We start from the raw sequence: 144,179 nt of genomic DNA on the forward strand, positions 1-144,179 counted from the left end.
TGGCTTTCTGGACATAAGAAGTCGATCTGAACTGTCACTAACAGGAAACACCGGCCACCTGAAAGGACAGGCGAACCAGGGAGGGGTTTTTGCTCTAAGAATCGAGAGGCAAGTAGCATATAAAAATCTAAATCTTCTGGAACTAATGTTCCTTTAGATATGGTTTCTAATTTTAAGCACCGGAGCTTGATTATCGATTGCAATGTGTCTTTAAATGAACAGATTAAAACTTTCTCCATAAAAATGAACTGTAAAGAATTACGGATGCTCTCTGGGGACCGAGGCCCCATCTGACTCCCCGCACTGAGATCTCAGGCTGCAAGAGTACCCCCCTCTGAGAGTGAGGACCTGGCTCCGCACCCAGCCCACCTGGCAGCCGGATGGTGTTACCTACAGCTCTGCTGAAATCAGGAGGGAATGTGTTCATGCTTCCAATCTCCAAATATGGGTCATTTTAAAACCACTGCTCTTACTAAACGCCCAGCCCCAAATGTTCCCAGCTTGGTGTAATAACCACTGCTCTTCCTTTACAGAAGACTGTGGTCACCTTACTGCAGCCTTTAGGGGAAACTTCACCCCATCTCCAGTGGTGAAGGTACAACCATGTATCTCAGATTGGGACTCGAACCTGGCCAAAACCCATGGTCTTTTAACTGAGATCACACACCTGGTTTCAGGATTTAACGAAGCTCAGGTTCTTGAAGTCTCATCGCAGAAAGCATTCAGTGAGAGACAAAGTGATAGGTAACAAGTGGATTTATTTAGAGAGAAACACACTCCATAGAGTGTGGGCCATCTCAGAAGGTGAGAAAGGCACAAGGGTATGGGGTTGTCAGTTTTTATAGGGGTGGGTAATTTCATAGGCTAATGAGTGGGAGGAATATTCCAGCTATTTGGGGAAAGGGGTGGGGATTTCCCAAAATTGGGCCACCACCCACTTTTTGACCTTTATGGTCTGGCCTTGGAACTGTCCTGGCACCTGTGGGTGTGTCATTTAGCTTGCTGATGTGTTACACTGAGCATATACTGAGGCTCAAGGTCTAGTGGAAGTCGACTTGTCTGCCATCTTGGACCCATTCGGTTCTAATCAGTTTATGTCATGTCCTTGGGCTGTGTCGTTCTTTTAAAAGTTGTGCCCTGCCCCCCTCCCTCCTGTTTCAGAGGTAGTGAGTGATAAACTCAGGAATGTTTGTCCAACAGAAGCGTGGTAACAGTGATGACACTCCCGCATCTGCCGCCTCTGCTACCCCTGCAACAATGCTGAGACAGGGACACAGATCTGAGGCAGCAGCCATCCCCTGTCCAGCCCCCAGGACACTGCAAAGGGCTGAGAAGCACCGTGGCTGCAAAACAAACTAGAAATTAGGTGACCAGGAGACATCATGAACATTGAGGGAAAGCAGAAGAGGGGCTAAGAGACAACAAAAGACACGGAGGTCACCTGGACCTGGTAGACTGACTCCCAAGTCCATGCTTCCTGCTTTGTGCATCACCCGGCTCACAATGGAACTGCCTGGCACGCTGGAAGCGCTGATGCCTGCTGCACCCAGACCAGTTCCATCCCGGCCTTGGGGATCCTAGCAGCAGGAGGCTCCCAAAGCCCCCCAGACGAGCCCAGGGTGCATGGCGTTGTACTCACAGCTGTGCCTCAGCCTGAGTCACCCAGCTGCACCGTGACCTTTCCCAGTGGGTGTGACTGTGCCTCCAGGTCATGGGCAAACCTGCCCACGGACAAGGAGGGAAGTGAAGTAAGGATGGATTTGGTGATGTTCAGACCTCACTGTCATGTTGGACCCGCACCTCCTCCCGGCAGCCGTGCCTCGGGGGTGAAAACTGCAGACAGGGACCCCGACCACCCACAGTCCCTGCACCCGTGCCCGCAGTTCTCAGTCTCACGCCCCGGGCGCACGGGCCCGGCAGGTCTTGGGTGGGGCCCATCCTGGGACAGTCCCCGTCAGTCCTCGCGAGGTACAGAGATCGTCTCTCAGTTAAAGAAAACAGCCTTTTTCCAAGATCTCTCCCTCACTTATCTTTGGTATTTCAGTGATTGACAAACAGACAAAAATATATTTATTTAGGGATTATCTATATTGAAAACTAGACCTGGGACTTTTTTGTCTGTCAACACTGCAGTCATGTCAGCTGTTTGAATAAAAGGAGAGGCACTTTTCCGTTCAATCCGGAATGCTGAAAACTCTCCAGTTTGTATTCAGGGCGACATTTGGTTGTATTGGTGGTGTTGGCTGAATAAGTTAAACTCCTACAGCCAGGCAAGGAGAAGGCTGATTGTCTCTTTATTGTAAAGATTATTAGGAGGAGACCAGATATAGAATTTGTTTGTCTTTAGACTTTCCTGCAGAGTCAGAGCCATTCAGATACATTCCAGAAGTTTTGTTCAAAGCCAGTCCATGGACAACCTGAAGCACAGGGATGTCCCCTCTGGAATACTCATCTCATCGTTGGAGAAGGGCTTTGTTATCGATGGGGAATGTCCATTCCCCCGCTTCTCATGCCTCCAGAAATGTGCTCCCTTTCAACACTTTTGGACACTTATTCTTTGGGAAAATCACGCACTAGATCCCAAAGGCAATTCTCCACTCCTTTCTGAGAGACAGGAGGTGACCTACAGAAATGACCACAATTATTTTTTTAAGTGAAGTTATGCAAATCTGATAGACTAAAGTAAACGTTTCATAAAACCAATGACTGTTTAAATTGTAGGACTAAACTGTTTGTATATAAATATTACCTTTTATATTCCACTTGAGTTTTATGTGGGTGAGCACATTACTTTAATGACCCGCACTTAACGGAGGGGGGGCCGTTCCTCAATCCTCACCAGCCAGATGGCTGCCTCTTCTTGCATGAGATTAGAAGATGTTTCTCGCTCACCTCAATGCTTCTGAGGCAAATTAATATCGCCAGCTAAATTGCTTGTGTTTTTGGAATAAAATTTAAAGAGAATTTTTTTAGGCAATTGGTGTCACAGGTTCTCGGAGCAGACTGCCCTCTAGGTAGGCCCGCTGGTTTGAGCACTCGGTAATTAATGGAAAGAATTCTGTGTTAATTGACTGCTTCGGGAAAGGGAAATAGAATGACTCCTTATTAATCATGAAAGGAAATGTACGGCATGGAGGCACCACATTAATTGCTCTAACCGTGGAGAAATGTTAATTAATGAAAAGAATAATGATGTAAGAAATTAACTGCATAATGCTTGTGCTGATGGAGGCTGGATTTTAAGCATGTTATTTAGAGTGGAAACCACAAAATGTTGCCTTAAATAACAGATACACGGAAAGTTGTTCCACACAAATTTACGGGGAAATGTCTGACAAGGCTCCTGTCATCTTTGCTGGCAGAAGCAAACACTCACCCAGAGCCTCATTTATGTCAAGGACCACGGCCTCGTCCTCTGATCGGGGCTCCTGAAGTCAAAGCACCCCCAGAGCCAAACGAGGTCATTCATGTCACCACAGTAGGTCCCGCCCACTGCTGAGTTTGACAAAGGGGTAGGGAGGGAGAGTATTCTCCCCTAAACTGCAGTTAATTCAATTTCTGATATTTCCCAGCGAACATAAAGAAAAATTCCGATTCACTTTGGAGACAGACGTCTTTTTTTTAATCTGCTTTTAAGTCCCTGAGAGAATATGTAGCTTCCCCTTCACCCGACAGCTCGTTTTCCAGGAAAAGGATCCACGTTTATTCACACGCAGACCCACCGACACCCGTCCCCCCGACGGCAGAGAGGGGCTCGGGGTCACCAGGGGTCACGAGGCCAAAGCCATGCCCGGTCCAGTGTGCTGCGAGCCCCAGGCCAGCTCCCACCCCCCACCGCCAGCTGCATGATGGGGACAGTGACACCTCGGGGACAACGGGGCAGAAAGGCCCCCCCTCCTTCCCCAGGTGAGGCCAGTGAGCCAGGGCGCTGACGCCCCTCTCCCCCCCAGGTGGAATGTGCTGGGGCTGCAGGGTGCGCTGCTCTGCCACTTCATCGAGCCCGTGTACCTGCACAGCATCGTGGTGGGGAGCCTGCACCACACCGGCCACCTCTCCCGGGTCATGAGCCACAGGACCGAGGACATCGGCCAACTGCCCGCCTCGTACCGGCACAACCGGCCCCTCCTCAGCGGTAAGAACAGGTCCTCAAACGTACACATCCCTCTGTCCACAGGCCCCGAGATCCCCAGGGCAGGTTCTCCCAGTCTGGCCCGTGGCCATTTAAGACTCAGCGAGCAGAACTGCAGAGACCGGATACTTGAAAGGTCAGCTGGGTGCGGAGCATCTCCGGACAATGTTCCAGAGTGAAGCTGTAACAGGATGAGCCCCTCAGACATCACAGTGTCACTTTCAGGGCAGTGTCTGAAGGTGCCCAGAGAAATCCAGGCAATAAACACACGTGTCCAACAGGGCAGGGGAAACCCAGGGCCATAGGTCGCCCCCACCTGATCCAGGAGCAAATTCCTGAATGATCCCCCAGCACCAAACCTGGGAGGGGGATGCCGCCCCAGGCCGCCAGGGGTCACACAGCCGTGAACCCCTCTGGCAGCAGCTAACCTCTCAGCTCAGCGGGAGGGGGCATTGGGGAGGTAGCCCCACCCGCTGTGACCCCCGTAATTAACACGGTAATCCACTGCGGCTCCCTCCTGGGCGGTGCCTTGTCTCTGAAAGGGCTGCAAGCCGTGATCTGCGGTAGGGGGCCCTGGTGGGTGGGCACGTGTAGACCCACAGCAATTGGCCCATCCGAGGCTTAGACCAGATCCCCCGAAAGAGGAGAGAGAAGATCAAAGAGCCAGTCAACGGTTGTGGTAAGAGTCAGGCCTAAGAGTTACTCCCAGGACCCTAAGATTGTTCTCAGTTAGAAAACCAGGGGTAACGATGGTGCCCACGGGGTGGCGGTAACTCGCGGGGACAGCTCTCAGCCAGGCCAGCCCCCAAGAGAACACACCTCCCCACTCCCTCAACCCTCCCACGAGAGTCACCAGCCAAGGGCAGTATCACGGACCCCAAAGCTCAGACAGGGTGGAAGAGGATGCTCCCAGTGGGGCTGGGACCGCCCAGGGCTCAGTGGCTATGCCCCAGGTTTCTTTACACACCAGACCCTGTTCCTAAAATCTAAGGCCCTCTGCCAAATCTGGGGACCACGTCAGATTCCAGGGGCTCCCAGCATCCAGGGAGGGGACTCAGCAAACTACAGCGAGGCCATGGGAGCAGGGGTCGCAGTGCCCATCCAGGACCACAGCCCCACCTTCCCTTCCCGTGACTCGGGCCGACCTGTCGTGGAGGGGGTTCCCTCACCCCCGTCCTTGCCATGAACAGTGCCTTCGGATCTGACCCAAAGCTGTGCCCATGGCTGTGGTGCCCTATGTCCTGAGCCCGGCAGGTGATGGCCACGTACAGCCTGTGGGTGGTTCTCTTGGGGGGTGGGTGCCCAGAGAGGCCTGGTCTGCACAGTGCAGCTACTCACCCTCCACGAGTCCCCCCCAGAGAACGACTCCACCATGCAGGGAAGGGACCTAACTAAACCCAGCAGCCATCCCCGTCAACGTCAAGATGAGGCACACACCCTGTCACGCCAACCACGACAGCTGCTGTTACCTCCATTTATAAATGTGGAAATAGACTCACAGGAATTTAAGTGTGAAGATGGTCTATTTATCAACATGGAGCAAGGATTTGAACCCTGTTTAACCAGAAGGCCAAGCTCTCCCAACACACCCACTGTGACCCGTGGCAACGGCACAATTTCTTAACCACACAAGAATTAACAACACAAACAAGGCCAGCTGAGGAGGTGGCGACATCCACCTCGTAGGAGCTGGGGATGGGAGCCTGAGACCCACGCCCGTCTCCAAGGGGCTCAGTCCTGACTCACCATCGTCAGGTGAGGGACGGGAAGGTTTGCCTCAAATTCAACGTCTATGAAACCAGAGTCATTTTCTAAACGGTCCATAATTCCAGTAATTCTGATAAAATATCACTTTGGGCCCGGTTTCAACGTCTTTCTTTCACTTTCCCTTTTCTTCTTTCTCCTGTTCTTTCTTAAAATGTTGAAAGTTAATGACTTCCTGTGGTTGAGCAGCAGAAACAGCTCTGCAGTGGCCCCCAAAGACCTAGAATTCCTGTGTGGAGCTAAAAGCAAATGTTCAGTTCTTGGTTGTCTAAGTTAAATTTAATTTCCATCTATGTTGATAAGTCAGGTGACAACTTTTCCATGTGTCCAGCTCCTTGGGTTGCCACTTGCTTCCCAGCACCAGGCTCTGCTTCCCTGTGAGATGCTGCCGGGGCCCCTGGGCTCACCCACCCAGGGCCCTGAGAGGCCCCATGCAGCCGTCCAGTCCGTCCACTGGGGAACAGGAGGCTGGCAAGGGGCAGAGTGTGGATATGGGAGCAGCTGCTCAGGGGGCTGGATCCAGGGAAGGGGTCAGGAGGGGCGGGGAGGATGGGGGTGTCCAGGCTGAACATCCTGCAGCACTGTGGCCGTGAACACACATGAGACCTAGGTCCTTCTCTGCGTGACGCCAGTGGGAGCCGGGGTTGGGGGTGGAGCCAGCCCGTCAGCTGCGCGGGGAGTCGAGGGGCATGGAGGGCATGTGGCCGAGGCGCCGGGGTCAGTGCCCCTCCTCCCAGGCCACTATCCTGCATGGTTTAGCATCCTCGGCGGCCCCAGGACTCAGAAAGACCCACTCCCGGCTTAATGCTCTGCGGTCCTGAAATTCAAACAAGGGCCCAGGTTCCAGTCCCCGCTGGGCTCCAGTCACCTTGCCGGGTCGGCGCCTTGCACCCTCAGAGTTCGCTTGTTTTCACTCCATTTCGTATCTTGTCAGCCAGACTGTGACCCTGGCGTCTGCCCTGTGGGGAGCAGGCAGGCAGCAGATGCCCCGTAAACGCACGCTCTCAGCTGGCCTTTATTCGGCCCCATCTGTTCACCAGTCCGCGCGACAAACATCCAGAGAAAGGGGGAAACGTGGGCAGAGTGTTATTACAGGACAGCCTTGCATTTAAAATCCTTCGAATCCAAGCCCCAGTGATGGCTCTCGGGCCAGCCGTCCACCCCGTCCCACCAGCGCGGGAACCGTTTCCCGCCCGCCCAGCCAGCAGCGCTCACGCCCGGCGCCCCGTCTCTCCCGACAGGAGTGAGTCAGGCCGAGGCGCGGCAGCCTGGGAAGTCGCCCCACTTCAGCGTGAACTGGGTGGTGGGCACGGCGGACGTGGAGGTCATCGACGCCACCACCGGGAAGCGGAGCTGCGGCCGCTCGTCCAGGCTCTGCAAGCACAGGCTCTCGGCCCGGTGGGCGCGGCTCTACGGCAAGGTCAGTGGGGCTGGACATGGGTGGGGCCCAGGGTGTGGCCACTTGGGCAGAGCCAGGGTGACACGGGACACGCACAGCAGCCCCTGTGTCCCTGCCCGCCCCCAGCCAACCCCAGGTGTGGCCCCTCCGAGTGGGGCCCCCGACCCGCAGCAGGGTCTCATGCTGTGGCCCCAGAAATAAGTGGAAAGGGGCTCACTGGTGAACAGCTGTGGTCAGTGCAGCCCTTGAGAAAGTCCATAGAAACTTCGGAGTCCATGTCATTCCAGTTTAGACAGAAGGAAATGGATGCCCAGAAAAGTTAGGTGTTCCCCCAGTTACACGGCAGTGAGTGTCAGGGACGGACTGGCCGGCCAGTAGCAGGTGCCGCCCCCTGCCGACCACTTGCCCCGCTCACCGCACCCCTGACCCTGGCGCACAGGTGGTGAAGCCAGGCCGGGTCCTGCCCCGCTGGACACAGGGGCCAGTCCCGGTCCTCCCAGTGGGCTAGCAGGCGACTCCACCTGGGACGCTGCCTTCATTCCCTCGGCCCCCTCGGCCTCGCCACCCACGCCGATTTGAGCCCCTAATCCTCCTCGAAAAAGAAAAACATTATGCACAGCTTGTGTTGTTAATAGCAGACAAGTTCTGTGTTTATTTTTTTCATTAATCGCTCACACTTCTTGTGAAGCAAAGTCTCCCTAATTTCTACTGTTACTCTCTTTCTTTTTTTGGAATTTTATATGAAATTTTATTTATCAATAGATCAAATTAGAGAGAATAGATATTTTTCTTTGTTACTGAGGCATAATTGACATATGAACAGTGTATATATTTAAGGTGCACAACTGGATATTTTGATACGTTGTGAAATGACCCCAGAATTGTACTAATTGACTCACGCAGCCCCTCCCATCATCCTTGTGATGAGAGGACTTAACCTGAGATCCACCCTCTTGGCAAACTCCAAGCCCACGTGATGATCTCGCTGCTTTTCTGTTTAAAGGAAGAGAGAAGGAAAAGTGACCGGCAGGCCAGTGCCTGCTTGCCAGGCTTGAGCGGTCCTGCTGGTCGGGGCCCGTTCCCGGCGAGGGCTCACCCGTCCTCTCTCATTCTGTTCCACAGCTGAGCACACGGATCCCAAGCCACGGAGACACGCCGTCCATGTACTGTGAGGCCAAGCTGGGGGCACACACCTACCAGGCTGTCAAACAGCAGCTGTTCAGAGCATTCCAGAAGGCCGGCCTGGGCACCTGGGTGAGGAAGCCGCCAGAGCAAGACCAGTTCCTACTAATGCTATGAGGCCCCGGGCCGGCCCTGCGCAGTGGGTGAAGCCGTGTGTGGGTGTGGCGTGCCCTGACGGTGCTGATCTGTGCTGTGCATTCGTTTTCCTTTGGTGTTCAGAAACACACGCGTGTCTGAAGCTCAGATGAGCAACTAGCCTTGCGTTAGGGACATGCTGCTTCTCCGACGGCCGCTCCCAAGGTGCCAGGACCGAGATCGCCCACCACACCTGCCTACGCACAAACAGCTCACCCTCCTCCTTGTGTCCAAGGGAATTTCCATTTGGGCCAGAGGGTCTGAGTGGATGCCTTGAAAAGCAGTGCCGAGGCTTGGCCGGTGAGAACCAACCAGGCCCATCCCCGACGCTTCCCTCCCCGCCACACACCCCCTGAGCAAGGGGTTCCCATGAGCACAGCGTGTGTGAGACTTCAGGATAAGCCACAAGTGAAGAGAAAAGCCATGGGCTCCTCCCCAAAGAAGCCAGTAAGGATGAGCTATCATGTTCATTACTATTTAAGTTTTTCACTCCACCTCCTTTCAGAAGGATTTGAGACACATGATATTAAAGAACCCCTAAAAGAGGACCAGAGAGTGAGACCATTCTTGCAGAGAGCAAAGGAACAGTTTCCAAAGCACCCGGGAGCCAAGATTTAGGGAGTGAAGAAACCACTGCTACATGTCCTGGTGACAAGGGTCCCAGATGCGCAGCCGCCGGACCCCACGCCCATGGCTTGACGCAGCTGCTTCCCTGGCAGATGATGACCCGACCACATGGACAAGGTCTGAGCTGATAGGGTCCTCCCCAGGGAATCAATCAGGAAACCAAGTCCCAGACCAAGTCCTGCCTTTTTAACTGAGTTTTATCAGAAAGCAAGCACAGAAACTCACAGAATTGTCCCCTTAGGCCTGAGGGGCCTCCAGCTCTCATCTCGGTTCTCTGATCTCCATCCTGAACAATAAAAAAATTCACTTAAAGCAGCTGCAAAAGTGCAAGAGGCAGAATTCTCCCCCCTTTAGGTTCCCCCGAGCACACGGGGCGTCCGGGGTTGAGTGAGGGGCGGGATCCTGACCCCCTGTTCACGCAGGAGGGTGGCACCCCCGTGACATCTCAAGTCCATCATATGCCTTGAATTGTTTCACCGCCGAGGACTCATTTCTGGCTCCATCATGCTGGTTAACCAGCCTCTCATTCCTCCATCTAAATGATCCACATCTGAGATTTATCGTCCAGAATATAAATAGCAAAGCTCTGTAGCAGCCTGAGCACCTCACTTAACCCAAGAAAGGCAAGTGCAGCATCACAAAGATCTCATAACAACGGGGCAAAAGCAAAACAAAGTGAGTTGTAGGTATTGTCACAAGAGAACAAGAAGTAGAGATACTAAGTATGGGGAGAGAAACTTTTCCTGGGATTTAATATAAAGTCAAACTTACTCAAGTTCTTTTATAAGAGAAAACGGGCCGGGTATTTGACAACTTCTCCAGCATAAAGTTTCAAGAGAGATGAAAATGATTTTGCAAATAGATGACTCGTATTAATCTTTCATACAAATTGAGGAAATAAAATCTTAATTCAGTACAAAAGCTAGGATCAAAAGGCCAGTTTATGTTAGTTTCTGATCATTTGACGTGTCACCAGGACAAGGCTTAGAGAACCAGCGGCCTCAGGACTGGTTGTGACTCAGACACTCTGAGCCCCGTGTCTGGAGCCCTGCTCTGAAAACGGGAGGCACAGTCCAGTCCTGGCTGGAATCTGTGACCAGAAGCTCAGCTCACAGCACTCTGAGCTGTTTCTTGGAGACGTGGTCCATGCTTTGTATGAAAGAGCTCCTACTACAGGGAGCAGACGGCAGGGAAGATGCGGGGGAGCCGACCCACAAAGGGACACAGAGGGCACTGCCCATGGGACCTGGTTCTAGGGGCTTGGAAGGTGCCCACCCACCCATGATGAGCACCCCACAGGGTTCGAGGCACTGGCTCTCCAGAACCACACAAACTTCCTCATGTATAAACATCTGCTCCTGGAGAAAGCCACCCCTAGCACCCTGGTACCCATTAGCACCGGTGTGGGGACTTGTCTGTCGGGTCAGGAGGGTACTTCTCGGAGGGAGAGATGGATGAGAGGAGAGTCCCTACGGCAGCAAGAAGTCCAATTCAGGGCCTGGAGCTTTGCTGCAAGTGAGTGGGAAACAGAGAGGGAGCTGGGGACGAGGGACCCCGGGCTCCGGGCACAGGCGGGTGGGGACGGGACAGGAGGGCTGGGACAGCCAGAGGCCAGAGGAGGGGGCCCCCGGGCTCGAACCCGGCACCAGGGTAGCTGGAGGGCTTGGCTCAGGTCAGCCCGAAGCCCAGAGGTGCACCACTTACGCAGGTCCACCTGCATCTTTCGATTAGAAAAATTAGGGGAATTCGAGTCCAGAGGAGCCCGCACACCTCCCCACCTGGGTCTCTGTGAGGAGTACAAACACTTGAGTCACCCTGAAAGCAGGACGGAGCCAACAATAGGGCCCCCCACCTGCCAAACCAGCCTCAACCACCATCCTGCGTCTCCGTGATTCACACTTGCCCTGTTCCGTGTTCGCATCCACCCTCCCACTAACATCCAAATAAAGTCGGCAGCACCTCCATCTGCCTCCCAAGCCCACACCACTTCCCGTCAGGGAGAAAAACGTAAGCAATGTACAGTTCCCAGCCTGGTCCTCCTGGCAGGACCCAGCCCCAGAGGGTCAGGAGGTCGGTGGCTCCGCTTGTCCCCTCCCAGCACGTGATCCCACAACGTGTGATAGCAAGTTACTGGATTTAGGATTATCTTTGGGTTTTGTTTTTGCTGAGCAAATGATTTGCGGGTCTATTTTGCAGGTCTATAACTGTTGTTTCCTTTTTGTTCCTTTCTAAGTCTGAATGTACCCATCTGGCCACTACAGTGTCTGATGTCTGCTGTTCCTCAGAAACGTTGACTTGAGTTGCTTTTCAAGGAAACACAGCTCATATTTTTCCCAAATAATTTTTTTCACAGAATTCTGTTCTTATCAATAAAGTTAAATGCTTTCTTTCTTTCTTTCTTTTTTTCTTTGGTATAGTGTTTATCATGTCTGGAGAGCCATAAAGAGTAAATACACGGTGTATCAATGCCCAGAATAGAGTATTTTGATGAAATCCTATTTTTAGATTAAAAATTTCAAGATGTGTCTATAGTATCTTGTTTTAAAAAATTTAAAAAGACATTTGAAACTTAAAAGTAGACATTTTTAAATTAGAGAAACTTCTATACCCATTTTTAAAGAAGCCATTCTAATGGAGTCATCGAGTTGGTCCAAAATACAATAAATAGCACTTTCTAATAAGACCAAAGGAAAGTTAGGAAAATCTCTGTTTATGTACCACGATTCGATGGCTGTGACCTCTTTTGGCAGAAGCCTCGTTAACACCCAGCAAAGCTGGGTGAACCCTGGCTGGTTTCCCCACCACCCTCCCCATCCAGGAGCAGGGACCCACCGCCCGCGCATGTCGAAAGGCTGTCCCAGCTGAGTCCTTGCGGGGGTCAGGGGTGGGGTGAAATACCGAAAGCTCTGTGATTCAGGAGGGACAGACCCGCGCTCCAAGGCCCCTCCGGGCACAGTGACGGGCGCTCGCGGGGAGGGCGGTGGGAATGTCATGGCTGCCAGGTATCCGCCGCTGTCCGCGGTGCTGACTCACCCCCAGCTGCAGCACGGCTGCTTCTGGGAACGCGGGGACACTGCCGGCTCCTGACAAGACTCCCCCACAAATTCTGAATCAGATCAAGTAAAGGATGGTGGGGTGTGAGGGGATGAAGAAGCAGAAACAAGAGACAGAAGCAGCAGCCATCGAGGGGACGGCTCTGGAAAACCGCCGCGATGGGGCCACCGCCACCACGGCCCCAACCTACCTCTTCTCCCTCTTCTTTCTCACATTTCCTCTCCCTGCCCGTCCTCCTCCTTTTTTCTTGGCTGACTCCCCGTCCTAAACCCCTGGCTCCTGGTACAACCGAACGTTAAGTCTCAGGCCCGTGTCCACCCCTGAGCCCCACTTCACTGACCTGAGGTCAGGCCTTTGCTCAGGACTAAGAGGTCCTGGCGTTGTTCTGTGACTTCTTGTCCAGAGGGACCTACCAGTCCCTTCAGCCCCCTGGAGCCTGTCCACCAAAAGGGACACTGATGCCACAGCTTTAGAAATTTAGACCAAACAATATCACTCCTGCAGTGACATGCAGGCAGCATCAATCCCTGGGGAAGGAAATACCTAGTTCCCAACTCATTTCAGAATCAAAGGTGGAGAGATGAAATATCCTCTAAAGATAAAGACAAATGATCTGGATTCTAGGGCCTCTTTTTACACAGGCACTAGATTTCTATCACTCTGCCGTGTAAGCATCAGTAAAAAAGGGAGAAAAAAAAACTTTCCCAGCAGTGCCCAGTTAATTTTCAGCATTTTTTAAGCAAAATGAACTTAATAAATAGTAATTCCTAAGTGAAGGTATGTACATGAAAAGCATGATTGAATGGCAATATTGTACCAATCGATGTACATTTGTAATATTCGTAAAAAAAAAATCCAAAACCTTAAAATATGAATTTACACGTTAATTTACCTCTAAGTTCTGTAAATTGCACTTCAGTAAAATCTGAGAAGTGAATGTTTCTGTTAAGTGAATAAAAATATCAAGTACAATTGTGCTTTCCTGGGGTGTTGGGCCTTTTTCATCAAGCAGAGTTCTAGGGGTTCAGAGTCCACGGAGGGTCTGCCCCCCACAAGGAAATGGCACAGTCCACTCCAAAACCTTTTTCTCCTTACAATGATTACACCTGTGTGTGGATGGCCCAGGTGCTGCCCTTATGGATTTACTGTCAGTGAACTACGGAGAGTATCCCAGGGCCGGGAGTGGAAGATGCCCCCATACCCCGACTCAGCATCTCAGTCCCTGGGGCCTTCCCTCCAGTTTTCTCACTGCCGCGTCCTCTGCCCACTGGTGTCCAGGGCCGCCCCTGAGGGGAACCAGGGAAGTTGGAATATTTCAGTGCTTCAAAAAAACACTGCACATACTTAAGGTGTTCTGAGCGCTCCCCCCAGATCTGCACATGAAGTGTAGGCATGGCCATCATTTTCCTGCAGAATACTAAGTCAGGTGGCTATCGGGCATGGGAAACACCTAGAGCATCACCCAGGGGAGTTCACAGTCCCAGTTCTATAGGACTCAGCACGGGCTGGACATCCCAGAGTTCAACTGAGCATCTCCCAACAACATTCTCTGCCCGTCCACAGGCTGGCGGAAGGGACTTCACTATTTCGCTTGTCACCCTAGAGCTGGAGCCAAACACGGGGCTGGTGAGCTGCAGTGTGATGGTCGCAGGTGAGCTTTCATATCCAAAACAGCCTCATCCATCCGAGTCTGAAATCCTAACACACGTTCCTCTCGGGCAGGGTGGGGATTTCTTAAAATGCTTTTCTGTCTATATTTATTTCTCATTAAGCACAGCGAGGGTGTGAGATGTCAGGGTGGAGGCGGAGGTGGGGGCAGAGGTAGGGGAGGACGGGATGTTCTGAAGATTCCTTCATCCTCAGGTTGGGTGGGGGGAGGGCTGGGCAGCTCCTCACTTTTCAAGTCTTATGGTCAGTTGCCCAAATAGAGAGGACACTTAGGGCCACACCTGCCAGCCAGGGGTCTCCAAAAAACAGACCCAATGGGACGTGAATATAGAGAGAGATTAACTTTAAGGAAGTGGCTCGTGAGATTGTGAGGGGAGACTCCCCCTGTAATCAGGCTTCAAGCAGAGGTCTGGAGGCCCACTCAGTCTGGAGGAAAAACGAGCCAAAGGTGAGGAAGGACGCGTACAGACTAAAGGGGATGACAAATGGCCCCCTGGTTGCTCAGGACTCGGAAGGAGAAAGGTTGGAGGATCGGGGGAGGAAGGTAGGTGGGGCTCAGGCTGGAAGCAGAAGGTGACCATCATGGTATCTCAGGTGAGGCCACGAGAGCATCCACGGCAGGCAGGTGACAGCCTGTCCCTCTGTCCTCTGACACTCTGGGGCCTCACAGAAAAGTTGCCACAGGGGTGCAGATGGAGGCATTGCATGGACCACAGGGTGTGGGTCCTTCCCCCAAGGCTGCTGCAGCCGAAGCTGAGCTGGGTGATCACACCTGCCAGCACGAGACCAGCCGGCACCCAGCAGCAAGTGGATCAGGTCGGGGTCCTTCTTCCCGGAAAGGCGGCCTGATGAGAGCGTTTAGTCTGGACACTGGTGCCACCCAGGAACTGAGGGCCACGTCTCAGACCGAGGGACCCCCCTGACGTCACAGGAGGTAGGACGGTGACTACGTGACCCACCACGGAGCAGACCACGGAGTGGTGAGGTGGCCTGGAAGGGGCAGCAGCGGGAGGCACCCCCAGGTGGGATGCTATCATTCACGACGTAGTACCAACTGTAAACCAACAGAGCCGTGTCCCCATGGGGGGAAAATAGGTTCTGGAAACCAAGGGGGAGGAAGTGGACCCACTTCCACGATTCCCTTAGGCACTCGGAGAATTCGCGTTTCTCAAACCGCCACTTGGAAGGATGCTTCAGCCAGGGCTGTGGTAAGAGCCGCACTGTTCCCAAAGCAACAGCTGTTTCTGGGTCACTGCAGGCTCCCCATGCGGTGGACACGCAGGAAGCAGGAAACCGACCCTTACTGTCGTGACTACGTGATGGGGTGGGAAGGAGGGCTGTCTGCCTCTTGGGTGTCTGCTGGGCGTGTCCCGGAGAACCGCCCCCGCCCTAGGGGCAGCCACACTGACAGCCGACAATGCAGAGGTCGGACCAAGGCTGACCCTCGGCCTTGAGTCCCCGCAGGCTGGGGCTGAGCTGGACTTGCCCTCGGAGACCACACACCCCCAACTCGGCCCGCTTTCCTCCGTGACCCAGGCACACAGCTCCTGGCCTCAGGCTCTGCTTCGGCACAGGACAGGGGGTGGGCTGCGCAGTCTCTGTGGGTTCAGAAACTCGGTAGCCAAAATGAATAAAAATGTCCACTGCACTTGCTATTTACCTGTGGATAAATCTGAGGACTCGTTTGTTGACATTTGAAAAAGGAAACACTCTTTCTGCATTTGGAATTCTTTTTGCATTTGGAATTCTTTTTGCATTTGGATTCTCAGCATAGCAGGAGTCACAGACGGATGAATGATCAATTTTGCTGGGACTCAGACACTCGTGTCTGGAAGAGGCCAGGCAGGGACCCTGGGGACTCTCCTTACAAAGCTTTGCCCCAAACTCTGCTTCGGGCTGAGGAACCGAGTGTCAGTTCCGTCCAGCGTGACTTCTGACCGTTGCCCCCATCCCTGGGAGCTCCCAGGGGACAGAGGGGGAGGCGGAAGAGAACTGTAATTGCTATCTTCACTTAAAAGCCTTTGATTTACTCCCTGGGCTGAAGCGGTGAAGCTTTGACACCCGGACAACCAAGCCCGGAATGAAGGGGACACTCTTGAGGCCTCCTGGACATGGCCTGGACGTGGCGGAAGGACCATCTGAGGCAGCCAGCGACGAGCCTTCGCACCTTCACAGTGGAAGCAGCTGGGGGCTCTTGTGAACGTTTGCCTGATGCACCGAGCAGCCTCCCCCCACCCGCAAGACGACTGTGAAGGGGCTGCATCTCCGGAATTAGCGGGGTGGAGCCGGAGCTGAGGACGAAAGCGCGTGGTGGGGAATGAGGCTACGTTCCAGCTCCGGGATGTAGTGACCTCTGTCCACCTTGGCTGTAATGCCTGGTTTTCATCTCCTTTCCCACGAACATCCAAACTGCACGCTCTCTCTTTGAAGGAGCGCGTCGGGCACCTCGTGCAGGGATTTAGTGCCGCCTTCGTCCTGCTGGCCACTAAGCTTCTCCACATAAATCCAAAGACTCAAGTCTCAGAACTGCTGGCTCACTACTTTGCATTTCAAAGAGAAAAGTACTCTGGACACTGAAAGCTCACTGAAAACAAGGGCTGCTTTGCGGACAGCCTGCCCCTGATGAGGTCCTGCCGCTGACCCACCCAGCAAGGGACCCGGCTGCCCGCCCCGCTCCGGGCGCCGAGGACCCGAGAAGCTCTTTGCACTGATCTCAGCCCATCTGGGTGCTTGGCTGAGTTGCTTTTCTTAGTGGATGGAGGCTGTTTTCACAGAGATTTTGGCATCAGAAAGACCCACATTCACCCCACAGCTCTGAGCAAGGCAGCTTCTGCATTTGAACCCCAATCCCTCATCTTTCAACAGAATCATACATGCAGTGAAGGATTGTGATGAGAATTCAATAAGTATGTAAAGGGGAAAGTGCTTACTTTTGGTAATAACGGGTCATAATGATGACAGTTATTCAAGTCAGGAAGGCTTTTCCATCCTTCCCACCATTACTGGGATTTCAGCCACTCACTGAGAGGGAGTGTCAAAGTGATCACTCTCTCCAGGTTCTTCAATAAATAATATTTATTGAGACTTGTTATGAGCAAGTCATTGTGCTCTATCCACATACGTGCCACGATCTCTGGTCCCAAGGAGCTGACGCACTAGTTGGTGGAACCGAACACAAAGCAATTTAAAAAGAAATTAAACGGTGTCAACAACAGTGAGAGTGGTCACCAGGTTGAACATAATTAGCAGCTGGACAGCAGTGCTTTCAGTTGAAGCAAGGGGGCCACAGAGTAGGGTGACCTGGCAAACCCGGTGCCCGGGGGACTGAATAACCAAGGGGAGGTAAGGGCACCTGGCAGGGACGTGAGGATGGTGTAAAGTCAGAGGCCAAGATCACCCTGGGCAAGGGTCCATCAACAGGGAGGGTCAGGAGGTGAGACCACAGCATTTCTGCAGACAGAAAAGGGAAATGCAAGCCATCCTGCCTCAAGGAGAGATGTCAGAAACCCTGATTTATAAATGCTTGTAGTTTCAGATCAGGAGAACTATTTCAAGAGGCAACCACTGGGAGAAGTGCACAGAGATTTGGAGAAAAAGTCACAGACACTGTAAAGAGACCAGACCTGACACATTCACGGCCCTTCTCGCCTGTGTTGTGTACCTGCTGCTGGACCCTGGGACAGGGGTGTGCTGTACTGCTCCTGGACACCCCGCAGCTCAGGGGAGACGCCCACAGAACGGCTGTGCCCAGGCTGCAGGTTGGACCCAGCAATGACTGCAGGAACAGCCCATGATGCTCAGGTGTGGTCCCCAGAGCTGGGGGAGGGACACTTCCCCAGGGAAATGTGAAAGTCCTTGGAAGCAAGAGAGAACTTCGAGGAGGGGAGGGCTTCCGTGTCTGGCAGCTTCGCGGGGGTACCGCGGGCAGCACAGAGCAGACAGGCCGAGGCAGGGGCAGGAGACATCCCATCCGAGGCAGACGCCACCCACCCTGTCCCCTGGGAGTGACACATGTGGACGTAGTCAGGGAGGAGCTCTGCAGAACGGGGGCAGGGTTCTGAGCTCGTGCCCGTCAGGACGGGTGCGGGGACCAGGGGCGGCCGGAGGCACAGCTACAGCCCGGGAGCCCCAGGGGCCGAGTGGGCAGAGACCTGACCCCCGGGTTGGGTTATTAGCACCGTCAGCACCAACCCCAGAGCTGAACTGTTGCAGCCAGAACCTCATTCTTCCTCTTCCGATCTGCGGTGAGGCACCGGGAAAGGACCAACCCACCTATAAAACGTGTACGATAATCGCACTACTTCCCTGGTGGTCATGAGGCTCAAAGAGCAGCTAATACAAAAGACACTCAGGACAGTGCCCAGGACAGGCTGTGCAGCCAATTCCTGCTTCTGCCTCGTAGACTGGGATGTTAATTGTTGACACCTCAAGCCACAATTTAAGAGGTTTGATTTCCCTGAGGCCATAGTGCTGTAAGACCAGTCCACGCAGGTATGCAGCTTCTGAGCTGAGCCAAACTTTTCTGTCAACCCAGCTCAGGTGCCAGACACACAAGAAGACACCTGCAGATAATTCCAGAGCTCAGTCTTCCAGATATTGCAGAGGAGAAAAAAGTCATCTTTGATACGCCCTTTCTGAACTCCAGACCACAGAATCTATGAGCATAATAAATGATTGTTTTGTACACACACAAACACACTAAATATTCAACTCCACCCTTTTCTTGCTTGGTTTCTGATGGAAAATCTGATGTTATTCTTATCACTGTCCTCTGTAGGTATGGTGCATTTTCTCTGCACTTTTCAAGATTTTGTCTTTGGTGTTCCACAGTTTGAATATGATGCACTCGAGTGTTGATTTTCTGGCATTTATGCACTTGGTATCCCCTCAGCTTCTTTGATTTGTGGTTTGCTTTCTGTCATTAATTTTGGAAAATTCTCAACTATTATTAAATCTTTTCCTTGCTCCTTTCTCTCTTCTCCTGGTGTTCCCATATGTAGATATCACACCTTTTGTAATTGTCCCACAACCCCTGGATATTGTTCTTTTTTTCATTTTTTTTCTCTTTGCATTCCTGTTTGGGACATTTCTATTGACCCATATTGAAGCTTTCTTGAGGTCCAGTCTACTGAAAGACTCCTCAAAGGCATTTTTCATGTCTGTCCCAGGGGTTTTGATTCTTAGTGTTTCCGCATCTCTGCTTACATTCCCATCGCTTCTTGCACGCTGTTCACCCTTAGCATGTTAATCACACTTGTTTTAAAATCCTGGCTGGATAACTCTAGCATCTCTGCCATGTCCAAGTCCACTGCTATTTTACAGGAGCTGGTTGATGTGGTGGTCAGGCCGGGAGATGGGAAGTGTTCTGAAGACCTGTGATTAGGTCCATCTTTCAGTGAGCCTGGGGCCTTGGGCTGTGACCTTCACAAGGGACAGGAGGGCTAGAGGGGGCTGGGGCCGAGTCATTCTTCCCCACATCAGACACGGCTCTGGGGAAGCGTCTCCCTTGGCGAGGAGGCATCTGTGGTGGAGCTAGCTCTGGGCTTATGACCACAGGTGAGGGAACTTTCCTCTGATCTTCACAATGGGAACTTGGAGCTCCTGGAAACCTAACCGGTGAAGTGCGGTGGCCCCTGGGGTCTTTATCTCAAGCCAGCCCACTCTCAGCAGTTCATCAGGTTACCACTTAAGGGCCCAACTCATCCAGCTCCAGAAGGTTCTGCTTCTCGGAAGCTGTGATTCTCTGAATCGCCCGTCTGCCTCTCCAGTTTTCGGAGCAGTGGTTTGCCCTCTGACCCTCAGTCCTCTACAAGACCTAAGAAATATCAATGATTTGTTCACCTTTTATCTTGCTATGTGGGAAGGAGAGACAATCGCCAAGCTCTTTACATGTCAGAGCAGAAACCAGAGTCTCCAGTACAACCACTTTGGAAAACTGTATGGGAGTTTCTTAAAAAGCTAAAAATATTCTAACCATATGGTCCAGCCATTATGCTCCTAGGTATTTACCCAAGAAAACTGAAAGTATACGTGAATACAAAGACTTACCATAAATGTTCATACCAGCTTTATTTGTAACAGCCAGAAACTGAATGGATAAATGGATAAACAATGTGACACATTCATACATGAAATTAAAAGGAATAAATTATTGATACAGGAAATAACACAAAATAATCTCAAAACAATTTTTCTGAATGAAAGGCAAAAATAAGTAAATAAGTACAGACCATGTAACTGCATTTATATAAAATTCTGGGAAATGCAAACCAACCTTCCTTCCTTCCTTCCTATTTATTTATGGCTGCATTAGGTCTTCATTGCTGCACACAGGCTTTCTCTCTAGCTGCGGCGAGCGGGGTCTACTCTTCTTTGTGGTGCGCGGGCTTCTCACTGCGGTGACTTCTCTTTGCTGCAGAGCATGGGCTCTAGGCGCGTGGGCTTCAGTGGTCATGGCACGCGGGCTCGGTAGTTGTGGCGCACGGGCTTGGTTGATCCGCGGCATGTGGGATCTTTTCCTGGACCAGGGCTCAAACCCGTGTTCCCTGCATTGGCAGGCGGATTCTTAACCACTGTGCCACCAGGGTAGTCCCGCAAACCAATCTTTAGTGACAGGAAGAAGACCACTGGCTACAGGGATGGGGGTATGGAGGCACAGGAGGCAGGGAATGCACAGGCATGAGTAAACCTTTTTGGGTTCTAACTGCACTACCTTGATTGTGGTGGTGATTTCATGGGAGAATATGTCAAAGTATGTTCAGTGTATTTTACACAGTTAGACCACAATAAAATCTTTTCTAAAAAAAGGAAAATCAGGTTCATATAACACTAGAGACGGATTAGTTATAGAATATATACAATTAATTTTATCACTGAAAAAGAAAATTAAAAGTTCACCAGTAGGGGGCTTCCCTGGTGGCACAGTGGTTGAGAGTCCGCCTCCCGATGCAGGGGACGCGGGTTCGTGCCCTGGTCCGGGAGGATCCCACATGCCGCGGAGCAGCTGGGCCCATGAGCCATGGCCGCTGAGCCTGCGTGTCCGGAGCCTGTGCTCCGCAGTGGGAGAGGCCGCAACAGTGAGGGGCCCGCGTACTGCAAAAAAAAAAAAAAAAAAAGTTCACCAGTAGGACATTTTTATTTATTAAGAATCAATTCAGAGCTAGAAGATATTAGTAATGCATATACATTATATTTATTAACTGATTATATTTCAGCAAACATACCAGAATTTATCCACCTAGCCAAATAAATGCTTCTTTCCCTAAACACAGACTGTGAGAATAAAAATTCTTAGTCTGACATGTGGCCCCTGCTCAACACAATTTTGGGACTGTCTCCTAGATTTGAAATTACCTTCAGTCCCCATTTTATGAGCAACATAAGAAAACTTTTATTGTTTTACGATCACACCTGGTAAATGAAATCCTTATTACATTTCCCACTTTAAAGCCAGGATTTCCAAAATGTATTTGACAACAACCCAATTTTGACAGTATAACACTCTGCCTTTTGACAATTTCCTTGGTGACGGTTGTTTTTCAAGAACATTATCTTGGAACAAAATTGGCTTTGCGTTTCCTCCCATGGAAGGTACACACTGACTGAAAATCAGACATTTTAGAATAAAACTACACTTGTAGGCGAAAAAAGAAAATAGGGTTATGCAATAAGCTTGAGACTGACATAGTCAAAAATATTACTCCAAATTTCCCCATTTTACCAGCATTCACTTGATCCATCTCTGGAATAGCACACACTTTCTCTTTAGAATTGTTTATATTACTCTTTTGATTATATGATATTAGATACACTGAAGGAATATTTGTAGAGATACTTAAGTTATAAAGTGTGAAAACTGGAACACACACTTGAGTGTCCACTGTCCAAATTAGGAACTGGACATTGCCAACTCTGGGCTCTTCCTGATCCCACCCTTTCCTCCTACCCCACCCCCTCTCCTGGCCCCAAGATGACCATTTGGAACACTGGGTTTTCATCACATGAAATACTTAGCCATGATCACACGCGTGTGGCTGGGCTGACTCGTGCCTCATAAGGTTTCATACATATCAACAGTTGCACGTAGCTGCATGTGGGTCACTCATCTTCTGTTATGTAATATTTTGCTGTGTAGACATACCATGATTTGCTTGCCAGTCCCTGTCGATGTATGTTGGTTTGTCCTGTGTTTGGTGCTATGACCTTGCATATGTCCCCTGGTGCACAAGTGCAAAAGGTTCTCCAGGACGGCAGCTCTCAAACTGCACAGGAGCTTAAACAAAACGAAAGCCTGTGTAAAATGCAGCTTCTTAAATCCTAACCCAAGAGATTCTGAGTCAGTGGCTCTGGGGTTGGACCCAGGAATCTTCATTTCAATAGACAAGCAAGGACTCCTGACATGACACTTTAATAAACTGTGTCCCTACTACACACCGAGTGACTGCACATGTCCAGACCTATAAGAGAGTGCTTCTGATTTGCCATATCCTTTCATATCCAAACCAACAATATTTATGTTTTCTCTCTTGTGACATACCTATTCACATCTGCTACCCAGTTCCCCCATTCTCTCGGATTCTGTTGTGTGCTGTCTGGGATGCTAACCCTCTGTGAATTATATGTTACAACCACTGTGGCCTACTGTTTCACCCTTATAAGGAGTCCTTTAATACACAGATCTTCTCATTTTTCGTGTAGTTGAATGTATCTATCTTTTCTGGTATCATTAATGCATTTTAGGTAGTTGTTTAATAAACACAGTCATAAAAATATTCTTTTTTTTAATGTTAGTGTTTTGCCTTTAACATATAATGCTGGAATTGATTTTCTTTTGGTGTGAGGTAGGGATCCAAATTCCTTACCTTCTTCCACGTGAATAACCAGTAGTACTAAAACCATTAATTAAATAGCCACTTTCTCCTCACTGATCTGTGATTATATGAGCTGAAATATTTCAGGTTTTCACTATATGCATGAATCGATTTTGATTTCTTTCTGCTCTACTGGTCAATTCCCCATCCTTGTGTGAACCCCTCTGTGTATTTACTATAGCCCTGCCAGGCTTGAGGTAAATCATTTTTTTTTTTCCTTCTCCTTTCTCACCTCCTCTTTTCTCTTCTTGAGCATCGTAACTCTGGCCTTTGTTCTAATAAATTTAGGAACCAGATTGTCCAATCCCTCAAAAAACCCTGGGGTGATTTGGATTGGAATTGCCTTGAATCTACTTGCCAGTATGAGGAGAACTGGCATTTTTACAATATTGACTCTTCCTATCAATGAACATGATGGTCTGTCACTGTATTTGTCTTTTTTAATGTCTATGTTAAAGCTTTAAAATATTCCCATGGATGATTTCAAGCCTCTTTTTATTTTTGTCACATTTTTCCCAATAGGTACCTTATGTTTTTGTTGCTAGCATAAAATGGGAACTTTTCAGATACTGGGTGATATATTTCAATGGTTCTGAAAATTTTAAAACTACAAAAAGAAATACGCTAAAAAGTCACTTCTGCCCAGTTCTTACATTTCCCAGCCCCTTACTAACTTTTAATCATTTCTTTTTTACCTTTCTAAAGTGTTTTTTTTCCCTTTGTGGTTACCCTTGAAATGTCTTTATAAATATTTAATAACTTAAAGACTTAATCTTTCAAACCCCCAACCAAACAAAAATGGACATTTAAACCACAAGCTCCGGTCAGGCGTAATTTGGCACAGATGTCCGCCGGCACACTGGCCCATTTTGAACCATTCCTTCATGACTTTTTCTTCTTACGGTTCCTCCTTGAGAAGTTCCCTTAGGGAAGGAGTACTGGTGAAAACTGCTTTTGTTTATTCCCCAAGCCATCATTGCACACACATTCCTCAAGGAAGTCTTGCCGAGCACAGAATTATAGTTATTTTCCCTTCACACTCTGAAGCACTTGGCATTATTTTCACAAAGACGAACTACTGGAGAGAGACGGACTTTCTCAGTTCTAGCTCCAAAATTTCCCAGGAGGGATCCTGACGGCCCCGTTTGGGTTAGTGGAGCATAAAACGACGGCTCGCTTGGCACCCAGGTGGGAGGACACGGTTGTGGGGCGGTGGTGACAAGGGGCCCAGCAGTAGGGAGTAAAAAACCTGTCTCTAAACTGTGGCTGAAATTTCCCAACACATTCCCATACCATTGGTGGTGGTGGTGGGGGGGATTCTTGTCACACACTTTAGCATCCTTTAGGTACCGCAGGATGCCTGTGTGCTCGCAATGACGGGAGCCCGTGAATCGTCCTGACTGTGGGATAAAGAGCCCTGCCCTCCCCACCCTGCTGCCCCAGCCCACCCCTCAGCACAAGTCCCATGGAACTGGACCCCCGCCCCATCATGCCGAAGTGCCTGGCGCATGTGGAGTAAACCCGCTCTTCCCAAGGCCTGTTCAAGCACCTCCATCAGGGGCGCCCCCCCCCCTTCATTTCCTGACACTTTTCGTCAAACTTCAAGCTCCAGTTTGAATGTCATCTCTCTGGAAACGCCTCCTGGACCAAACTGCCTGCAGCAGCCCCTTGTGACTTGCCCCAGCCCACACGGCACACAGCCCTCGGGGCACCAAAGGGCTGCTCAATCTACTTGCATTTTGACCAAAAGCTGCTTAAAGACCGTTTTAATAAATTTGATTTTAAACTCACAGCATTTTTATGATTTCCTTTTCAGCCTCTTCCCATGATATGGATCACATATTGTATGCTGCATATAAAACAGAGGTGCTCCCAATTTTTGGAATAATTTCCTTGACTTCTAACTTATTAAAGGAAAACAGAAAACCTATGGATAATGAGGGAGACACGTCTTAATGGCATTTTGATGAAATCAAAGCAAGTCTTGCCTTCTTAATTCTTTACACTAATATGCAAACTTTTAAATGTAACTGAAGATATAATCATGAAATCTAGACAATACTCACATGTTTTTGAAGAGTAAGGTGAGGGAGTAATCGTGGAGAATTTCTGCCCTCCGGGGACTGAACGTGCCCCCGAGGCACATGCAAGGTGGGCGGCGAGGCCTCCTGGTCCGAGGCAGGGCTGGGGCAGGCAAGAAACGCCTGGCAGAGCCCTGCCACCTGCCGGGGCTCCCAGGACAGGCACAGCTCCATCCACATGGGTGAGAACATAACGGTGAACAGGCGGCTGCAGCCAATCCTAATTTGCATTCTCCCATGGAAAACAGGCCTATGTTCTCTTACTGCAATTTTTTTTCAACTTTCAAACAAGCTTAACTGTAGTAAGAACAGGACAAGCATCTTATGAAACTCTGAGGAACTTTGGCAAATGCCTATATTTTGTCAAATTGTTAACTCCCTTCAGAAATTTTGGGGGTGGTGACGCAGGAATGGAGAAGTGTAATGTGGATCATTAAATTATAGCATAACAGATAGAAAATACAACACAATTGACCTTTTAAGTCTAAAATTAAAAATTTTTAAGTGGGCAATACTATAATTAATTTGTTTACCTTCTATATCATTGTGATGTTCAACAGCCATTAACAATGCTTTACCAAAGCAAAAACATGAAAAAAAGGCAAAATAATAAAAAAAAGAGACTCCTAATAACAACACTTTTACAACAGTAGTTACAGAACATGGATTTTTAATGAATTTCATACTGCATTGAAGACACTGAACACTTAAAAACAATTACATCAACACAATGAAAACAACTGCTTCTACACAACACTGATAAATGCACACCTTCTCCCCAAAAGAAACTTTTTTTCACAGATTTAAGCAACAGATGACTTACATAGGATTCATCAGATTCCAAAATAGGTACAGATTTTGGCTCTGCATAAGCTGATGTGCAGTGGTTGAGAAAGGGCGCCCCTTCATCCAACAACATACCTCTCGTGAAATTCTCCATCAACACACAGTTTTCAGTAACCACCCATCTCTTTCTGTTATTAAATGAAATTCTGGACATGTCGGCACATGGACAAAACCAATTCCACTTCCAAACACTATTTCAGATATGATCAAGGCAGCTGGTCACACAAGTTCATTTCAGGCACACACATGCACAAACCTGCGGACACTCACACGTGCACACACACACACTCACTACCCCCATCTCCTTCACGATGCCTGAAGATGTCCCTCTCAGCCATGGTGGCGGGTCCTGCTCCTGAGAAGGGCCGAGCCCTGGTCAGGAACGGGGAGGGGGCAAGGGAGACACGGCTGTGAGCGGAGCCTCGTCTGCACAGGCCACGTGGCTGCATACACATGTGTTTACACGCTTCCAATTTTTTAATCCAGCAGAGATCTGGTTCTTAAATCTGGCTTAGTGACCTGCAGACATTTCCCAACGTTTCCAAAAGTAATTCTAAGACACTCAGACGTGAGACTGAAGCAGAAGAGGAGCCGGCATGTGAGGACAGCCCTGCTGTGGAGACTCCAGAAGGGCAGGCGGTAGCCTGCACCGTCCTGACCCTGGCGTTGGGGAATGTCAGACTCTAACAACCAGCTCTTGAGCTGCTGTTGTTATAAAGCTGCCCTAAAACTCTTGCTGTCTGTCCCTCGCTCTGGTTCTCCCCGGCCCCACCCTCCTGCCCAGCCAGGAGTCATCTCAGAACCAGACCCGACGACCCAGGGCAAGAGGCCTGAGATGGTCTACCGCAGGCCCTGAGGCAAAGGAGCCATGGGCGAGGCGCCATCTCTAGGGATGCTCTGCCTGCAACACCACAAAATGGAAGCGGTGACCGGGACTGGGCCATCACGATCGTTTCCAATGTCACCCTCCAGTGCCTGTCCCAGCGCTGGCCTCCAAGGGTTACATACGTGAGGGGGGCACTGAGATGTCTTGCTATCAGACTGTAACTCAACAAGAAACATGGCTCACGAACACCAGGTAGAAAGTCCCAAGAAGGCAAGACTGACAGACTCCCTGGCAGAGGGGGCACCGAGAGCCACCCGCCACCTGGGAGCTGGCAGCTAGTGAGGAAGGAGCCTTTCCTCTTCAGGTACGTGGGCTGCGCTGGCCTCTCCTACCTTCTGAACGAACTCATGTTCTAGCTCTACATCAAAAAGTGCATGTAACAGTGACACCCCAAGTTTTCCAAATATTTTGCTTTTGAGGTAGTACTCATTTATTTGCATTATTGGCTCTCAAATACCACCCAGAAAGTGAACCCACTTGGAAACATGCAAACCCAAGGTGTAGAAAATAAATAAGGTTTGTTTTCAGGTAGCAGGGCCTTCTAGAAAGGTCAAGTCACATTCAATGGATAAGTCATTTGAAACTTCTAAAAACTGTTTATAACCATAGCTATAAACTAAAGTGCTTTAAATTTTGCTTAATACCTGGAATCAGTGATTAGAATCATTATATTTTAGAATTTGCTAGCATGAGACTTCAGGAGATTCAATGATTTTCTATAAAAAGAGCAGAAACTCTTTCTTTTCAAAATGAACTATCCAAATGTTGCAAATTGAACATTCTATGTTTTTTTTTTTTTTAACTTCTAAAATCCAAGTTGATTTTACAGAACTGTAACAGAACACAGACGTGAAGCTGAGTTAACACACGCTGGAACCCCACGCAGACCTGAGCGTGAGGTCCCTGCTCGCTCCTGCCAGGACAAGGCAGAAGTGGATCATCGTTCCAGAAACGTGGAGACCACTGACACCTCCCAATGAGAACAGGGTTCATGATTCACTTGCGCAGACACCACGCCCTCCTGTCACCCCAACACATCCAGGGACTCAACACCAACAGCCGCGGGAGGGGCTCCACCTCTACGGCCCATGATGCCAACACACACAACACAGAAATAAACAACAGGGGCACACTCTGGACGCTTCATGCAGGCTGGGTACAGCTTGGAGAGAGCACACATCTCCCGCTCAGCATCCACCACCCACAGCAACGGCTCCCCAGTGCCAGGCGAGCCGGTAGTCGCAGTCCCTGGCTGCCGAGGAGCCTCAGAGTGGTGCCCTCACTTCTCCTGCAGCAGTGCCGGGATGTTGATGTTCCAGCCGATGGCCTGCCGGTCAAAGCCACAGGTGAACAGGTTGCACACGGGATGGTCCTCGCTCCAGGCCGAGCCGCACACCATCCTCCTGTGGCCCTGCGACCAAGCACACAGCACAGTCAGAGCAGGGCTCCCCAAGCAGGACCAGATGAACCACACACGCCCAAACGACCCAATGGAAATGAGAGCCGTGAACACAGTTAGTCCAAGTGACACCTCCTGTGTTGCTGGTGGAGAAGCCTCCACGAAATGAGGGGTCGGAACATGGATGAACTCATTGAGGCTCACCAGCGCCTCAGGATTCTTTCTTCAAGAAAAGGAGTCAGGGCTTCCCTGGTGGCACAGTGGTTAAGAATCCGCCTGCCAATGCAGGGGACACGGGTTCAAGCCCTGGTCCAGGAAGACCCCACATGCCGCAGAGCAACGCGAAGCCCGTGCGCCACAACCACTGAGCCTACACTCTGGAGCCCACAATCCACAACTCCTGAGCCCACGTGCCACAACTACTGAGGCCTGCACACCTAGAACCCGAGCTCCACGACAAGAGAAGCCGCTGCAATGAGAAGCCCGTGCACCGCAATGAAGAGTGGCCCCCGCTCGCTGCAACTAGAGAAGGCCACGTGCAGCAACAAAGACTCAATGCAGCCAAAAATAAATAGATAAATAAATAAATTTATTTTTTAAAAAAAGCAGTCAGATCACAGTCAACAGGAAGAATACATAAATGGTCACTTTGGAAATTTTTAATGAATCAATGAGGCTGGGTGACGTAGGAAACAGTAAATAAAATTCCCTCAAAGACCCCAAATACCACTTTAACAAATAACTGGCTCAGGTAACAAAGGAGCTAGAAATATACCTTTGGTGCCAAATAAAACAAGGATAAAATAGATGGCCTTTCAAGTAGATTCCCGCCACCTTCAGGAATTCAGTTAAATATCAGAATGTTGGAAAAAATATTGCAGATTACTTGGAAAGGTTATAGCAGATACACACACTAACATGTTACTATAATATCATACAACAGGTACAAGAGGTAGAATTCAGAAAAGCTGACAGAAATTCTATAAGTAAAAGAAACTCTGGGGACTTCCCTGGTGGCACAGTGGTTAAGAATCTGCCTGCCAATCCAGGGGACACGGGTTTGAGCCCTGGTCCAGGAAGATCCTACATGTCATGGAGCTACTAAGCCCATAAGCCACAGCTACTGAGCCTGCGCTCTAGAGCCTGCAAGCCACAACTACTGAGCCTCCATGTTGCAACTACTGAAGCCTGTGCTCCGCAACAAGAGAAACCACTGCAACGAGAAGCCTGTGCACCGCAACGAAGAGTAGCCCTCGCTCGCCACAACTAGAGAAAGCCCGTGCACAGCAACGAAGTCCCAACGCAGCCAAAAAAAAAAGAAAGCAAAATAAAAAAATAAATCTATTTCACCTACCACTTTAGGAGGAAATTAATTCAAGCACAACAGAATTCTACAATTCCTACAAGGCTGAATGTTTACAGACAATTAAAAATGAAACTGTCTCCATGGAATTAGTACCAGGAAGAACTGCTTGGAACTCCCTCTTTCTTGAGGGAGAAGATTCTCAAAGCCATGAAGGGACCTGGGCTCCTGGGTCAGAACGCAGACCTCACATGCTGTACAGCTGTTCTATTTAACACTCAGGCCCACCTAAGAGAGAGAGAATCCTATTCAGTTAAGGTGCAGCTTAGGTGCTGCGTCAGTGATACCCAGCAGTTCGCAAACGTGAAGTTGCCTGGACAAGCAATTCATGGCTTTGCTGGGGTGGTGAAGCTTTCCTGAGTTATTCTAATTTCGTGAGTAGTTTGTCTATGAAGTGCACTCAAAGAAAACAAAGCTCCACAACTAACTTGGGACGGTACACGTAAGAGCTGCAAAAGGGAGGACATGGCTTTGTCCGAAGGACAGAGGACCTCTGGGAAGCTGGTGCCACTTAGAGCAGACGTGTCTTCCCTGTCTACCAATCTACCTGCCAGCCTGCCTCCAAAACTGCCCTGGGTCCACAGCTCAGCAACCGCTGCGAGGTTTTGCCCAGGACAAGGCGGAGGAGCAGCAGAGGAGACTGGGGGTGCAGACACACTCACTGACTGCAGGGTCAGGCACAGACCCTGTTGGAAACAAGGGACTGGCTGACCCACCACACAGCTTCCACTGTGAATGTAGAAAAGGCCAAAGGAAGCCAGGGAGAGAGTGGGTGTGTGTGGGCTCCATGGAGCAGAGCAGGGGCTTTGTCCACTATAGCTCCACCTGCTGCCCCCTGGTGCTGAGACTGGGCCCTGAACTTGAACTTGGCCAGGTGCCCCCCCCCCAATATGCTGACTCAGCAGGTCTGAGCTGGTGCTGCAGAGCCCCAGGCTCCCCAGCGAGATCGGCTCCTGCACTGCACCGACCGAGATGAACCAGGAGCAACCCCTGCCTCACGAGAAAGTGCATCTAAATGGAAACACGACCGCCACAGAAAGGTGCCTCCAGGACCCATGACCACTGCCCCCACAGGACAACGGCACACACCTGCCCGGCGGTGAGCTCAGCTGCTGTGCCCAGGGAGTTCTGAAACGCAGCTGGGAGACCAGGAACTGAAAGCCTGATTATCTCAGTTTAAATTTAAAAGCTGCTGCTCAGCTCAGGTATCAGGCAACGTTTCCAGCTTTCAATTTTATGCACTCCAAATACAGACTAAGTACTTCCAATGGAAACCCAGCAACCAAAGACTTAGTAAGAAAATGAGTGTAAAAATCGTGAATATTTTTCTATTGACTATCTGTTGAAATTATGTTATTTCGGATACATTTGGTTAAATAAAATACACTGTTAGAATTAATTTCTTTTTGTGAAGGGCTATTGGAGCACTGGACACGCCCAGACTGGCTGGGAGTTCCCATCCATCAGTGATGCTGGGCCCGGGACCCCAGGCTCCCTGTGAACAGACTCGGCCCCAGCATGTACCTGCCGACTGCTGCGTGGGAGCCTCGCCAGCCGCACGCCCGACATGTCAAACAGCCTCACCTGGCGGTTGTCGTGGGGGAGGGCAATGATTTTTTGGCCAACGCACACATTGATCCTTCGAAGAGATAAAATCAGGTTACATACAAAACAATGAGAGCACAAGTTTCTGAGTTTATAGATTATGATGCAGTAAGGGATTTCATACTATTCACACTTCAAGGCAAATCACACCAGCAAACCACAGGTATTATCTGCCTAGGGCATCAGGAAACAGGCCAAGTTACTTACATGTAACTTACACGTATGTACTACTCGGTAACCTTTGGCCATAAATGGCTCATTCTTATTCTTACAAAGCTCAATACACCAACCTGATTTTACACCTAAGTTTCAGTATTTATAGAATACTGGATATGCATTAGAGAATCAATAAAAAAATACTTTCCCGGGAGTCTAAACCACTTTTCCCAGGGCTCTACCAAGTAAACACAAATTTACACGAAGCAGACACAAGCCACAAGGCCCCCTTCAAGCCACACTAAGGGTTCACGTGAGGAGCACCGCTGTCACCTATTGATGGCAGAGTCCGTGCGGATGGTCGCGATGGGGGACCTCATGTTCTTCAAGTCCCAGACCTTCACGGTGCGGTCATCACTGCCGGAGACCACGTTATCTCCTACGGTGAACACGGCAGAGGTCACGGTGCTGCAAGTAAAGGACACAGGGTCAGAACCTCGTCAGGAAGTTCCTGTCCACACTGTGTAACAGACACGTGCTCTTGCTGCCAGAGGCCCTGGCAGGTGGGTGGAGATGTGGACGCTGCGAGTCGTGTACCCTGCTCACTGGCCCTCCCGCCTAAACCTCCACTGGGCATGCAACTGAGCACAGTTGACCTCTCCTACTCAACCTCAACTTCTCCAGGCAACGGAGCAAGGAAAGGCTCCCAGAAGAGATGGACTAGATTAGACAGAACCTGCCAAAATCTCTATACAGCAGACGATTAAAAAAAAAAAAAAATCCAGGGCTTCCGTGGTGACGCAGTGGTTGAGAGTCCGCCTGCCGATGCAGAGGACACAGGTTCGTGCCCTGGTCCGGGAAGATCCCACATGCCGCGGAGCGGCTGGGCCCGTGAGCCATGGCCGCTGAGCCTGCGCGTCCGGAGCCTGTGCTCTGCAACGGGAGAGGCCACAACAGTGAGAGGCCCGCGTACCGCGCAAAAAAAATCCATCCCAACTGCAACTTTCAATCAAGTTAATCAGAACACTGGAAAAAATTTCATTCCAACAATAACAAAAACCAGTTTAAAAAAAGATATGAACAGACTCTTCTCCAAGGAAGGTTTACAAATGGCCAATAGGCCCATGAAAATTTGCTCAACATCATTAAGCATCAGGGAAATGCAAATCAAACCACAATGAGCTATCACCTCACACCTGTTAGAATGGCTGTCATCAAAAAGACAAGAGATAAGTGTTGGGGAGGATGTGGAGAAAAGGGAACCCTTGCGCACTGTTGGCGGGAATGTAATTGGTAAAGCCACTACGGAAAACAGTGCGGAAGTTCCTCAAACAATTAAAGACAGAACTACCATGTGATCCAGCAATTTCACTCCTGGGTATTTATCTGAAAAAAACAGAAACACTAATTCAAAAAGACACATGCACCCCAATGTTCATAGCAGCATAGCATGGAAGCAACCTAAGTGCCCATCAACAGATGAATGGATAAAGAGGATGTGGTATATATATACAATGGAATGTTACTCAGCCGCGAAAAGGAATGAAATCCTGCCACTTCTGACAATGTGGATGGACCTGGAGGGCACTATGTTAAAATCAAAGACCACGTGTGCCACAGGGAGAAAGGCGGAAGTGAGGGTAAACCCGAACAGCAACCTGATGACCCACCCGAACTCCCTATCTGAAGAACAAGGACACCGTAAGGGCTTGAGCAGAAACGAGGTGTTGCTGCCCCTTAGGGCCGAGGCACAGCGCTGTCTGAGCAGCTCGGCCATTGGCCAGGCTCTAGGGGCAGATGCCTCTGCTGCCTGTGATTTCTCTGCGGACTGGAGGCCTCAGGAGGTTTGGCCAAGTTAAATTTCAGTTAACATTCTGCTAAATTAGTGGGGAAAAGTCCCCACAAAAGCTCGTCTAACTCTATGTTAATGAAATGCTGAAAGATGTCAGGTTTTCAATAAATCACGACCCTGACAGGTATTGTAGGGCATCAAAGGGAGAAGCTGGTGAGGCCATCCTTCTAAAGGCCCCTCCGACGCAGGTCCCTCAGGGGCGGGTGGGAAGGCTTGGCTCCGCCAAGCTCCCACTGCCTCATTTATCTTGCTGCCGAGAGCAGCCAAGTGTGTGCCTCCAGCTGACGGCGCGGCACCTACTCACCACACATGCTGCGCAGCCTGCAACGTTCCGCTCCCTCCATGGGCCTCAATCAACAGAGCGTCCAGAGAGTTCGCGCTCCTCTTTAGGACTGACAGCTGTCCCCCCACCACACAGAGACATGGCTGCTTTGTGCAACCATCTGCCGAAATTTTCCGGCAAAGTAAGGAAATACATGATGTGGAAAATGCCAGCCTGGGAGACATGGAGGCAGCGACTCCTCTGGCTCCACGTTGGGCACCGTCTGCAGGGCTCCTACCTCTAATTCTTAGGACGTAGCTTCCGACGGAGCAAAGTAACACTTTCCCACCTGAAGTACAAGCCAGAGGAGCAAGCACTCCAGAAACAGGGACCCAGGCTGAACCTTTGTGGCTCTTCCACCTTTGGGGAGACCCCAGGACGCATCGGGTGGCTCTTGCCTGCTTAGGATTGTGGCAGGGCACATGAAGTGCAGTTCCACAGATGTGACATGACACACGGACCAGAACGCCTTTCTGCACCCGCACACAGGAGATCCGTTGTGACTGGTGCTGCTTGCAGGGGGTCGGGCCACCACCTTCCTTCCTGACCACTGGCTTCCAAGCTGTGTCTTCCAAGCTAAACGTCCCACAGAGTAACAAGTCTTCGGCAACACCCAGGATCTCAGAGAGCACTGCCCTTCCGATCAGGAGTGCTCTTCAGAAGTCAGAGACTCATGTCTCCTGTGCTTCAAGACCTCTGATGCCTGAATGAGAAACAGAAAACTCATCTCCAAATGAAACACACTTCTGGAGAGTCCTTGAGGGCCGGCTCCCAAAAAAACAGACCCTGAGATAAAAAACATTTAAAGGAAACGTCAGTTTTGCATCACACATAATTCTTCAGCACTTAAAGTCCAACTGCTCCTGGAAGAAAGCAGGTAACGCACACAGCGTGCAGGGCCTCGGTCTCACTTGTTATTTTCTCTCCAGCTGCCCTCTCCAGGGTCAGTCGAGAGTTTCCCAACTCACCTTGCGATGGGCCTGAACCACAGAACTGCTTCCTCTACAGACTGCACACCTCTCGCATGCCAGGTCCCGCTTCCCACAAGAGAACATGTGACAGAGGGGCGCATGACAACGTCCCCACAGCCCGCGCTGGCGGAGGACACAGGTGCGCTACAGGGTCGGGCGCTGTCCTAACACCAACACTCCCACCAACGGCACCCATGCCAGAGCTCTGGGGATGTGCCCGCCATGGCCACAGTGAGGGGCTCCAAGGGGTGAGTCAAAACAGCACTGCTATTACTAGGCTAAATTCTCCTCAGCATTTTATTAACCGAATTAATAACCTTTTCCACAGATTATTCAAAGATGACAGGCCCACACAACCTGATTTCAAATGATTACAGAGAAGTTAAAATCAGTAAGGTTGATATAATAACTTCACACTTGCAGTATCAAGGGTCAAGACTCTGATTTCCTTTCTGTGAAACCTGGTCCTGATTTCATTCTTACTAAACAATGTAACAGTCAACCATAAGTCAGATTTGAATGCTGCAATTATATCAGTAATTTAAAGAAATCTGAGAGGAATGTATTCCACTTAAATGAGGAGGGGGAGTGAGCTCCCTCAAGTTTTTTAACGCTCCATCCCCTGATTTTCTGAGTCCAAGAGTTTATCTGCTTACATGCTCATCAATTAACAGCCAATGTCCCAGTATCAATGTGACGTGATTCTGTGCATAAAAATTGGGAAGAATTTCAAAGGTTTATTTTTTAAATCTTTCAAAAGGAAAACATCTGTTCATAAGTTTTGAAAGTAATATGATATGAACAAGCCCTATTCATAAGATAAAAGTCAGAAATAAATTAGGAACTACAAGATTTTTACTCTCAAATACGTTAGTAGATTGGCCCTAAATTGCAAAGTTGGAGCCAGAGGGCCTGGCCTGGGTCTGTGGGGATGGTCCGGGGTTGGGAAGGCACCTCTCCTTCGCTGGTAAAATGAGGAGTCCACCCGAAGCGTCTCTCCCACCAGAGCGTGGGGTGACTCCCCTAATGCTGGACAACAGGTGCCGGAGGGTCCTGAGAGCCCGAGGTCGTGTGCAAATGTGCCTCAGAACCGCGTGGAGTTCCCAACAGAAGTGACACAGGCTGCATGGAATATGACGTGTGTGCAGAAACATATACGTGCACGTGTAAACGTGTCTGTCCAGAAGTGTTACAGGCTGCACAGACCGTGATGTGTGTGCAGATACGTGTGTGTGTGTGTGTGTGTGTGTGTGTGTGTGTGTGTAACGTAAGCCAAGACTAACCTCCCGCCAACACTACCATCTCCCAAAGCCAGGCTCTGCCCGGCAGCTGCCCCCTCCCCACTCTGCTCACTGCTCGCCGTCGCTCAGGGGGTCCTGCCAACACCTGTGTCAGGTCCAGATGTGCCTCGTGTACGTCTCAGTGAGGCTGTAACGACGCAGACGGGAAGGTGTCCATCTGTGTGAATAACCTGACGATGCTGCTCTGGGTCACCTCAACGAAAAGTGAAGCAATCAACTCACAACAAAGAGGCATTTAGGGCTTCCCTGGTGGCGCAGTGGTTGAGAGTCCGCCTGCCGATGCAGGGGACACGGGTTCGTGCCCCGGTCTGGGAAGATCCCACATGCCGCGGAGCGGCTAGGCCCGTGAGCCATGGCTGCTGGGCCTGCGCGTCCAGAGCCTGTGCTCCGCAACGGGAGAGGCCACAGCAGTGAGAAGCCCACGTAATGCAAAAAAAAAAAAAAAAAAAAAAGGCATTTAAATGCACTAATTTCCTTAAGTCCTTATTTTTATTAGTTACTAATCAGCCCTTCTTCAATGAGGAATTTAAAAAGGATAAATGGAGAAATATTAAATCTCCTCTTACTTTTCAAAACTATCTCTTGAATTTCAAACAACTTTTAAACATATCACCGGGGATCAGTAACTAAATTACTGTATATCCACTACCTACCTCTAAAGCCAAGGTGAGCGAGCAAGAAGGAGGTGGCTCCTCAGCAGCTGACACAGAGACACTCCCAAGATCTTTCCACACAGTGCCCACGTGTGCGAGGTGCACACGCCCACCCGGCAGCTGCCGCGCACCACCACTCATGCCCTCTGCCCATTTCCATGACAAGACAAACATCCACTGATTCATAACCACTGCAGTCAGATCACATTTCTGAGACCACGGCTGCCACTCCAGTCTCTAGGAATCTGAGCAGAGTCTTTGGGCAAACAGAGCTGAGAAAATTGGAAATGGGGCAATTTATGGGGAGTTCACTCTGTCAGCCTTGGTTTGATGGCAACCTCAGATATCAACCATCTATTGCCAGAAATTACATAAGTCTCTACACTTCCCCAAATGAAACTGTTTTCAATCTACCCAAGCGAACAGAAGACAGAAGCAGACTCCCAGGCATGTGGGGACGGGGCTGTAAACTGGGGGGAGTTCAGGTTCGGGTTCTGAGGCCCCTGTGGTGCCCCGGGCCTCTCCTTCCTCCAGCAGTCATTGCTACCCCTGTTCCTCCTCCTCATCACGGACGAGGGCTGAAGACCAAGACCAGGAATGACAGACTCTCAGCGCAGCGCAGAGGTCTTCCAACCACCCCTACCTGCCGCCCGCCTCCAGCACAGGCCTGCACACACACTGTGTCGCTGAGCAAGCACAGAATTCAACAGTTAAATCGAACCACCACCCAGTTAAAAGTATCACACTGCCAAAACACTTTTTCTCTTTAAAACTTAGCATAAAGAAAACTGTCAACAGCACGACACAAAATTCAAAGCGACTTTCACCTTCGTAAGCATATGATCTAGAATTTAGATCTCTGGGTACTTGGCAAGAGAAGCATATGAAAATGTCATAACTTTAAAGCAATCATTATAATCTCTAAACTTTTTTAAAAAAGGTTTTTGTTAGATGTCATGTCTTATTTTCTTTAGACAAGAAAGTACCTAAGTTCACATTTGGGGGATGAAGTTAAAATCATATGAAAAGAATTAAGGCAAAAAAGAAAGAAACAAAAACCTTTGCATTCTCAGATATTTTACCCATGTTGAGCTAATTTCAGATATTTTCAATGCCAGAGCTTATTCGCACGTGTAAATACTGTCAGCTGGGTACAGACTGGAGTCATCGGCCACCCACAGGGGAAGCTTAATGACCAGTGACTGCCTCAACTGCCAGTCCCTTTTTATAGCAATTGAAACAAAACAAAATGAATCTAAAAAACTGGGGGAGCGACGACTCTACCAAGCTCCACAGGAGGCAGCGGTGCTGGGAGGAGAGGGATCAGGAGCCTCCCTTTAGAGCAGCGGTCCCCAACCTTTTTGGCACCAGGGACCAGTTACGTGGAAGATAATTTTTCCACGGGGCGGGGAGGGGGGCGGGTTTGTTCAGGCAGTAATGGGAGCAATGGTTTAGGCGGTAATGGGAGCGACGGGGAGCAGCAGATGAAGCTTTGCTTGCCCGCTGCTCGCCTCCTGCTGTGCAGCCCGGTTCCTAACAGGCCGTGGACCCATACCGGTCTGCGGCCCAGGGGTTGGGGACCCCTGCTTTAGAGGACAGTCTACACGGGCATCTCTCAAGAGCAGCAGTGGTTTTAACCTAAGTATAGGTTTTATTATAGTAGAGCCACTTTCAGGAACGTGTCTGTACCCATAGCCCACAAGCTCAAACTCCAGCCCCACCGACTGAGCGCAAGGTACGCAGAGGAGCCGAGGCACTGTCCCCATCAGGTTGTCTTGAAGTGGCTCACTCCCCGAGTTACACTGTCAGGTGGAAAACACATGAATACATAAGGATTTAGCTCATTTCAGATAAAAAGCACTGGATTTCAATTCCAGCTGATGACAGAAATACATGAGACAGAAACTGCCAAGAGTTGAAATTCCTGTGACATTCCTAATTTTTCCAATTAAACATTTCTATTATTTCCAAGAATAGTACACACTACAATTCCCACTATTAGGAAAATAGTTTGTTATATAAGGTTTCTAAAATTACTTTTCATGCAAATTGGTACACCTTGGGTCACTAAAAGCTAGTCTAATAATACAGCCCCCCAATTCCACTAAGTAAATCCTGTTATGTTAAAATTCCTAATATAATGAAGAAATTTCATAATACACAGTGAAAATAAACATAACATACCAAAAAAGAAAAGGGTTCATTTTTTGTCTTTTCTAAAAATTTATGAGGAAAACCTTAAAACAGACCTTCCATCTGGGAGCTCTCTCTCTACCCAGCAAAAATAATGCAGCACAAATCTCAAGGGGACCCATTTGACTACAGATTTTTATCTTACAGTGAAGTGTAACATCTGAAACCCTACTTTCTCAAAAAGGCATAGGAGACTTCACTGGTGGTCCAGTGGTTAAGATTCCATGCTCCCAAAGCAGGGGGCCCGGGTTCAATCCCTGGTCAGGGAATTAGATCACACATGCCACAACTAAAGATCCCACACCAAGTAACGAAGACCTGGTAAAAGAAAATGAAAAGGGAAAAATAAACTCTCCCCCAGCTCCCAGAGAAACTGGACTGCAGAACTAAGCCAGTAATGTTGAAGCCTATACCACTACATCTTGCCTTAAGAAAACGCAACACAGAAAATTCAAATTACTCATATAGGCAAGTGAATTATTCACATTATGAAAGATGTGAGAGTCTAACATACTTTACTAAAGAATTTGTGCTGAGTTCCTATAAATAAAAATATGCCCTAAGATAGGCTTTTCCAAAGTGTGTTCCACATCATAGTAATGTGAAATATGTGGTCACATAATTTTAAGAAATACAGCCTCTGTTTAAGTGACGATCCACTGAAAACATTCCACGCAGACTTTTTAGGGAGACACAAGGAAAGAACAGCAACGCTCCTGAGAACAGCACTTCTGAGTGTTGCTTTTAATGTTCAGAAAAGAATCGGGTTAAAAGGATCAAGAAAACCATCCCAGAAAACTCAGTCACCTCCCAGCCCAGGAGCAAGCTCTGCAGGCACTGAAGTGAGCTCCCGAGAGGACATCTCAACTGTCTCTGGCTGGAAGTGCAGGCAGGACGGCCAACCCTGGGGCCGGTGGACAGATGGGGACAAGCACGGGGGGTCATGGGCATCCCTACAGATGTGAGGGGAGGCAGGACACCCGGAGCTGCTTGAAGATGTGAGTGATCAAAGTGAACAGCGCTCCCTATACTCTGGTTTTGATAACGGACGCCTTTTCGTGGGTCCACACTTACATCCCCGTGCAAAGGGAGTACACTCCGTGGGTACCACGTGTCATATGGCTCGACCCCAGAAGACCTGTGCCAGACGCAAAAAGGCAGCAGTCAAGTTAGGGACTAGGAAGAGTCCTTAGCTGAAAGCCTGTAAAATGTCTCACTTCCTGCTTTTCCAAACTGCAGTCATTCCCAGAGGCTTACAGCTGATGTAACGTGGGATGGTGGTTCCAAAAGGGAGAGAACAGCCTGCAGCCCCACCTGCTGACCACGCAGCCTGCGGCCTCTGCAAGGCCTGCGGGCCCCAGTGCAGCTGCAACCGTAAAGTCAACGGGAAACACAAAAGCCAGCCCCTCACCCGGCCCGCCAATTCACGAAGGCTTGAAAAAAGGTAAAGATTCCCCTTCTCTGACACTTACTGCAGGAAATTAGTGCCAAAGAGAGAACTTTTTAAAATTGATGTTTGTATCTACACATCAACGAAATATGCTAGCTCATCCTAACAGAGCAAAAAAAAAAAGAAAACGTAAATACTCTAAGTAAGAGCGGTACTTTACGTAGACTCTATTACCATCCAAAAGCTCCTGTGTCCTGGTAGTAAAAGTGAACGCAAGTGTGAACCGACGTCTCAGGTCAGGGTTGGGAGAGGCCCCAGGGGCAGACCCAGCATCCTGTCAACTCTAAGCCACTCCCGATCCCATTAGAAAAAACAAACCTAAGAAACTGTGTCACACACTGGAAATAAGTCCTTCATCCCCGGTTACACTCCTCGTAAGTGTCTCTCTCCAAAACAGCCATCGTTTTACACACCTACCAGCTGCAAAAACAGACCAACAATTAAACAGGTATTTTAAACATGACACAGTACTTGCTACCCTCCACAATCAGAGAAGACAGGTGGGAACAGGCCACTGCTACCATGCTCTCAAAGCTACACCAGACTCTTCCATCGACTCCCAGTAAGACAAGTAAGTTCTTGGCTTTTTGTGCAAAACAAAAATAAAAACTTTCAGAAGTTAAATAGAGCAACTGAAAATAGAATGTGACCAAAAGACCCTTCAAATAACATGGAGACAGAGCTCCCTGGAACCAAATTCAGAGTCCGGCAATCTTGAGGACCCTGCTTTGGTTTACCCACGGACGGGAAGGAGGCCGTCAGGACTCACCGAATCCTCACCGTGCTCCGCACTCACCAGGGGAGCCTCCTGGATTCTGCCCCCGCAGGCCTACCCTACCCCGTGCGGCAGAGGCGGCTCAAGCGAGCAGGGCAGAGGCCTGTGCGCCACAAAACGGACTGCTTGCCCTCCACGCGAGACTCCTCCACCCGCCCTGGATCTCCGGCCAGATTCTGCTCGGTCCAGGACCACCAGCAGGGCCAGCTAAGTGAGGGGACTGGGGCGGACGGCACAGGGCAAGTCTGGACAGACGCCTGCCGGGCCAGGGCGGCGAGTTGGCCGAGTGAGGGTCTCGTGGAAGAGGAGCCACGGGGCGCTCAGCGGTGAATCTGGCACAGCCTGAGCATCGCTCATACTCACGGCCACAAAGGCCCATCACCCTCAAGTAGGAGGGTCCGCGAGGCTCCACTAACTCTCAACCATGCCAATGAATAAAGTGTCAGCTATACAGGCAGAAGGACAGAATCAGCAAAACCATCCTTTCCCAACTCTCGAAGGAATAACTGATTCAGGCAAGGACCCTTGATGACATCAGACCTTTCACTGGGTGGAAGGTCGCTGAGAAACAAGACACACCTCAACGTGTCAACCCTCACGGTCGCGGGGACACCTGGCAGACACTACCTGTGGTCCAGGCCAGCGTCCCCAGTCATGCAATGATGGGTGGGATGGGGCACACACAGCAGTGGCTATGAGACTTCCGGCAGAAAGGAAGCCGCAGAAGAAATGCAGAGGGTGCACGTTCCACAAGAGACTGGCTTGCATTCCACACACAAACTCGACGTCACAAAAAATAACGATAACAAAATGGGTGGAACTGCCCCAGATTAAAAGAGACCAAGGAACATAGTATCTAAATGTAATGAATGAATCTCAAAAAGATTCTCTGAGGACAACAGAGATAAATGTGAACATAAGCTGGATGTCAGAAGCTGTCACAGGCTGTTTTTTATTTTTCTCAGGTGGAAACGATACCATGATATTTAGAGAATGTCCTTATTCTCAAAGACACAGGCTCAACCAAAGAAAGTATGCGTGCTTGCTGTACATCCAGCCCTTTGCACATGTGTCTGCAGAGACAGAGGCAAATGTGGAGAAATAAAAATGGGTGATCCTAGGAGAAGGGTAATTGGGATTTGCTGACTATTCTTTCAACTTTTATGTTATGCTTAAACTTTTAAAATGAGAAACTTGGAAAAAAGACGTGTGGACTAAGGAGTAGGGCTGTGCGGGCAGAGTCCTGGCTCGTCCAGCGCACTGTGACCAAACGGTCCCTTCTGCTCCCTGGGCCCTGAGTGACTTGCCTGAAAAGCAGGGAAGAGCAGCTGCTCCTGGGCCCCTAGACACCCCAGCAGGGTCCCCCCTCCACAAACAGGACCGGCCCCAGGAGGTAGGGACTTGGGGGAGCCCAGGGTCCCCCTAGCAGGAGCATGCCCCTCCGGCAGACGAGGGCCTTCCCACTGAAGCCCACACTCAGCTGGGCAGGTGCTGGGGCTGCACACACCAACCTCTTGACCTTGAGCTTCCGGAAGAACACTGTCCTGGCTTCCTTTTGAACATTTATTAATTTTGAATATTAAATCTAAAATTTAGTACCTAACATTAAACACAGAAAATGGATTCGTTTACAGGACTGTATGACAAAGACAGGAAATCGGACTGGAGCAGCCGACAAGCAGGTTCATCTGCCAAGAAGTGTTTGCTGATATGGCCGTGATCTGGCCTTTACGGACGCGCTGCTGTACAGGAGGGACCCTGCGGGACAGCAGGAGCAGGTGACAGGACATGGTCGGGAGCTGCGGGTGACAGGAGTGCCAGCGGGGGCTACACAGGGCCGCCGGGAGAGGGCCAGACCGCAGGCCGAGGAGCTGGGAGGCTAGGCATCACTCAGTGGGAAGGTCACACGGGGTGAGAACAAGCGTGTAGGGGGCGAGCTGTCGGCATGCAGCTCTGCCCACCAGGCAGAGGGTGGGACGTGGGGACTCTCCCGGAACAGCCCTGCAAAACGCATGATGTCAAGACCAGACAACAACGAGCCCAGCGCGAGGACGAGGAGGGGCAGGGAACCGCTCTGATGTTCGCGCCACGACCCGAGCGTTTCCGGCCCTCCCCCACCTCCTGCCCACCGCCAGTTTCAGGAGGGGACACCAGTGAAATCTTCCAAAATGGAGCTAAGTGTTTTGGGAAAGAGTAGCCATTCTGAAAAATGGTGGAGTTGGAAATTAACACTGAAAATTAAAATAAGAACGGACTCTTAATGTCTACCTGCAGAACTTCTTTCTCGAATAGTTAAAAAGAGACATCTAAGCAACTGAGACTCACTCCGTATGGCCCTGGAAAACATTCACGGAGTGGATGGAAGGGTCCCTGAAGTCCCACAGACGGAAAGTCGTGTCGCGGGAGGAGGTCACCACCAGCCGCTGGGTCGGGTGTGTGCAGCAGTGCGTCAGCTCCTGATCGTGCCCTGCGACAGAGACGAAGGGCAGACGGTCACAGGGAGGCAGGCCCCTGCTGTGCTGCCGGTAAGAGGAGTCGCGGGAATGGTGTGTGGGGTTGAGGTAGGGCCCATGTCCCTTCCCCTCGTGCATTTGGAAGAGCAGGACAAGTGTGAGTGGGACACTCCTGACCCCGATGGCTGGAAGGTCAGGCAGATCTCCAACAGGCCAAGTGTGTAAATAAGTACAGTTCCAAATTCCGCACTTGCAGAATAACCTCTAATAATACACAGGTGGAGCGCTCGGTAGAACACAACCTTTATCACTCAGTGAGGAAAGGCACTCACCGATAAACATGCACAAAGGCCTGTGATGGGCAGAGCTCTGAGACAGCCCAGAGATGCCAACCCTGGTACACACCCTGCAGGATTCCTGCCCTGTGTTTGGGAAGAACCTGCAAATGCTCTGGTAATCTTGGTACATTATAAAGCGAAACAGATTTTGCAGATATAACTAAGGCCCCCAAATCACATGGCTTTGAGTTAATCAAAAGAAAGATTGTCCTGGATGGGCTAGTCAGGTGGACCCTTTTAAAGGGTCCCGGCAGAGATGCTCTCCTGCTGGTCTGGAAGAAAGCCAACAGCACATGGTGAGACGCCTCTGGAGTGGCCACGGGGGACTGAGGGCAGCCTCTGGATGCTGAGAACTGCCCCCAGCTGACAACAGGCAGGAAAACGGATCTCAGTCACGGGCCACAAGAAAAGGAATCCTCCCAACGGCAGTAAGAGGACCCCAGGTCTCAGGTGAGAGCACAGCCCCCACCAACACCTTCACTCCACCCATGACACCCTGAGAACCAGAGGGTCAGCGAGCATGTGCCCAGAACTCCTGACCCAGGGGCACAATGTGATAAATTCATGTTATTTTAAGACATTAAGTGTGTGGAAGTTTGTTATAAAGCAAAAGAAAACTAATACAACAACCACATTTAAATATCTAGATACTGCATGTATCTAGATGCAATTAACCCCCCCGAAGATAAGATAAATTTAACTGCCAACAGCTCTATTAATCATAAAGGAGCTCTGAAAATCACAGCTGCACCAACAGAACCAAGAGTCCTTCTAGACGAGACGTCGCCTGCACACAACCGGGAATGCAGTGCCTGCACACCTGTCAGGGAGTGAACAAGTTCCGACGTCTCCACGTCATACAGGTTCGCCGTTCTGTCCCACGAGGCCGTCACCGCCTGCTTGCCCCCGACCAGCCAGTCGGCGGCTATCACCACTCCCTGGTGGCTCTTAAGTGATGTCAGTGGCGCCCGGATGGTGGGACAGTCGCTGGATGCGTCCGCGTCTGCATCGGGCTCATCCTTGTCGGAGCACTCCACCTCGTCCTCGCCACAGAGCTGCTGCTGGGGGAGAGCAGAGAGGCGGTTCCCTGGGAATCCTGAGCCTGCCAGACACGGCTGCACAATCGCACTGTTACTGTCTGTCCTTCTAGGACTTAACCACCGTTACGACCAACACCGGTGGGTGTCTGGTACTAAGTGGTGCTCAGTGACTGTGTATCAACTTCACCATCTCCTACTTGGCTAAAACCCTGGGCCAACCATAAGAAGAAAAAACGAGGTAACTACAACATCAAATGAGCTACAGTTCATTTCCACTAACCAATAAAAGGGGAAAACAAAATGATTTTCAACATTTTAAGTTTTCACCACAGATTAGGAGAAATGTCATAAAACTAAACACAATTGAAAATCAATAATTTGTCACAATAAAAAAAAGGAACATTCAGTTCTCAGAAGCCTATTTAAAACACGTTTAGAATTCTATTGCTATGTGAATAGACATGAGAGTTCACTTTATTTTCCTACATTATCAATAATCTTTTGTCAAAAGCTAAGGATAAAACAAAAAACCTGGGCTTCCCTTGTGGCGCAGTGGTTGAGAGTCCGCCTGCCGATGCAGGGGACACAGGTTCGTGCCCCACTCCGGGAAGATCCCACGTGCCGCGGAGCGGCTGGGCCCGAGAGCTATGGCCGCGGAGCCTGCGGCGTCTGGAGCCTGTGCTCCGCAATGGGAGAGGCCACAACAGTGAGAGGCCCGCGTACCACAAAAAAAAACAAACAAACAAACAAACAAAAAACCTAATAGTCACCCTAGGCTTCAGGTCTTTAAGAAAATACTGTGTATTCATTCAACAAATATTTATCAGGTGCTTACACGGTGCCAGACCACATGCTGGTCACACAGCAGAGAAGGGGAGATGGCCGCTGCCTGGCATGTCCACGTGGAACTCGTGCAGGAGGTGATGCGGGCCTGGGGCCCCGCCTCACAGAGCGTATGGGCCAGCGGGGGGACAAACACACAAGTGGGCACAAGTGCACACACATGGGTATGGGAGCAGATGTCAGGTATGGAAATACATGTCGTGCATACACACACATGGACACACACAGCACACAGATGTATGTCATGTATACACACACAGTAGAGGGATGTAACCTGAGCCGAGACTGGCCAGCAAAGCTTAAGAAAACCAGTGCTGCCCATCCAAGCACAAGGCTCGGGCTGGGCAGCGATGAGGGAGCGCCACCTGCTCTTCCTTTCGTGGCAGACCGCAGAGTGGTCCCGGCACCGACCACACCTCAGGTGCATCTCAAATTCAAGCTGGGGCCCCCAGGGAACCTCCAAGCCCTGAGGCAGCAACTCTGAAGCAAAAAAAGTCCCTGCATCCAACGCAAACAAAATCCTAAAGAAAATAAAGTCAACCTTACATTCTAAATAAACTATTAAGTTTTTTAATCTAAGTATTATATGTAATATTCCCTCTGACAAAATTGGTGCTTTTTAAATTTTATTTGGAAAAAGAAATCCATACAATGTAAACTCATTTTCTGAACTTTCTGAGCATCAGTCTTCATGCTCACCTCTGCCCTGTCCTCCCCCAGTGCTGTTTCTTGAGTGAACGCGTGCATTAAGCACAGCACATGACAGTTTGGAAATTCCACGAGGGAAAAATCTGTGTTAAAATTAAATACACAATACACTGAATTAAAAATGAATTGTTAATTTAAAAAAAATGAATTGTTAAGATCACTTACCTAAGAAAACTCATTCCTACTCATTACTGGAATTCATTAATTACTTAACCCATCTCTAAATAGAACAACATTTAAACGGTTTAAAAAGAGAAAAAGTAAAGGAATATTCACAGGCAGAGATATGAAAACTGGAAGATTACTATCATCCTCTAACAATTACAGCCAAAACGTAAATGGAAACCTAACGTTTGCTCGACTACATGAAATCACTCAGCGCCCTCTGCCTGGTGAAACTCCCCCCACCCCCGCTGGAGCAGCACAGGGAAGGGCTGAGCGTTTGTAGACTCTACAGCAAAGAGCCGCCCTCAACGGAAACTAGGAAGATCAAGTCACCAAAAAGGATAACTAAGACCCTGCGTGATTATCCAAAGAAGGTGCATCTGTATCCTACAGGACAAACAAGCATGTAACCCAGTGGTTTGTGGTTTAAACCTGTGGATTCATTCTTCTCAACATGCAACCTCTTTTGTTATGAACATTAAAATTTTACCCACGTGAGACATTCACAGGAAGATAGACAAGTTGAAAAGGCAGAGGGCTATGTACCAGATGAAGGAACAAGATAAAACCCCAGAAAAACAACTAAATGAAGTGGAGATGGGCAACCTTCAGAAAAAATTCAGAATAATGATAGTGAAGATGATCCAGGACCTCGGAAAAAGAATGGAGGCAAAGATCGAGAAGATGCAAGAAATGTTTAACAAAGATCTAGAAGAATTAAAGAACAGAGATGAACAACACAATAACTGAAATGAAAAATATACTAGAAGGAATCAATAGCAGAATAACTGAGGCAGAAGAACGGATAAGTGACCTGGAAGACAGAATCGTGGAATTCACTGCTGTGGAACAGAATAAAGAAAAAAGAATGAAAAGAAATGAAGACAGCCTAAGAGACCTCTGGGACAACATTAAACGCCAACAACATTCGCATTATAGGGGCCCCAGAAGGAGAAGAGAGAGAAGAAGGACCAGAGAAAATATTTGAAGAGATTATAGTCGAAAACTTCCCTAACATGGGAAAGGAAATATCCACCCAAGTCCAGGAAGTGCAGAGAGTCCCATACAGGATAAACCCAAGGAGAAACACGCCGAGACACATAGTAATCAAATTGGCAAAAATTAAAGACAAAGAAAAATTATTGAAAGCAGCAAGGGAAAAACGACAAATAACATACAAGGGAACGCCCATAAGGTTAACAGCTGATTTCTCAGCAGAAACTCTACAAGCCAGAAGGGAGTGGCATGATATACTTAAAGTGATGAAAGGGAACAACCTACAACCAAGATTACTCTACCTGGCAAGGATCTCATTCAGATTCGATGGAGAAATCAAAAGCTTTACAGACAAGCAAAAGCTAAGAGAATTCAGCACCACCAAACCAGCTCTACAACAAATGCTAAAGGAACTTCTCTAAGTGGGAAACACAAGAGAAGAAAAGGATCTACAAAAACAAACCCAAAACAATTAAGAAAATGGTCATAGGAACATACATATCGATAATTACCTTAAATGTGAATGGATTAAATGCTCCAACCAAAAGACACAGGCTTGCTGAATGGATACAAAAACAAGACCCATATATATGCTGTCTAAAAGAGACCCACTTCAGACCTAGGGACACATTCAGACTGAAAGTGAGGGGATGGAAAGAGATATTCCATGCAAATGGAAATCAAAAGAAAGCTGGAGTAGCAATACTCATATCAGATAAAATAGACTTTAAAATAAAGAATGTTACAAGAGACAAGGAAGGACACTACATAATGATCAAGGGATCAATCCAAGAAGAAGATATAACAATTATAAATATATATGCACCCAACATAGGAGCACCTCAATACATAAGGCAACTGCTAAGAGCTCTAAAAGAGGAAATCGACAGTAACACAATAATAGTGGGGGACCTTAACACCTCACTTACACCAATGGACAGATCATCCAAACAGAAAATTAACAAGGAAAGGAAACACAAGCTTTAAATGACACAATAGACGAGATAGATTTAATTGATATTAATAGGACATTCCATCCAAAAACAGCAGATGACACTTTCTTCTCAAGTGCGCATGGAACATTCTCCAGGATAGATCACATCTTGGGTCACAAATCAAGCCTCAGTAAATTTAAGAAAATTGAAATCATATCAAGCATCTTTTCTGACCACAATGCTATGAGATTAGAAATCAGTTACAGGGAAAAAAAAACGTAAAAAACATAAACACATGGAGGCTAAACGTTACTAAATAACCAAGAGATCACTGAAGAAATCGAAGAGGAAATCAGAAAATACCTAGAGACAAATGACAATGAAAACATGACAATCCAAAACCTATGGGATGCAGCAAAAGCAGTTCTAAGAGGGAGGTTTATAGCTATACAAGCCTACCTCATGAAACAAGAAAAATCTAAAATAAACAATCTAAGCTTACACCTAAAGGAACTAGAGAAAGAAGAACAAACAAAAGCCAAAGTTAGCAGAAGGACAGAAATCATAAAGATCAGATCAGAAATAAATGAAAACGAAACAAAGGAAATGATAGCAAAGATCAATAAAACTAAAAGCTGGTTCTTTGAGAAGATAATCAAAATTGATAAACCATTAGCCAGACTCATCAAGGAAAACAGGGAGAAGACTCAAATCAATAGAATTACAAATGAAAAAGGAGAAGGAACAACTGACACTGCAGAAATACAAAGGATCATGAGAGATTACTACAAGCAACTCTATGCCAATAAAATGGACAACCTAGAAGAAATGGACAAATTCTTAGAAATGCACAATCTTCTGAGACTGAACCAGGAAAAAACAGAAAATATGAACAGATCAATCACAAGCACTGAAATTGAAACTGTACTGTGAATAAAAATCTTCCAATAAACAAAAGCCCAGAACCAGATGGCTTCACAGGCAAATTCTATCAAACATTTAGAGAAGAGCTAACACCCATCCTTCTCAAACTCTTCCAAAATATAGCAGAGGGAGGAACACTCTCAAACTCTACGAGGCCACCATCACCCTGATACCAAAACCAGACAAAGATGTCACAAAAAAAGTAAACAACAGACCAATATCACTGATGAATATAGATGCAAATATCCTCAACAAAATACTGGCAAACAGAATCCAACAGCACATTAAAAAGATCATACACCATGATCAAGTAGGGTTTACCCCAAGAATGCAAGGATTCTTCAATATACACAAATCAATCAATGTGATACACATTAACAAATTGAAGGAGAAAAACCATATGATCATCTCAATAGATGCAGAGAGAGCTTTTGACAAAATTCAACACCCATTTATAATAAAAAACCCTCCAGAAAGTAGGCATAGAGGGAACTTACCTCAACATAATAAAGGCCATATATGACAAACCCACAGCCAACATCATCCTCAATGGTGAAAAACTGAAACCATTTCCTCTAAGATCAGGAACAAGACAAGGCTGCCCACTCTCACCACTATTATTCAACATAGTTTTGGAAGTTTTAGCCACAGCAATTAGAGAAGAAAAAGAAATAAAAGGAATCCAAATCAGAAAAGAAGTAAAGCTGCCACTGTTTGCAGATGACATGATACTATACATAGAGAATCCTAAAGATGCTACCAGAAAACTGCTAGAGCTAATCAATGAATTTGGTAAAGTAGCAGGATACAAAATTAATGCACAGAAATCTCTTGCATTCCTATACACTAATGATGAAAAATCTGAAAGTGAAATTAAGGAAACACTCCCGTTTACCACAGCAACAAAAAGAATACTTAGGAATAAATATACCTAAGGAGACAAAAGACCTGTATGCAGAAAATTATAACACACTGATGAAAGAAATTAAAGATGATAAATAGATGGAGAGATATACCAAGTTCTTGGATTGGAAGAATCAACATTGTGAAAATGACTATACTACTCAAAGCAGTTTAAAGATTCAATGCAATCCCTATCAAACTACCACAGGCATTTTTCACAGAACTAGAACAAAAAATTTCACAATTTGTATGGAAACATAAAAGACCCTGAATAGCCAAAGGTATCTTGAGAAAGAAAAACGAAGCTGGAGGAATCAGGCTCGTGGACTTCACGCTATACTACAAAGCTACAGTAATCAAGACAGTACAGTACTGGCACAAAAACAGAAATATAGTACAATGGAACAGGATAGAAAGCCCAGAGATAAACCCACACACCTATGGTCAACTAATCTATAAGAAAGGAGGCAAGGATATACAATGGAGAAAAGACAGTCTTTTAAATAAGCGGTGCTTGGAAAACTGGACAGCTACATGTAAAAGAATGAAATTAAACACTCCCTAACACCATACACAAAAATAAACTCAAAATGGATTAGAGACCTAAATGTAAGACCGCACACTATAAAACTCTTAGAGGAAAACATAGGAAAAACATTCTTTGACATAAATCACAGCAAGATCTTTTTTGATCTACCTCCTAGAGTAATGGAAATAAAAACAAAAATAAACAAATGGGACCTAATGAAACTTAAAAGCTTTTGCAAAGCAAAGGAAACTACAAACAAGACGAAAAGACAACCATGAGAATGGGAAAAAATATTTGCAAACGTATCAACAAAGGATTAATCTCTAATATATATAAACAGCTCATGTAGCTCAATATTAAAAAAACAAACAACCCAATCAAAAAATGGGCAGAAGACCTAAATAGACATTTCTCCAAAGAGGACATACAGACGGCCAAGAAGCACATGAAAAGATGCTCAACATCACTCATTATTAGAGAAATGCAAATCAAAACTACAGTGAGGTATCACCTCACACCAGTTAGAATGGGCATCATCAGAAAATCTACAAACAACAAATGCTGGACAGGGTGTGGAGAAAAGGGAACCCTCTTGTACTGTTGGTGGGAATGTAAACTGATACAGCCACTATGGAGAACAGTATGGAGGTTCCTTAAAAAAATAAAAACAGAATTACCATATGACCCAGCAATCCCACTACTAGGCATATATCCAGAGAAAACCATAATTCAAAGACACATGTCAGGGCTTCCCTGGTGGTGCAGTGGTTGAGAGTCCACCTGCCGATGCAGGGGACATGGGTTCGTGCCCCAGTCCAGGAAGATCCCACATGCCGCAGAGCGGCTGGACCCATGAGCCATGGTCGCTGAGCCTGCGCATCCAGAGCCTGTGTTCCGCAACAGGAGGCCACGACAGTGAGAGGCCCGCGTACCGCAAAAAAAAAAAAAAAAAAAAGACACATGCACCTCAATGTTCATGGCTGTGCTATTTACAATAGCCAGGTCATGGAAGCAACCCTAAATGCCCACTGACAGACAAATGGATAAAGATGTGGTACATATATAGATGGAATATTACTCAGCCATAAAAAGGAACGAAATTGGGTCATTTGTAGAGATATGGATGAATCTAGAGACTGTCACACAGAGTGAAGTAAGTCAGAAAGAGAAAACCAAATATCGTATATTAACGCATATATGTGAAACCTATAAAAATGGTACAGATGAACTGGTTTGCAGGGCAGAAATAGAGACACAGATGTAGAGAACAAACGTATGGACACCAAGGGGGAAAGTGGCGTGGGGGTGGTGGTGTGATGAACTGGGCGATTGGGATTGACATGTATATACTGATGTGTATAAAATGGATGACTAATAAGAATCTGCTGTATAAAAAAATAAATAAAATTAAATTTTAAAAAAAGAAGGAAGCAGGCACAAAAAAAAAAAAAAAAAAAACTTTACCCACATAAAAATGATATCACATGCACCAGTGATGTACAGGATTTATCTCACATGAAAGACAGACAAGTTGTCTAAAATCAAATACATAAAATATTAAGAAGTATAACTTAACCATAAAATTTTAAAGAAGTAATGTAAATGTTTAACATTTGTGGAAAGGAAAGTGAAAGCAAACACACCCAGATATAGACAGAGACTCGGCCCTGGTCCACTCGGCAGCCAGGCTGGGGGCGGCACTCTGGTGAGTGCTCACGTCCTGGCTGGCAGGTGTCCTCACATGGCCTCTCCTCGGTGCGTGCAAGGAGAAGGTACAGGGAGCCCTCAGGTGTCTCTTCTACAGACACTGATCCTACTGGATAAGGGCCCCACCCTTGTGACCTTATTTGACCTTAATGACTTCCTTAGAGGCCCATCTCCAAATACAGCCCCATGGGGGGTTTAGGACTCTAACCTATGAGTTTTGGGGACACACACATTCGGCCCACAACACAAATTATAAGTTTATCCTAAAACTCACAAGCATCCAGAACCTACCAACATACCCCATATCGTGCTTTCAGGGTAAGTAAATGTGCTGCTTACACTAGTGTCGGCTGCAGGCTGCGGAGTGGGCAGCTGAACCGCATACCTCCAGACATGGGCGGTCTGATCTCCAGAAGCTGAGGAGAGAAAGAGGGGAAATTACCCGAGGTGCAAACATGCGCTGGCTAGGCTCCTGCTAAGTTCTGTACCTGAGGGATTGCAAGTGACTGACTATACTTAAACAGCTACCTCTGAGACTACGTAATGCTACTGAGAATAGCAAAAGTACACAAAGATAATGATAACCTATAAAAATAACCCCCTTCATCTTAGGGTGGAAAGCTGTGAAGGTTCAGAGAAAATCTACAAGTTTCAGATTTTATTCTCCATCTGGCCAACCTAAGAAAACAGAAACCCAAAACTACAGTAACTCAAGGGCACGTTCCCATTCACTGAACCTGGATGCACCCCACAGCTGGCCATGCAGCCCCTGGTACTGAGACCTTGCTATCACCAGCCAGGCTGTAAGGCGATGCTTGGACTTGGGAAAGACAGAGAGCAGCTGAGGGGCACAGGCAGTCCCACAGACGTGCGAAAGGGCCACCTCCACTGCCCCCACGAGAGCACCGTCTGAACCCCACCTTCTCTGCGTGGCTGCACAGCTTCCCCAAGGCAGCAAATGGCGGCACGTGTCTTGTGGCGTGGAATGGATTTAGCGCCTGACCTGCCCATCTCCCTCCGAGTCAGCATCCTGTCCAAACCCATCTGGCGCTCCACTCTCCAGGCCACTACTTTGTTTCCATTTCCCACTGCAGCTTCCTGACGTGTCTCGATTTCATCCCCTTCATTCCAGCCTGGTTGTCACTGGTCTCCGTCTCTTCCCAACCACAAAACAAATGGCCCACATAACTAGGTTAAACTCCTGGCCTCCTTTACTCCCCAGATGTTGATTCAGGCATCCACTAGCTCTGTGGGGGAGGCCTGTTAAAACTGGACCCTCAAAGGACCCTGCCACCTGATTGACTTGAGTGTAAGAGCACTGATTAGTCCCACTTCTGTCCTCTGTCCTGGGGTCAGCAGAACTGGCCCATGGGCCAAATCCAGGCAGCCACCCACCCTGTAAACACAAACAAGGGTCACTGCCCACTGCCATATCCCCTCATCCGTGCACCATCTCTGCTGCTTCCGTGGCAACGGAGCTGAGCAGCTGTGACTCAGACCGTGTGGCCTCAAGATGAAAACAGTTACTTCTGGTCCTTTACGGAAAAGCTTGCTGACCTCTGGTCTAGACAAACACTCGTCCTTCAGGTTACCATCCGTGTCCCCAAAACACCATGGGGGTCCACAGGTGTCAGACAGTTTTATGGAAAAACTCAATATAAGGTGTCATTTTATTTTTTCTTAATTTTTATTTTAATTTATTTACTTATTTTTGGCTGCGTTGGGTCTTCGTTGCTGCACACGGGCTTTTTTTTTTTTAATTTATTTATTTTATTTATTTTTGGCGGCACTGAGTCTTCGTTGCTGCACATGGGCTTTCTCTAGTTGCGGCGAGCAGGGGCTACCCTTCGTTGCAGTGTACGGACATCTCATTGCAATGGCTTCTCTTGTTGCAGAGCACGGACTCTAGGTGCATGGGCTTCAGTAGTTGCAGCACACGGGCTCAGTAGCTGTGGTGCACGGGCTTAGCTGCTCCCCAGCATATGGGATCTTCCCAGACCAGGGCTCAAACCTGTGTCCCCTGCATTGGCAGGCAGATTCTCAACCACTGTGCCACCAGGGCAGTCCCTATAATCAAGGTGTTTTTAAACTATGTGAAATGAAGACAAACCAAGGTACCACAGCTCTTTCCAGGAGAACTGCCTGGGAAGGAGTAAAGATGCGGGCCTGCAGAGAGCCCGACTCAGGGCTGCTAAATTCCTCATCTCTGTGCCGACAGGGCGTCAGAGAAGCGAGCACATTCCCGCGAGCAGGAAGAGCGGGTGGCAGGGACGGGATTCATAAAAAGACCTCCAGGAGAACGCGGCGGAGTTCAAGCTGACATCAAGTCAAGTTCACCTAATTCGCGATCCACTACTCATTTAAGAAAAAAGTACCCCTCAGTGTAGTTTTCTTTATTCATTTCTCATGCAATTTGTAAAATGTCTACTAACGACTAACTTCTGTGAAAGGCGTGGCTAATCCTGATGCTACTGATGAGAAAGGAATGATGACAACTGTTTTCAGATCAGCAATAACCGTTCAATAAATAAAAAACCAAAATCAACATACCAGTGAGAGCCAACTGTTCTGATGGATGAAATTTAATGGAGTTTACTGCAAAATAAAAATATTACAGAAACAGGTTTAAAATAAGAACATATCAATATTTATTATAATTACAGTATGTATTGCAAAGTTAAATTAAAAACTAAAGGAACTATGATAGTTCAATATTAAATATCCTAATTCAGTTAAACTATGAATAAACATGTAAGTTAAAGAGAACAGAGGTAGTGCCACGTGGCGTGGCCAAAAAAAAAGAGGTACAATACAAAGTAACTAAATGTGAACTACCAAACTGCTCAAGAATAGGCTACACAGAAAAAGGATATTAATAATCTATTTTTTATACATAGGGAAGTCAACTAGAGTTAAAAATAAACCAGGATGAAAAAAGAAAACATAATTATAACAAGCAGAGGCAGATTATGGTAGTGCACACTGTTTATTGCCTACCCAGCTGCCCACAAGCCCACCCTTCCAAAAACCCAGTCTATTCTGTTCCAGAAGACTCAGGAACTCAGAGAAGGCAAGCCCCTGATGGCCTAGGGACGGTTCAGATAGGAATGGATCGGGACCAGATGAGAACAGTTATGATACCCTCCCAGTCTCTTCTCCAGATGGAGGAATCTGCCCGAGGTGTCCTGGGGAGGCTCCGGCCCCATGACAACGCTGCCCAGAGACTGACCAGTCCTGAGCCTGCCTGCCTGCCGAGGAGCTCTCCTCAGGCAGACGAGAGGCTGGAAGGGTGGAGGTCACTGTTCTCGGTCGGCAGCTCCCTGTCACCCCAACACAGGCCAACCCAAGGCACTGGAGAGCCAGCCCACACCCCCCACAGCCCAGACACAGGGTGTACAGCGAGCTTCCCAAACCTCAGCAAGTTCTCTCTTCCACTAAGACTCTGTCAGGTATGCCATTAGATTGATACTTTTCTAAGAATCTGAAAAATGCTAGAAGATGCTCTTTTACCATTAACACTAGACCAGAGAGAACTGTGGGAAGAGCTGGTGAAAACTGTGACTGCCTTAAAAATGTTAAATAGAAAACGCCCCAAATAAACACTACTAACAAACAGTATTAATGCTCCCAATTTCAACCATCAATTGTTACTTTCTGGTGTCTATGTGAACTCCAGCAAATCAGTGATGCAAGCAGGAACATTTGTAATCTCACGGATGACCACGAGGTTTAAGTGAAGAACACAGGCAACGTGCTTAGCCAAGAATCCGGCAAACGGTGGGCGCCAACGACCACCAGCTGCAGGGCCAGTTTATTCTCAGTACTGTTTACACAGACGTGGGGCGGGGGGACCCCAGTACGTGTGGGTGAGATGAGGCCTTAAAGCCCAAAGTCAGCGGGTCGGGTCAACCCACAGCCCCACCAGCAGCTTATTCACAACACAGCTAACGTCAATTACAGCAGCCACGTGAGGAATAGAAGAGAGGGGGCCAGAGACCACAGTTCCTTATAACAAGCTCCAAGATCATGTGTCTAACAAGACACATGCCCGCACCTGGCCGGCTCCACTCGGCTCCCTAATGCCAGGGGTTGGGGGGTGCGTAGGGGGAGAGGGCACAAACCTCAGCACCTCCTCTCTGGAGGCAGCTCTGCCAGTCCACAGGTGGGCACACTCTGCTCAGAGGACCCAAGAGGAAGGAGGCAGGCGCCAGGCACGTCAACCCACCTGCAGGGAGCTGTGCTGATTAAAAACCCCAGGGCTCCACACCCCCCTCTGTTACAGTAACTCAGTCATACAATCAGTACCACCAGGTGGAAAAGGCAGAAGCAGGGCGTAAACACGACAAAGACAGTGCCCAAAGCAGCCTGTGCCCTGCTCTCTCCTCAGACTCCTCTAAGTGCACAACACGTCTAGAAAGAAACAGGCACAAACTCATAGCAACAGAGACGGAAGACAGTGAGAAGAGGCACCCGGGAAACACCAGGGTGCAAACACAAGGGTGACCACAGGGGGCCAACAGGACACAGGGGTGATGGCACCTGAGTGGACACGGGGGTGATTGCAGGTGACTGAGTGGACATGGGGGTACATTTCTAGACTGCCAAGTCCCACCAAATGTCCAACACAATGTTTTTTTAAGAAGACCTAAAAGAAAAATCCTAAAGTCTTCAAGAGACAAATATCCAACTACTTACGAAGGACGAAGATTCAAAAGAGCATTATTAGACTTTTAATATCAATCCTGAAAGCTATGATAAAACAAGTCACGGACTTCCCTGGTGGCGTAGTGGTTAAGAATCTGCCTGCCAATGCAGGGGACACAGGTTCAATCCCTGGTCTGGGAAAATCCCACATGCCATGGAGCAACTAGGCCTGCATGCCACAACTACTGAGCCCACACGTCACAACTACTGAAGCCCACATACCTAGAGCCCGAGCTCCACAACAAGAGAAGCCCCTGCTCACCGCAACTAGAGAAAGCCTGTGCGCATCAACAGAGACCCAACACAGCCAAAAATAAATAAATAAATAAATTTATAATAAATAAAAAAATTTATAATAAATAAAAAATTAAAAAATTTTTAAAAAGAAAAAAAAAAAAGGTAAGCAGAGCACTACCTTCATCTCTTCCTACATAGACTACACTCAGCCCAACCACCCGTCAAGTGTAAAGGTAAAATACATTCTTCAAGCATTGTACAGTCTCAAAATTTTCCTGTAAGACCCTTTAAGAAAGAAGCTATTGAAAGACAGGCTTCCCTGGAGAAAGAGAAAGAAGAGGGTCCAGAAGACAGGAGGTAACAGAGGACAGAGGTGGAGAGAAAGCCCAGGAGGACACAGGAGGTAGACTGCAGGCATCTGTGCTACAGCCCTGGGTACCAACTGTCAGAGGGAGGGGAGGCTTCAGGGAGGGGCCAGAGTGACAGCAAAGGAACACAGACACGCAGGGAATGCCACATGTCAGGCAGATCTGCACGGAACGGGGCCAAAATAAAAGGCCACTATTCCCTTCAGAAGAAGCAAAACTGGGGATTGCAAGTAAGGTACGTGCTTGGGAGCTGTGAACTATATGGATGCAGCCACAAGTAGGTAAAACCTGAACATCCATTTAAATGGAAGTTGAGCCGTAACCATTTCATGATGACAAGGAGCACAGAGGGATGGAGGGAGGAAGCGGGCCAATCTCCTTCTCCTTAGTAAGAGTCACTTCCTTGTAGAAAACTCCAAAATTAAGAAATAATAAGATAGACCATTTTTTTAAATGGAAGAAAAAAGCAAACTATTTAAAACTGTTAAAAGTGGTCGCCTTTTGAGAAGTGAAAATGAGGAGTGAGGAGGGATGAGAAGACTGCTGTGAATTTTTTACACAGGCTGGCTAACACTTTAATTTTTAGGTTGTCTATTTAGCCTGTCACATCCACTGCAGGCAGCAGCAGCCACCCAGACACAGACCTGGGGGAAGACAGTGGGTCCCAGCTGGAGGGGACAGCAGACGAGGCAGGAGTGTATGTGGGGCGGGGGGACGTTCCATGTGGGAAGGTAGAAGCTGGTTCTCATGCTGAGGCGACAGGGACAGGCGAGAGCAGGTGCCCTAAGAGGAGGAGGAGCCTGGCCACGGCCCTGAAGGGACAGCAGGTACTCCCTCCCCCAACAGGACGGAAGACACGCAGAGGAAGGGGTTTCACCCAAGTCCGTGGGGGACACACCTAACCCTGGAGGTGGAGGGCGGACACCACTGCCAAGCCTGTCTGCAGGGGTGAGGGGTGAGGGGTGAGGGAGCCGGGGGCAGCGTGACACATGGCTTTGAGCCAGGGCGCTGGGAGGAACAGAGACATCTGCCCACCGGTGCCCGCAGGAAAAAGCCCCACATCCACACCCACCAGGATCCCAGGAGCTGACACACAAAGCACCTCTGCACCCGAGGACCCTCCCAATGGAACACAGTTCGTGCTGCTAGTGCACATGTTCCAGCTCCAAAGTATGCACTGGCCGGCTTTCTACGCCACCCTTGGTACAACGCTGTTCAGGGAGCTGAGCTGCCCCTTCATGAAGCTCACACAGTCAGAGGCAGAGGCCCGGCCCTCCCTCTGAAAGGACGCCCCATGGTCCCACTGCTCACCTGACCCCACGTGGCCCGTGTACTTGGCGAGGCTCCGCCCCGTCTCGATGCTCCACAGCAGAGCCGTGTGATCTGCAAGATTCAAATGAACATGAGTGAGCTGCCGATTTTATGGTCTTTTTAATAAAAGAGGAAGATAAAAATTCTAAAACTGAGAAGTTACATCACCACCAGTACCTCGTGCAACTGTGCTCAAACTCCTCTGTGATCCAACTGATCCGAGAGAATAGGGGGCCGGTGACCCGTCCGAGGCCACAGAACCGGCAGGGGGAACCTAGAGACCTGAATGCGTAGGCACTGTGCACTGCCGGCACCAGGCTGGGGACTTGGGACACAGGGGTCACTTGAGTCAAGGGCTCGTTATTTTGTTGAAATAGTAAGACTTTTCAGAATATCAAGCTATATTCAAATGCAAGTAGCATCCAAAACCAGTTACAAATTATTTGAGATAATACATGCTCTTTGGACCTCTGCTCTCTGGGTAATAAAAAGATAAAAAGGAGACTTAATAAGGGAAACCCGAAACAAAATGCCGATTATCCAAGTGAGATTTCAGAAATATCAGAAAAGGGTCTCTGTATTCTTTTCTTAAACTGTAATTTCCAAAACAATCTGGGGTGCTCATATATGAACACAGTCTTAAACAAAAGAAAAAACTTTCTTCATCATTCTAATGACGTTAGCATTTCCTATTTCTACTATAAAAGGTAGGAGCTAGTGAGTAACTTTTCACAGGCTGGCAGTCATTTTCCACAAGTGAGCACATTTTTAATTTTAGGAATTTTTTTCTGAAGGGTTATTAGGTTACGCCCCTTAACTAGCTCTCAAAAGCATCTCCTCTCCAGTGAGGAGAAAGGGGGGTCTCTCTAACGCCACCCTGGGGCTCCTGACGGCGGACGCCTCTACATGCTTAGGTTTCAACGCCACTCGGCCACTTCCGCTTCCAGGGCAGGCCACGCCCGCCAGCAGTGAGGCTGGTGTGGACTCACCGGCAGACGCGGTCCCCAGCACCACAGGCTGCGTCCTCGCCACACTGACGTCCCAGATGCCATCCCTGTGGCCGATGTACTCCTTCACGAGCTGGCACACTGCCCTGGACGTGGTGGTCTTGAAGCTGGAGACGATCTGAAATTGTGATGGGAATTTACTGAGCGAATGTGTTTAAGTTAAAAAAAAAAAAATAAGACAGCATGTCCTGAAGAGGCATAAATCACTGAATAGAAAATTTTAAATGTTACAGCAACACAACATAGGTGCAGCTGGATCTCACATAGCAGGAAGGAAGTCCTTATGAAGGCCTCAGAAGAACCCCACGATCCCCCTACTTCCAATGCTTGCCTACCTGTGTACCTTACACGTCCTCTCCCACAAATCCAAACCATCAGACAAAATATCCAAATTTTCAAAAAAAAAAAAAAAAAGATGTAGCAGGACATGAAAAACTTAGGAAGGTATACCCCAAACCCTTAACACTAATTATTCTTATTATTTGGGAACTTGTGCTTTTTTATTTTTGGTAATTCATACCAACCACATATTATCAGGAGGAAAAGAGTCCAAGGTAGGGGAGGAAACAAAAGACAACACTTGTAATAGATGAGGTTACTGAGCATAGGCTCGGCACCAGCCCTGCATTAGGCTGTCACTCTGCTCCTGTATGACACAAACAGCAAATAATTCTCACTTTCTTTTATAAGTGCACGAGGAAGATGCTAATTAAACACAAATATTTGGTTTCTAAATTGTCTAAGATAAAAGATGGCTTTTCAGCTTTTAATTAAATTAGAATAATTAAATTAATCAGAATACTGAAACCGTAAAATCAAGTGAAAAAGAAAAATGGGTGGTATTACAGAGCTGTTTTAAACACTGATTTATTAGCAAAGCTCTAAAAATGTATCTAAATTTATTTCTAGTATAAAGGCTTAAAACACAATCCACGGTTCCACTACCTCAGGATGAGCCTTCAAATGATTCCTGATACAGTCTAAGACTAAAACAGACGCACAAAGGAGAGATCCACTCTTCCACAAGTTAAATAAACAGGCTCCACTGACTGGGTTTAAATTTAAAAGGAGGACAGGCTACAATACGAGCTTCCAAAAGAAAGAAGGCCTTGCTCAACCTCGCACCCTCACCTTCCTCTTCCTTCTGAAAGCTCATATCCCACCCAACCCGGCAACGCGGTCCCTCCACAAGGAAAAGTGCTTTTGTGCCTCTGGTGCCCTTCAGGCGCCTTTAGGAGGGGCGGGGGCAAAGCGCACGGTGAGCGGTGGGAAGCTTCCCAGACAGCACTGTTACGAGACACGAACCGCCCCGACTCGACCAGCAGAAACTGGGGTCACGGCCAACACTCATGCCGACTGCATTTCCAGAGGAGTATGGGGAGAGGGCATGCAGTTGATGATACTGAGCAAACAGTCTCAGGTGCTGCTTCCAGGTGTCCGTCACACTCTTACTACCTATGAACTACTTTAAAATTGTGGACTCAGTTACAACTGCAAAGAGGCCCACAACACAGACTGAATTATTCCCAGGGAACATTTGTGATGGAAAAGCAGAAGGATGCTTCCGAATTATTCTGCACTGAGATACAACTTAAAGTGCTCTAAAAAACCAAAACAGGCTTTTTCACAGCAAAAGATACTTATCTTTATAAAAACCTGTGTGAACAATTTCACAAGTTCCTGTAAAGCGGTTTGCCGGTTAGAATGTGGCGCTGCCCCAACAGGCCTTAGAGCTGCGTCCCAGGCCCCCAGGAAGGGGGAGTGAGAAGCCTGCCCGGCTCCACTATGAGAACCCACGCTGTGGCCAGGGCAGAACACGCCAGGTCTCCATGTTCACCTTCACTCTTTAAGATGGGTGCACGGTGCTATGAAGATGGCTTCTTCTAATCCAGATGAATTTTTAGTCTCTAAAATGACTGGGGCTTCAAATATGTCTAACACATTCTTTTAAAGTAATTATTGTACATATTTTTACCTTTGCCCAATTCTTAAGTTTTACTACTCATGGTAAGGGGTAACTCTATATAATCCTTTCTTCCTCTACTTCAGAAATGATCACAGGGAATTCCCTGGTGGCGGAGTGGTTAAGAATCCGCCTGCCAATGCAGGGGACACGGGTTCGATCCCTGGTCCAGGAAGATCCCACCCGCCACAGAGCAACCAAGCCTGTGCGCCACAACTACTGAGTCTGTGCTCTAGAGCCTGTGAGCCACAACTACTGAGCCCACGTGCTGCAACTATGGAAGCTGCCCGCCTAGAGCCCGTGCTCCTCAACAAGAGAAGCCTCCACAATAAGAAGCCCGAGCACCACAACGAAGACCCAAAACAGCCAAAAATAAATAAAATTGAAAAAAAAAAAAGGAATGATCACAAAGTTTTGGAATTCTAAGACCATACACTGTATACATAAACTGGAATAAACAATGTAATTCAAAACAATATAACAAGAAGTTAGATAAGGAAAAACATAACCCCACTTGACATTTTAAAGAAGTAGTTTAATGTTAATTTATTAAAAACTGCAAAAATACTAAGTGTAAGCTGGATAATACAGAATTAAAAAATTTTAATTAGCCACTTACACTCTATAGAGTACTCAAAGGAAACACAAAAAAATGTCAGCAATATTCAGATTTTTAAAAAACAAAGAATTACCAAAGACTTTCAAATAAGCAGAAAGAGCCTAAGACTGAAGCTGCTCCTTGAATTGCAGTTCATCTCACTGTGGATATCATAATAAGTAACTTAAGCTGAAGAGAGCAAATTGGAAAAGTAAAAAGCTAACATTAACTATAGCCTTCACAGCAGACTCACCACAAATTTCAACTTTTTTCTAAGGTTTAGCTAAAGTAAGGTACACTCATTAAGGTTAGGTAATTAATTTATCTTTTGTTTATTCCAAATACTCCAAAGTGGTGATGCACACAAAATTACCTCAAAATATTACTTCGTAACAGTACTCCCCCACAGATAAATTAATTCCCAAATAATTAAATCTTTGCCACTTTAAGAAGGTCAGAAGAAGATAATTTTTAAAAAAGCAAAATATGACAAATATCTCTATTTGCCTTGGACACAGACCTTCACTTCTTGATCATACTTAGAAAATTAAAGAAGCGGTGAACTAAAATGTAACTATAGCTCAGAACGTAAGTTCCACTGCTTTATACCCATTTATTAGCTTCTCCAAATTCAGAATCTCCATATCAAGCCAAATAACAATACAAAATGTATACTTCCCCACAAAAAAAAACACACTAACACATAATGTATCAGCCGCAGTAACAAAGGTAACGTCCAGGTGTCTATGCACTGTGGCCACTTAACATCGACAATACTCCTTTTTTTTTTTTTTTTTGCGGTACGCGGGCCTCTCACTGTTGTGGCCTCTCCCGTTGCGGAGCACAGGCTCCGGACACGCAGGCTCAGCGGCCATGGCTCACGGGCCCAGCCGCTCCGCGGCATGTGGGATCTTCCCCGACCGGGGCACGAACCCGTGTCACCCGCATCGGCAGGCGGACTCTCAACCACTGCGCCGCCAGGGAAGCCCGACAATACTCCTTTCAAAAATTAGGTTTCTCTCTTATCGCACATATGTGCACACCCTACATACACGTGACAGGCTGAGAGCCACACGTACCTTGCTGGTGGAGGCCTTGTAGGTGGTCTTCAGTTTCTGAGAAAGCTGGCTGGTGCTGTGACTGGCTGCAGAGACACAGAACCAACCATCAAGACAATCACACAACCTAAGCACCATGAACGTCAGAGCTGGGACAGGGAGACAGTTCGCCCCACCTTCTGTTCCACACAGGAGGATGATGCAAGCCAAGGGCATGGGACACGGGGCTTCCCGAAACCTCCTCTTTCTTCTACACTCACACCCAAATTACGTTATTCCAAGTCCTGATGACTGCAGAAAGGAAGTGAGTCCTGTCCTCCACTGAATTCCAAACTCCCTCCGAGCGTAATATGTAGGGCGAGCCCTGTGGGAAGGCAGCCTTACCTTTGGTTTTGAGTTGGCCCTTACTCAGCTCTGCCCCATCGATTGCTTGTCCTTCGGCAGCTAAACGGTCATTAAGAGTCTCGATTTCTCTGCGCACTGAAAAGTAAAACATGTACTTTTGATGTATATTCACCAAATCCAAAAGTGAACACATAAAAATGTTATACATTAGTACTGTCTAAACAAACACAGGAATGATATCCCAGTAAACAACGTCACATTTACAGAGTTCCAAAAAACTCAAGACATCATTCCAAAATTAAAAAGCCCACCACACTTCCCACACCAGAAAGACCTTGTGCTATCGGGTCCTCAAGCAGGGCTCTTGAATTTCAACATAGTTCGTGTCCTTTGTACTTTATTCAATGCACTTAAAAATGTTATTCTGACACTGTCCAAAACTCAATGAAACACAGTCTAGCTGAGACCACTGAAACTGGGGGGGGAAAACATACAATAAAAAAACCTAACTATTGTTGCCTGGCACCACAGAGCACAGTGAAGATTATATATCTCAAAGATTAAAAATTCAAGGGAAAAAAAAAAAGAAACAAAAATTAACATTTGGGAGTTCCCTGGCAGTCCAGTGGTTAGGACTCAGCGCTCTCACTGTCAGGGCCTAGTTCAATCCCTGGTCAGGGAACTGAGATCCCATGAGCCACGCATGCAGCCAACACTTGGGCTCTGCACCTGCCGCCACCCAGGCTGCCCAGTGTGCTGAGGCTACAGGGAGGGCGGGGAGGGTGGCGTGGAAGGAAGGCCGAGGGCAAAAGGCTTGGAACAGATCCAGCTGAGCATTTGGACATGTTCACAGGCAGCAGGAAGCCACCAAAACCGTTAAGCAACTGACAGTGTAAACTCCAATTACCTCCAGCACTAGTCGTTTGTAGCCCTATAGTTTTTCTTGAACAAACTGCATCAACTCATAAAACCTAAGGCCTTAGATCACAATGGAAATTCAGTAATACCTAGGTTGCTACAACTCTTGATAACAAACCCTTAAAAATCAGATGCAGTACACGGTACCTAATTTTTATTTGATAAAAAGTTGGAATAATTACTCACTCTGTAAATTTTCAAGGTGGACTTATAAGAGAATCCAATATTAAAACATTAAATTTTCCAACAGCAAAGTTTAAATGACACAGGATTACACTGTATTCACCACTGATCCACACCAATTACTTCCAGAGTGAAAAATATTTTAACGATGCAAATGCTGTTTATTAGTATTCAATTTTTGGAAACAAAAAACATGAAAATCCTGATTATGGTTACATTTGCATAATATAAATTTTATAAACACAAGCTCTATAAAAATACCAAAAACTGGACTTTCCTGGTGGTGCAGTGGTTAAGAATCCGCCTGTCAATGCACAGGACACAGGTTCGAGCCCTGGTCCGGGAAGATCTCACATGTCACGAAGCAACTAAGCCCGTACACCACAACTACTGAGCCTGCACTCTAGAGCCCGTGAGCCACAACTACTGAGCCCGTGTGCCACAACTACTGAAGCCCGCACGCCTAGAGCCTGTGCTCCACAGCAAGAGAAGCCACTGCAGTGAGAAGCCCGCACACCACAACGAAGAATAGCCCCCGCTCACCGCAACTAGAAAAAGCCTACACACAGCAATGAAGACCCAACGCAGCCAAAAATAAATAAATAAATTTTAAAAAATTATTTAAAAAAATAATAACAAAAACTGAAGATAATGGAACAGTGAGAGCGTAAAGAAGGACAGGTTCATTTCCCAACGCTTGACAGTAAAGCATGAATGCATGTGGCCTAAGGCTGACATGGCTAAAATAAAAGATTATTTCAATTTACAAAAATTATCATGACCAAGAAGCCAAGGCAGCCCACAGATGGACCCTGCCTTTCTGACCCTGTGCTTTCTTAATTGTGGCCGTGGATGCCTGGCTACCAGCTCCAGAGACACATGGAGAAAATTCCCCTTCCCTCCTCTTAGGATTTGATGATCTGGCTGCCAGGACAGGACGACATGCAGGAGAAGGGAAGGAGAGCCACGTGGGGAAAATCATTCCCAGGGGAAAGCAATTAGAAAAACCTTTCATCAAAAACTGCTATGGTGGGGCTTCCCTGGTGGCGCAGTGGTTGAGAGTCCACCTGCTGATGCAGGGGACACGGGTTCGTGCCCCGGTCCGGGAAAATCCCACTGCCGTGGAGCAGCTGGGCCCATGAGCCATGGCTGCTGAGCCTGCGCGTCCAGAGCCTGTGCTCCGCAACGGGAGAGGCCACAAAAGTGAGAGGCCCGCGTACCGCAAAAAAAAAAAAAAAAAAAAAAAACCCTGCTATGGTGAATGACACAGGTAATGGATCAGACGTGCCAGGGACTTCCCAACCTGCCCAACTCTAAACTAGCATCCAGACAGCATCCCTGGATTCAGAGAAAGTGGAAGTCTCTGTATCAAAATCACTGGTTAAGTGTTAAGGCTGGAAAGTTGGAAAGTATGTCGTCCTTAAAACTTAACAGACATTTAAAAAAAGAGGATAAAGTCCAAAGCAAAACAAAAATTATCATGAGAAGAACTAAAAGCAAAATATGCAGAAAATGTTTTCCTTTGCAGTGTGGGATGGGCCTATAGGCAGGGGGTAAAGGTAGATCTTTCCTTCTTACACTGCTTGACTCTTTAAGCAAATGAATGCATTGTTTCTAAAATTAAAAAAAAAACTAAAGCCAAGCTAATTAAAAATTCTTTTGATTTACCTTTAATAAGTCAAACAGATAATACACACATTTTAGGAAATTCTCTAAACACAGTATATTTTAAAGAAATGAATCAATGTTTTCTTAATTTATAGTATACTCTGTGTAGGAAAAGTTATAAGATGCATTCGTTCTTCATAAAATCATAATTCAGATTGCCAGGTGTGGTCAGCAGAAATACTGCCTGCCCCAAAGATAACCTGTGAACACATGACCTGGTGGCAAAGGAGCCCTGCAGGTGTGACTGAGGTGAAGGACCTCTGATGGGAGATGATGCTGTGTGACCCAGGCGGCCCATCCTTCCCACGTGTCCCTAGGAGTGAGTCAGAGATGAACAAGGACGACTCTGCCTGCCACTGATGGCTTTGAAGATAAAGAGGAAGGAAGGCCTTCGAGCCAAGGACAGGGGGAATGCCAGCAAGATGGGGGCCTCTGTCTTCACACCACAGGGAACTGAGATCACAACCCAAACCAGCAGGAGACACACTCCTCCTCATGCTCCAGAAGGAGCACAACTCTGCCAACACCCTGACTTGAGTGTGCAAAGCAGGCAGATAATAAATGTGTGCCATCCTGAGCCCCTAAAGTTTGTCAAAGCAGAACAGAAAAGGGATACAAAGGTGAATGTCTACCCACAAATTAAACTCTCAAATATTTGTATGGAGAAGTGAAGTTATAAAAGTATTTAAAATAAGAGAGGTACTCACATTCTAAGTTTTCAATATAAAGGTTTTCAAATTCTCTTTCTATTTGACCAAACAGTTCCAAAAGAGTACTGCGAACCGAGGAAGGCAGTTTAGAATCCTGCAGAAAAAGAAGATTCTGCTTAAAATGAACGAATGAATGAATGAAAAACTCTGACACCAAGCACCAATATAATTTTTCCAAAGTGAATTATTTAAACTCTTATTTTACATCTTTACATATTTTATTATACATAAACACTCAAAGAACTTCAAGTTTCTAATTTCTACAGATGAAACTAAAATCAAATTGTATAAATGGTTACCCAGGATGGCATGAGATTTAAGACCAAGCACGTCTTCAAACATGTAACTTCCTTTCACAAGGAAAGAAACAAGCATACCTTATTCAAAAACTCCCAAATTTGTAGAAAATGAAGTTATAAACAGCCTTTAAGCTCTAGCATATGGTATTATAAATTAATTTTAATAAGCTGTTTACTAATAGAAGATGTACCTTATAGTCCTCATGTTCACTGTGCTTCAAGCAAAATAAACTGGATCATTTCCTGTAACTCTACTCAATACCTAGACGATTGTTGTAAGGAGGGAAAAGAACTCTCAGCTGTAAGAGCAAAACGTGTATCGGCTAAATGAAAACACCCACGTGGAAGCTCCCAGGACTTCGCAGGTGCTCTGCCCACCACCAGCACCCTGCCCCCACCAGGCGGGAAGTCAAAGGAAGCAGCAGAAGCAGCTTCCTGGGCCCGGTGTCCTAGGCACCAACTGTGTTCTCAGGCACTCACTTTCCAGGCACTGCTGGTACTGACAGAGGCTATGCTCCCCTCCAACCTCCTGAGGGTGCGGCCTAGACAATATTTTGTATGTGCCCCACCCTACCACTTAAGAGTTATTTTCAAACAAAGTTCTTATAAGATATTTCTAAAATAATGTTTCAATGGTTAAGTGATGCCACTGTAATTTTCCAAGTGAGTTTTCAAATTTATATGCAGCATAAACTTTTTGATGTTTAATGAATTGCAAATACAAAAAAAGACATAATGTTTATTAAATCCTTTCTCAGATTAACTTCTTAGGAAGACAGGAATTTTAGGCAAAATGATCTGTAATGATACCAATGTTTAGCAACATGTTTTGAAATAATCACAGAACATGAACGTCAACTTTACAAGCTCCTTAAAGATATGTGACGCCACTTGTTTAAAAATTCAATCTGGGAGAATTGGTGATAAGCCTTTCTCAACACCCCTCTAAAATAGCAAAGAAAATCATGAAAAAAAAAAAAAGAAACAACATCTTAAAATAACAATGAACGCAAAATAAACCATCACAATTAACGTCTGACACCCTGTCCACCTGCCTCTGGCCTCCCCCTGCCCCTGGCCTCCCCCTGCCCGTTCTCCCACACCCCTCATTCACTTAGCCCTCCTCGAGGGGGCGGGGCGGCACCAGTTGAGAGCCTTGCTGGCCCCTCCCAAGGCCAATCTCCTCTTCCGTGTATCAATTCCTACTCACCTACCCTCACAGTATTTAACGTTAAGGTCATTATTCAGCAGCTGAAACATTTCCTTTACTTCGAATGGTAAATGCAGCTTCATGTAAGATGTAATCGTAAAGGGAGACAATGTCAGCATTAACTTCACTTGATAAAATAAAGACAATCAAGAAGGAGACGTGCAGTGAAAGGGGAACTTCTCCACCAGAGGCAAGCGGAGCACAGCCCAGCTCTGCGGTTGCCTCCAAGCTTCCCAACAGTCTGACCCTCTGAGCTGCAATCACAGGCGCCCTACCCCCACCCCCAAGTGAGAGGTGCTGAACTTCTGGTATCATTTGAGAAAACTCATGACACAAAAGCTATGATTCAGTAAAGTTCTAAAAGAATCTGTGTTTTGTCACAGCCGACGTGAAAGAGGAGGAAGGAGGCCCCTTTCCCGGCCTCAGTTGGTGCTTCCCGGTGTAGACACGGGCCTCCCACCTCTGAGCCAAGCACCAGTGCCTCAAATGCTTCTGACTCGTGAATCCAAGACACAAAATTCCCATAAAGACTCCCCAACAACTGACAGCTTGATTGCAACCCTGTCTAGGGTAATGACTTGTGGCTCCACTCAGATGCCCTGATCACTGGCCTCTCGCACCCGAGGTCCGCCCCACGCCTACCATGCCAAGTGCCCATGCCCAACGCCATCACCGCCGTCCTGCTGCCACGGAACTGGGCAGAGCACCCCCACTAGCCCGCAAGGGAGCTCCTCGTCCACCAGCAGGCACCAACCCACCCGCAGGGCTCTGAATGACCCTCATAAAGGGTTACCCCAAGATGCAACTACCTGCTGGCTCTACATCACAACGGGGACAGCACAGAAGGCCCTGAGAACATGGTGTTACCACCAGAAGATGCCAGCAGAGACAGCTGTGGAATTGTCACTGTTTGAAATTTAAGTAAATCTAACAACTTAAAAGTATCTTAGGGCTTCCCTGGTGGTGCAGTGGTTGAGAGTCCGCCTGCTGATGCAGGGGGACATGGGTTCGTGCCCCAGTCTGGGAAGATCCCACATGTCGTGGAGCGGCTGGGCCCGTGAGCCATGGCCGCTGAGCCTGCGTGTCCGGAGCCTGTGCTCCGCAACGGGAGAGGCCACAACAGTGAGACACCTGCATAACACACACACACACACACACACACACACAAAAAGTATCTTAGACTACCTGCACTATCCAAGGGGGTAGCCAACAGCCACATTTGACTAAATTTAGAAGTAAGTTAATTACAATTTTTAAAATTCCTCAGTCCCACTAGCCACATGTGGCTCTTGGTTCCCATGTGTGATAGCACAGATCTATAACATTCCATCACAGAAGTTCCACTGCACAGCTCTGATTCAAACATTCCTTATAAGAAGAGATCGGGACACAGACACCCACAGAGGGGCGACCTTGTGAGGACACAGGGAGAAGATGGAATCCACACCCAGGAGAGAGGGCTCAGGAGGACCAACTTGCCCACACCTGGACCTCCAGCTTTCTGCCTCCAGGACAGGGAGTAAGCAGTGTCTGCAGTTTAAGCTCCCAGTCTGCGATGCTTTGCTACGGCCATCCAAGCTCACGAAAAACATCAAAGCCATTTTGGAGGCTCCTTAAATCTACGATTTTATTTCCAAATTTAAGTTAAAATGCAACCATTTCATTTATTCATCCAGTCAACACCTAAGAGGACACTAAGTGAACGTTTACCATGTGCCAGCAAAGGCAGCGCTAGGTTCCAAGCACACACAGCTGCCTCCTGGAAACACATCCTCCACATCCCGGCTTGCTTCTAACAAAGTCAATATGCAAATGAGCCAGTTTCTCAGATTTAAGCCATATTTTCCTTTAACATTATGGCTGATGAATTAGTTCTAATTGCAAAAGAATGATTATAAATTTATATGTATTTATTTTTTTACGTATATACTTACGCCTATATAAGGATATAGCAAATGTAGCTATAATTTATTTTATTATAACATGTATTTTATTTAGGCTTCACGACAATGTTCTTTTAAAAATCTAACACATTTTCATCATCATAAAGGAACGAGAAAAAGTAAAAGCAAACTTAACAATAAAATATTAGATCATTTAATCAAAGGTGGTATCAAATTATCAGAAAGACATAATGTAATAAACAGCAGATAACACACTCACTACAGCAAACACAGGATAAAGCCAAGAAAAGTTACTGAAAGAACAGATTCTAAAAACTCTGCAGAGACTAGAAAGAGATCATTATACCTGATTCTCTTCTCTTCTGGAGACTCTTGAGACAGAAAACCTAAAACTACACTGTCAATTCACCTGTACAAAGAATAAAAACTAGTCCAAACTGTCACACCCACATTTTTTATTAAGTACTGTAAACACATTAACCTGGAAACCGAATTCTGTCTCTGTGTAAGCTGTTAACAGCAGTTTTAACTGGTTTATGAGGGAGGCTGTGTGTTTTGGTAACCCACACTTTTTCTCTACTTTGGAGACCTGCATATATTTGGCTATTTTTGAAACACTGCAAACATGATCCACATCTTCACCAGACACTCACTTGTCCCTCTAACATGTCTCTCGGCAGGCCAGTCCTCTCCTGCTCTGAGCTGTTAGTTCTTCTTATGGAAAGGCTGTGAGATTTGCGTTTCTGTTTTGCTTGGCGAGCAGTTGAACAACTCCCGCTTTCTGTGGGCATTACTTCTGAAAGGTGATATCCTGGTCACTCCTGCAAGAAGCTAAACAGGAGCAGGAAAAACAAGTACTTTATTTCTGATACAGCAAACTGAAATGAAGGAAAAATAGACGATTACTTTTCATTGCAAATTTCCTTACTATGTTAACATTTATTATGTAAATTAGAATGTGATAAATTATCATGCTTTAAGGTAGAGACCACAGCCTTTATTAAAGAGAACTTTTTATCAAACTTCATTAACATCCTTTAAAAAAAATCAAACAGCAAAGGAGGGCTTAAAATAACAACTCTCCCTTAGCCCACTCTCGGCAGACTCAGCCTACTCCCCAGAGGGAACCAATCCTAATTGCATTTTCCAGGCTACAGATTCTAGAGCAATGCCCTCCAAGAGAAATCCAATGCAAGCCACATATGTAATCGTAAATTTTCTAGTAGCCACATTAAAAAAAGAACAAGTGAAATTCTAATGATCTAACCCAATATGTTTAAAATAATATTTTAGTCAATGTAAAAAACACAAACGGGGTATTTCAGTTCGTAAGCTCCCTGTTTTCCTTCATACTCACTATGCCTCTTGCTTGCAACCAGCCATGTCCCCAGTACACACCTGCGGTCAGGGCCGCCGTTACACAGCATACCTGCACAGCATTCCAAAATCCACATAATGCAAACATTTTCCTTTACCCATTTTGGACATTATCTACTCATTTCCTGCTATTATCAATTCTTCCTCCCAATATAATCACATCACTGTTAGCTAATTTTTTTTTTCCCCACTGAGCCATGTCTTAGTTGTAGCACGTGGGATCTTTCTTGCCATGTGCAGGATCTTTAGTTGCAGCATGTGGGATCTAGTTCCCTGACCAAGGAACGAACCTGGGCCCCCCGCATGGGAGTGCAGAGTCTTAGCCACTGGACCAAAAGGGAAGTCCCAGCTAATATGATTCTAAGAAATATTATTTACACATGAGATTTTCCTTCTTCAACTGCAGATTTACGTCTTGGACATTACCTAATCATTTTTTTGCTCTTATTGGTCCCTCCTCCCAATCTATCTATTTTAGTGCATGTAATTTAAGTATGTACTTATGTTTCTTCCTTCTTCAACTACTGACAGTATCTTTGGGTCCTCACTCTGTAAGGTGTAGAGTATCCCACCTTTTCTGAAGCCCACCCCACAGCCATATATCCCCCAACTTTGCTGTCACAGAACGTTATACAAATGCCAAGCACAGAGTATGTGCCCTCTGGAGATTCTGAGCTTAGCACTCACAGAACCCGTCCCCTTGCCGTGTGGGCCAACAGCCACCTCCTTTTGATTGCTGGTGCTGTTCCAGTGTGGATAGAGTACAGTTGTCTTAACCATGCACCTACTGCAAAAAATTCTGGTGCTTTCCAGTTTCTTACTATTGCAAATAAAGCTACTATGACAATAATATGTAGGCTTTCGTGTGAACTTAAGTTTCTACTTCTTTTGGATGAAGGCCCAAGAGTGAGACTGCTGTATGTTTAAAGAAAAAAAACTAAAGATTTTAAAAAATCTTTATTGAGATATAATTCACACAAACTCCACTCTGCCAAAACTTTTAAATTTTGATGAAGTCCAACTGATCAATTATTTTTCTTCTAAGAATCATAATTTTAGAGTCATGCCTAAGAACTTTTGACCAGTCCTAAATCCCAAACTTTTTCTATGCTTTCTTCTTAAAATTTTAGTTTTATAGGTTACATCTAAATTTATGAGCTATTTTTGGGCTGATATTTTTATAAGATGTGAAGTTTAGATCAAGGTTTTTTGGGTTTTTTGTTTTTTTCTGGTGATATCCAATTATTCTAGCACCAAATGCTGAAGACTATCCATCCTACCCTAAATTGAGAAAGTTTGGCATCTTGATCGAAAATCAATTGGCTTTATTCCTATGGGATTATTTCTTGGTTCCCTATTCTGTTCCATTTTTCTGTGCTGTCTTGAAATTAGTGATTCCTATCACTTACATCTTTTTCAAAATGTCTTAGCTATTCCAGTTCCTTTGCCCTTCCATATAAATTTAGAATAATCTTGTCCATATCTACAAAAATCCTGATAGGATTTTGATAGGAATTGTGTTTAATCTGTTTACCAATTTGGAGAGAATTGGCATCTTTATTATGTTGAGACTTCCAATCTATGAACATGGTATATAGGTTTTAGATCGTCTTTCTTTCCTCAGTTTTGTAGTTTTCCCATAAAATTTCTACACATATATTCTAAAATTACCCTGAAGATTATACTTTTACTTTTGAGCAATTTTAAATGACACTGTATTTTTATTTCCATCTCCACATGTTAATTGCTGGTATACAAAAATACAATTGATTTTTGTGTACTGGGCTTGTATCCTACGTTCTTGTTGAGCTCATTTCTTAGTTCGAGATTTTTTTGTAGATTATTTGGCATTTCCTCTGTAGACTATTATGTCATGTAAAAAAAGAACAGTTTACTTCTTCCTTTCTGATCTGTATGCCTTTATTTCCTTTTCTTATCTTATTGATCTGGCTAGAAATTCCAGTACTCTGTTGAATTAGAAAGTGATGGCAAACACCCTTGCATTATTCTGATCTCAAGGTAAAAATATTCAGTTTTCACCATTAAGTATGATGCTAGCTGTAGGTTTTGGGTAAATATTTTTTTATCAAATTGAGAAAAGTCTCCATTATTCATGTTTTGAGAGTTTCATGAGTGTTAAATTTTGTCATGTTTTTTCTGCATCACTTAATATGATCAAATGGCTTTTTTTAAGGTTAATTACACTGATGATTTTCAAATATTGATCTAACCTTGCATACACGGAATAAATCCCACTTGGGCATAGTGCGTAATTCATTCTGTTTGTTCTCTCATTTTGTTTCTTTCTTCTGCCTTCTTGTAGGTTATTTGAACATTTTTAGAATTTCATTTTGATTTATCTAGTTTTTGAGTTTCTCTCTTTCATATAATTTTTCTTAGTGGCTGCTCTAGATTTTCATTAACTCTTACAACTTATCACAGTCTGCTGATCATCAACTTCTACCAGTTCATGGTAAAGTGTAGAAGCCTTACTTCCTCTTTGTCCCTTTGCCCTCCCCATTTATAACATAATCATCTTAAGTATTTCCTCTATACACACAAAGAACCACATCAGACGGCTATGGTTCCACCTTCAAACCTAATTTCTAATAAGGAAGTCTACTGAATTTACCAATTTATTTTTTCTTTCCATTGTTTGTTCTTCCTTCCTGGTGTTCCCACATGATTTCCTTTCTGTTTAGAGAATTTCCTCTACCTATTATTTTAGGGTAGGTCTGCTGGTAACAAATCATTTGAAGGATGTTTTCACTTGATAGAGAATTCTGAGTTGATAGTTCTTTTCCTTCAGCACTTGAAAAATGTGCTACTTCCTCCTGGCCTCTGTAGTTTGTGATGAGAAATGCACTATAGGTAAAGGGACATTTCTCTCTCTCGCTGTTTTTTCATCTTTGGTTTCAGAAGCTTGACTATGATGTGTCTCAGCATAGATTCCTTTGAGTTTATCTTGCCTGAATTTCACTAAACTTTTTCAATCTGTAAGTTTATGGCCTGCCAAATTTGGGAGATACTCAGCCAGTATTTCTTCAAACATATTTTCAGGCTCACTGTCTTTCTCCTCTCTTTCTGGGACTCTGATGATAAGAAAGATAGGTCTCTTGTTAAAGTCCCACAGGTCCCTGGGGTTCTGTTTACTTTTTTCCAGTCTATTTTCTCTCCATTGTTCAGATTGGGTAATTTCTATTGTTTTATCTTCAAGTTCACTGATTCTTTTCCTCTGTCCCCTCCATTCTGCTGTTGGAAGAATGGAAAGGACAGGAAAAGAATCAGTGAACTGATTCCACAAGCTCATTTACTGTACTTCTCAGTTCTAAAATTACCATTTGTTTCTTCTTTATATCCTATATTTTCTTCCTGAGATTTTCTATTTTTCATTTGCCTCAAGTGTTAATATTTCCTCATTGAAAAACTTTTATGATGGCTGCTTTAAAATACTTGTCACTTAAGCCTCAATATTGTGGGCACTGCTATCAGGCGTGGGATCTGGTTTCAGTCTTCTATTACAGCAGGCTTCTTCTGACATTGCCCCAGCAGGCAAACAAGGGTGCGGCCTTATTCCTGCCAGGTGGATGTAGAAGATGGAGATGGAAGTGAGGGCTTTCCACTCAGCTTCCACTCATCTGGGTGGAAGTACTCCTCGTTAATGCCAGGCGGGGTTAGAGTTCAGCCTCTCCCTTGGCCTCTACTCATATCACAGGCGCTGAACCAGGGGTGCTTTGTTACTGTGCCCTACACGGCCTCATTACCACGGGTGATGGTAAAACTCCTGAATCTCTACTAAGTTTCTTCTGAGGCCATCCCAACAGGAAGAAGGAGGGTGTTCTTTGTTACCACCCAACAGAGATGAAAATCCCAGCTCCGCACTGATACCACCAAGCACAGAGTGTTGTCTCAATACAGACTGTCAGGGGTAAAAGTCTAGATTCCCCACCCTGCCTTTGATAGTAAGGGTGACACGGGGGCTACAATGTTTTCTAAACATGTCCTGTCTGGCAGACTGTCTCTTTCCTGGTCTTTTGGCTTTTCTTGGGGCTTGTCTGAGCCCTTTGGTGTTGCTGGGTTGCTGGTTTATCCAGGCCCAAGGCCGGGATGTATGGGGAAAAAAGAAAACCCAGGAAACTCAGCCCTGCATCATTTCTCAGGTCCCCATACATCTAGCCAGTCTACTTTCTTCTCTCCACTTTTCAGTCTCATATTTCTTCTGTATTTAATGCCCAATATTTTTAGCTGTACTTGGAGGAATAGGAAAAGTACATCTACTACAAAGGCAGAGATCGTTTGAGTCTCAAATTAGACATGTATAGGCCTTGATTTAAAATGGCAACAGACAAGTAAGTCTTGTTTCACAACACACTAAAAACATTCAAATTGGTCATTTCTGTGTGTTTAGGTTTAAAAATTCAAAATCCATTAATCTATTAAAATTATCACTTACTTTTTGTAGCATTATATAGACAAAATTTAACTCTCAAATCTTTTTTTTAAAGGACACTTAAAAAAGGAATAAGGTTACTTTTTTATCTCTAAAATTCTCATTTAAAGAAAAAATCTTCCATTCCCCTCACTTTTTTGGATATTCAATTTGTCAAAGCAGGTCACAAGGCCAACCGAGATTCAAGTAGAGGGCTGAGACCACCTCTTGATGGGAGAATGAGAAAGAATTTGTGTAATCCATCACACCTTATTTCACTCACTAGTTTTGGTTATACACTGAATAACATTCTGCGTCCCTAAAAAATAACAGTGACTGGAACTAAATAGTTTTGCACTTCAGATATTCAGTGGAATAACATGCATATAAATAACCCAATTAAGTTAAACACCCACTCAGAATAAAATCCATAGAAGAGCCCAATGGTTAAGAACATGAGTTTGGGAGTCATACAAACCTAAGTCCCCCCCACCCCACACCCCAACCCCTCAAAGGGTTGGCTCTTTTTCATCATGAAGCCTCAGCTTGACCGTTACTTCCTCAAAACAGCCTCCCTTGACGACCGCTAGTCACAGCACTTTATTATCCTCACCACGTTTGTACTTAGATCTTATTTATAGTTTGCTCACTTAATGAATGTCTCCCCCGCTACACCATCAACACAATGAGGACAGGGACACAGTTAACTGGGGCCACTACTGTATTTGTTAGGCTTGACATAAACACATCCTCAAATATTTGTTGAACGTATGAATGAATAGAAATGGATGAATGCTACATCTACCACTGACGGGCTGTGTAACCTTGGTCTAGTTACTTAACCACCTTCCTAAGGCTTAACTGTGTCATCTTTAAAGCAGGATAATAACAGCATTATTTCATTAAGTCACTCATCAATAGTCCTCTCATCTGTAGATGAGCTAGGTAGTGGGAATGTTGTGGTGAAAGAACACGCTTGGTCCCTACCCTCAGGTTGCTTAGAGTTGAGGTGGAAGACAGACATTAAACACACAATCTCATAACTTATTACAGAAGCTATATATTGTGATGAGTGCTACGAAAGACATATGCAAATATTATGAGGCCAGCTATTAGCTAAAGAGTTACAAAGGTCATTCTGAGAAACTGGCATCTAAATCGAGACTGAAGAATTCCTAAGAGTTAACCATGTGGAAAACAGAAAAGGGAGTAAATATTTTAAGGACAGGAACAGCATGTGCAAATGTCCTGAGCCAGGAACAAGACTAGTTTATCAGAGATATTAAAAAATAAATACTATAGCTACAACACAGCAAACAATGGAGAGAATGGTGCAAGATAAGTGGAGAGACAGGCTTAGAGTCTGTTCTTTCGTGTTTATAGTTTATTGTAAAATAAAAAGGAAGCTACTTAAAAGTTTTTAAGCAAATAAGCAACACTAGATTGGCTGCTATGTGAAAAATACATGGAAAGATAAGATGACCATGAATGAAGCCAGTTAGGAAGTTACCGAAACAGTCTAGGCAATAAATGATGATAGTTAAGATTAGAGGTAGATGAATGGACTGGGGTTGGGGGGTGCTGGGCGGGGGAGAGAGAGGTATCAAGGATAGCCCTTGTTTCTGAGGCAAGAGGTAGGTGAAACGGAGTTCAGATGACTGAGATGAGGCAGCAAATATGGAGAAGAAACCAAGACCTAATACTGAATATATTATGTTTTGGCAATGTCTTTGAATATCTAACATACAAGGAAGCAGGAGGTGTACGGGTCTAGAGATGAAAAGAGAACTAGGCAGCATGTATAAATCTGGGAGAGGTCTACACAGAAAGTAAAGATGGTCACTTTGACTCCATCATGCCTCCAGGTCCCATGCCTTACCATTATTACGCTTCTTCGCAAGAAGGGAAAAAAAGGTTATATTACTGGTAGATACAGACAACAAAAAATAAAACTATCAGTCCCTTACATGATATATAGAAAAATTAATTTTGATTAATTTTTGACAGAACAAAATGACAACAAATCTTTTTCATGAAATTTATCTGAAAAATTTGAGCTATAGAAATTAGAGATAGTTGAAACAAAGGTATAAAGAAAAACTCACAATGGCAGAATCTGTGGTTGGTAGAATTTTATATACACAAAAAAAGATATTGATATTTAATTTGAAATATTTGAATATAACAAATTTATGTTATTAAGCAACTCCTATGATCCCAGTGAAGAATATTCCAGTAATTTTTTAATGGAAACATTTAGAGGCTATTTAAGTCTATTTAAGTGCGCCATATACAAAAGTTAACCAAGAAATCAAACTGATTTAAAGGAATCTTATCCAGAAATTATATTCTTCATAAAAAAAGGGTCAATATAATTCTTTTTTTCAGTGATTATACATATTAAATTACTAACTTCATAAAGCATCTCAGTTGTCAAGATTTTCAACACAGATTTATCAGTCACCTCGCAGTTTATAAGTTATGTTTTTTATAGGAACAAACATATTAACACCCTGTGAAAGCTCAAGAAAAAAGACTATCTTTAGACATTTCAATCAAGGAAAAAACATATTAACACCCTGTGAAAGCTCAAGAAAAAAGGAGACTACCTTCAGACATTTCAATCAAGCAAATAAAGGAGCAAAGAGCTTCTCTTTCCTCCCTTAAGAACTTCATCAGTAGAAAGTTCATGCATCTGGTAAGCATAAACTGGGAAGTTAATGCATTCCCAAGATTCTACAAATTGGTGATAGGAACCGTGAAAATTGCAGTATCAACCCTCCTTTCACCTCAACAATTGTTTCCCTTAAGTATCACATCACCGGCATTTCCAGCCTCTGTATCTTCAGTAGGAAATAAGCAGTATTCTTCACAACTAACTTTTAAAATCCTCACCTTCTGCCTGTCCCCAAGCCTTTAACTCCTCCCTCAACCCCATGAACCACATGGTGTTGTTCTGGGCTTTGTCTGCTTTTGTTGGTCACTTCACAAAATAGTCAATACACTGGTCATCTTTTTCCCATTGACCAATTTCCAACCAAACACATACATTTCAAACAATTATAAATCTGGAAGAGGTTTTGGTTCCCCAAAACCTGGCCTCAAATGATTTTTTTCATACTGATTTTCTCTCTTAGTAACTTTAAACTCTGTGAAGTCATATGTCAATATGGGTTCATAACGCCTATGCCACACACTGTGTTATTAACACTCAAAGATTATCTGGCTAATTCAAGTTCTGCCTCTTCCTGTAATTTCTTCAGCTACACTTTACCTAATTTCTAATTCTTCCAAAATTAGATCTGTAGGTTTCTCTAGTTCTTCTAACCTCTTTTAAATTTCTTTTTTTTTTTTTCTGTTAATCTATCACAATCTTTTTCCTGAAACTTTAAAAAAATTTTACTCTTGCCTCTTCATTCACATCCTCCATCTTGTTCCCCACAGTCTTCACTGGTCCCACCACCACTTCCTTCCTTCCTTCCTTCCACAGCTCACCCTGGTGAACAAGCCCTTATCCCAGGAAGGGACGTATCTATCGTGTTCACCTCAGTCCACGGGTCAGTGTTAGCATAAATCTTATTTAAATGTCTGATAACACATTGAGGGTTTCTGCAGGACGACATCATGGAGACTGGAGCAGGTTGCAGGTGTTTGTAAAAAGAATACTGAAGTGATGTAGCGTGGAACCTAAGCTAGACAAGAAGGGAAATACAGACAAAAGAAATGATGAAGAGGAGCTTCCCTGGTGGCGCAGTGGTTGAGAGTCCGCCTGCCGATGCAGGAAACATGGGTTCGTGCCCCGGTCCGGGAAGATCCCACATGCCGCGGAGCGGCTGGGCCCGTGAGCCGTGGCCGCTGGGCCTGCGCGTCCGGAGCCTGTGCTCCGCGACGGGAGAGGCCACAGCAGTGAGAGGCCCGCGTACCGTAAAAAAAAAAAAAAAAAGAAATGATGGAGAGATACTGATGGGTGGGGAAGTCTGTGGTGAGGCTCAAATATATCAGTAACCACAGAGTCACTAATACAACACCTCTGTGAGATACAGTTCCCAAGTACTTAACGGACTAAACACTTAGTTAATTGGCCATGGAGCTGTAAAAAGAAAACTTCTTCACGCAGGTGAGTAAGCTCCTTTAACCACTATGCACTGTTTCACCTCAATACAAACTAAAACAGAAGCCCGAAATTCCAAGATAATCATCTTTCTTCAAAATAGTCATACTAACCCAATATCACAAGGCATATGACCACTTTAAACAGAAGGTTTATGTGACTAAAAGGTCCTACTGGTTTTTTAAACACATTCAAAAAAGTATAAATAGTCCCCTCCAAAAATCCAACCTCCCTATCCTATCGGTCAAATGAATTTAATATAAACTCTCCTTCTGTCCAACTCATTTACTGCCACATGCCTATTACCCCCACCTACAAAACATTACTCACAATTCATATCCAGTGGGATTTTTAAACACTTTTTTTTTAGCAAGAGAAAAACACCTGCCTGAATAGTAAATATCATGAACGTTAATCATGTGTACAAAATGGTTAAAGTATATAATTTGCATGTGGCATTTAAAAAATACAAAACGTTGGGCTTCCCTGGTGGCGCAGTGGTTGAGAGTCCGCCTGCCGATGCAGGGGACGCGGGTTCGTGCCCCGGTCTGGGAGGATCCCACATGCCGCGGAGCGGCTGGGCCCGTGAGCCATGGCCGCTGAGCCTGCGCGTCCGGAGCCTGTGCTCCGCAACGGGAGAGGCCACAGCAGTGAGAGGCCCGCGTACCACAAAAAAAATAAAAAATAAAAAATACAAAACGTGACTGGATTTCCACAAAAAGGTCGGTAGAGTTTTTCATAGCATTTCATTGTGAAAGCACCGTTACTGAATTCCTGGAGGCAAACACCAAACTCAACTGCTTAGCGACATCAACCAGAGGCAGCCCCGCAGTCCACCCTCGGTCAACCCGGGTAAGGTGTCCTATCGTTGACCCAGTCGAAGGCACGAAATACACGCTCACCAGCTCTGGACATGAGACGGGACTGGGGGCATGTATAACCGGAAAACAACCAAGACTGTTTAAAGACCTTAATTGTTAAGATACTCGAATCGAGGACGAAATTCGTAACTGTGAAGTCTTCTTAGGAAAACCAGGACTAGGGAATTCAGAGCGCTGTCGGTGCCCCTGGGGGAAGGGGCTGGGGTGTCAGCTCAGGGCCAGGGCACAGCAGGTGCGCACGGCTGCCCAGAGCCCTGAGGAGAAAGGACACTCGCCGATGCCTCCGTGCGAGCACTCTGCAGGACGCGAGGCTGGACACGGACCCGCAGCAACTCCTGCCCAAGGTCGCGGCGCCCCTCCCGCGGCCCCACACCCGCTAAGGGACCCACGGCCCCCAGGGCTCCTGCGCGCTCGCGGGCGGGAGACTCCCGGGCGCCTCGATGGACCCGCCTCACAGGCCGCTCTGGGCGAGGGGCGCGCGTTCCAACCACGTCAAGACCCGGCCGGGCTCGGGGTCGGAGGGGGGCGCGGTCCAGATCGGGGCGCGGGTTCGGGGGAGACGCGGTCCAGGTTCGGGGGCGCGCGGTCGGAGTCAGAGGGCGCGGGGTCCGAGGGCGCTAGCCCGCCGGCCCCCACAGGCACGCCCCGCCCGGCGCGAGGCCGCTGCCACACACAGAGAGGCGGCCCGTCCCGGGCTGAAGATGGCAGGCCAGCACTCACCTGTCACGCCGCCGCCGAGCCCGCCACCGCGCAGTGCGAGCCGGGCCGTGCGCTGCCGCCCGTGGGTTCCCAGCCACGCGGCGCCGGGGACGGACGCGGACGCACAGCACTAAAACCCGGCAGCCCGACGCCCCACACTTCCGGCGCCGGAACTCCCGGCTCCCCCTCAGCCCCGCGCCGGAAATCCACTACACGCAGGCGCCGCCGGAAGTCCCGCCTCCGCCCCAAGCTAGTACCGCCGGAAATCCAGCCCCGCGAAGGAAGTCCCGCGCGACGCTAGTGTGGGCACGGGGGCCGGAGGGGGTGGCGGAGAGGGCGGAGGCGTGGTGGCGTTGTTCGACCCCGAGACCGCCAGGGCCTCGACCCGCGAGGTCGGCGACCATCTGGAGACGCCGCGGAGGGCCGGGAGGTGGGGCGGGGGCGCTGAGGGCCCGCGGGTACTCACTGCGGCGGGCTACTGCGAGCGCCTGGGTCTGGCGCAGGTCGGCGTCCATCGGGACCCAGGCCGGGAATGTGGGAACGGCTGCTCCCAGTCAAAACCGCCGGGTGTGCCGGGAGCCGTTTCCCGGGGCGTCGGGAGCGAGGTGGCTGCGCGCGGAGCCTGGCGGATCTGCGGAGGGTGACTCACCCACTGCAGCCTCCTGTCTGAAATGTGTGTTAGCCATTGGCTGCAGAGAGGAAACAAAGGCAGCCTCTCGCCGCGGAAGGTGGGACCTGATGGCCTTCTTGTCCTTGTCCAGGTTGGAAAAATTACAGGGTGCGCAGAAGGCCTCGACTCTACGAACAACCAGATGGACGTTTAAAGCCTTAAGTAAAGACAAAATCAGACGCGTGGGAGCATTTTTCTTTTAAACAGTAAAGGTCATCATTCGGAGTCAATAAGCACTAGTATGATTGTTGCACAAGGAACAAACTTGACGTATTTGGGGATCCAAATAACCAAAAAGTTTGTAGAATGAAACCTGAAGTTACTTCATCATTGAGTATAATAAAGCTTATTACTAAAAACAATTATATAAGGTGTGGGACTTCCCTGGTGCTGCAGTGGTTAAGAATCCACCTGTCAATGCAGGGGACAAACCCATGTTCCACAGCTACTGAGCCCACGGGCCTAGAGCCTGTTCTTTGCAGTAAAAGAAGCCACTGCAAGGAGAAGCCCAAGCACCACAACTAGAGAAAGCCTTTGCACAGCAATGAACACCCAATGCAGCCAAAAATAAATAAATAATTTTTTTAAAAAAATTGTATAAGGGGAACTGAGGATGTCAAACTTGGAGGTTGTGGCTATCATTCATCAAGAAATTCTATTAAAGACCTAATATGCACAAGGCATTCCGCTCGGTGAGGGAGCAACTAGAATGCCTGATTAACCACAATATTGGCTGCAACTGATTCACGTGCTAATATGTGGTTTTGTTTTGCAGCACAGCATCCACAGTTTGGATGAAACTTAGGGTATTGTTAATTGGGGTAATGTTTTCTCTGATATACTTAGGATTCCATACAAGTCACTGTAAATAAAATGATTGCATAAAGTGTCACAAAACTAAAACAGGAAAGGAGTCAACACTTTGAGGGCCTGTTGCATGCCAGGCAGTTCACAGATTTGGTAACTTTGATCCTCAAAACCAATAAAGTAAAAATTATTCTATTAGTAGAGAAATATAAATCAAAAGTGCAACGAGGTATTACCTCACACTGGTCAGAATGGCTATCATCAAAAAGTCTACAAATAACAAATGCTGGAAAGGGTGTGGAGAAAACGGAACCCTCTTGTACTGTTGATGGGAATGTAAATTGGTACAACCACTATGGAGAATAGTATGGAGGTTCCTTTAAAAACGAAAAATAGAGTTACCGTATGATCCTACAATCCCACTCTGGGGCATATATCCAGACAAAACTCTAATTTGAAAAGATACATGCACCCCTATGTTCATAGCAGCACTATTTACAAGAGTCAAAACATGGAATGAACCTAAATGTCCATCAACAAGATGAATGGATAAAGAAAATGTACATGAATACAGTGGAATACTACTCAACCATAAAAAAGAATGAAATAATGCCATTTCCAACATGGATGTACCTAGAGATTATCATTCTGAGTGAAAAAAGATAAAAATACATATCATGTGGGATCTAAAGTATGATACAAATGAACATATTTATAGACCAGAATAGACTCTGATACAGAAAACAAACATGGTTATCAAAGGGGAAAGGTGGGGGGTAGAGATAAATTAGGAGGTTGGGATTAACATATACACACTAATATATATAAATAGATAATAAGGATTTGCTGTAAAGCACAGGGAACTATATTCAATATCTTGTAAACCTATACTGTAAAAGAATTGGAAAACTACATGTATAACTGAATCACTTTGCTCTACACCAGAAATCAACACAACTATACTTCAATTAAAAAAATTATTCTAAATTGAATTCTAATTAAGGGTAAGAATGTTAAAATTACTTGTCAAAAGCAACCTAAGTGTCTATAAACAGATGAATGGATAAAGAAGACGTAGTACATATATACAATGGAATATTACTCAGCCATAAAAAGAAACGAAATTGAGTTGTTTGTAGTGAGGTGGATGGACCTAGAGTCTGTCATATAGAGTGAAGTAAATCAGAAAGAGAAAAACAAATACTGTTTGCTAACACATATATATGGAATCTAAAAAAAAAAAAAAAAAAAAGGTTCTGAAGAACCTAGGGGTAGGACAGGAATAAAGACACAGACGTAGAGAATGGACTTGAGGACACGGGGAGCGGGAAGGGTAAGCTGAGACGAAGTGAGAGAGTGGCATGGCCATATATACACTACCAAATATAAAATAGCTAGTGGGAAGCAGCTGCATAGCACAGGGAGATCAGCTCCGTGCTTTGTGACCACCTAGAATGGTGGGATAGGGAGGCTGGGAGGGAGACGCAAGAGGGAGGAGATATGGGGATATATGTATATGTAGAGCTGATTCACTTTGTTATAAAGCAGAAACTAACACACCATTGTAAAGCAATTATACTCCAATAAAGATGTTTTAAAAAAATTACTTGGGGCTTCCCTGGTGGCGCAGTGGTTGAGAGTCCGCCTGCCGATGCAGGGGACGTGGGTTTGTGCCCCGGTCCGGGAAGATCCCACATGCCGCGGAGCGGCTGGGCCAGTGAGCCATGGCCGCTGGGCCTGCGCGTCCGGAGCCTGTGCTCCGCAACGGGAGAGGCCACAACAGTGAGAGGACCGCGTACCACACACACACACACAAAAAAAAAAATTACCTGTCAAAAGTCAGAAAGCTAGTATGCAATGGAGCAAAGATTGGATTAAAATCCAGGTCCACATCAAAGTCCACATTTTCCACAGCGCATTCCTTTGATAGGGCTGTTGTAACAGAATAACACAAATTACGCTTAAACGACATAAATTTATTGTCTCAGGTCTGGAAGCTTGAGGTCCAGAATCAAGGTGTCAGTGTTACATTTTGTTTGTGTCAGTGTTGGTTCCTTTCGAGACGTGTGATGGGGAATCTATGCCATGCGTCTCTCTCTCACACTCCCTTAGTTTCTGGTGGTTTGCCAGCAACTCCGAATTGTAGAGGTCAAGTTTTCTAATTCCTTTTATTCACAATTTTAAGTCTCGACACTTCTGGGTGCAACCGCTCACGCTTACCTACCGATCTCAATCTAGTGCACAGAACGGCCGCGAGCAGGCGCCTCCCCACGCCTCAGAGCCCGAGCGTGCAGAGAAGCCTGACATCAGCACGTCACCAGCGCAGGGCCTCGGGCGCCTCAATTGGCTGGCTTGGCCAGGGCGTGACCGGTGGGCGGCCGCTCTCCCGGGCCCCTTCTCTCCTAGCTCACTCCGTCAGGTAGCTCTGCAGTCGAGGAGCACCCCCCTCACTCAGCGCCACAGGGAGGACGCCGAAACCACCCGCGCTTCGGCCTGGGGGCGGCTCTGCAGCTCACGGCCCTGGGAGGAGACCCCTCGCGCTCCGGGAGTGGCGCCACCGCGCGACCGTGACGTGAGGCGCGGCCGGCGCGCCATTGGCCAGCGGCAATGTGGCGCGCTCTGGCACGGGCGCGGGCGATTGGGCGCGCGGCGTTGGGAGGCGGGGCTAGGGCCGGGGGCGGGCCTTGTGCTTGGGAGCTAGGCCTGCAGGAGAGAAGCGCGGCGGAGTGTCGTCCCGCTGCCGGCCTGCCTGTGAGGTAAGGAGGCTGGGTCTCTGAGGGGAGGCGGGCTGGAGTCCCGGGTTCGGCGTCGGGCTCGGCGCTGAGGGGCGCCCACTGCCTGTTAGTCGCGTCCTGTGAGCTCAGGGTGCTTTTTCCTTTTAACTGTTTTGGGGAGAAGCCAGAGGGCGGAGGTCTATGCGGCGCGGGAAGCGCGTGGGGTCGCCGCCGGGCTGGGTGGGCGCAGGCCGGGAGGATGGCGCGGGGGAGGTGGCGGGGCGGCGGGCTCAGCCTCCAAACCTCGGGTCCCCACCTCCCCCGCCAGGTCCCCGGGTCGGCGCGCAGGCTGGGCCGCGATGCCCGAGGTGAGCACTGACGAGCTGGATGAGCGGCAGGTGCAGCTTTTGGCGGAGATGTGCATCCTCATCGACGAGAACGACCGGAGGATCGGGGCGGAGACCAAGAAGAACTGCCATCTGAACGAGAACATCGAGAGAGGTGCCCGCGGGGGCGGCGGGGCCCGGGAGCCCCGCTTCCTTCGGACCCCAAAGCGACAGGCAAGTAACTGGCCTCTTAAAACTCAATTCATCGTATTTCTTTTGCTTTCAGGATTATTGCATCGAGCTTTTAGTGTTTTCTTATTCAACACTGAAAATAAGCTCCTGCTGCAGCAGAGATCAGACGCTAAAATTACCTTTCCAGGTTAGTGTGCTTTGTGTAGTGTTTTTTGGGGGACTGTATTTAGTTTGATTTTGTCACATGGAACTTCTGGTAGCCAAGGTCAAAAAAGAAATCTTGTGAATGACTTAGTTTTATATTGTTCATACAAAAAACTTGTACGGTGGTTGCAACCTAATAAGACGTAAAGTTTATCCTAATAAAGGATAAAAACTGCTAGGTATGTGTAGATTCATATATAACTTTCTAAATTGTATCTAATACACGTTATGATCGCTTTGGTTAAGAAGGCGTTCATAAAAACTTATCTACACAAGTGTCACGAAATGGTTGCTGATAGCTCATTATAACAGATTTAGAAATCCTCAAGAATCATTTTGTTTTTCTGTTACTTTTAAAATTTAAAGTTTTCTTAACCTTTCAGACCTGCTTTGAAGAAAAGTTAATGTGCATCTATATTAACACGTTCCAGGTTGTTTTACTAATACTTGCTGTAGTCATCCCTTAAATAACCCACGAGAGCTTGAAGAAAACAATGCAATTGGAGTAAGGCGAGCAGCACAGAGGCGTTTAAAGGCTGAATTGGGAATTCCCATGGAAGAGGTAAGCAGCCATACTAGCTGAAATCTAGAATACATTGAAACAATTTTTAGTAAAACATTAAATTTAGGTGTAGCTTTCTGCTTTGTAATCTCTTGCTTTTTTAGGCCAAGAAATCCCATTGGATAAAGGTTAAATTTTGATTTCATAATACTTGTCGATATTTAACTCAGTACCAAAATGGATTGATCTGTTAACCAGTTTATAAAGTTGACTGTGTTTTATAATTGATCAGATCAAAGATGAATATTTTCTTGTGAACTCCAGATCTGATTGGGTGAATTGAAATAATCTTTTTTTCCCTGGAATTGTCCCCTTTTAATAATACACGAATAAATAATCTCTCATTTAGTTAAAACGGTAAATCTTTTTCTCCTGTAAGTTAATATTAAGATGTGAGGCAGAATGGCACACTTCTAGTTAGAGTGACTGCTTTTCCTTTTTTCTTTAATACAGGAGTTTTCAATAAATCTACTTCTATTTTTGGTCCTATGGGAAAAGTGTCAGACACTTGGAACTATTTAATGTTATTTAATACTATTTCCATATATTAATAGGAGACTAATGTTTCAAAAGTTGTCACTCTAAAACTAGTTCTGTGGTTCAAGGTATTACTGAAATGTAGTGGGTTGATTTAGATTATTTTATGGTTGCTATATTGGAGGTTTTTGGGTTTTTGTCCTAGGTTCCTCCAGAAGAAATTAATTATCTAACACGAATTCATTACAAGGCTCAATCTGATGGTATCTGGGGAGAACATGAAATTGATTATATTTTGTTTGTGAAGAAGAATGTGACCTTGAATCCAGATCCCAATGAGATTAAAAGCTACTGTTACGTATCAAAGGAAGAACTAGAAGAACTTCTGGAAAAGGCAGCCCATGGTGAAATTAAGATAACTCCGTGGTTTCAAATTATTGCAGAGACTTTTCTCTTTAGGTGGTGGGATAACTTAAATCATTTGAATCAGTTTATTGACCATGAGAAAATACACAGAATGTAGATGTGGAGATGAATGATTACTAAAGTACTAAAGAATTTCTCTACTTAGTAAACTTAAGATGAATTTTTTAAAAACCTGGTTCCCTGTTAGAACTCTCATTGGAAATATTGATACTTTACAACCAGAATTGGTGTGGAAAAGAATTCTTGATTTGTGTCATACAACCCATATATGTTAACTGCAATTTGTAAAAAATATTTGAGATTATTATAAAAAAGAGCAAATAAACTAATTTAACCTATCTAAACAGACGGTTATGACAAATTTGAGTAAGTTCTTCATTTTTTAATATATTGTGATAAACATTTTCAGAAGACTTGTAGAGCACTTTGCTGTTTGCCAGGTGCTTGATGTATCTTTAAATTTTTATCATAGTCCAGAAGAATGTTCAATGGAAACTATTTGCTTATCTACTTCAAAACAGTTCAAATTAACTTTTCAGATTGAGATTAATATAGAACAGGTTCAAGGGAATTCAATGGTATATATCCCGATTTCTGTCATTGTTAACTTTGTGTTTTAATCATTCTGAAGTATTTTGATGCTTAAAGTCAAACATTGTGGGCTTCCCTGGTGGCGCAGTGGTTGGGGGTCTGCCTGCCGATGCAGGGGACGCGGGTTCGTGCCCCGGTCCTGGGGGATCCCACATGCCGCGGAGCGGCTGGGCCCGTGGGCCATGGCTGCTGAGCCTGCGCGTCCGGAGCCTGTGCTCCGCGGCGGGAGAGGCCACAGCGGTGAGAGGCCCTCGTACCGCAAAAAAAAAAAAAAAAAAAAGTCAAACATTGTTTTTGGTAATGACTAGTTTAATTCATTTAAATAAGCATTGCTGATTAGCAAAGTCTGTGGTTTTCAGAGTTACTGGGAACAGACAGGCTATTTGTAAAATGGAACTTGGGTCAGTTGGGTCATACTCTACAACAGGGTATTCTAACTTTGGCACTGCTGATGTTTGGATTGGATAATTCTTTTGGGGGCTCATCCTTTGTGTTGTAGGATTTAGCAGCATCCCCAGGTTCTACATAAAAAAATGCTGTTGGCACCGCTCCCCCTATGACAGCCCCAGTGACACCAGATGCCAAATGTCTCCTCGAGGACAGCATCACCCACAGTTGAGAACCACTGTTCTGCTGAGTCAGGCCGTGTTGTAGGGGGAAAATTATCAAAAAGAAAGGCAGGCGTTCATATTAAATAGATTTGGGTTATGGAATATGTGTGTATTAATATTTAAAGTACACTTTGACTAATGTACTTTAAACTCTTGCCATAGACTTCTCAGACTTGAAATCTTAAGACAGCTTTATTATCTTTGAATGCTGTGTATTAGTAAGTAATGAAGAAAAAGATAAAAATTTGTTTCTTACAAAGCTAAATGTTTTATAAATTCAATATAAAAATCCATTTGTTAACCCTGAACAGTTAATTTCAGGCAAGACTGTGTAGCTAATAGTAACTTTATTGAAAAATAAAAACAAAACTGAATTACATTTTGATACTGTTGTCTCGTTTGTTAAAACTTCAATACAGTAATAGGTCAACTTGCCTATGGTAGCTTAAGTGATAAATGACATAGTTTCAAAATGCATTTTTATATTGTTTCTAGTTCTTTAGTAGGAACTTTTAGGCTAAAAGACACGTGTAACCAGTTACTGGGTAGCTACAGTGGCTAGTGGTTGCCATATGGGCCGTGGCGTCTTAGACTGTTAGATGCTGGACAAGACATTGACAACAGGTACAGAGCAGAGGGAGCCGTCTATAAAACTTTATTCTCTTTATTGATATTCCTGATTTGTTCGTTGTTTTTTCTGACTTTGTCCACGTCTTCCTTTAGCTCCTTGAGCATCTTTAAGGCAGTGTCTAGTAAGTCTGTCATGTCTTCCTGAGGGATAGTTTCTTAGTTTTTTCCTTTAACGGACCATACTTTCCTATTTCTTCGTATGTGAATTTTTAGTTGTTGGTTATCTGTACCACCCGAGGTCTTCATGTCTCTTACTTCCTTTCCGACTGTGTGTCTTTCCCTGGACACAGACATGCTGACTTTCTAAATTCCCCTGAGCCAGCAGTGCTTTCTTAAGTCCTAATCCTCACATCTCTAGCTCTCCAAAGGGGTAAAAAAGGAAAAATGCAAGGGAAAAAGAAACAGGCACTGACCCTTCAAATTCAGCTGATGGGGATCCATCTCTGTCTACACCTCTGCCATCAGAAGCAGCAACTGTCAATCAAAACAAAGTCCTAATATTTGGAGAACAAGGCCCTTAGGGCCCAATCTGAATCCCACAAGCACCTCCAGAAACGCAGGTACAGTGACTGCCACAGGGTGTGGGGTGAGAGGTCAGGCAGTTGCTAAGCCACAGGGGCTAAAACTGACAAACTGGTTTACCGTGGAGCCTTTCCCTGGAAAAGGTGAGCCTTTAAAGACTCTGGAGTCCCAAATATTCAATAGTTACAGCAGAGATTCTGCCAGAGCCACTGTAACCTGGGAGGAGAGGGACTCTGGTGCTTCCTACTCCCTCTCACCTGACACCCAATGGGTTTCTCTCTACATAATCTTTCTCAGCATAAACGTGAAAATTTTACTTTGGATCCCCAAAATGTAATGCAACTTTCAAACACACCTTGAATCACACTGCATGACACTGGAAGACTCCCACACAGGTGCACTTAGAAATGCCGTGAGTCAGCAGAGGGGATGCTTGAAACTACACATAAAGCAGTGGCCACAGCAGTTTTGTGGTCGAGAAGTGACGTTTTAAGCACTTAATATTCTAAAATGTTAATTTCCTACATTTTACTGGGCCTGTACCTCACAATGATTTCTACTCAAAATAAATTAATTTTCAGCAGTGGACACAAGCAGCAGGTGCCCACATTTAACTGCTGTAGTAACTTAGGCAACATTCTGTTCCACTAAAAAGTATTTTGCGCTTTGAAAACAAGAATTGCCGGGCTTCCCTGGTGGCGCTAGTGGTTGAGAGTCCGCCTGCCGATGCAGGGGACACAGGTTCGTGCCCCGGTCCGGGAAGATCCCACATGCCACGGAGCGGCTGGGCCCGTGAGCCATGGCCGCTGAGCCTGCGCGTCCAGAGCCTGTGCTCCGCAACGGGAGAGGCCACAGCAGTGAGAGGCCCGCGTACCGTGAAAAAAGAAAAAAGAATTGCCATTTACTTTCTTTTCCCTTTTCATCTGCCCAAACTGACAGTGATTTGTAACTAAAAAAACAAAAACAAAACCAACTAAATAAAACTGCTTTCTTTTGGAAGTTTATTTTGGTTAAAATAGTTGAAGACAGACTACAACAGTACATTGTACAAAAGGAGATAACTTAGTCCTGGCATCCTGACATCTGTAAGCTTTCACCAGCTAACTCTTCACATGCAGTGAAACCAAAGTTCCCTGTTGCACAAGAGAGAAAGGTTTTTCTCCATCAAAAACAACGTAGTCACATAAATATATCCTTCCAGCCCTGCAAGTCTGAAGCAACCAAAACTCCATAAATGAGAAACCACTGCCTGCTCAAAATATCTGTAATATTATGCAGCAATAAAAATCCCCCACACCTGGACAGTTATCGGGTAACCACAGCTTTCAGCAAAGCAACAAGTGCTTGAGTTATTCCACTGTCACGTTCAGTTTACAGATCACGACTCCAATTCTGTGAAACCAAACCAGGAAGAAGTCGAGCCAAAGTGCTTCAGCTGCGAAGGACACTATCTCCTGTCCTTTTTACCAGCTTTCCTCTTTCCCGAGAGCAGGTGCTTGGGTTTCATGTCAAACACATGTCTGTCTGCCTCCCCTTTCCTCCCCAAGCGATTCATCTTCTTCTGAGCGTTCTTCATCATGGTCTTGGCTTTCTTCACCATCTATAAAGGAGAAGAAAAACACGTCAACTGTGGAAAACCTAATTTCCAAGCAAATTTCCATTACCTGTTAACACTCTGTCTGAACGGTCCGGATCTGTGCTGTGAAGAGAAACCCTGGTGAGTCTCACTCACACCATGTTCCCGTGGATCCACCACAGTACCTGCAGGAGCTCAACCAGTATCTGCAAGATGGAAACTACCCAGACAAGTCTCGTACCTACAGGGACCAGATACACTCAGACCTGGACTTCCTCTCAGACACACAGGGACACTGAGATTCCAGCCCATGAAACTACTCACACCTGATTGACAAGTGTCAATGCTGGTGTTAAATCCAGACTACCAGATGGAGACGGCGTGGTGGAATGGGAAACTCGGGCTCCCAAAAGGGAGAATACTTGTAAGTTTATACACAAACTTTCTCATCTGAATTTTCAAAATGCTAAAACTAATCATTTTTGTGTTTATTTTAAAAAAAGTTTCAGCAAAAGAGACAGTATACATCCAAAGTGTCTTTCCCAAAAGACTCCCAAACAGCTCTCTATGGGCTGGCTCCCCACATGGGCCTGTGGTGGGTGAAGGCCCCATGTCCAGGTTCTAAGCAGGACCGCTTCCTAGCACAGCCCTGAGCGGCTAGGACAGAGGCTCAGGCCGTGGTGCTATTACCACACCCTGCTCTGTCCACCCCAACAAGGAACACATGCACTGAGGGCGAAAGTCCAGGGACACCCGGCTGTGCCAGGTCCAAGCCCGCCTCTCGGGGTACGGCACACAGCCAACGCCCACTCCCCCATCCCCACCCCGCAGTCCTTGCAGATTCAAGTGTGTGTGCCCTGAACCCTCATGCAATCAACAATAGAAGCTACCATTTTATTAATTACACCTTACAAGGACTAACCTTGACGTCCCGGAGACCAGAGACATCACGTGGGGTCCGAGAGCAACTGCGAATCCGGGCCACAGATGTGGGTGGGACAGAGTCTTCCCGCTTCCTTTTCCTTGTGACGCTCCGAGACCTTCTGGCCTGGACCACATAATGGGCCTGAAACACACAGAAAGCAAACTTCAGTGCCTCAGGGTCCCAGCCTTAGTGACAAACATGAAATTATTCCAACGAGGGGAGAAGGCACATGGAGGGGTTTTTAGAACTATCGTCAAATAAGTTAAATACATTTAAAATACACATAGTTAGGGCTTCCCTGGTGGCGCAGTTGTTGAGAGTCCGCCTGCCAATGAAGGGGACACGGGTTCGTGCCCCGGTCCGGGAAGATCCCACATGCCACGGAGTGGCTGGGCCCGTGAGCCATGGCCGCTGAGCCTGCGCATCCAGAGCCTGTGCTCCGCAATGGGAGAGGCCACAACAGTGAGAGGCCCGCGAACCGCAAAAAAGAAAAAGAAACCACATAGTTAACTTCACATTAATTATTGGTCAAACACTCTTGTTTTTTTTTTGGTTGCATTGGGTCTTCGTTGCTGCGCACGGGCTTTCTCTAGTTGCCATGAGCGGGGGCTACTCTTCGTTGTGGTGCACAGGCTTTTCATTACGGTGGCTTCTCTTGTTGCGAAGCATGGGCTCTGGGCGCGTGGGCTTCAGTAGTTGTGGCACACAGGCTCTAGAGCACAGGCTCAGTAGTTGCGGCACACGGGCTTAGTTGCTCCGCGGCATGTGGGATCTTCCCGGACCAGGGCTCGAACCTGTGTCCCCTGCATTGGCAGGCGGATTCTTAACCACTGCGCCACCAGGGAAGTCCCAAATACTCTTTTTCACTTCCACAGCTGCTTTAAGTTACAGAGCTGATTTTAACTCCATTTAAAAAACTTTACTTAGAGCTGCCTGTTCAGCCACATTAGCAGCACAATTTATGTAAAGAGCTGTCTCTCCTTCATGCCCCCCTTCCGGGATCATCCGCCTGAACACAGTGACGGCCGCCTGAAAGCTCAGCCTTGTGGGTGCTGAGATCCAGCTCTGCAAGCCAGCAGCTTGGCACCCGGCCCATGGCGCCCCCTCATGTTACTGTTTTGAAATAAGATGACACAATGATGTGAGAGGCAGGTACCCTAGAGCCCAGCACCTGATAAACAATCCAAAGTCAGAAGCCATATGTGAACATTAAAATAACACCCCATGTAAGCAGGATACGCTCATGCACTGCTGATACATTTTGATTTTGCTGATCAAAATCTGAATTAGTCTAACACAATGTCATCCTTTGTTTCGGTAATTCCACTTCTTAGAATCTGTTTTGAAAAAACAATCCAGAACATGAAGACGTTCTTTCACACAAAGATGTGCATTCCCCAGAGTAATTCATCAAGCAAGAAAAACTGGGATCCTGAAAAAGGTATCTGAAATGCTTTCTAACCTCTGGGCTCCGAGGAACAGCTTTAAGCTATTTACAGCCTACATAACTCTCATGCCAAGAAACTCAAGACCACCTCACGTTTACCTGGTGTCTAAACTGAAGCTCTACGTGAAGACATCAGTCACCAAAATCGAAGTTGCAGCTCAAGTACTAAAAATTGCACAAAACAACGTAATTCTCAGCACAAACCCCGGAAGTGCTAACTCCTCTGTAACCCGCTCCTGCCCTGGCTCCCAGGACAGCGCCGCCCCACCCATGGCTCTGAGGCCGTCTGCACTCACGTTGTCTTTGTTGTCCATGTCGACACCGAGACTGCGCATCTCATCCTCCAAAACCTTCCGCTGAACCTGAAGACGGAAACGGACATTGTTTTAAGCAAAATTAGTTTGATAAATGTTTAAAAAAATTTTTCAAGGGAAACCGTACCTTTTACAATGATCCATGATACACTTATTTTAAAAATTCTTTTACTTGGGCTCATGTGTATGTTTTTGTACAACTCATTAAATAACATGAAAATTAACATTTCCTGGGCAATTTTTCTGAGCAGGACGATGTACAGTTGCCCCTGGATTCCGCTCAGCTCCCCGGGGATTCCCACATGCAGACCCCAGAGGCCAGCATCTCCTCCCAAGCACACGGAGCCCCATGATGCGGGGGATACAGCGATGGCCACGTCTGTCAAGAGACAGTCATTCGCCACCACACAGAAACAGTATTTCGAACACATGAGTATCCTCCATGGAGAGGTGCCTAGCATCCGACATTTTCCCTCCTGTCCCATCTTACTCTAACTGCCCTGTGCACCATCCTCTTTCCCTGGGGAGCTGTGCCTCCAGACAAGAGCACGGAGCAGGAGGAAGATGCTAAGAAGACAGACCTGAGAACTAGAAGGACCCTGACACCATCTGATCCACCTGTGCCTCAGTATGAACTTCCCCGTCCTAATCAGTCACAGGGCCCAGTTAAATCACCTTTGGCCCTAAGTTAGATTGGGTTAGTTTTTCTGTAGATTGTAAAAGATAACTTCTAATAAAGAATTAAAGAATAAGAATGTGTTAATTGAGGACTTTACCTCTACAAATTTATGCGTAACTCACAATCTCCATTTGTACAGCTACAAAGGGGTTGAATCCAACAGTGAAAGTCACCAAGAAGGGGTATAATACTCAGAATATGAAAGATCAACACTCACTCAACCTCAAAAGTCAACTTATACCAACAAAACAAAGTGAAGCAGTTTAGCATGGACCATACAAGACTCCAATACACGAAGAAATAGGTGACGCTCTTGGACACGACACGACACTTGCCTTCTTGGCTGTCCGAGGCATCCTGGGTCCCTGTGTGTCCTTCTCTCTGGACTGCAGAATCTTCAACTTCTTTTTTTCCCTAATCTGTTTTGCCAGCTGTTGGATTTCCGCCATTTCTTCATCTTCAGTTTCAGATTCACTGTCATACACTCCAGCAGCTGTTCTTAGCTCTTCTTCTTTTTCTAACTCTCCCAATTTCTTTTTAAAAAGTCATAATTAAACAAAGCCAACAATGAGAAACTCATAAACAAGTGTAACAATCTTTATAGAAACCAGGTTTCCCCTAAGCCTTTTGGGGTATGATGAACACCTGGGTCCAGACTCACGTGGGCCTCGCCCTCTGTGCCAGGGCTCACCTCCCCACAAACAGGCTCCGTGCGGAGATGAGCACAAAGACCAAGCCGACAGCCAAAGACTATTCTGTGCCACTTCTTTTCCTTCTTTAGAAGCAACCACTCCCAACTCTGAGGTTAAAACGTGTAAAATGTTCCCCTTGCTCCCAGCAGGTACATGAAAGACCCTCCATTCTTGAAGAACTGAGAACATCAATCTGAACTGGCCTTGAACCACGACAGCCTGTGTATCCATCCCAAAGCCGTCCCAAACACAAGCTCGTTGGCCACACGGTTAATAAAATTTTTAAATACATATAACGAATAAACCTCGACAGGAACCCGAGTCAGAGGTACCCCCATCCGTACTAGCATGAAAAGGCATAGGGAGGGAGGTTGGACGGGAAGGCCAGGTCAGGCCATCTGAGCCCAGACTACGGAAGGGATGCGACAAAGAGACAAAGCAAGAGGCACAACTGAAGAGATTAAGACATGAAATATAAATTAAGGATGCCATTTGAGAACTGAGGAGTGAATAACAAGGGAAACAAGGAACATATGTTGCAAATATTTACAAAATAAAAACTTGGCTGGCAGTTCCTCAAAAAGTGAAACATAAAATTACCTTATGACCCGGCAACTCTACTCCTAGGAATCTGCCCAAAAGTGTTGAAAACAGGCACTCAATACTTATCCATCAATGTTCATAGTAGCACTAATCACAATCCCCAAACGGTGGAAACAACCCTATGTCCATCAACGGATGAATGGATAAACAAAATGTGCTACACATATAAAACAGAATATCACTAAGCAATAAAAAGGAATGAAAGCTCTGACACATGCTACAACATGGGTGAACCTTGAAAATATTATGCTAAGTGGAATAAGATCAACATATTGTAAGACTCCATTTATATAAAATATATAAAACAGGCAAATCTAGAGAGACAGAAAAGAGATTTGTGGTCGCCTGAGGCTAGGGGGAGGGGAGACTAGGAAGTGATTACTTATCGAGTACTGGGAGTTACTTTGGGGATGATGAAAAGGTTCTGCAACTACACAGAGGTAGTGGTTGCACAACACCATGAAGGTAAGAGATGCTACTTAACTGTACACTTTAATACATTAGAAAAATAAAAAACAAACTTGACTCAGGAGAAAAAGGATAGAAACTAAAGAGAACACAGGGTCTAAGAAGTTTTTGTTTTCTGTGGACATTCATATGTTAAGAAACAGCAAACAAGAAGAGGACTGAAACAGGAGGCAGCTGCATGTGCCGGGGCAGAACTTGGGGAAGACAAGGGGTCAGGCAGGGAGCGAGCAGCACCTGCAGCCAGAGGGGCCCACATGGGGTGGCCACGAGGGCGTCCACGCCCCAGGGACTCCCTTATGAAGTGAGGCCACCCCTGAGACCAGCACAAGGAGCTCGGGCGGGAGGTCTAGGAGGAAGGGGAGAGTCTGCACCAGCGCCCAGTGCAGGGACATGGTGCTGCGTGTGCAGGGCCCCAGGAGGCAGGGCCCCCGGGGTCTTGGTGGGCGTAGAAGGAATGAGGGCCACGGACAGAGGTGAGTGGAAAGTTGTGTGCGTGTCTTTCGGTGGTACTGTTAAAGAGGAATAAAAGTCACATAATTTAACTAGTGACACAAACCTGCATGATGTCAGGATCAATATAGTCGGCTATGTTATGGCCTTCCCAAATCTCAGGTATCTTATCATGCTTCTCAGATGAATTCATTATATCCCAGTACTCTAAAGGTCAAAGAACAAAAAGTTTATAGTTGGTTTTAACATCAACTACCATGTGCCCCAAACGAGCCACCACTTACCCAAGTCCTACACCTGTGAAGACAACAGAGCACTTGCGTTCAACACCAGGTAAGCAAGGTAACGTGCTCGACCGAAGGATTGCTCCAAGCACATCCTAAGACACGTCAGTACCTCAGGATCAAGTGTCCAAAGGGATGAACAACAGATTATCAACAATATCAGCCTGGTCCAACACTTATATGCTACGAAAGCTACAGAAATGATCACTCACAGAAAACTACCTGGAAGGAAGAAATCTCAGAGTCCTGGCAGTATGCAACCTCTCGCCTCCAAGAAATTAAATTAACAAAATGCTGGAACACTTGCACTTTCACATTTTTCACACAACTGGCATCTGAAATCAACTATCACATTTGAGCAACTATCACATTTGAGCCCTTACTTTGAAGATCCAGAATATAATCATCTCCCATTTCCAGCTCAATGTCCCGTTCCTGCAATGAAAACACAGTTTTCATCAGCGCTATTTGACCTTCAGATCCAGAACTGCTGGGCCCCCTCCCTTCCCTGTGGAATCACCCCTTCTCGAACCGAAGAGCCAATCCTTTCAGCACCTGAGGCTCAGTGCCCATTTCTGGTGAGAAAGCTGTTTCTGCCACTGGCGGACCTGGCACCTCCACCCAGGAGGGTGTCCAGGCCCCAGGGGGTTTATGCTCCAAAGCCCTGCCCCGCACACGCTCTCCAGCGCAGGCCCATGGGGCGCTCCCATCACCTACCCGCCTCCTCTTCGGCTCCCCGAGCTCCATTCTCCTTCTGCGTGCCACGACTCCTTCAGGGATGAATGGGGGCCGCTCCTGAGAAGACATGAGTGGAAATACCTACATGAAATGCCTTGCTAAATCAAAACACAAAGATGAAAAACTACAAGCAAATTCTCCACCTGCAAGGGAAACACAAAACCACACCCAGACCAACTAAAAACCAAGATGATGTGGGGGAGAGGGGACGGTGCAAGGCCAGTCTGGGCAAGGAAGCTGGGAAGGCTCCGTAAGCCAATTCTAAAGTCTATTTAGAAAAAACAAACGGTAAGAGAATCAAGAAAAATTATGGATGAAGAAAGCAGTACAGGAGAAATAAAGCAGATCAATGAACAGGAGAAATTCAGACATAAGCCCAAGCACAGAAGGGAATACGATGGGAAGACACATCATCCAGCCAGCAGTCCTGAGATAAACGATGAGCTGAGTGAAGACCACCACCTGCTTCCCATGAACAAGATAAAAATCACAACTAAATGAAGACTTCTATTAAAAAAAAAAGGTAAAATTTAAAAAATTGAACCATCAGAATACAGAAGAAAAAATACCTTTGACAAAAAGAAAACAAATCCACAGAACATACAAGAGTCTGATTTCCTTAATATAAAAATTACAAATCAGTAAGAGATAACCTAAAGAAGTGAAAAAGCAAATAAGTATGTCAATACCAAGATACATATCCTGTTCCACATTATGTTCACTAACTGAAAACAATCATGTTGAATAATCACTGAGCATGACAGCCTGAAATTACAGTGTAGAAATATCACTTCTTATAATGTAATTTCCACTTTATTTTGGGGAAAAAAAGTGTGGTAATGAAAAAAACTGAAAACTGGTGTAACTTTTTGAGAACAAATATGATAAAAATCATTAACAACGTCACTGACAGTGATCTTTACCTGTATTGTTAATGCCTAGACTAGCTGCCAAAAATTAGTGTTGAATGAATAAATACACAAGAAACATTAAAATAAATAAAAAGTGGGAATTTCCAAGTGGCCTAGTGGTTAGGATTCTGGGCTTTCACTGACATGCTCCTGGGTTCAATAGCCAGTCAGGGAACTGAGATCCCGCAAGCTGTGCAGCACAGCAAAAAAAAAAAAAAAAAAAAGAAAAGAAAAAAGAAACACATCACAACAATGGAAGCATCTTTAGTCCGTCACACTGACACAACAGGAAGCGTGCATTCTCAAACCTTCAGGAGTATAAACCTGCAAGGCATTGTTGGAGGACAATGACAGTTTCGATGCTATACCTTAAAATTCACTCTACAGATATATTTGCAATTAAAAATAGAGACCTATGTATGAAAACGTACCCTTGAGCACTAGTTTTTAATAGCAAGAAAATGAAAAACTTGAAAGAAAATATATTCCCGTGTTTAAAGTGTTTTAAAAGAAGCTTATATGCCAAAATGTTTCTGGACAAATAGACAAGCCGAGAGTTACAGTAACAGCCTCTGGTGCGGGAGCAGGTTTAACCTGGCTCTTCATACTCCTCTCACCGCTTCGATTCTTCCTGACATACATGGCATAACTTTCATTCTGAGAAAGATGCGAGAACACCCAGGAAATCCACTACCGGGGAGGCAGGCGTGCGGGTCCCCACCAGCCATTGCAACCCCCTGCCTCAAGGGCCTCCACAGGCAGCTTTACCTTGTCATCTCTCCTGCTGGGAACAGCCAAATGTAGTCTGTTCAGCACCTCGTTCACTTTATTTCCTTTCATTTTGGTTTCAACTCGATGAGCCAAAAGCCTGTCACAAGCCTAAGAAGGTGAGAAAACGTGGCACCAGGTCACAGGGCACCTGGCACAGCCTCATGTTGCCTTCTGGAAGGAACCAGGAACCAGAGCCCCCATAACCAGAGGACGGTCCCCAGGTTTGGAACCTGCTATGCTTTTCCCTCAGAGGTAGGATCTGATGGCTAAGTGCTGGGACCCCCAAGGTCCAAGTAAATGCCCTGGGGCAGACCTCACGCTCCGGGACAGGGGAGGGTGGGCCGGGTGCAGAGGGGACCTCTCTCTTCCTTCCCGGGTCAGGGTCAGGCCCAGCCGGAGGAAGAACCCTGAGGCAGCAGGACTAAGTGAAAATGACCTGTGCTGGGAGTGTGAGCATCTCTTCACATCCCCCCATGTTCACTGGACGGGTAGGGGGCCCCGGGATTCATCTCTCAGGTGGAGCTACTAGCACTCAGGGCTGTTAACACCCAGAGAGAAACATTCCTGTCAAGGAAAGGGATCAACCCTGCTTGTGAGGAAGCACTGACCTCTGTCTTCACTTTAATAACCCCTTCCTCCGTCAGGGTGCTGGTCTCCACCACAGAAAACCCTTCAGCCTGCAGATCTAGAAATATTTTCTGGGAATACATTAAAGGACAAATGAGAGCTGCGTTTATCCCCAGTTCCCCATGAACAAATCTTACTTCTCCTCAAATGGGTGCTATAAATGCTAATTATAATTAACACATCTGTAGTTTTTTAACTCTTTTGAAGGACATCTCCCCAAAACAGTTATTTATTTTTCCCTAAATTCAGCTGTGATTAAGAAAATACAGGGGCTTCCCTGGTGGCACAGTGGTTAAGAATCCGCCTGCCAATGCAGGGGACACGGGTTCAAGCCCTGGTCCAGGAAGATCCCACATGCCGCGGAGCAACTAAGCCCTTGGGTCACAACTACTGAGCCTGTGCTCTAGAGCCCGTGTGCCACAACTACTGAAGCCTGTACACCTAGAGCCCATGCTCCACAACAAGAGAAGCCACTGCAACGGAAGCCCGTGCACCGCAATGAAGAGTAGCCCCGACTCACCGCAACTAGAGAAAGCCCGCGCGCAGCAATGAACACCCAACGCAGCCAAAAATAAATTAATTTTTTTTTAAAAAATAAGAAAATATACATTACGGGGAGGATCAGATCAGACTACAGCAAGCAAACCAGAGGCTCTCTGGAACATTCTGTGAGACCTACCATTCTGAAGAGAATCTTGAGAAAATTAAGATACAGATTTTCATAGAGAATATTCACAATGCTATTTTTTATAAAATACCTGGCCTCCACAGCCTAAGATAATTCCTTAGAAAACGATACAGCAACGTGTACGAATCCAGCTACGAACGAACCACCAAGACCCCAGGACAAGGGACTTCATTTGCACCTCCACCAATGCCACCCGACACCTTGCTGCCGGCCTGACCATGTGACAACGCTCAGACACAGGTGGCCAATTCACGACAGTCAAGCTTCTCAGGAATGAGTTCTGCTCCCCCCGCTCCCTGGAAAGACCAGTCATACCACCTACCAGCATGACCCACATAAGACACCACACCTGCCGCCATGTGCCTTGTGCGAGACGGGGCAGAACCTGCACTGCAGCTCCAGAGACATCAGAGTCAGCGACCGACACAGGGCAGGCCCCACGCGGTGCTGACCAGCGTTCAGAGCACCCGCAGCCCTGCTTCCCAACCCAGCGATGCAACTGTTCCCACCACTGAAACTCCATCGCAGCTGGCAGTGGGGGCAGGACTTGGGTGCGTCTAACCCCAAGGGCTGAGCTTCCAGCACAACGATCACTCCTGACCTGCCCTCCCCTCCACACTCCAGTGCTCTTAGCCTGAAAAACTGAGATCACCCAATAAGTATCTGATCCTTTCAAAGGAAAGAGAATTCGCTGACATCAGCGTTTACATCATCAGTAACGTAGAGTACACAGCAGTGCCCAGGGACACCAGAATGGCTGTTTAAACACATCACGTTCTCACCAAGGACTAAGTGTCCAAACAGCACCAGAGAGAGCCAGAGACAAGAGCACAGCCCCCCAGAGACCCTCTGCTCAGGCCAGACAAGCGCAGCGCCTCTCACACCAAACGGGGCCTTGCAAACCCTGCTGCTGGGCCTCCCAGAGTCTGACTGCGGAGGCCCAGGGTGTGCCCTGACTTATGACACATTACCACCGAAAAGCAACGCCAACACTGCTGGTGGGGCCACGAGACAGAACCACTGGACCAGCGCAGAGCTTCTCGAAGCATTTGTCCTGACAGATGTCTCCTGGGGACGGATACAGGGTCAAACAGCTTGAAAACCTAGGGCTAACCATGTTACCTGCCACTTGGAAAATTACAGCAGACACGACAGGGTCACGGCTCTGGAAGGTCTGCAGACACTCCTTTTCCCTCACTCACTCAGTCCCCAACATCTCCCCACAGAATCTGTGCAGTAGGTACTCCAGTAACACCCAAGAAACGCCTCCCACTAGACACTTCGCTGCAGGCACTGCTCCAGAGCAGCCGGCAGCCCAGGCCCAAGGAGCTGAGGCGAACCTTGAGGTGCTTTGCTCGTTTTAAGGCCCCAATAAGAGAGGCAGCCCCTTCCGAACGAGCAGTCTCCTGAAGGCTGCTGTACCGACCACACACACAGCCAGCCCCACAGCCTCTGAGAGAGTAGGAACCAGGAAACCTCACGGTCCGTTTGCCATTAATGGGCTTTCATAAGGTCACGTCGACTCAATCAGTGAGGATATTATCTCAGCTGCAAAACGAAAACCAGACTAGCATCGCTAACATTCCTTTTCAACTCTGATCGTGCAAGACGAGATTCAGAATTAGTAGGAAATATTGAAAACATCAAGGTGATTTACCTGATCGTCCTCAGAAAGTTCAGCTATTCTCTTCACGTCACATTTGTTTGCTACAATGATAAGAGGCTAGAATAAGAAAGAAAAATAACGAAATTATTACCTTCACGCTGCAGGTTACAAACTAAAACATTGGTCCCCACATTCACCTTGTTGACAAAGAGCGGCCTGATGTTCTGGAAGAGCTCCAGCTGCTCCCCGAGTCCGTGCCCACACTGCTCAGACAAATCCATCATGTAGAGAACGGCGGCTCGCAGGTGAGCCAGCGCAGTGATGGCTTGCATCTCAATGGTGTTGCGATCCTCCAGAGGGTGGTCCAGGATCCCCGGAGTATCCACCACCTAAAGTCAGACTCGTTACTCCAGAGCCCACGTCTGCACAAGCTGCTTGCCCAGCACAGGCCAGGGGCGCTCACAAACCCAGACCAGCTCCGACAAAGCTGGTAAAGAAAATGCAGGGCTCCCAACTGACCACGGTAAAGAAACAAGGCAGCAGGGGAAAAGGACAAATTAAATATGAAAAACGGGGGAGGGGGCTGCAGAGCTCATTGAAGAACGAACTTGCCAACGACCCTGAGAAGGACCCCTCTTTCCATTAGTGACAACACAGAAACACTGGGATAACTGCTCCCACGTGCTAGGAATGACATCACCTCGCATAACATTAAATTCAACTATGGAAACAGGCTGCGTCATGCTTGTAAATGGTTTCTGATGACCGGCCCATCAGAAGCACCACCATTAGCCAAGCGCAGGTGGCTTGCTGGGAGCTGCCGCGTCCCCTGAGCTTGGCGGAGCTTGTCCACGGGGACATTCCCGGTGACCCCCCAGCCTTCCCTGTGACCCTGCATGCACTGGGACGTGGGCAGACACTAACTAGTCTGTGGGAATCCCCCAAATCAAACTCCAGGAACAAGGCCACGACTGTCCCGGCTTAGACAGCTCTCACCTGCCAGCGCAGATACTTGTAATCCATGTGCCCAACAAACAGAGACTTGGTGGTAAAGGCGTAGGGCTGGACGTCCACGTCTGCTCTCGTCACCTGGAACAAACCACAAGTCCTGTACCGCGTATCCTCTGGTACAGAGTATCCTCTGTATTCTCTGATACAGTATCCGCGATACAGGGTAAACGCGGCACCTACGTGTTATCGAGACTAACTGCTGGGGTAGGAAAAAAACAAAAAAAAACCCACGAGATTCAACCTCATATGATTGAACTCTGACAGGAGCCAGCACCTCAGCAGGCGGACGGGCTCCTCTTCCTCAGGACCTGGGCCGCAGAGGCGGAATATGAATCAGGCATCAGGGAGCAAGGAAGGCCCAGCACCTGCAGGACACCAACCAGCTCCTCTTCTCACCCATCCTGGCCCCAGCGACGCCCAACAGAACTTCCTGTGATGACGGGAACGCTCTACACCTGCACCTCACGCCGGCCCGCGAGCCACGCGGGGTCCCTGAACTCCTGAAATGTGGTCACGAGACTGAGGACTGAATTTTCTGTTGTTGTTTAATGTTAGTTAATTAAGCGGCCCGTCTTACCCCCAAGGCCTGGCTCACAAGCCCTGGAGAGGTCGGCTGAGACACTGCGGAGCTCAGCTGTCACTGCGTCAGTACCACTTGTGGACAAAACAAAAACCTACAAATCTGCAGGAGTGTTCTTAGTAGCAGAGAGCCACACATGTAACCATTGTTTTTTGGCACCTGGGCTGTTGCTGGTTGTGAGCTGACACTTCAAACAGTTTCTACTCCATTCAGGTCCCTGAGCTCAGCTAAGGTGCTGCGTTACTTAAACAGTTCCTTTAGCTCTGATAATAAACTCACTAAGTAAAGAGCAACCATTTCCCACTACACAAACCAAATAGTTTACATGCAAGTTGACACAGCAACCCAGGTGACATCACCTGAGAAACACCTCTGGAGCCTGGGAAGGCCAGTTCAGCAGGCATGGTCTGCATGGTCAACAGTGACTCCCTGGCACTACTGTTCCCGGGACACGCATGTCCATGTGTTAACAGAAACGTATTTAAACGTGTCAAATGCCTTAGAAATTTGTAGAACACACAAAAAACTCAAAAATAAAATGGTCCCCATACTGCAATATCCATCCAGGTTCAGGGTCGATCCTCGAGGATGGGAGGAACAACGTTTTGGGCCCAGGGCAGTGCCTACTAGAGGAATGACTACAGCCGCCCTCATCCCAAGCAGTAAGGTCCTTGGTCACTGTGCCGTCAGGCGGACCAACCTTATTGATGAAGCTGGACTTGCCGACATTCGGGTACCCACACAGAAGCAGGGTCCTTGTATTCGGGTCAATGGTCGGCAGACGGGACAGATGCTGACGCACTGTGAGAAGTTTACAGTAAACATGCTTAATTTCATAAGAAAACGTAAGAAACTCAAAGCTGAAGATCTGCTCGACTTAGCTGCACACTCCAGGACTGTGGTCACATTACCCTCACTCCAACATTTATCATGTTCCTGATGGAGAGAATACGAATGAACGGAGAAGGGACCAGCTGCGGAGGCACCGGGCATCCAGGCTGTACCAGGAATCCTGCTCCCAGGCCCGACAGCATGGATTCATTCCTATCCAACAGGTACAAGATGGGGCCCAAACCACACAACCCAGACAACTGAGTAAGAGAGATGATATTTGAAAGAGCATTTTCGAGCGAGTGTGTGTGCCATCACTTCCTGGCTGGGCAGCAGGCTATTTCCACGTAATGAGAAACCCTCAGGGGCCTCGTCTGCTCCAGTGACACCAGTGGGCCACCCTGATGACCTAACGGCTCACCGGAAGCACTGTTAAAGCAGCCCAGTGTTACAATCTTGTCACAAATTATTTGCAAGATGCTGGGAGGGGTGGGGGGTCCAAAACCAAATCAGTTAAAAACACTTGAAATGTAAAAATACATGCATGCAAAAAGGCAAAAAATTGTTTCAATAAAAGTCCTACTACATTAATTAAGAAATCATCCTACTGAAAAAAACTACTAGGTAAAAAAACTAGAGTAGCAGTTTGATGCTAACACGTTTTACAAAGAAATGCACCATATTGTCAGTAACAGGTAAAACTATGGGTCGCTTTATTTTTATGTTTTATTACTTCCCCATGATTTATAACGTACATGCCTTACCTATTAAACTTAAAAAACATAAATTTTCTTAATAGTGCTACTAATGTGTAAGCATGTTAAGTGCTAGCTGCTTTTTCAGTAATATCTAACCTGTTAGAATTTCTTACAGGCTAGGCTGGGAAAAATAATTTGATCCTCTTATCTCTAAAACAAAACAAAAATAAACATTTTAAAAATAACTTCTCTACAAGGATCAAGTACGTTAACAGAACGCACTAAAACCTGTTTTCGCTGATGCATAACAAGTACCTTGTTCCAAATATTCCAAACTCTGCTTCTGTCTTTTGATAATAGTACACATTCGCCCAAGGGCCGCACGTTTCAGCTGCTTGCAGCGGTAGAGAGAATCACCATATTTCATAAGCCGCACATAATCTTTAGCAACGCTGAAAGACATAAAAAGAAATGTGTAAGAGTTTTCTCTCTTTTAACAGTAACTTAAAATATACTATGTTAAGAAAATACCTTACTTGTCCACTAAATTTTTGGCAATATTTATTTGTCCTAGAGCCAACTTGTAATGATCCTTGTCATACAGAATGTTCATCAAATCAGCATAAAACGGATGAATATCCTATAACAAGAAAAACAAAGTGGTCATTTTGCTCCAGCAATTTCTCCTCCCAATATATGAATAACACTTGAAGAATAATTTCCTAGGGAAACACATCGCACCTCTTACTCTTCCTCACTCCCCCAGGATCTTCTCCCCGGTCCTCTCTCCTGTTCAGTGACTGTTTAGTTCACAAAGAATGGAGTCAGCAGGGCAGCCAGGCCCATCTCCATCTGAGCACCAGAGCCCGCCCCTCACCACTCAAGAAATGAGCTGGAGAAATTCTTCCCTGTCCCATCAACCTTACGCTATTATTGCCCCAAAACTTTAAAAAAAGTTTTAAAACTCCCTTGAGCCCACAATCTGCCCATCTCTGCTCCTCCTCTTGGCAGACGCTTCTCAGCTCCTCAGCTCTGGGGCCACCAGTGCCCTGGCGGCCGTGCTCCCCACCTAGTGCTCTCACCCCCACAGACCAGTCCTCCTTCGAAAGTCAGTCACAGCAAGGCCAGCGAGGCCGGTCCCAGGCTCCACTGCAAAGGCCGCTACACAAGTCGCCTTGCCCCACCCACACCCTCTCCGACCCGCCTCCTGGACCTTCCTGTTCTTGAAAACACCACACTCTGGAGCCCGGGGCCTTTGCACTTGCTGTTTCTGTGCCTCAGCGCTCATTCCCCAGGTAGCGCACAGCTCTCGCTTCCTTCAGGGCTCAGCTAGCGGACTTCCCTCGTCTCCATACCCATATGACACACGTTTTCATGTTTATTATCTCTTCCCCCCACTAGGCAAGATAGGGGCTTTAAAAATGACTGCTGAACAGACACAGCAATCGTTTAATGAATGATAATCTACTCCAACCTTTTACTCGAAAATTGTTCTCAGATAACTTTAGTTTGAAAAAAAAAAAGACAATAGGAATAGACTGTTCATAAATTTGAACCCCTAATGTATATTTTTAAAAAATGATACCAAGGATAAAAAAGGTAAATTTTTTTTTTTACAAAGAACAAAAATCTGGTGCTGATTAGATCAAAGTATTTTCTGTTTGCTCACATCAGGTGTTTCCTGGTGTCTTCATCTCATTCTTACTGCTTTCTTTATCCCCAGGTACTTCCTGAAGTACCCGCACTTTCCCAAGAAACTACACCCTCATCCAGCCAGTAGTCACTGAGCACCTATCAAGTCCCAGAATTTTGTAACAGCAATTTCTGTCACATAAACCAATCTCTTCTCACTGCCTTAACCCACCTGCAGGGACTGTTGTAGGGCAGTGGCACATGTAGGCTCTCATGCTGTACTGCTAATCCCACATCCATCACCTCCTCAACAACCCTGCAACCACGCCGCCCCACACAGGGACTCCACAGGCAGTGTCCTCTCTTGCGTCCTACAGCTAAACACACAAGCAAACTGCTCTACACAGCAGAGCTCAACTTTGGGGGCTCAATGCAGAAGGCGGCTCCCCACGAGACTGTTTCTTGCCCGTGAAGAAAGTACACAGATGGTCGTTAGCTGATGAAGCAACAACATCACAAACACTGCTGGGCCTCAAGCCACTGGCCCAACTTGAGGCCACAGGAAAAGGAGCCTTGGAAAGAGGGAGGAGAGGAAGCACACAAGCCACCAGAAGCTCGGGCTTCTGAATTCAGTCCACAGCTTTCAGAGCTCGGGTTGGCCCCTACAAGCCTAGAGGTTACAGAAAAAGCCCGAGCGAGGCATGCTCTGGGCCCTCGTAGATGGAGTTTGACCGGGGGAAAAAAGATACTAAGGAATCAAAACACCTGTACTCTGTTCCCAGTTTTGCCACTCTCAGAGTAAACTTCGACAAGTCAATTATTTCCTCCTTCCTTCATTATCTCTAGACAGACCTGGTTTAACCCTGTCTGAAGGCTCATATTTACATAATCACTTATGTTTCCCAGAATCACTTACATCCAATTTGGGGAAATCCGTCAGAATCTGTGAGAGTCTGTCATGGTAATTCTGCTGAGTAAATTTGACTTTCCTCATATAAAAATGTCTAATGCGATGGATTTTATAATGTTTATGGATAACTGTCGGAGTCTTTCGTTGAGTCTTTGACAATGTTAAGTCAATAAAGTCCTGCAATTAAATAAAGTAAGACACAGTTACACCAAAAACGTCTACTTTCACCCACTTATTTGAAACCATCTTAAAAGACTAATATTTAACAATACGATATATTTTAAACTACAAACACATTTTCTAATTAAATCTTCAATATAAAACTTGCTCATCTTTACAGTTCCTGGCCTTTAAGAAACACGCAGCAAATGGCTGCAGAAATAAATTTTATCCTACACTTTCTTCACGTTATCCTAATTTCCAAATACCTACGAACCTCTAAAACGTAAGTAGCCAGACAACTCAAGCATAAATTAGAAAAAAAAACTTTTTTTAATGAGAAACAGTTTTACTGTTTCAGTTTGCGTATCTGTGGCTTTGAAAGTACATAAAATAACAGATAAAACTAAAACCCACTATACACAATTTCCTAAGGTAAGGTGACTAAGGCATGTAAGGTGACTACCAGAAGATATAAAAGACTTCTGCATGAATTCCCCAGTGCAAACTAGCCAAGAAGACAGGTGCCGGCAACACTGTTAGCTCCGGGAGGGACGCCGCGGTCTCGCCTCTGACCGCAACCCCTCTTCCACCTGGCAGAATCCACGAACCCTTTGGGGACAGTTCAAAACCTATCTACTTCATAAAGTTTGCCCTGACTCTCCCCCTCTTCTCTGGGGAGGACCCTAACATCTGAGGAGGGACCCTAACCCCGGCAGCCCTAATCTCTGAGGAAGGACGCCCCCACCCTCTGGGGAGACCCCTAACCCAGGGGCCCTAATCTGGAGAGAACATGGACTAAGACGGGGGCCTGGCGAAGGAGGCGACCCCTCTCAGCCCAGCGTTACAAACCGGACCCTCGATTCCCATGACCCGGCAGAGAAAAGTGTGGGCGGAAGGGCCCTCGGGGCCGCCTACCTTGGCGGACGGCACCACCGTGATCTTCTTGAAGTTGTAGTGCGCCATGCCTGCGATCAGCCACGAGGGACGGCTGCCCGGAGTTCTGCCGGGGGGTAGGAGGAACTTCCGCCGAGGTGGACGGGACTTCCGCTAGCTCGCGTCACTTCCGGGCGCTCCCTACGTCCCCCACACATGGCCCGGCGTCCCACAGCGCCCCCGCCCGGCCGGAGGAGGGGTCACGGGGCCGGGGGTGGGGCTGAGGGCGCGCGGAGGACGGGAGGAAGACCGCGGGGAGGAAGCGGTTTTGAGGTTCAGTTCCTGCCTCGTAAAGGAGAGGGTCCTGAGAGGCCTCCCTGGGGGGTCTGTGCTCCCCCCGACGGTCACCGGCTCCAGGGCCCGGCCGCGATCCCCTCCCGGCCCGGGTCAGGGGTCTCGGGAGCCTCGAGGTGTCGGGGTGGTCAGAGGCGCTCGAAAGGCTCCGGGGGCCTCGGGGAGTCTGGGGTCTCGAAGGGCCTGGGGGACTCAGGATCTCTGGAGGCCAGGGGCTCTGGGCTCTCAGGATCGGGGAGTCTCGGGGGCCGTGCGTCGCGGCCGCTGGCTGGTGAACGGAAGGTAGGGGGGCGCGAGGGTCTGCGCTTTGCGCACTCACGCCGCCTCTCCATTTGTGAGCACGATAAATCTTATTAAATAAACGCCGTTGAGGCCGAATCGTCTGCAGAGAAGGGGCCCGTCTCCCTGCGGGCCGGAGTCCGCGCTCGCGACCCGGGCCCTGGGCCCCGCCCGACCTGCCAGCCTTCCCCTGACCTGGGCCCTCAGCCGCAGGCCCTTTGTCAGTCATCATTTTCTCTGCTTCCCGTCTTCTCAAGACCCTCTCTTCTATCCCGTGGCGTCTGTGACTCTGGCTCTTAGTCTCTCCGCGCCCTTGACTTTGGCTGACTTACCTGCCCGCGCCTCGCCCTAACAAGCTCCACCTGGAGCTTTTGCCCCCGCCCTTTGCTCTGCCTGCCGGGGTCTCACCGAATGCTTGTATGGACTAGACATTTCCAATCAATTGTGTAATGTCCACCTACACGATTCCAGGTATGGCAACGCAGCATCTGTGAAAATCAAACTCTAGGTCGGTCCATCCTCACCGCCCTGTGCGGGAGGGCAGCCCCTCCCCCTCCCACTGAGATGCAAGGAGTGTGAAACAGGTCGCCGGTGAGATCATGCGCCGAAGGAGATGGCCCCCAAGGCCTGCGAAACCCCACGGAGGAGGGGCCGGGGGCTGCAGCCGGCTCCGCACGTGCCCTCTGGAGTGCACTGAGGAGAAGGTGAAGGGGCTGGGGCACTGGGGCACTCCCCACCATAATCTCCCCTAAGGGTGTGGCCACTCCCTCAGGGAGCCCAGGACCACATACCTCGTAAACTGTACCTGCGTGCGTGTGACCAGGTGTGGAGCACTATTCACTAGCCCACATATTAACTCATTTCATCCCTACAGCAACCCTGTGACTGGACGGGGAAACCGAGGCACAGCACGGGGGTAAGTAGCCTGGTCACATCTAACAGGCAGCAGTGGGGCTTGAACCTGGGTGGCCTGGCCCAGCATCTCTGCTGTCCACCAGCAGCTGCTCTGCTTCTCAAGCATCTCGACTTCTCAGATCTTTTTAACAAGTCCTCCCATTCTTAACATGAAAATGCCTCATAAACCCCCCAAATTCCAGCACCAAAAATAATTTTGAGTCACGGTTCTCTCATCTGTTATTAACTGTACTACCCGTTTTTGTGTCATGGGTTAGAAAAGCATGCCTCCTGTGTCTCTGTGGCACTTCTGAAGGAAGCCTCTGGGGTAATTAGGATTTGCTAGAATCATTTGCTAAACCCCAGACAGCTCTGTGCACCATTCCTGAGATGCACGGAACCGTGCTCACACCCCTCTGTCTTCCTCGGGTACCTGCATGTCCCTCAACCTCTCCCCCTCCCCTCACTCTTATATGGCCCGTTCCTCCTTAAAAAATACAGTATTTAGATAAGTTCAACCAATCCTTTGCTTCGGGCAAGCAACTATCCTTTCTTTAGCTTTTAACTCTAGGCAATAATTGAACAATTTCTTACATTTGCATAGGACTTTAACATTTACAAAGTGCTTTACTTTTTAGTATCAATAATATTCTCAACAACTTTGTGGTGCAGCACTAAACCAAGACCAGAGGCTTGCTTCTCCCCAAGGATGCTCCAAGTGGTAAACAGGACCCCAGGCTCTGCTGAGGACAGCATCTTTTCAGCTGTCCCGTAAACACAATCATGTATATAGGCAGTGTACGGAGCGGACAGAATTTTTTAAAATGGTGATAATAATATAAGATGTCAAATATGTGATTTTCTTGGTTTTACAAAGAACAGTTGAAGTCTGCTTGTTCAATAGAACAGAAGAGGAACCATTCGTTAACCAAAAAGAGGACCCTTGACAAAGAGAAAGTGCATTAACATTCCTGTCAGAGAACAACATCAGGACTTTATACGTCCTGTCAATGAAAAACAGACAGGTCTTTAGTATTTTTACTATTCACCCATAAATTTGAAATCGTGTTTGCCTAAAAACACTTAATAAACACTTGCCCTGGTGAAAAGCTCTGCACCTTACAGCTTTGTGAGCCATGGCGAGTGACAAGTCCTTGTAGCCCTGGTTCCTCTTTCGCAAAATGGGGGAAATAAAGCCCCTCTCCAGAGGACTGTTTATGGAGGCTAGTTAAGATGTGTGCAAAAGCATAAGGTGTGTGCAAAAACATAAGGCGTAAAGTAAGAGGTACTAGTATAATGACCACCATGAATCAATTCTATATGAGAACCTTATCGGGGCAGCACAAGGTCATGCTCTGAGCATTGCCATGAAGTGTATCAAATGCCTAATTTCTTGCCAGGGATTCTCGGTTCCCACATGTGGCAATAAAATCACCCCTTAGAGAGCGCGGTCGTGCAGAAACTGAGCTATTTGCCAGCCTTCAAAGGAAAAGAATTAGCACATAAAAAGAAGAGACTAGAAACACCTCCCCTCACTGTGTGTCTGTGTGACAAGTCCACCGGCAGGAGCTCTCTGCTCAGCCACCAGGCCTGTCTGAACAAACACACAAGCGTCATGACTTGTGGTGCCTAGAGCTGCACGCCCAGCGCGAGGCACGGAGCACCGCACTCCACCTCCCACCTCTGCTCCTCTGCCTGCCTGAGTGCGGCTTCCTGGGGGCAGGTGTGCGTCCCAGACCACACGTCCTTGGACACACTGCCGGGCTTCTCAGAAGAGCTGGGAAGGCAGATGGCCAGTTCTTGAGCCGATGGTGACAGTGTGGTGGGATGTTCAGTTACCAGGACTCCTCAGACCATGAGCCTGGTGACGGGGACAGGCAAGCCTCGGCTGTGGTGAAGGACACTCTCAAGGGTGCCCTGCAGTGCTTTCTGGCAACTTCTGTCAGGGCACTTCACAGCCAAAGGGCTTGTTTCTCAGACCTCTATATTTTGTGGAATTGGTCTCCTCTGCTTTACTTTCTTGTTACTATAATTCTGATTGATGAAAAGTACATCTTGCAGCAGAATCTGTGCCAGGAACTGTGACCAAACTTCTTGTCTAAAAGGAGCCTTTGTGTGGGGATTAGTACTTAGCCGTAGGTCACTCAGGGTATGGAATTAGAAGTTGTTAGGACCTGTGCATCTGGCAGTCACTTCCCTGCATCCCCAGAAACTGTGTTCTGGGGACTCATTCAGCATGAATCGTGTGTCTCCCTGGGTCCAGCTTACTTCCCAAGAGGGCAGGACCGTCTTGTCCTCCTGACGTTTCCCTCGTCAGAACTCAGCTGACTGAAAGCCTGTGCAGCCAGGCAGTGACATTTGTTCTCTGGCTTCTGTGTTGCTCAGGGTCCCACCTCTTTCACAGCTCCATATGTGGTACCAGGCCTCCAGCTAACAACAGCTGGGGAGGGGCCTCGTGGGGCACCCAGACGCCTGTCCCCTGGAGCCGCAAGAGACACAGCGGGCCTCGGGCTCTGAGGCTGTGTCCCTGATCCTGAGAGGCAAACTCTCCCCCGAGAAGCTGCAGCCAGCAAACCATGGGACTGCTGCTCCGGCCTGTCCCACGGTGGAGGGAGACCTGCTGCTGAGGACCCCACGGAGCAGGGTTGAGGAGGGACACCCTGAGCCCAGTCCCGACCCTTGGCCTCCTGGCCTGAATCAATGGTGCCTCAATGCTGGACCGGGGGACCTAAGCCAGGTCCACACAGCAGAGGTCTGCAAATGTGTGTGTCTTTCAGTTGTTGAAGTGATTGGTTATGAAAAGAACTCACTGAAGGATAAAGAGATGAAAGGTTTACTCATTATGGTTTTCCTTTAATATGACACTGAAAACTCAAGAGGAGAGGAATTTTACTTTAATGACATTACTTAGTGACTTAGCTCAGGCTGCTATAACAAAATACCACAGATGGGGTGGCTTAAACAACAGATGTTTATTTCCCATAGTTCTGGAGGCTGGCAGCCCAAGATCAAGGTGCTGTCATGGTCACATTCTGCTGAGTTCACAGACAGCACCTTCTTGCTGTGTCCTCACTTGGTGGTGCGAGGAAACTTTGGTGTCTTTTCCTCTTCTTATAAGGACACTAATCCCATAATGGAGGCTCCACCCTCCTGACCTCAACTAATCCTAATCACCTCCCAAAGGCCCCACGTCCTAATTCCATGAGATTGGGGACTGCGGCTTCAACATATGAATTCTGGGGGGACACAAACATTTGGTCCATAACACGTAGCAAGTGGATTTTGCTAATTTAACAGTGTCTGTCAACCCAACCCTGTCAGTCCTGTGGAATCTTAAATGTAGCTATAGGACAGATGTCATCTTAATTTCACAGAGATATGACTCCAACAAGGATATGCCCTCATTCCATGGAGGGCAGTAGCAGCATTAGAGACATCCTCAAAAGTAGCAACTGGGAGATTCCCTGGTGGTGCGGTGGTTGAGAGTCCGCCTGCCAATGCAGGGGACATGGGTTCGTGCCCCGGTCCAGGAAAATCCCACATGCCACGGAGTGGCTAGGCCCATGAGCCACGGCTACTGAGCCTGCGCATCCAGAGCCTGTGCTCCGCAACGGGAGAGGCCACGACAGTGAGAGGCCCGCGTACTGCAAAAAAAAAAAAGTAGCGACTGGGCATCTCTTCAGAGCTACATAATACTGCAAGAGTGGACATTTTTTCGAGAACTTTCTCCGCCCCATGTGATCTTGGGAAAATCTCTTCATTTCACTAAGCCTTAGTGTCCTCCTTTGTAAATTGCCCACAGAATAGGGTTAGTGTGAAGACGATAAGTGTAGAATGTTTATCATAGAGCCTGGGGCCCAGCAACTATGCGGAAAGGTCCTCTATCATTAATAGTAGTGTTTTTGTTTTGTTTTGTTCTGTTTTTTGGCCGCACTGCGAGGCTTACAGGATCTTAGTTCCCTGACCAAGGATTGAATCTGGACCACAGCAGTGAAAGCGCCGAGTCCTAGTAGTAGTGTTCTTTATGTACTTACTAAATGCTTAGTTACGATAATAGCCCCTAAATTTTGGTTCTGTTCATAAGTGCTCACTGGACCTGATGTAATAACTACGGTGCAGGGAACCTCTGCTACATGCCGGGTGACTGTTTATTTCTCACAGTAGCTCAATGAGGTGGCCATGACTGTCTCTGTTTGACAGATGAGAACACTGCTTTTGGAGAAGTGAAGGGGTTTGCTCCCTGTCATACAGCTACCGGGTGGCACCGTTGGAAGTGGAGCCCAGGGCAGTTGAACTCCAAAGCCACTTTTCCTATTGCATTGCCTTCTAAGAGTAACTTTGCTCTTCACTTCCTCAGAGTTCTTACTTTTTTGGGTTTCAACTGGAGGTACATGATGGAATGTGCTGGAAATAATCCCCCAGAAGCGCTAATCGTGCGTGTACATGGGTAGGGTTTCTTCTGCAAAATTGTGCTGCTCCTGTCACTCGAACACGACAGACAGGCAGGACATTTGCTGCTGTGCTGATGAGCTGACACCCTTGCTCATGCTGGCAGCTGTTGATAAGGGATGATTCCATGCATTAATTACAGCACCAGCATATGAATCATCCTGTTGCATGAACACACTGCTGAAGACACTCTTTCCATTTTACAGGTCCCAAAAGGACTTTAGGTTTGATGAAAATCTTGCAACCTGTTTCCTAAGAGCAAATAAAAGGTGATAATAAAAGGTTTGTAATCTGTGTACTTATGTTTCTATGATGAGTTTGCCAATGATTCTAAATATCTACAGGCAGAATCTCTTAAGATGAACATTGTGTGCGACACCCAAAAAGACTCACAAGGCTCATGTTGCAACAGGTGCTTGACTTCTTGGTGTTCAGGAAAGCTGGCTGAGCAGCTGGCTGTGCTGGCCACCCCTCAGGGTAAAAGCAGCAAGAATATAGATTCTGACAATGTTATGGTCCTGTCAGCAGTTTAATTATTGACTATGAAGTTCTGCATGAGGAAATTATGATGTTCTAACAATCTCAGTTTTCCAGAGAGAGGAAGTTTAAAGTGCCCATGCCAGCCCTGCGACTAACTTTTGTAGTGAAAGCAAGCTACCTGCCTTCACCACTATTTGAGTTAAAAGAATAATATTAACTTATCAGTCTGTATAGTCTAGGTGATGCTGTGGTAACAAACAGCCCCGAATCTCAGCATCACGCTGTTTTTCTCTTGTGAACCATGCCCACCCTAAGTCACAGGGGACTGTGTCCTGGATGGTCACCGTGGGAGCCAGCCTTCCCCAGCAAATAGTGCCAGCTGCTACGCTGGGGAAAAGAGAGAGTATGACAACGACATGTTTCAGCCTCAATTCATTGGCTGGAAAGAGTCACATGGGACAGGATGTACAAGAAAGTGGGAAGAAACAGAGTTATTTGTAAACGGTACTGACGTCCACCCCGTGAGCCTCTGAAGCGGTTTCCCCGTAAGTGTGTGTTCAATCAGTAATTCAGACATTGCACATAAGATAATTTCAAAATACTATATGAACAAGAAAACTTGAACTTCTAACCAAACATTTAAGGAACCAGCAACAAGCCCTTTTCTGATCATCCATCTCAGACAGTGATGCCCAAACCTCAGGCTGGAGGGCAGGTGAGGGAAAAAGGCACCAGGGCAGCCTCTCCTGCTCACTGCTGCTGGGGCCTCCCCTTGACCTTTGACCTAGCCCAGTGGCCAGAGTGCAGCAGAGCCGAGGTGACCAGCCTGTAGGGTCACTTCCTGGACACTGTGTGGGGCAGAGAAAGAACATGGGGGGACCTGGGGCAGATGGGAGCACATGACACAGAGGCCAAGAGATATGAAGGAGGTGGACTGAGGAGATCAGGATGGCTGTCTAACAGGAGCTCCAGGAGGACCTGGGAAGGAGCAAGCGGAGGAGGCATGACAACCAGGACTGCCCCAGAGCTGACACAAGGTAGCAGCCCACAGATTCCAGAGAACCAACAAGCACCAGGAGATTAAACAGTAAGAAATGTACTATGACTATGTACACAGTCAGAGTGTACATAGCAGAGACAAGAACAATCTATTAAAAGCAACCCAAAGGAAAAACCTGGTAACCTTGAAAAACCAACAGCTGGTGAGATAGTAACATTGAAAGACAGGAGACAGTGAAATGATATCTTCAATATGATGAGGGAAAAAAACAGTATCAGCAAACTAGAATATGGTGACCAGAGAAAATTTCCTTTAAGGACCAGAAAAAGAAAAACTAGGAAATCCGACCCTAAGTAGATGACCCTCTCTAAGGGCAAGTCCACAGAACATACTTGAGGCAGGAGCAGTGACCAGAACGAAGAGCAAGAAAATGTATAAACAACAACAATAATAATATTTTACTGAATTTTAACACATAATAAAGTCTATGAATTAAAAAAATGATAGATTTCTAGGTCCTATTTTCAGAATTAGGGTAAAAAAGTACTGATGAGCGCCAGACTTTGATGAACTAAGTTTTCATGTTATAATTTTTTAGGGTAATGATTTAAACTACAGAAATAGAATGTATAACTTTCAAATTATTAGGAAAAAAACAGAATGCTTAATAAAAGCTAATAAAATGAGGGCAAGGAGGGAAAAGAAAAAGGAAAAGCACAACAAATGGAAAATCACAAATAATATAGTAGATTTAAATCCAAATATATCAGTAATTACAATGTGTTCAATTCACAAAGAATGTAATTTCAGAATATGAACCTAGTAGCATTACCTCGAAATACAGAACACAAAATTGATGGAACTACAAAGAGAAGTTCATGTCTCTCAGTAACTGATAAATAACGCACACATGAGAAGATTACGCATATAGAAGATGTGAACAAAACAAAATTAACTTAGTGGACATATATATATTACTGCATCCAAGATTTGGAGAATATGCCCTCTTTTCAAGCACACTCTGAAATATTTATGAAATTGAGCACATGTAAATCATGTCAACAAATTTCTATGGATCTATATCATAAATTGGATTATTTGAACACAGAAAAATTAACTAGAAATTATAACAAAATACTAGAAATATACAAAGACTTGGAAATTATAAGAATACATTTCCAAATATAGTATAGATCAAAGAAGAAATTACAATGAAAATTAGGAAATACTTTTAACTGAACGATAAAAATTCTACATGAGGGACTTCCCTGGTGGCGCAGTGGATAAGACTGCGCTCCCAATGCAGAGGTCCCAGGTTCGATCCCTGGTCAGAGAACTAGATCCCACATGCATGCCGCAACTAAGAGTTCACATGCCACAACTAAGCAGCCCGCATACCGCGACTAAGGAGCCGGTGAGCCACAACTAAGGAGCCCTGGAGCTGCAACTAGGGAGCCCGCCTGTACAACTAAGACCTGGTGCAAACAAATAAATATTAAAAAAAAAAAATCTACATGAAAGACTGAAAATTGATGACCTAAGCATCCATCGTAACAAACTAAAAAACAACAGCAAAAAGTAAAAGAACAAATAAGGTGGAGACATTAATGATGTATAAAACAAAAATTGGTAATGAAAAGACTATGAAATGTCAAACCTGGGGCAAGACTATCAAGAAAAGCAAGAAAGGGTACACATAAAACAGTGTGAGGATTAAAGACCTAGTATCATTTACATTAGCACCAAAAAAAATTGAGATATTTGGGGATAAATCTAACAAAATTAGTACAAGATGTACATACTGTTCAGGCATAAAGCTCGAGAGGGAGGTCCAGGGATTGTGAGGCATAGCTGAGAGTCAAGAGCGTCCTGGTGGTAAAGAGGGGATGAGAGGCGTGGGCTGAACGGAGAACCCTGGAAACACGGAGGGAAGAAGGGTGGCCGAGGAGGAGGAGCCCATCAGGGGCCGAGAGGGAGGCCAGGGAGCATACGGTGGTGCACCGGCTGCGGCCTCTGGGGAAGCAAGGACTCAAAGTGGCCCGATCATCTCGGTATTTTTTCGGCGTTTTTTACCTTTTCTCTCTTTTTATTTTGGTTTTGTTTGTTTGGTTGGTTTTGGCTGCGCCGTGGGGCATGCTGGATGTTAGTTCCCCGAGCAGGGAACCCGTGCCCCAGCAATGGAAGCGCGGAGTCTTCACCACTGGACCGCCAGGGAAGTCCCCATCTTGGTGTTGCTGCTCCGTGGTGTTGGCCGTGCGCCCCGCCCCCCAGGGCTGCGCCCCCGCCCTGGGGGGCATGCGGCCGTCTGTTTGGGGCCAAGACATCGAACCACTGGGGGGCGCCCTTCCTACCAACGGGTCTGGGGGCACCCCGAGGAGAGCAGAGCGCGGCCTGCGGGTAGTGAGCGGTGAGAGGCCGAGATCAATCCCAAGCCCCCATCGGGGAGCGTGATCCTGCCGACGCAGACGCTGACCATCCCCTCTGCGTCAGGACGCAGGGAGGGAGGGACCGTGACAGCGTGCCCACCCGAACCCTTTCTGGGGGTGGGTCCTCACCTACTGCGATTGCAGACGAGGTCCTCCTCGTGTGAGCTGACCCCCGTCACCAAATCCGCGCGGACGCCTATCGGGTGTGTGTGCTCCTAGCAGCCCGCGCAGAGCGAGCCCGGAGGCTCGACGTCCCGGTGCCAGCGGCCCACCCGGCAGACTCGTCAGTGGGGCCGCTTGCGCCAGACGCGATCTGCAAACATAAGCGGAGAGATCCTGCTGAGAGTCAGGCCCAGGTCCAGATCTCTAGAGAGCGGTCCTGAGCACACCCAGCGACCAGCGATGCTGCTGCTGGTTCCCAGCTTCTCTGCCCTGAGTGCTGCCCAGGCGCAGGGTGGGGGTCGGGGTCGTAGGGTTTGCATTCTGGCTGTGTGGCCTGGGGTAAGTTACTTAGCCTCTCTGAGCATCAGTTTCCGCCTCTCATCACAACCATGAGCTAGAACAGCGTGTGCATGGTTCCTGGCACACGGAAGATGCTCCGTCCGCCCAGGCATAGCGTTCAGTCCCGGCTCGGTTCTGATTCCTCCCTCTCACCTTCCAGGTGCCGGCGCTGCGCTCTCCCGCACCAGGCTCGAGGCGTGGAGGAAGCGCTGTTCACTGGGCACCTGAGGCGCCGTCGACATGAGGCAAGTCCTAGAGCAGCTTTTCTTCCCCGGTGCGCACAGCGGACACCCGCCGTCAACTCCCCACTACGAAGGGCGCCTTGTGTATCTTCCCTATCTTTCTCTAACCCAGCGGTCAGGGCCCCACCAGGCACATACTAGCACGCCACAGCGCCCCGCAGGGTCCGATACAGCCGCACCCCCAAGAGACACCATTTGGTTTTGCCCTTGTCAGGCCCAGCCCCATCTCCCAAGCTGGGCGCGGACTCAGAATCAGGCTGCGTAAGTGGAAGCGGACCTCTAGCCCCTGAAGCCACGGCCTTCCCCGCTGCTGTGTCATCGTGCTGACAGTAACGGCGCATTGTGGAGTCGTTCTCCAGGCTGCTGCCAGGGAGACACAATAATCCCTGTTGTCCAGGAAGCAGTACATTTGGAAACTCTAGTAACTGAAATGATGATTTAGTTTAGAGGGTGAGGAAAAAGTGGTGGTATAAACAGAAAATTATACAATTGCTAACAAGACAATATGGTAAAAGTTAGATTGATTAAAGGGAGTTTCGATATCAAGGTGTACGTATTTACGTTGTTATTTAAGGAAACTGCACTGCCTGCGGAGCACCTTGGTGGGTGTGGTGTGCCAGCTCCTGGGCACTCATGGTCACGTGACCCTGAGGGGAATTAGGTGGAAGATGGGAGGGAGGGAGGGAGGAAGGGAGGGAGGCGGCCCTACTAACCACGGAATACACAGATCCATCTCGTTGTAGCCAGTGGCCTTCCCTCTGCCTCTTGTCCCACCTCCCCAGCCAACCAGAGCTCAGGACTGTTGGGGAATACACCGTCTGGAGATGCTGGCAAGTCCACTACACAGAGCAGGAGGGCTGCTCTCCAGCGAGTCAGCCCTAACCTACACCTGGAGAGCCTACTTAGTGCAGGATATGCCCCCAAGACCCTCCAAACCCCTTGTCCCGCAGGTACCTCGAATCCCTGAGTCCACCCAGGGCTTGCGGCTGCGAAGTCAGACTTGGAACCCGCCGGGCTCTTTAGTGGCTCTCAGAACAACACTGAGTCTGAGTGAGCTTGGGGGCTTCCCCTTCTGAGGGTCCCTTGCCCACCCCTCCAAGCTAGCACGGGCCTGTGGGCAGGACAGGGTTGGCAAAGGGCAGCTCTCCTGCCCTGTGGATTGTCCTACACGTTCCTGAGACCTGCTCTCCTTGCCAACAGAAGTGCAGTTAGAGGGGACACCCCTGGTGACTACAAAGAAGGAAAACAGTGCCAGCATCCGGGCAGGGGCTCCAGGAGGGGAAGGAACTGGGCCTTTTCATGATGTAAGGGGTGGAGGCCAGAGCAGAAGACGGAGGCTCAGGCCTTAGCCAAAGCATATCTGACCGTTCCTGTTGGTTCACTTACGGCAAAGCCATAAGGGGAGGTGGGAAGCTAAGTGTGTTTGTTGGGGGGGTGGGGGGAAACAGAGGTCCCAGCACCTCCGTCAGGGGTTGGGGCAGTGCTGAGGGTCCACAGGAGAATCTGCGTCCTCGGGACCAGGTGCAGAAGGTCTCCCCCTGGCCCCAGACACCACCATGAGCACCTTCTGTTAAAGAAGCAACATGGGAACTTCCCTGGTGGTGCAGTGGTTAAGAATCCGCCTGCCAATGCAGGGGACACTGGTTCGATCCCCCGGTTCAGGAAGATCCCACATGCCGTGGAGCAGCTAAGCCCGTACGCCACAACTACTGAGCCTGTGCTCTAGAGCCCGCGAGCCACAACTACTGAGCCAGCATGCCACAACTACTGAAGCCGGCGCGCCTAGAGCTTTGTGCTTCGCAACAAGAGAAGCCACCACAGTGAGAAGCCCACTCACCGCAATGAAGAGTAGCCCCCGCTCATAGCAACTAGAGAAAGCCCGCGCGCGGCAAGGAAGACCCGACGTAGCCAAAAAAAAAAAAAAATCAACGTGGCCTCACAGGCCGCTGCTGCCAGAAGCAGGGGGAGTGGGGGGGGCGGGGGGGGTAAGGCAGAGAGGAGGCTGGAGACTTGCGCATCCCCGGCCCCTGCTCCTCCTCCTCCCCCGGCCCCCAGCGACTGTTTAACTTCTGACTCACGTTTCCACCCAGGAATCACTCAGTGCAGGTGCAACTTGGAGGCTGCTCTCCGTTTGGTCTGCTTATCTCTCCGCTGGCGGGCTGATCCCCACACAAGCCCTTCCATCCAAAGGGCTGGATTCAGACCCTGCTCCCCACTCAGTGGCTGCCAAGCCTCAGGTGAGCTGTTTGCTTCTCTGTACCTCAACTTCCTCTCGATAGTAACAACACCTATTGTGGTAGGAAGAATGGTGGCACCTGAAGATTTCCTCGTCCTAATCCTGGGAACCATTGTGGAAAGGGCTTTGCAGGTGTGACTGAGGTTACAGGACCTTGGGATGGGACAATTATTCTCAATTGTCTGGGTCCAGTCTAATCACACTAGTCCTCAAAAGCAGGGAATCTTTCCCCACTGTGTTCAGAGAGAGATGTGACCATGGAAGGCAGGGCCAACAAATGAGGTCGCCACTGAGAAAGGTGTGGCAGGTGTGGCGACCAAAGCCATCTCCAAACATTGCCAGACGTTCCCTGGGGGGACCCCCACGGCTGAGAACCACTGGCGTGTATGTCAGCTGTTGTCTGCAATGCCAGCAACACAAGGCACGGTGCTGCGTGATTAATTTGATTTCTTTTGCGAGCAACCGTGACTTAGATAAGAATGTGTGTGGGAGAGTTTACAATTGGAAATGCCCAGAATTCAGTCATGTTAACCACCGTCTGATTGCAGTCTGGGTTGTGACCACCAAGTAAGTCAGATTATAAACCCAGGGGCTATGTCCATGCTTTGTGAGTTTTCGAACCCTCAGTGCCTAGAGCATGTTGGGTCCACAAAATAAGAGAATTCTAGAGCTGGAAAGGGTCTTTCTGGTGGGTTTGTTCTACCATAATAAACAATCACCAGACACTTGATGGAAGGGTGGGTAGGTGGCTATTTAAGGAACTCGAAGGACATAGGACATCATGGAGTTTACGTATAACTGACCACTTAGATGTTCTAGTCTCATACAACACAAAGTTCTCAAACTCAGTATTTAACTCAGGCAGGACCTCTGTTATTTTTAGAATTACAGCCAACTTTTTGGTTATCTATGGCTTGTACAAAGACAGGGCACGAGAAATGGAAGAGAGAGATTGAACTCTAGTGAAAGGACTGAAATTATAGATTAAAAAAATCACACAAATATCACTAAACCTCATTTTAGGCTATCTATTCTGTCCATCCATCCATCCATCCATCCATCCGTCTATCCATCTGGCCTGGGAATGCACAGGTCCATCCAGACCCTCAAAGGGGAGGGGAGGGAATTCCACAGGTTCACCTGTAACTCATCTGTCAAACCAAATGATGGTGACAATGGGGTGGAGGGATTGAGAATCCTTGGGTGGTTCAAGACTAATTCCAGGGTTGACATACTAGAAGAAACGACAGTCGAAAATATTGCCCCCAAAATACAAAATGGCAAGGATTCTGAAAAGAGTGGCAATGGAATCATTCGTACTGAAGAGAACCAAACTCTCCTGATTTATGTTACTGTTGTGTTGTTACCACACCTCTGCCCCACCCTCCCTGTTCCTAACTTGGGTCACCAGGAACCCCAGTCATGGCTGTGACTCTCTTGAGCATCTCGGTAAGTGGCGCCCTCTTCAGAAAGGGCTCTGAACAGGCCGCGCCCATGGGACGGGAACCCCTCCGCGGACATGGCCTAGCAGCCCTGCCACAGGCTCGCCTCATCCGCGAGTGCAGCCGCCTCTCAACGAGTGCTGTTCAGTTAACTGACCTTGTGGGGAGAGGAGCTCAACTACAGCTACTCCAGAAGTGAAGGTGGAGAAAAAAAGAAAGGGGCTCAAATGCCAGCGGTTAGCAGACATTTCCATGGAGCATGTATATTACATGCGAGACCATAAGGCAGATGTTTGTCAGAAAAACAGAAGTCCTGAAGGCTTTGTTCTGTCAGTGGTAAGAGAAGTCACGGCGCTGGACACGCTAGTGTGGTCCCAGCAGGATGTGTTCTCTCCCTAAGGGCTGACGGGCATCTAACCATGAGCACATGGGCTATCCAGCGCCGCTTAAACGCGGCCTCCTTTCTCAGTCGAGGCAATACGATACAGACGTTCACAGCCCTCTACTTGTGAATGCCGGGAAGCATCTACCCACAGCCCACCCTCCCTCACTGCTGTGCAGAAGGGTTGTCATCGTGTCTGGAGTGACAGCAGGGATTTCCCACGCGTTTGCTGCTCGCTGGTGGAGTGCGTTGGAGGGAGGAGGCCAGCAATGAAGATGATGATGACCGATGAGCATTTCTGTATATCTTTACGGCCTGCCTCCTGGAACCGGGAACTGGCTTGCTGGCCCTGGCAGGCTCCTGCTTTCTGCATTTCCGGGACACTTTCTGCATTTCCGGGCTGTGGTGGGAGAGGCAGCATGGCTGATCTCCGAGGCGCCTGACAGCTCTGCTGTTCCACTCTGTAGAATCCTCCTCCTTCATTCTGTCCGTCTCTGGTGCCTCTGGTTCCAGCTGGCAGAGTTGCTGATGGTTCAGTCCTGTCTCTGTCCCTGCCTTTGGTGGGGATGGCAGAGACCTTTTCAAATCTGCAAGTTCTGGTTCCTTTTTACTGAACAATTCCTTCTGCAAGTCCTCTCTCTCCTCTCGCATCTTACTCTAGCAGCCAAGAGAAACCAGCATGCTCCCTCAACACTTTGCTCAGAAATCAACTCTTCTGTAGACCTCGAGGGCAGTAAGTCAGACAGAGAAAGACAAATACCGTACGATCTTACTTACATGTGGAATCTAAAAAACATAACGGAACAAAACACCAAGCTCATAGTTACAGAGAACAGGCTGGTGGTTGGAAGCTGTGGGTGAAATCGGTGAAGGGGGTCAAAAAGGACACGCTTCCAGTTATGAAATAAATGTCATGGGGAAGCAGTGTACGGCATGCTGACCATAGTTAATTATACTATATATGCATACTTGAAAATATGCATTCCAAGGTATGACATATTTGAAAGTTGCTAAGAGAGTAGGTCTTAAAAATTCTCATCACATGAAAAAAAAAAAAGGAACTATGTGTGGTGATGGATGCTAACTAGACTTGCTGTGGTGATGATTTCACAATATATACAAATATTAAATTATTATGTTGTACACCTGAAACTATTATAATGTTGTATGTCAATTATACCTCAATTAAAAAAAATGAAATTTCCTCTGCTAAATATACAAGTTTGTTACTCACAAATTCACGCCTCACAAAACACCGGAGCACAACCAGCCAAGTGCTTTGCCACTTTATAACAAGGTTGCTTTCCAATAGCCTGTTCCTCTTTCGTGTTCTCACCAGAAGTCCCTTTAACGCCCACAGTCCCACAACGGTCCTCCGGGCTTTTTCTAACAGGCTCCTCAAGACGTTTCAGCCACGGCCCTCACCCAGTGCCAAAGACACTTCTGCCTTTTGGGGTGTTTGTTACAGCAGAACCCGTGCTCCTTGGCGCCAAATCTGTAGTCAGAGTTTTTCAGAGAAACAGAAGCCATGAGATGTGCATACACTGAGGGAGAGACTTAGGGAACCGGCTCACAGGATCATGGAGGCTGGCGAGTCCAGTCTGCAGGTGGAGCCCACAGCGCCTGCTGGCAGAGCTCCCTCTTGCTCAGGGGAGGCTGGTCTTTCTGTTCTATCCATGCCTTCAACTGGTTGGACGAGGCCCTCCCACACCCACACCTCGACGGCCACCTGCTTCACTCAAAGTCCACCAACCTCAATGTTAATCTCATGCAAAAACTGCCTCACAGAAACATCCAGGATATTGTCTGAACACATATCTGGGCAACGTGGCCTAGCCAAGGTGACACATAAAATTAGCCATCACATCCACTAAGCCTCCCTTTCTTTTCTTTTTCTTCTTTCTTTTTTTAAAAAATAAATTTATTTATTTTTTCTTTATTTACTTCTGGCTACATTGGGTCTTCGTTGCTGTGCAGGGGCTTTTTCTAGTTGCGGCGAGCAGGGGCTACTCTTCGTTGTGGTGCGCGGGCTTCTCATTGCGGTGGCTTCTCTTGTTGCAGAGCACGGGCTCTAGGCACGCGGACTTCAGTAGTTGCGGCATGCGGGCTCAGTAGTTGTGGCTCAAGGGCCTAGTTGCTCCGCGGCATGTGGGATCTTCCTTGACCAGAGTCGAATCCATGTCCCCTGCATTGGCAGGCGGATTCTTAACCACTGCGCCACCAGGGAAGTCCCGCCTCCCTTTCATTTCTTTGTTTTCTTTTTCACCATTATCATAGCCATCTTCTTGTTAACACAAAAGAGAAGTAGAAAGCCAGCCAGGGGGACTGGCAGTGCCGGCCTCCAAATGAGGCAGCTCAGCTGCCGGGACAGACAGGAGCAAGGTGGCATGATGCAGCTGGGGTGCCTGCTCCTTGGGCCTGCGCACATCTCTTCCCAGAGATCAAAGGAGACTTCGGGGGTCCGGAGAGAATACTTCCGCCACCGAGGCATTATGACATGGCAATGACAACTGAGTAAAACCCGTGGAATTCATTCAGCTTCCCTTAGGTGAAATCTGAGAGTGGCGTCAACGGCTGATCAAACGACTTTATCAGGCAAACAAGCCAACACCCATGGTGCTGGGGGCAACGTTCTCTCCGCCCTGCAGAGTCCAGGAGCTCCAGGAAGTCCGGAGACCTGGCGCCTGTGGTGTGTGGACTGCGGCTCCACACTCCAGAGTGTGCTCCGTCCACTGTGTCGTCAGTCACCTACACGCCCAGTGAGTGTGGCACATTTGAGAGCACACTACCAAGTCACTCTTCAGTCACTGCTGGTGAATCAGGGGTGAGCTAACTAGTTAACTGGTTTACTCCAGGCAAAGATAAACATAAAGCAATTTTTAAATGTTATTAATATGGCTTTGCTGAATGAAGATTAATATTGAAACTGTCTAATATGTCTTAACCTTAAAAAATGAAACACTCAGGGTTGAGACATCAGCAGGAAGGTAACTGGTTGCGTCAGTCCTGACCCCAATCTCCTGGCCTGCGACCACTGGGCTTGCATCACAAGACTCCTGGTTGCAGACGACCTTGACTGGAGTCTGCTAACAGGGGCACCCTCCTGCCGGCACACTCGGAGCCACCTAGAAGGCCTTTGTCCCAAGGGATTAGCCTAGGCGCTGCTGCACCGGGCAGTCAGTGTGACTGCTGACCTGGTTAAGCCACTAGACTGTTACGTTGTCAGCATCTAGCACTTTGCTTGCCCATAATCCAGGCTCAGTGAGTACCGGTCGAATGAATAAATGTATTCAACTACGTTTAGACAGCAATGTCTGTGCACCGGGCACTGTTTTAACTGCTTTACAAATTGTTAATAGTTTGATTCTCATAACAACTCTATGTACAGGTACCATTATTAACTCCTTTTTACAAAAGGGAAAATTGAGGCACAGAACACTGGAGTCAGCTGCCTACAGTCACACAGCTCGTCAGACTCAGAGGTGGAGTTCAGACCTGACTGCCCAACTCCAAAGTCCAGCCCTTAATCACTATGGATGAATGGACAGGGAATGAATGGTCTTTCCAGAGCCAGGCTGAGCCTCCCAGGTGACCTGCAGCCCTGTTACTGGACAGAAGCCTCCCTGCCCCAGAAGACATCCTTGGTTGTGGAGTGGACCGGGGTCTTGGGCAAGCGGCCCCCAGATGACTGGCTGCCAGCTGGTGCAGGCTCACAGCTGCACCACAGTATGGAGGAGCGAGGAGGACTAGGGAAGTGGCACCCAGCTTTCTGGCTGAAATACACAGGCCACCCCCAACGGCGCCGTCCCTCGGACCCAGTGTCCACTTGCAGCTTGTTAAAATCAACACTTCACGGAGACCAGCACTGACAACTCCCCAAGCAGACAAAACCAGTGCAGTCACACAGGCAAAGCTTAATTCTGTTTTTGCGAGAGTAACTTCACTCCTTGTTTCTGCCTCTGGAATCATGAGTGAAACTTAAACTGCTTCCTGAGGTTGCTATGAGGTCACCTCTGGCCAATAACCTATCATTTAGGAAAATTCTAACATTACAACCAGTCACTGTGAAGAATACAGTCACCACTTTCTCTCTAGATAAGCTGTATTATAACAACACACCCCTGAGCCTCACCCTGTTTGGTTGGAGAGCTCCCAGGTTTTTTTTTTTTTTAACATCTTTATTGGAGTATAATTGCTTTACAATGGTGTGTTAGTTTCTGCTTTATAACAAAGTGAATCAGCTATACATATACATATGTTCCCATATCTCTTCCCTCTTGCATCTCCCTCCCTCCCACCCTCCCTATCCCACCCTTCTAGATTTGCCAACTGTTTGGTGTGAGCACAACAAACGTTCACTGATCACTACTTCCCTGATCACGGAACACCGCTCCCCACTGCGCCCTCTGCTCCAACTGCCACCCCTCCCTGACCCCACCAAAGTCAGCAGGTGGCAGGATGAAGCAGGACACCCCTCGGGGGACGTGCACCACAGACAGATCTGCCAGAGCGGGCTCAGGAGCAGGTCAGGGAGACACGCGCAAAGGGCAGATTAGAGCTTCCAGGACATCACTGGTGACATTAGAAACCCCAGAAGCAGCCAGGAGCTACTCGCTCATTAGTGGGCAAGCCTCCTCTCTGGAGCCCTCCGGTTTGAAAGCTCTGATAGTTTTAGATGTTACCTTTCCTCTTCCCGAGCCCAAAGCTGGCCCAGTCCTCAAGGAAAGGTACTCAGTGACTGTGGAAGCAGGACTCTCGGCAAGAACGTGCCAGTGGGCTTCCTAATGCATGTCCACTCCTAGCTAAAGCCCTCACCACTGTGGCTCTTTTCAAAATAGAATCAGAACTAAAATACGGTCACTTAAAAATAGCAATTTTGATAGATACTTTTAAGTAGTTGAAAGACATTTCGATATTTTTGACAGATAAATACTTTTAAAAGATATGGATCTTAAATAATTATCTCCAAATCCTAGTGTTAACTACATCCTGATGCTCCAAACTTTCTTCCAGAAGTTTATGAAAATGTGTTTTTCCTTTGAGAGTAAATAGTTCTTTTAAAGGACTTTGTGGAGAAGCCCTTTATCTTATTCTTAGCAGTCATCAAGCTATTAGTTACCTGTCCTTACAATACCACCAAACAGGAAGTAAGAAGAATTTAACCCAGAGAATGGGACCAAGCCTCTTTTATGGTCTCAAACAAGGAATCAGGCAGTGGAGGGAGAGGTGGACACATCAGAGCCCGCTGAGCCCCGTCGGTGATGCACTCACTCAATCAGCTAAACGGTGGCCTTAGAGGATAAGGCACCTGCCAGCTGAGAACTGCACAGCGGGGTCTGGAGGGCTGTGTGGAGGAGGGACGCGGCTCAACCCGGAAGGGGAGCCGGGGAGGGAGCCAGGGAGAACCCCGCTGGAGCCCTGCCAGCCCGGCTGCGCGTGACTGGCAGTGGAGGAAGTGCGGTGAGAGCAGTGAGACGTTGAGAGGTGCGGAGTCCGGGGAGTCTGAGGTGAACAGAAAGTTTTGCTAGGTCTGGACTGGGGTGTCCGAAAAAAAGAGGAGTGGAGGTGACTCTGGTTTGGGCCTGAGCCACTGATTCACTGAGAGCATCAGGCGGAGCCGGCGCAAAGACAAGATCGGGAGCTCGGCTTGGAAGCAGTAAGTTTGAGAGCAGATCAGACGCCCGCCCTAGCGAGGCATCAAGGAGGCCGCTGAACAGGAAAGTCTGGGACTTGGATGCAAAGGCCCGGGCCAAAGGTGGATATGTGGGAATCAAGGATGCAGATGACATTAAAGCTCTGAGACTGGATGAGACAACCACAGAAATGAGCAAGGAAAGTGGGAGGAGGAGGAGGAGAAGGGAGATCGGGGCGGGGGTGGGGAGGGGATGTGAGGGAGAGCGAGGATGGAACGAGGTCCGCCCTGTACCCCACACTCCGGTCTGGGACCCCCGCCCTGCTGCACTGGCCTGGGCTCAGGAAGTGCGAGCCCTAATCTGGTTTTCCTGCCCCACGCTCTGACTCCTGCCCAGGGTTGGCGTTTGGCCTTAACCCCCAGCCTGTGGGGCCAGAGTCCTGAGATCTGCCTTGGTCCAGCCTTGCCCCCAGAGGCCTGGAATCTGGCTGGTTCTGAGAAGAGGAAATGGACTCTCCAGGACGTTGAGGAGACCCACTGTGAACACACCTGGCTGCCCCGGAGTCTTCCCTGCGCTGATGTGCTGAGGTGCATCCTTCCCACCTCTCACTCTGCATGAGGATAAACTCTGGATCTTTGGGCCCAGGACCCATTTACAAAGCTGACGTGATGACAGCTCTGTGGCCCAAAGTCCCCTGGTGTCTGTAAGAGCGAGACTTGTGGCTGAGGTGCTGGGGTCTAAGTGTGAACCCCAGTAATGCTGTGGTGGAAGGAAGGAAGAAGATCCTAGGACTGAGCACTTGGTACACCTAGCACTTTGCTAAATGTTTTTCTGATCTTCTCTAACTTAATGCCCACAAAATCCTATGACATAAGTTGTATTCCTATTTAACAGATGAAACCTGGCTTCACAGAGGCTGAGCAACTCACACAGTCCCCTGCCAGCGAGTGAAGAGCTCAGGCTTAAACCCACACCCACAGCCTCAGGAGGCCTAGTTTACAATGACAATGACAGCCATACTGCAACCTGCCCTCATGACACCTTCCACCCTGCCCAGTGGTGTACATGCACTTGAACTCTAGTCTCTCCTTTAATCCTCATGTCAATCCTATGATTATGCCCTTTCATAAATCAGGGAACTGAGGCACAAAGAGATTACATAACTTGCCTGAGGTCCCCCAGTGAGCAGGTGCTGGAGCCAGAATCCCACTCCAGAAGAATGCCAGTTACACCCTCAGCATTATTTAATTTTCTTACGTATCGATGTCTAGATATATAGCCTGTCCTGTTCTTAAGAAACATGAGGAAAGTTATAGAAAATATGCTGTACCATAAAATGAGGAATATATGAAATATGAAAAATCCAGGACAAAGGTAAAGTAAGAAGAGAACAGGAGACCAGAGAAAAGTTATGGCCAAAGGTGTGCTGTGAGGCCTCAATGACCAACCTGGGCTGGGAGTGAGGGGAGGGGTCCTGCAGGACAAGAGCCGTGTGTCAGGTAAGCGCGAGCAGTTCCAGCACATAAGGACTCCAATCCAGCTCCCAGTGCCGCTGTGCTAAGTACTCAGTAAACCGCCTCCGGCTGCTGAGCCTCCAGGACAAAGGCCAGAGGTCGCTGAAGGAAGAAACTCTGCTTCTCTAGTTGCCACACCCCCCAGAATCCAGACAAGGCGAGAAGTGGGGACCTTCTCGCCTGGAGTCAAACCACTTCCTTAAGTCTGGGAAATAACAATGACTTCAAAGGAGCATCCCATTAACCATCCTTCTTCCAGCAGCAAGTGGGAACAGAATGGCTTCTTGTGCTGCTACCTGGATTTGGCCAAATTTCCAATGTTTCAACAGTGAATTGGTGGGCTCAGCGGCTGGCAATGGGACCAACTCTATGATGGAGGAGACAAGACATTTACTGAGAGCGCAGGTGGCCTTCTGGTCTCTGGAAGGCTGGATATTTGAGTTTGAGTGAACCATGCGGAAGGTCCCACACCTTGAGTGCGGCCCAGATGAACGAGACACATGTGCCCCCAGGACCACCACCTCATAACAGCCCCTCTACCCCGATGCCAACTCCTGTCTCACGTTCTGAGCCCAAAGTGTCTCATGGGCCACTCCCAGGTCGGGGGGCTGCTCCAGCTGCAATAGAGGCTGAGGAGGGATGTACCTGGACCTTGGGTCTAAAGCAGGAAGAAGGCTCCACCCCCATGGACACCTGTGTCACTGTTTCCATATTGACGCTTTGAATCTAGACAACACTTCCTGTGACATGGAGCACAGTCAGCTCTGAACCGAGCAGGGGCTCCCTCATTTGTCCATTTTCCCCTCCCTCTCACATTCATCTCTGTTAGGGAAGTGGTTCTCAGCTGATAGCTGAGGCAATGGCTTTCTAAATTTAATCTAAACCCTGTCTGTAAAAGGCAGACTTAATTTTCAAAGGTGCTGGTGTATAGACTTGGGATGTAGATGATCCTGTGAGTCTCTGAGTAGATGTTATGTGACACAAATACATCCTCCCATCATACTCCCTTCCAGTCGCATCTTATAATAGGAATATTGAGTGTTTCCATCATCAAAGGGCACTGAATTTTGTCAAATGTTTTTCTGCATCAATTGAGGTGATCATGTGTGTTTTTTCCTTCATCATATGAATGTGTGATACTATGTTAACTAATTTTTGTATGTTGAACCATTCTTGCATTCTAGGAATAAATGCTACTTGGTAATGGTGTATGATCTTTCTAATATGTTGCTGAATACAGTTTGCTAGTATTTTCATATTTATAACAGTTGTTTTAAAATCTTCATCTGCTAATTCCAACATCCGGGCCATCTGTTGATCTGCTTCTATTAACTGATTCTCTTCTTGATTATGGTTCACATGTTTTGGCATATCTAGTAGTTTTTCACTGTATACTTGACATTGTGAATGATACCTTGTACAGACTCTGGAACACATTATCCTCCTCTACAAAGAATTGACATTTACTTGCTGTTTTTCTCAAAGGCAGTTAAACTACTGGCAGATTACCTTGATCTTGTGAGGTTAGCTTTAAACTCTGTGAGGACAGGTCTCCTTTGGTTTTCTTCTTTGCTCTAGAGTATACCCTTTTCTATTGTTTATATTTTTAATTTTTTGTATATTATGATGTTTTGACACCTTTAAAACCTTTCCGTCTGGGCAGAGACTGCCCCTCCCAGGGCTAGCCAATTCTTAAAGATGCTAAAAGGCTCAGCTGGAAGCATGCCTCTGATCTGCAAACTAACCAATCTAGAGCCAGACCTCCTCTATCTGAGTCATGTACCCCAGGAGGCAATATTCCTCTGCCTTCATCAGGTCAGAGGCAGAGACCACCACTACAGCTTAGAGCCTGCTGGAATTATTCAAACCAACCAATCCTAAACTGTTTACCCTGTTGTCTTGCCTTTCTCTCCCACAGAAAACCCAGTAAAGGTGCTAGCCTTGGCTTTCCCCTCACTCCTGACCTCCCTGGTGTCTTCCCCACGTGGCCCTGCATGGCATAACATGCCTCCCATTTCTAGGACCAGTGAGCATAATAAATTTTGTTCTTTCCCAAGCTTCTCCTGCATCTTCTCTTGTGACTGCACCTGACTATTACATAAAAGAACACAGAACACCCTCAGTCCTAGAATGTGACCAATATCCCAAAAGGTGTCCCTTCTGGGAAAGCCATGGTGTTCACTGAGCCCTTCCAATTTGATGGCACTGGACTCCACACTGTGTCTCTTGCACTGGGCAGCCCAGTGCCCCTCTGCCCTTTAATTTTCCAGCTGCTGATTTCTTGGTTGGGGGGAGGTTCCTTGGAGTCTCACCCACATGTGTAGTTAGGAGCCAGTCAAGATTGCAAAACATGCTCTTACACAAATTCAGGAGATGCTCAAAATATTTTCCCAATGTGCAAGTGTGTTCAGATCACTGAATAATGTGAAATCAAGATCAAACATTGTTACAAATTGAGAAAAATATTACTTTCCCAACTGTTGTTACAAAATAATTTTGTTCACCTGTAGGTCCAATTTTTTGTATTATGTAATTTAGGGACACATTCTATACTTAAAGAGCAATAAAATAGAGTAATTTCTTCCTCGTTTACATCTTCTCTTTTCCTGTGTTTAATATCTGTGGCATTACATAGAACTTGCTAAGAGTTCACTCAGAGGGCTTCCCCGGGGCTTCCCTGGGGCTTCCCCGGTGGTGCAGTGGTTGAGAATCCACCTGCCAATGCAGGGGACACGGGTTCGATCCCTGGTCCGGGAAGATCCCACATGCCGCGGAGCAACTAAGCTCGTGTGCCACATCTACTGAGCCTGTGCTCTAGAGCCTGTGAGTCACAACTACTGAGCCCGTGTGCTGCAACTACTGAAGCCCACGCGCCTAGAGCCCATGCTCCACAATGAGAGAAGCCACTGCAATGAGAAGCCCACGCACACCACAACGAAGAGGAACCCCCGCTCGCCACAACTAGAGAAAGCCCGCGTGCAGCAATGAAGACCCAACACAGCCAAAAATAAATAAATTAATTAAAAATAAATTTTTTAAAAAAAGAGTTCACTCAGAGAGGCAAAAATAATTTTTTAAGCCTGTTAAAAATAGAAAGGAAAAGTTACTTTTCTACAGTTTGAACCAATATTTGAACTGATGGAATTCTTGAAGTTTTCAATAAAATAAAAAATAATTAAAATGAAAGACAAATTTCTGTTTCAAAAGTTTGCTCAAATAACTCTTTTCTAAATGATAGCTTGGGCTTGAACACCTGCCAAGGAACTGGGCATGAACACTGCGTGGGTAGCTTAGCACATGCGTGTGTGTGCATGTGCACTAATGCCACTTTAATTGGTTTTGCAAACGCTGACAACTTCGTCTGACACACAGCACAGCGATCACCGGAGGACAGTCAAGCCAAGCCCAACATTTGGAGCGCTAAGACAGCCTGTAATAAAACTTCTAGCCTGGCTTGGAAATGACACTTGCAACATTTCCGTTCTTTCTTCTCAATCGCTATCTTTCATTTCCTTTGCCCCAAAATTTTCCTGTTGAGCTTCCAGTTTTTACTTCAAATATCTTCTCTCTTGATGCTCAGTGTAGTCTTATAGTTACCATTAAAAAAAAGAAAGGAAAACACATTCCTTAGACATCACGGAAGAAAAAGATACACCCCAACCTTGAGAAGAATCAAAGCTGACACAGCTGTCTTTTCCCTCTATGCCTGTTCTAGGAGCCAGAGTAAAATTAGCACTTGAGCTGTTATTCAGTGCAAGTGTTCTGATGCAGAAGTCCCAATCACTGCTTTCAAAGGACTCCTGTGTAAATATTTACCAGCTACTTAGAATCTCAATCCTGCTCCCACGTTTGAGCCAAGGATTCCAATGACTCATAGAACCACAGAACTCCAGATGTGGAAGGCATGGCAGAGATCACACAATCCAATTTGCACCACCCATCGTGACATTTTTCTTTAAAACACCCCTGAAGGATAGACATCAAATCAAGTTTCCACTTATGAGCAGAGCTCATGGTTTCTCAAATAAGTCCATCCTACTGCCAGGTAGTGTCAATGGTTATAAATGTCTTTCCTGAATTAACTAAAATCCTCTTTCCAGAACCTTCGATTCATTGGTCCTTGCTTTGCCATGGAGCTATACAAATGTAGAGTTATCTAGTCCATAAATACAAACATGCCAGACACTGTAATTCCTTTCTTTAAGTCAACTTACATCCACATCCGAGCCTCCTTCTGGCAGTGTTGGTGGTAGTATGGTAGACAGTATTTAATCACGGTGAGTATAGAGTTCACAGCCACTACCCAATAAACCCGGCCAATGAAAAGGTCCGAGGGGACGATGCACAGGCAAATGTTCAGGACTTTCCTGTTTTGACCAGCCCATCACCACTGGAATGCTCATGGTCCCTTAACTTCCATGTCCCATTTGGGGCTGTTGTTGGGGAGTGCAGCCCCTGGCACACCACTCAACATCCCTGAGGTCCTCCCACCTCCCTGGAAAGAGAGTCAGATGCCTCTAACTGAATCCCTCTTTTTCTCCTAACTCTTAGAAGCATCACTCCTTTCTCTATCCTACCACTTGAAACTGTGTGTTTGATTTCTTCCACACTTTTATCATAGTCAGAAGAGTCCTTGTCATCAAGTTTCCCCACAAATACCCCAGCCAACAAAACTCAACCAGAACACTTACCTGAAATGGGTGGGGTGGCAGGAAAGACAAACAAGGAAGGTAAATGCACGTTATAACGGCCACACTTGGTAAAAATGAATCATTTTCTTAACCTCCTTCCAAATATTTGAAAATATCCATCATCTTTGCCTAAAATCCTGTCCAATTCAGAAACTACTCTTGTTTCCTCCAATTATTCCCCATAAAACAGAGTTTCTGGGTTTTTTAGCCTCATCTTAACCTGCTGTTACTTGCGCAAGTCTTTCCTAAAATAGTGTGCTGAGACCTAGTGCCCAGATGCGGTCTGCGCTAGGCGGAGAAGCGGAGCCAGGAGACCCTTGCTCTGGGCATTAAGATAATGTCAGTCTCCTCCCCAGACACACCACCCTGTTGGCCCACCCTGAACATGCAGCCAAGACAGAACTGCATGGTCTCTTCCTAGCTCTTTCTCCAGAATGTGTACCCTGACTTGGAAACAGCCCACAGGTCAAGGAGCTCACTTCCATTGCTTCTCCACAATTTCTCCAAACGTTTCCAAACTTTCAGTTCATCAGCCAAGCTCTTCTTTGTGGTTCAAAAGCATTTCCGCTTTCTGAGAGATCATCAGCAGAGCAAGTGAAACTGTGAGATACTGGGCTTTTAGGAGAATCAGATTTACAACAGCTAGCTAGGAATCAAAGTCTCCATCCTTGGTGACTTGTCTTTATAAAGTTGTTTGATCAGAGGAACCTCATTAAAATCTTCTATCTGCATCTATAGTTCAGATGCCCACATGGATCACAACCCTATCAATTTAGGCTAATTGGAGGAAAGGCCAATGGAATTAGTGAAAAGTCAAGTACATTTAGTAACCAAAAATATGCTAATAAAGGGTTGCTAAGCAGAAAAAATTCCTTTGGAAACTATCTCTAAAAATCCCTTTAATTAGCATACAAATTGTTTGTATGGTACATCTATAATGTTTGACCTCAATTTGCTCTCAAGTAGCATTACTTGCTTTAAAGAGCCTTTTATGAGCTCAAAGGTAAACTACAGCTTGAGCCCAGTGAGATTATTACAAATTACCAGGTTCCAATTTAATGAGGTTTTTATGCTGTAAGGCTTACAGGGTCTGGGAGACAGAACCTCAGCGGGATATTGAATCTAAATTTCTATTCATTGCTAAAAGCCCCTGCTTGAATATTTTTCCTGAACAAGGACTGTGTGATAGAATACATTACATAATATATGGGGAGAGGGAGAACAGAGAGGGAGAGGGAAGACGGGAAAGAAATGCATTTGTTTTAGCGGAACCAAAACCTTTGCAGGTTAATTTCCACCCCCATCCCCCCACCCCCGCCTCTTGTGATTTGCTTTCTGAAACAATGTGCAAGAAGCCTGCAACACTCCCCTCTGATGATTTTTTTTTCACCACAGGCTAGATAACACTAGTCGCCTGGACCAGGGGTGGGGTCCCAGACCTGCCCAGCCCCCTCACTCCCTATGCAGCTGCCGTCCTCCCCACGGTGGCACCCCATCCACGCAGCGCGCCGTGGCAAGATGAGTACCTTCTGAGTTGGGCGACTAGAGCTTTGATCACCTGGCCTTGAACCAGCCTCTCAGCAACCTGATCCTTACTTTTCTTATCTGTGTGCAAAGTACCTAATACCGTGCTTGGCACATAAAGGTGATCAGTAACTACTGATTATCTCTGCCCCTTCCTTTCCCAATCAACAGGAAGGACAGTGGGATGCCTACACCCAAGAGCCAGACGTTCTGCCTCTCCTAGAAGGAGCTTAAGAGGGAAGCTCAGTGCAGCGCTGAGTTGGTGGCCCAGATTGACTGCAGCCTCGTGGGCCCACCTCTTCAGGGGTTCTTAATTTGAGCTGCACATTGAATCACCTGAGAGCTTTAGAAACCATGATTTGCAGGCCACACCCAGACCAATAAATCCAACTCACCGGATTTATCTTGGAAAAAATGGTCCATAATGCTACCTCTTGCTCCTTTTGTTTTAGTCATTATCCATTGACTTTCATCTTGTGTGCTGGGGTTTCAGCTACTCACTGCAGGCTGCTGCTCACCACCAAATACACACGTGCACATGCACACACACATCCCACACGTGCACACACACATCCCACATGCACACACACACACACACACTCCAGGCACCATATTCTCAACATGCTCTATCATAAATATGTGGTTATTTGACTTGTATGTAAGTAAACATTATTCACATGGAAAACTATGATTCTGTTTCCTTTCTTCCACACTCTTCCCCCCTAAAGTGAATAAATTGCCTGGGTCTTTCTTCCAATTGTTTAACTTTCTATGTGCCTATTATGAATTCAGCCCCAAACTCTCCCATGAACATAAATCTCCTCTCGACACCAACAGCACATCCACCATCCCGTCTGTCTCTTCTGGGTGTCGACCTCCTGGAGGCCTTGGTCTTCCTCTCCAGTCTGCACTGGTTTTGCCCGGGATCCACACAAGTGATCCTGGGGGTTTTTCCCTTTTTCCTGTGCTGGGTTTTCTTTCCTAGATCCTGTCTGTGTGTTTCTTGTTTACTCCTTTATTGAAGAGGACACATCCTCCACTGGCCTCCCGAGGAAGAGTGCATGAGAGCTAAATGCTTTCAGACCCTACGAGTGTGAAAATCTTCACTCTCCCTGGGACCTTGTTAGATAATTGGATAGGTGGAGAACTCTGGAGGGAAATGATACGCCCTCAGAGTGCTTGAACTCCACCAGCTCCTCAGGTCCAGCACTGCTTTCAAGTCTGGTGGAATTCGTTCCCAACTCTGACTCAAAAGTGGGAGGAGGATTGAGATTCTAAGTAGCTGGTAATTATTTGCACAGGAGTCCTTTGAAAGCAATGATTGGGACTTCTGCGTCAGAACACTTGCACTGAAGAACAACTCAAGTGCTAATTTTACTCTGGCTCCTTAGAATGGGCACTGAACTCCTTTTACAGAGGAAAAGACACCTATGTCAACTTTGATTCTTCTCAAGGTTGGGATATATCTTTTTCTTCTTTGATGTGTAAGGAGTGTGTTTTCCCTTTCTTCTTCTTTTTTTTTTTTTTTTTTTTTTCCTGTACGCGGGCCTCTCACTGTTGTGGCCTCTCCCGTTGCGGAGCACAGGCTCCAGATGCTCAGGCTCAGCGGCCATGGCTCACGGGCCTAGCCTCTCCGCGACATGTGGGATCTTCCTGGACCGGGACACGAACCTGCATCCTCTGCATCGGCAGGCGGACTCTCAACCACTGCGCCACCAGGGAAGCACTTTTTTTCTTTTTTAAGACTGTACTGAGCATCAGATACCAGAGGATTTATTAAATATTCATGTATCCAAGAATCACCTGGTGAACCTGTAGAATATGTAAAAACCCCGGCTCCTGTGCAGGTAGTTCTGATTCTGTACATCTGAGGCAGGGCCTAGTGATGGCCATTTTACCAAGATGGGTGGTCCTCAGAGCACACACTGAGAAATAAAAACCTGGGGAATAAAGAAGGAATATGAGGCAAGTAAGAAATCCAGGGTCTTCTCTGAATTTAGGGTCTGGAAATCAAGCCTCATGGACTTGACCTGCCCCACTTAGAACATTCATGTGCATTTCACTTTACAAGATTGAAATGACACCTATGGGGTCCTCTGGGTCTGCAGAGCTCAGATGTGTCTTGTTGGAGTGGAAAAACTCTTCCTCTGCCCCCTTAGCTCCAGTAACTGTGAATTAAATGACAAGAGACAGAGTTTATCTACTCGTGCACAGTGCATACACACAGAGATTCAGGGATGAATAACTCAAAGCGGTGGTTAGAACTTGGGGCTTATGTACCCAGCTTAGTAGGGGAAGGGAGAGTGGAGAAAAGGTTCCTATGGGAAGAATAAGCACATTTCTTTAGGAAAGACAAATGGGTTTTTAGGAAAACAAATGGGAGATAAGAAAGTTTTGATAATGTTTGTTTATGCAGGTGCAAGTGGTCTTACTGTCTTCATCATGGCCATTGGGCCCCCCCAGAGAGGAGACTTATGGTAGGTTTACTCTTAGTATTTCTGCTGGGAGTAGAAGCTGCCCCAATGAGGGAGCTTATGGCAGTTCTCATTTCTCTGAGGTAGCTGCCTTTAGTCAGGTAAGGGGAACTTTGAGAAGGCTTCTTTCTATACCTGTTGAATGAAATGTTGTGAGTCTAAAGTAATCTGCATACCAACTCTTGGGTTCTGAGTGGATTCCCAACAGTCTTAAACTCTTTCTTGGTTTAAAAATAAAGGCAAACATTTGAAGCCTGTCAAGAGTATAGTTATTTTCCGATGACAGCTCAGTGGCTGGTAGGAAAGAGTTCATGCTCCCTAGAAAAAGATACTCATTTATTTCAAGTCATGTGACTGAGACAGCTCTAAAGCAACATGGAGCACTGCTATCTCACTGCAGATAAATTGTTGGCAAAAGCTGTCATACAACAATTGAAAGTATGTGAGAAAATGAGCTCACCATGTGATCAAGGGCATTCATTTCTTGATAGGAAAATTGTTATCATCCTACAAAATGAGAATTAGGTATTTAAAATGTCAGTTTTCTGCCTTAGAAGGGGAAGTTTCCTTATGATTGCCTGGGTGGGGTCAGTTTCCCCATTTACCTTATCTTCAGCATCTTCCTAGCACCATCCATGCAGAAATACATACAAGGCTTTCAGACAAATGTACATCAAACAGCCCAGAAACCCCTCTGTTGGGCAGGTACAACTTATCTCCCTATGGGGGGCCCTGGAAATGGAAGATAAACTTCTCTTTATCTTTAATGAACAGAAGGCCCCAATCCTGTTTGAGCACTGACTCTACCTGTGGTTCTCAAAGTTCTGCTATTTTAGGGCTACATTTTTTTTTTTTTTTTTTTTTTGCTGTACGCGGGCCTCTCACTGTTGTGGCCTCTCCCGTTGCGGAGCACAGGCTCCGGACGCGCAGGCTCAGCGGCCATGGCTCACGGGCCTAGCCTCTCCGCAACATGTGGAATCCTCCTGGACCGGGACACGAACTCGTGTCCCCTGCATCGGCAGGCGGACTCTCAACCACTGCGCCACCAGGGAAGCCCAGGGCTACATCTTTGATCAGCATCAACCAAGGTGATCACATGACTATTGCTGGCTTTGTTGGGTCTGCTGTAAACAAAGTATTTTAATACAGAAATGAGAGATCTTGCAAAGCCACAGGGTGCCAAGGAGAGAACAGCAGTTAAAGTCAGAAAGGAAAGAGGCAAAGCTTGTGCACTGCTGAAGATAAAAGGAGCAAATCTACTCCATCATGAGACAAACCTGAAATGATGTCAGGGACAGAAGACGTGGCTTCAGAAGGAAAGCCACCGTGTTGGCATGAGGACATCTGTGTGAAGGGACACAGCACTGTCTGCTCTCAAGTCTTCGCCTTTTTTCCCCATCAGCAACCAGAATGCTCAGTACTGGACCTCAAAACCTATCCGACCAATTATCTGACAGCTGATTACTTGGCAGGTAATCCAAGCATACAGCTAAAGCATACCTTTCCTTTAGTGAAGGAGAGGAAAGGAAATAAGATGGAGAGAGGGTAGCCCATCTCTTTCCCCTCAGCCTCCAGGAGCAGGTGAAGCATATATGTCCAGAAGGAGCAAGAAACGAAGCACTAATACATTCCCCATTGTGGAGCATTAAGAAAATCTAAGGAAGAAGCAAATTAGGAGAAAACAAATGGTATTACAGCTGTGGAAATGCCACACTAACACATGCAGAAGTCGAGAAAGTGAAAAATACATTTTGAAAGAGGGTAATTTAGCTCATGGAGAGTATTATTTATGCCCCACAAATAAAGAAATTAACTGCAGAGGAGAAGCAAATGTTTTCCTAACCCTCTTAAGCATCAAAGTTCTAACTCCTTGTAACTTGGGTTTTTTTTAACACCTTGACCTTATTATGTTTTTGATCCTTTGATTCCTTTATCTCTTCTCAACTTATAATCAGACCTGTACAAAAACTGTCCTCACTGAACACTCCCTTTTTATTATTTTTTAAAATTTTGAAGCACAACATACATATGAAAAATGAATAATTAGGAACATCCATGTAATAATCCCTCAAGGCAAGAAATAGAACATTAGCAACAATTCCTGGGTGCCCTCCTTTTATATATTCCATCTTTTATCTTCACTTTTCACTTTACTTTTGAGTGCTTTGTTGTTGAATCTACACCGTGTTTGGAAACTTCACCTCTCACCAGAGGGGCAGTAGCAGTTAAGAGCTGGTCTTTGAAATTGGATTGACCAGATATCAAATTGAGACTCAGTAACTTACCAACTTGTAACTCTGGGCAATTTACTTGCCTCTGAGCCTCAGTTTCCTCACACATAAAATGGAAGAAAGAATGCCTATCTCATGAGCTTTTTTGCTGATTACGTAAATTGGAACCCAGCTTCTGAGTTTGAGCAGTAGGCCTGAGATACAGAGTAGAATTCATGATTTTTAAGCACTCTAAGTAACTCTTTTGTTCAAATGTCTTATCTTCTCCATCCCCTTACTATCAAAACTGAAACTAAATTATTATAGAAAGATTTTTGATAAGGAAGTGTTTTGTAAAAGGGTGGAAGGGTTTTTGTTCTCATAATAACTGGAAGCAGTACTGGCTTTAATAGAAAGGGAACAGGGCTGCAAAACATCATGCAATATGCAGCACAGCACCGCACGGAGGAAAATGGTTGCATCCAAAATGCCACTAGTATTCCCTTTGTGAGAAAAAGCTGTGTCTTAGAATCCAGAAGGAAAGAAGGAAGGATTGAACAAGTCTCTGAAATAAGTCTATCAATGTTTATACTCTTTATAGGTAGTTTCCCCAATGTCTAAATTATACCACCTTTGTTATACTTTAAGACCATCTTCCTTTAATCCTATTTGCAGAAGGAAAAAGAACAGCTGATCCTCAGTGTTTGTGTTTGTAGAAAAATAAAAGTATATATAAAATAAGTTTGCTTAGTGAAAAATTAGAGTGGGAAAGGTCCAAAAATAGAGTATTGGTTTAATAAATTGGGGTACTCATTCTTAAAGAGCCTATTAAAATCTATATACAGTCATAAAAATAATATCATAGGATAATCTTTTACTGACATGGGAAAATATTAATGGTACGTTGCTAAATGAAAAAATAAAGCAGAATAAAAACCAGACATTGCAGCTACAAGACATGCAAAGGAAAGTATAACCCAGACACCAGAAAAAAAGAAAACGCAAGCAACAAAAAGTGCCAGTGAGAGTGACCTGATG

At 47.0% G+C, this 144,179-nt stretch overlaps 4 protein-coding genes across 11 annotated transcripts in view; 2 read left to right on the forward strand and 2 right to left on the reverse strand.

Moving 5' to 3' along the window:
• Window positions 1–8,591, forward strand: part of ADARB2 (adenosine deaminase RNA specific B2 (inactive)) — a gene marked incomplete at both ends in the record, with an annotated part of 372,267 nt that extends 363,676 nt beyond the window's left edge. Inside the window, 3 exons of the mRNA XM_079700997.1 lie at window positions 3,951–4,132; window positions 7,135–7,313; window positions 8,415–8,591. Coding sequence (XP_079557123.1) covers window positions 3,951–4,132; window positions 7,135–7,313; window positions 8,415–8,591 — 538 coding nt within the window. The remainder of the gene's footprint in view (window positions 1–3,950; window positions 4,133–7,134; window positions 7,314–8,414) is intronic.
• Window positions 8,592–27,920: 19,329 nt separating this feature from the next.
• On the reverse strand, window positions 27,921–71,496 carry WDR37 (WD repeat domain 37; the record flags this gene model as incomplete). Of its 2 annotated transcripts, none has more annotated exons than XM_079701296.1 (13): window positions 27,921–28,052; window positions 30,928–31,042; window positions 31,498–31,632; window positions 43,007–43,148; window positions 44,293–44,527; window positions 52,562–52,638; window positions 54,773–54,817; window positions 58,843–58,914; window positions 59,832–59,967; window positions 63,490–63,554; window positions 63,853–63,948; window positions 67,290–67,386; window positions 71,359–71,496. In XM_079701296.1, the coding sequence occupies 13 exons, from the start codon at window positions 71,494–71,496 to the stop codon at window positions 27,921–27,923; spliced, it is 1,485 nt and encodes a 494-aa protein (XP_079557422.1). The 2 variants fall into 2 exon arrangements, with proteins under 2 accessions (XP_079557422.1, XP_079557421.1); XM_079701295.1 differs by having other exon boundaries at window positions 44,293–44,533.
• A 14,923-nt stretch (window positions 71,497–86,419) lies between these two features.
• Window positions 86,420–90,150, forward strand: IDI1 (isopentenyl-diphosphate delta isomerase 1). Its single transcript, XM_079701030.1, has 5 exons — window positions 86,420–86,435; window positions 86,722–86,894; window positions 87,006–87,098; window positions 87,547–87,677; window positions 89,945–90,150. The coding sequence occupies exons 2-5, from the start codon at window positions 86,753–86,755 to the stop codon at window positions 89,957–89,959; spliced, it is 381 nt and encodes a 126-aa protein (XP_079557156.1). The 5' UTR covers window positions 86,420–86,435; window positions 86,722–86,752; the 3' UTR covers window positions 89,960–90,150.
• Window positions 90,151–91,918: 1,768 nt separating this feature from the next.
• GTPBP4 (GTP binding protein 4) lies at window positions 91,919–110,500 on the reverse strand (the record flags this gene model as incomplete). 7 transcript variants are annotated; one of them, XM_079700053.1, is made up of 17 exons in its annotated part: window positions 91,919–92,534; window positions 93,433–93,576; window positions 95,179–95,244; window positions 96,211–96,408; window positions 98,195–98,295; window positions 98,756–98,804; window positions 99,090–99,167; window positions 100,790–100,900; window positions 101,401–101,490; window positions 103,765–103,830; window positions 103,911–104,102; window positions 104,710–104,802; window positions 106,005–106,105; window positions 107,149–107,285; window positions 107,370–107,473; window positions 109,382–109,552; window positions 110,453–110,500. In XM_079700053.1, the coding sequence occupies 17 exons, from the start codon at window positions 110,498–110,500 to the stop codon at window positions 92,382–92,384; spliced, it is 1,902 nt and encodes a 633-aa protein (XP_079556179.1). In that variant the 3' UTR covers window positions 91,919–92,381. The 7 variants fall into 7 exon arrangements, with proteins under 7 accessions (XP_079556179.1, XP_079556178.1, XP_079556182.1 ...); XM_079700052.1 differs by having other exon boundaries at window positions 98,756–98,807; XM_079700056.1 differs by lacking the exon at window positions 109,382–109,552.
• Window positions 110,501–144,179: the final 33,679 nt, after the last annotated feature.

Source organism: Hyperoodon ampullatus (assembly GCF_949752795.1).
Source record: "Hyperoodon ampullatus genome assembly, chromosome: 3".
NCBI classification, from domain to species: domain Eukaryota; kingdom Metazoa; phylum Chordata; class Mammalia; order Artiodactyla; family Ziphiidae; genus Hyperoodon; species Hyperoodon ampullatus.

Bases quoted from the DNA above. Each gene is read 5' to 3' on its own strand.
- IDI1 (XM_079701030.1), top strand. From the start codon at position 86,753: ATGCCCGAGGTGAGCACTGACGAGCTGGATGAGCGGCAGGTGCAGCTT. The intron at 86,895-87,005 runs GTGCCCGCGGGG...TTTTGCTTTCAG, and splicing joins GAACGAGAACATCGAGAGAG to GATTATTGCATCGAGCTTTT. The intron at 87,099-87,546 runs GTTAGTGTGCTT...AACACGTTCCAG, and splicing joins CGCTAAAATTACCTTTCCAG to GTTGTTTTACTAATACTTGC.